A 115,771-nucleotide genomic window follows, 5' to 3' on the forward strand; every position below is an offset into this window, starting at 1 on the left:
CTAAAAAAATACTCAAGCCGAATGGTTCTATTTGCATAATACTAATATACACAGGACGCTGGCAGGGGCAAAAAATTAAAAAAAGGCTCCATTTGAGGCACACAGCAGAGAATGCGTGTATACACGCGTGCGCGCGCACGCACACGCCCGCGCAACTGTGGGCGGGACACACCCACAGCCTGCGTCCTCCGCCCACGGGCACAAGCAGAAGACAGATGCCATCAACAGCGCTCAGCACAGTTTTCCAGAAAACACTAACCGCGAGAAAAACGTAAAGAAACCACCCTGCTCAGCCACGGAAGCCCTATTAGTGAACCCACGTTTTCTAAATACACACACACACACACACACACACACACACACACACACACACACACACACAGGCTTGTCAGACAGGAGATTTGGGTTCAAAGAACTGGTGGAAGCACAAAAGATAACAGAGCTAGAGCATGCCATCAGGTTAAACACTTTGAAATCACTTCTGCCTGGGATGGCTTCCTGGGATGCTCCTGAGAAATCATATCCAAGGAAAACAAAACGTTTTCGTTTATCCTGCTTTTCCTTTCCCCCACCTCCTGTCCTTGTTTTTAAGACTGTATAGAAGAATCTCCCTTCCCCAAAGGAGGATCGCCCTTCCCCCCCACCCCCACCCCCAAGCCCCCGTTTTTGTTTTGCGAGCTTTTGAGCTGTCCTGTTGATTTGCCAGGGAGGAAGGTGCTAGGGAGCGGACTCCCAGGCAGACAGCACCACAAAAGGCATTATTACACATTCCAAATAACAAGGGCTGTCTATATATTTACAAATCTGTTCAAATATTTAACCTCTTAACTTGCTAAATATCCCCCTCTTCTCCCTTGCTTTCTCTCTTGAGCTCTCCTCTCTCCCCTTTGCCTCCCTCTATCCGTTCCTTTTCCTTCCTTTTTCTAAATAGGTTGGAGGCAAGAAGTGCCCTTCTGGGGTCCAAAATGCGGCCCGGGGTGCTGGGCTTTACCTGACCCTCTTTGAATGCCAATTTCGTTTCCAGGAAATTGCTCCTTTGCCTGCCAAAAGCCCGAGTTTCAACCACCAGAGCTACCTTTTTTCCTAAAGGAGAAGCTTTCATATTGCCTTTCAGGTTTTAAACTGCCTCTAAAAGCCATCTCCTAAACAGGAGGGATTTTCCTGACCCTTTAGGAGTGCCAGTGCCTCCAATCCGGGATGTTTTCTCTACACTGTACCTCCAACACATCCAGGAACTAGTTAGTTGAGGGGCAACTTGCATAACCGAGAACCTTCTAAAGGCCGTCAGGGAGTTTGGACAGTATTTGGTGACCCAACCAAGGCCAAGGTTTAGGCACATGCCTACTGCAGGAACCAAATCGGAATGCCACCGTTGAGAATGTCTTAGCGCCCTAATCTTTGCTCGCAGGACTAATAAACTCACTCTGAAGGCCAATGTAAAATGTAAAGTTGCATAGCAGTGGGCCTTTAAAACATGCACCTTAGATTAATCCAGAATGGAAGGGTTCTCATTTTGATGCATAAAGGGAAAAGAAAAGTTGTGCACGAGCTCAGCGGGAAGGGAGGAGGCGACCTCCTGGGGCAGGGACTTTGCTCACACCCACCTTCCAGGCGGGGCTCCAGGAAGGTTCCACCTTCCAGGGTAGGCTTGCCTTTGAACCACCCACAAGCAACCTCACTCTAGAGTCTTCTGGTTTCACCCAGAAGCCTGCTGTGTGACGCAATTTAAGTTTCCCTAAGGAGGCTTCCCTGCGCCACTCTAGTTTCCTTTCAGTCCAAGCAAAGAATTGCGAGGAAAATCCGGTGCCTTTCAAGTTGACACGGAAAGGGACACTTCCTCTAGGCACGTTTCCTCTGGCCTCAAATAACTTAATGTGTTTTGTTTGTTTGGGGGGTAATGGCAAAAAGTGAAACTAGATGTATGTCTCCATGTCAGATTTGCCCAGTGGACCATATTTCAACTTCACCACCTTCAGATGTCTGTTCTCCTTTGAGGCGCCCTACCCACCAGAATGGCCAGAGAGCACCTTAGACAAACCAGCCTTCGCCTGGGACCCAGGCCCTACAGACTCAAGTTGGGGATACACGTCTGCGTGGCCCAAGAGCTCCCCAAGTATCTCCCAGTCGCTGGCTCTCCCGAGAAGCTGGAACGCGCCCGCCCGCGCGGTGATGACCTCTGCTCGCGGCTGTCGGGGCTGGCACGAAGCGCCAGGGGCGCTCAGGGCCGCCCAAGCTTTGGGCAATGGGAAGGCGGAGCGAGGGAGAAACTCAGGTCTACATATGTTTTAAAGAGGTGTACTGAAAACTTTTACAAATGCTAAATAAGAGGAGAAGGCTAAGTGAGTTGCTGGTTTTTGTTTTTTAAGTATGTTTACTCTTTGTGCCACGCCAAACCCGGAGGGAAACACTGGCACTGGCTTCTTATGCTGTGTATTCTGTAAGATGCCGTCTATTTGCAGGATCATGAAATGGTCAGGCCGTTTCTCCCCTATTGCACAAATCCCTTAGGAAAACTGTGTTTGAGTTCCCACTTTTACGCTGATCGCTGATCGGAAAAGATACTCATCCAGAGACATTATCTAAATCTGCGAAAGAATGAGGGCTGCTTGTCATGCGTCCTTCGTCCCCACTAACGTGTGCTACCCGATTAGAAGCAATTTAAGCAATCAAGGCCGTTATGAGAAGGGGGTGTTAAAAATAGGTTTTCTATAGCCTCAGCACTCTAATTCGGAAGAAAATCTAAAATTACATATGTATCATTTCTTTATATGAAATATATAATCCCAATGTCTCCTGTTCGCTCTTTTTTTCTCCATGGTCCCTCCCCCATCTCCTGCCTTCCTTTAGGAAATTCGTAACAGAGGCGAAGTGTAAGGCTCCGACGGACGGAAGGGACTAAGGTTCCTAAAAAGTCTTTCTGAGACCAAACGAGAGGGTTTGTGGGGTGCTTGGCCCAGCCTTTCCTGGGGCTCCTCGCTGTGGTAGCGCCCTTCATGGTGGTTGCTCTCTGACTTTGAATCCGTGGTGGGCGAAAAAATCCCTCGAAAGTCATGCCCAGAGCGGGAGGACCCCACTCCTGGAATCGAGTTGTGGAACCCGAGGCTCCGGGGGTTCGAGGGCTGGCCGATCGAGGGGGTGGGCTCTGGTCACTCGAGGCAAATCGGGCTAACTGCTGACACACGCGTCCACCTTGGGCGTCAGGGGTGCAGAGAAAGGCCGAAGAGGATGTGTTGCGGAAAGAAAAACGGGTACATGCTTCCAAACGGAACGGGGAAAGTAGAAATTAAAAAAGAAAAAAGTAAATAAAAACAAGAGATAGGCCGTAAAGCAATGTCCTCTAGCGGAAGCAAGAACGCCGTCCCCCGTTCCCCGGGTCCCACCGGGTCGGGGCGCGTGGCTGGAGGCCCGGACTCGGGGCCGAGGGCGGGCGTGCCTGGCGCCCGCGCCTCTTCCCCAGGCACCGGGTCGGGCCCTCCCAGCCCTGCGATCCGAGAGGCAACTTGACCCTCCCCGGCTCTCCCTAGAGAGCTTTGGAGAGCGGCTCGGGACAGGGAGCGACGCGAAGCTGTCCCAACTTCCAGGAAGTGGAGGGCCGGGCCCCGCGCTTCCTGCGGGCGACGGTCCGGAGTCTTTGATCCCGCTGGTCACACGGGCCCGAGTTCTCCGCGGCGAGTTGTACTCAAAGCCAGATGCCTGGAGCCCCAACCCTGAGAGCCCTGGCAAGGGCGTGGAGGGCGGAGAGCTCTGGGCCCAGAGTGGCGGGGGGCTGGGGGCGCCCAGGGGGTGGTCCCTGCACGTACAAGTGGGCCCAGCTTTCTGCAGGCCTCCAGAGTGGGAATGCATCACCTCGCAGTAACACCCTCCCGATCCCAGTCTTCTGGGAGAAACTTCAGGTCCAAACAACATCGCCTCTTCCCAACCGCTGAGGATAGACCATGAATGAAGTTGGGGACGATTCTTGTCTCAGAAGTGCCCCTGTTTTCCAAAACAATAGCAATTCTAGACGAGGCAGCGATGCCCCCGCGGGACAAGCTGAGAATCTACGTCTGGGTTTCTCAGAGTCTGAGCCCCAGACCAACACCCAGAGCAGAGACCAGGGCCCCCCTCCACCTACAGGCGACTCCGCACAGAAGGTTCTCACGCACAGCTACGAAAATGTTGCAACATTAAAGTCCTTCCTAATAGCACCTAATTTATTTCCTATTTGTTCTGCTTGTTGGTGTCTGATTCATGGACTGGAAACCATTTGATTTAAATTGATCAATTTAATAATTCAAAAATTATTTCTGTTTTCAAATAATCTTTCCTGGAAAGTGATGTCGAAATTGTTTCTTGAAGTTAAAGCTTCGTGAAAATTGCTTTGAAAATTCTTTGAAAAAAATAAATATACTCTATTTTTACACTATAGAATTAGAAATTGATGACATTTTAAAATGTATAGATATTAGGAATATTTATGCTAATGAGGTTTTCTGATCTGACAAATAGAGTTACAAGCATTTATTAATTATTTCCTCATTTTGCTACAGAATGCCCTAATATGTTGGGGGTAGAAATCAGAATAGATATTATTGACAAGGAATGGTGCCCTTTCAAAAGTTAAATTTGTCCTTTAAATATACTCTTTTCATAAAGCAGTCTGAAAGCTCAGTACACACACACACATGCATAAAATATAAAATTTTCTGTGTTGTAAATTAGCTGGATGAACTCAAGTCTTTCATCCTTACTGGGGTCTTGGACTTGTTAATTTTGGAGATCGAACTAAATAATCTACAGTTCAAACATTGTAGAATTTATGAAATATTTTACTTAAATGTAACTTGTGGTTACATGATAGCAAAATATTAATATAAAATAAATATTTTCCTATTTTACACAAATAGCCTATATTTAAACTGTCTACTCTATGCAATATTCTGTTTTAACAGTCTAAGACAACTTTCTAACATGATCCGTTACCCTTAACGGTCTAAGGGACCATGAATGTACAGGAAGGATCATAAAGAATTTTATATATTTATCAATATATCTGCTTCCCAGGTGGCACAGTATTAAAGAGTCCACCTGCAATGTAGGAGACACAGGTTTGACCCCTGGGTTGGGAAGATCCCCTGGAGTAGGAAATGGCAACCCACTCCAGTATTCTTGCTTGAAAAAATCTATGCACAGAGGAGCCTGTCCATAGACTGTCTATGGACAATCCCTGGGGTCGCAAAGAGTTGGACACAACTGAGCGTGCACACACATGCATATATCTACTCTTTTGTAAATGAGGCCATATCTTCCCCTAAATTCCCAAAGAGATTCATGATTGTAAAAGTTTAAGAATAACTCATCTACCCTGGAAGCATTCATAAGCAAAAACACAGCCACCACCGTCATTGCATTTGCATTCCTTTGCATGTATGGAAGTGTTGCTTTTTATAGTCATTGAAGAGCACCAAATGTTGTGTGAACTTCTAAAATAGCACTCCATCTCATTGTAGAAACCATCTTGGGAATGGTGTTATCTCTAAGACTTGTATGCCCCTAAAAAGAGCTTAAATCTTTCCTCCAGCTATTGAAGTTAGTGAATTAATACCTTTGATAACTTTACATCAATCTCTGGAAGACAGCTAGTTTATTACAGCAATTATGAGAATCACAAACTACACAGAAACTACAGTCTCTAGAAAGGTCTTTTTTCTCTTTCAATAATCTTTTCTCTTTTCTCTTCCTCCGCTTCCCCCATCTCTCCTCTATTCCCAACACCCAGTCCACACGTGGGCCCATTCTTCCAGGCTGACATGAGCTTATTTAATCTGAGCAGCATTTTCAGGACTCATCAGCAGCAAATTACACCAACGAGTTTCTGGGTTTTTTTTTAATTTGACCCCAAGTCTACGAAATTAATTTCTATGCCGACCATTACAAGACTTCCTTTGGAAATATCAGTGACTGCACAAGCCATAGACAGATCAAGTGTAGGTGCTCCATATTCTGAATGGGGTTGGGTTATGTTTTCAATTGGAACAAGGTATTAAGTGATTAAACTGTGCCAGCAGACATAGCACTTTTATCAAGCTCTTTTCTTTCCAAGCAGGCACAGAAATAGTCAATCTCTGGCCCTGAGAGTCTCTGAGGAAAACTTGGAATGCTTCAGGAAATCATGTTTGCAATTAAAGCACTGGCATTTTTGTCCTCATCACAGAATAAAGGCTGAATACCATTTTTGAAACTTTACCCCCCCTCCTTTTTTTTTTTTTTTAATTTCAATAAGCTGCTTAAGATCCTCTTGCATTCATTGACAGGATTTTTGGCACCATTCTGCTACATTAGTTCACAACCATTTAATTGTTAAATGTTAACAGATTACAAGTGACTTAACAGAGACACAGTCAGAATTCCAGTCACCATTATCTTAAATCCTACCACTGCCAGATTCACACAAGACAGAAGATCAAATACTGATTTGGGCACCGTGTTTTGCCTGCCTTTTTGTTGACAGAGGTAGAACGCTGGTATGTCTTCACTTTATTCCCATCACCATACCTGGGACATGACTCAGAGAATAAGTGAAATTAGCAAAATTTTAAGGAATAAATGTGCAGGCCAAGCTACCTAATGTCTATTTGACTACTTGGAACCACAGGAGAAGTGACAGCTTTTTAGTGATTCCTATTATGGGTCCTTTATTGTAAGTGCTCTCAAATGAAATATACAAAATGAGCACAATAAAATACTAAATACATATCATAAATCTGAAATAAAATTGTTAAACAGTTCATTATAAAATTCTTTCTAAGTCTTCCTACTGATGGAAATGGGGTAAGTAAAATCTAAACTTCCTTGGGAAGATCAGAAGGTGATAGCGTCCAGCATTGTTCTTAGCGCTTGTGTGGATTATCTCAATCTCCTGGGAAAACCCTCTGAGACACGGACTATTATGACCATTTTACAGGCGAGGAAATTGAAGCCTGTAGAGGCTAACTTACTGCTCAGCATCATATGATACAGATGACTGGTCTATGTTGGAGCCGAGATTCAAAATAGAGGCACTTTAATTCTAGAGACAGAGCTCTTAGCAATTAGACAATACCTTGTTGAAAGAAATATACAAACATGAAAACTACATAAATACTCAGAAATAGCAGATACTTGCTTCCAAGAATCCAAGGATGACACTTATGGTAAATAAGTAGGTAGGTAAGTGGATAGATTGGCAGGAAGAGTAACATGGACTGTGGAGGCAGGTGAGCTGGGTCTATATCTTTTCTTTTTTTTCCTGCCCCACATGTAACCTGCAGAATCTTGTTCCCTGACCAGGTTTTGAACTCCAGCCCTAGGCAGTGAAAATGCTGATTCTTAATCACTAGACTGCCAGGGAAATCCCATAATACTTCAACTTTTTAATCAAAGTAAAGCATATACCTGGTTCTAAAAAACAGTACAGAATGACTTAAAATGAAAAGTCACCAGTCTCCTGCCCTAACTTACTCTATTTCCATTACAGTCCCCCATCAAGAGTCTCTCTAAATGTGTTAAACTGTTACCGGTTGTTCTTTATCTGATGATTACCACCATACTGTTAAACAATATGTTTATGTCTATCATGGGAAATGCAGACATGGGTTACCTATACCACTTCCCATACCTTTCCCCATTTTAGCTTCTACATTGCCTTTTAAATTCCAAATAATAAATTTTCACATATATTTCTTGATACAAGCACCTCAGATAATATCCTTTGATTTCACACTTTAGCTCTCCTCCCATCTTTCACTACCCAAAGAGAATTCTTTGTATTTTGCATTTCTCTTGCCAAAATGGATGATATTACCTTCTTTTTTGTTGTTTATAAACTTTTTATAAGTTGAATATAAAATTCAAAATCAATAAAGTTTTTAAATCATTGTGACAGTGTAAACATTAATTGTACAACCATAAGGATATTTCATCTTATTTGTGTTTATCTTGGAAGTTCTATTGTCTTTTTTCCTTCAATTATCTACTGCCTCCAAAAATTTTGCAGTATCTAAGATGGTATCATATCTTTGGAACCTACTCTGTCTAAAACCTCCCTCCATAAGCCTCTCCTTTTCTATTCCAATTTTGACAAATTTCTCTCCAAGTTTTCTGCACAATTGCCAGGCTAAGGTTAAGTAATTCTTTCATTATTTTGTGGGCTATAGCCAATGTTTTCTACATAGGAAGGCAAGTCATTCTTTTTGTATCACTCCTTCTTTTTGCTCAAAGTAACCTCCTCATTTTACCCCTCATTTTGCTCAAGTAACCTCCTAAGCTTGAGAATGCAGGAGGCAATTTTTCTGAGTCCTTTCCTGTCTGAAACTGTTCATTATTAAATAATGTATCAAATATGAGTTTGCATTTATTCATTGTTCTCAACATTCAGTGGATACTTTCATGGCCTTCTCATACTGTTCATGGGGTTCTCAAGGCAAGAACACTGAAGTGGTTTGCCATCCCCTTCTCCAGTGGACCACATTTTATCAGAACTTTCCACCACGACCCATCCATCTTTGGTGGCTCTACACAGCATGGCTCATAGTTTCATTGAGTTAGACAAGGCTGTGGTCCACGTGATTAGACTGAGACATTACTTTCCCAACAAAGGTCCGTCTAGTCAAGGCTATGGTTTTTCCAGTAGTCATGTATGGATGTGAGAGTTGGACTATAAAGAAAGCTGAGAGCTGAAGAACTGATGCTTTTGAACTGTGGTGTTGGAGAAGACTCTTGAGAGTTCCTTGGACAGCAAGGAGATCCAACCAGTCCATCCTAAAGGAGATCAGTCCTGAATATTCATTGGAAGGACTGATGTTGAAGTTGAAACTCCAGTACTTCGGCCACCTGATGCAAAAAGCTGACTCACTGGAAAAGATCCTAATGCTGGAAAAGATTGAAGGCAGGAGGCGAAGGGGACGATAGGGAATGAGATGGTTGGATGGCATCACCGACTCAATGGACATGAGTTTGGGTAAACTGCAGGAGCTGGTGATGGACAGGGAGGCCAGGCAGGCTGTGGTTCATGGGGTCGCAAAGAGTCGGACATGGCTGAGCGACTGAACTGAACTGAACTGAACTGACTCATGGCCTTCAATTCTAGCTCCTGTCCTTGTCTTTTTTCCTTTGTTTCTAAAATTCCTATTTTTGGGGAGTTGGTTTTTGAGATTAATTCTTTCTTGCTTGCATTTCCATTGTATTTTCCTACTTGCTTTACTTTCCTTTAAATTCACTTAATCTTGGGACTTCCCTGGTGGTGCAGTGGTTAAGACTGGGAGCTTTCACTGCAGAGGTCATGGGTTTGATCCTGGTCAGGGAACTAAGATCCTACATACTGTGCAGCAAAAAAAAAAAAAAAAAAAAAATCGCTAATTTTAATGTTCAACCAATTGATTTTTTTAGTCTGATAATCACATTTTCAAATAATGAAAGCATTCAGTTGATGCATAATTTCTTTTTCATAGCATCCTATTCTTTTTTATGGCATCTTGTTCTTATTTTATGGATGTATTATGTTTTCTAATCTTTCTGTGGTATGAATTAGAATGTTTAAGTTTTTGTGGCTGTTCTTCCGAGTTACCTGTTTCCTTCATATTATTGTCATTTCCCTGCCTGTTTCCCTTTTTTTTAATGACTGGTTTCCTTGGCCTTTTTCACTCATATTGCTCGCTTTTCTCAAGCGATTACTTGTTTTTGTTTATAATTAGGAAATACTAAAATGGCTCACTGGTAACTCTCTGAACACTTGTAGGATCCTGTTTACTAGCAGTTCAATAAGTGAAATGTGATTGGGAAGCTGGCCACTCTGTGGAAGCACACACACCTGCCACAATTGACAGGCCTTTTTCTGGGGTGTCACTGCCTTGGCCTGGGGAGTCACAAACTTCCCTTAAGACTCTTAAGTTCTTTAGTTTATACATTTAAAGTTGGTTTTCTATAATCTATTAATGTTTTAGGAGGGTCAGACTGCCATATTGAGTTGGATGTTTATGTTTAAACATTTTAAAGCCTTTTCATAGTTTATACTTATTTCATACTACACTGATTTATTGCTTTTTATTGGCAGTTTACAATTAATCATGAACCTGAGTCATGATTTACAGTAGAAATTGGAAAGAAAGTTCTAAGAAACAAGCTTTGATGATTTAAGTGGCCAAACATAACTCTTTTTCAAATTTATGCTTTGTAATATAAAATGGATATGAATGTTTATTTCTAGGGGGTCCTATGTCAAGAGCCTAGAAAAGATAATGTTGGATTTATTGAAATCTATTTATAGCACACATATTTTCAAAAGCTACTTAAAGAAACTAAAAATCCTACTTGTAGCAAAAGCATATATACCAAAAACTGGCATACCATTACAACACAGATGTAAATTTGCTTAGCAACACAAAATATTAAGATTCTTCCTCAAAAGTATCTTTAGTACCTTGACAATGATCACAGCATTTTACTTGATACTACAAATGATACATTCTTTGACCCTCATTCATTTATTCACTTTATAGATGAGCTCCGCAGAGGCTGTGGTCACATCTATTTTTCACTACTGCTTCTCCAGTGCCTAGCACAGCTCTTGCACACTGTGGTCAGTTGATAAACATGCATCAGGTAAATGCTGAATGAACTATGTGTCCAGACAAGGTTCTAAAACTGACAGTCAGGTTTGGGAAACTAGATGTATTAAGATGTATTAGGAATAAGAGTCTGCAGTGTGTGATAAATGTCATAGGGGTCACCTGAGCAAGTGTAATAATAGGCATTCAAAGGAAGGAAAGATTGCTCATAGCCAGGATGATTGCAATATCAAGCAGAAAATGAGGGATGAGATTTTGATAGGTAGAAAGAAGAAAGGAAGAGCTTTACATGGAATAAAGGGTTTAAGTCAAAATAATATCTAGCTTATAAAATGTTTGTAGTCATTCAGTATATTTAACTTAAAAAACAAAACCCTGACTTATAGACTTCAGAAGTAAGTTTCATAAAGAAGCACTGAATTCAGGCAGATCAGATTTTCTTCCTTAGATCAAAGTTACTGACTAGACATTTATACATAATCATCTTGGTATATAAAACCACATTCTTGAGGCAAGGGGAAAGAACTTCATACCACATCTGCTTGGCTTTGGAGCTGAATTAAAATATACTGCTAATTCAGTATTCAAATGTCCCTTACTTGGCTGTTTTGTCCGCTTTTTTGGAAATAAAAACAAATATCTCTAAGTATTCATTATTTTACTAAGTTTTGGCAGTTTCAGTTTACAACTCTTAAATTTTCTTAATAAAAACAGAATGCCAGGATGTTTTAATATTTGTCTACAAATATCTGGGTGCTTGCATTTTAATCAAATAAAACACCAATGGGGATCAGACAGAGCTAAATGAAACTGGATGAAAATCCCAAGTAAAACACTGCCAGCAACAAACTGTGACATTCAGAGCAGATGGGTACACACACTTGCCACAGTATTTATTATCTGGTGCCCCCTTTGGAGTATAGTTGAGAGTCACCATTAATTTCAATTTTTCTGATAAGAGAAAGTCACATCTCAAAAAGACAGGCATACACATGGCTGTTTGGGGGGGGTGGGGAACGTAAAGAAAGAAAGAGGAGGAGGAAATAAGAAAACAAATAATAGAATGGTAACAATAGTCAGCATTCTAAGTTCTTTACATGTATAAATTCATTTAAGAAGGCAAGCAGAAAGAGGTGGAAAATAAGCTTATTTTCCTAGAAAACTCTGATCTTCAAACAACATACAGTCTTCCCACTCGTGTCCAGAAGGCAGTGTGAGGAACTGGGCCCTGTCTTACCTGTCCTGTCGTTCTGAAGTCTTGGAGCTTGTCAGAAATCCGTCCTGCTTCATATGTCACACGATAAAAGAGGCAGAGATATTCACTGGGAATTCCAGCAAGACGGATGCGAAGAAATACTTAGTGCCTTTAAATTTTGGGGTCATGGGCACTCAATTATATGAATAAATCCCAATGCAAATTGTTTCTTATGCATTAAAAACTAGAATAGCATGCTGCTTTAAAAAAAATCTATTTATAAGCTATATTCTAACATGTTGAATCCTTTTCTGAAAGAGCTACCTCATGCTCTTAAATAGAATGAAGGATCAACGGCATGGTGGTAAAAAGCAGACTGGTGAGAGAAGAGTCTTGAAAATGTGGCCTCTACCCTTAGCTTTGGTTAAGAATAACCTGTGTGAAGTTACCACGTGGAAAAGGTTTTTTCAAACACTTAGTGTTGCCAAATATTTGCATACTAAAGAGCTATTAAAGGCCACCCTCCCCCCACCCCACTGTTGAATTGGGTACACTTTTAAACTGACTTCTCTGCGTTTAGCTTTGTCCTGACGTAAGATTATGCTCTTAATGAACTAGCTGAATTCTACAACTCTAGTTCTAAAGAAATTAAATGTTTATAGCCATCACATGGAGAAGTCATGTACTAAGCATGACATCTCAGTGGCCTAACATGTTAAAGGGCAGAATAATCTGTGTGCTTTACTGGAACCCCACATTACAAATCAATATCCAAACCACCTGGTCATTTTAAACTTCAAAGATGATGCCTTATCTTCCCTATTTTCACATAAACAGGGCTTACTGACACTCTAAACATGCAAATTGAAGTCCAGCAAAATAGTGCAAGCTAATGGCAACGCAGAAAAATATCGTTAAAACCTGCTATTACAAAGTTACCGACTCTCTCAAATGTACTAGCTGTTTAAAAATGAGTCTCTGTGTCTCAAAGGACTAAAAGGTTATCTTCTCTCTTTTCAGTGTCTCAGCCACCGTGTCCACTCTTATCCCACTTGTTTTTCCACTCCTCATTCCGATACCAGTGCTCCAGTAGTTTTTTACACCACCATTTTATAATTCTGGCAAAGCCAAACAACAGAAGGCTGCTCTGGGGTTTGCAGCATCACCGAAAGGACACCCATGTGTCAGCGCGTCTCCAGAACAGAAGCTGTTAGCAATACAGTATCTCTGAGTGGAACACTCAGCGCCCCTGCGTGTAAAGGAGCTCCACCTGGGAAGATTATGGGCGCATTTGGAGGCTGTGCATAGTACTAAAAGCTCTGCCGAATCGTTCCACTGCAGCTGTAGTCAGTAACAAATTGAAGCACTTTATAAAATTTGTCGCTCTTCAATAATTTTGAATCACTTTAAAGTGCTCATGCTCCAAAACCATAAAGTCTTTCTTAACCATTGCAAACTCATAAAAGGCACATCATCAAAATGACAGCAATCAACTCCTTCAATTTTAGGTGTGAAACTGTTCTGTGTTTTTTTTCTCCTTGTTTTTGTTGTTCACCAAGTGGGGGAAAAAGAAAGAGGTCATAAGGACACGATGTAAAAAAATTCTCAGTTTTTCAACAGCACCAAGTAATCAAAATTCTAAGATGTTCTCAGGTTAAGACAGACTTGATTTTAGGTAAGATTCCCCTAAGGGGAGAGAGTGTGTGTGTGTTACATCTGTCCAGGAACCTAAATGAACAGAAAGAGGCCATTCACAGGTACAAAGAAGACTGTTGATGCAAGTTTTGGGGCATGACCCTGCAATGACATGCTGTGTTAGGGAAAGTAAGAGGCGAGATAGCGAAGGAAATGGGCTATGCACTTTACAGGGTATGAGTTTCTTTTTGAGTTAAAATTAATTTCCTGTGGCTCAAACCACTAACTGAAGAGCATTAAAAGTGTCACGTCAACACAATTTTCTAGTTTACTTTTGTCTTTAAATTCTGGAATGGATCCCATTCGGATTACGTCCTTTAAGATAATGGATATCAGCCCCAGTTCAAAGCTGTCCACCTCCAAACCAAATAAATCTGCACATTACTTTCTAAGTGAGGGTGTTCCACCAGAGTAGTGTAATACTGTCTTCCATGTCCTGGGACAGCTGGAAATTATCTTAGTTGCCTGACCAGGGATTGAACCCATGTTTCCTGTGATGGGAGCATGGAATCTTAACCACTGGACTGCCAGGGAAGTCCCCATCACTAATTTTCTAAATCACACCAAGTGTTCATATAGAACTTACTCTCAAGTCTAATATGATTTTTTTCAAACATAACTTGTGTTAAACCTTATTTTTCCTTCCTTTGCTTATACAGTTGGTGGAACTAGGAGAACTTTTTTTTGGAGAATTTTTTCCCCATCTAAACAAGAGCTCAAATTCATAAGGGCAAGACACAGGCAAGCTTTTACTCTTTTGAATCCCAAAGTGCAATGGACTAAATATGCCCCCCACTTTATGCAGAAATCCTAACCACCAATGTGATAGGAAGTGGGAATTTTGGGAGGTGGTAATTAGGTCCTGAGAGTGGAACCCTCATGAACAGGATTAATGCCCTTATAAAAAAGATCCCGAGAGCTCTCTCGCCGCTTTCCCCGCAAGCCTGTGCTGGGACACAGCTCTAGATGGCTGTTTGCAGCTCAGTGGGCGGGCCCTCATCAGAACCCGATGATGTAGGCATCTGATCTCAAACTACCAACCTCCAGAACCATGAGAAATAAATCTGTTGTCTATACATAGCCACCCACTCTGTGGCATTCCGTATAGCAGCCCAAACGAACTAACACACAGCAGGAAAGAAACAGAGGGCCAGCTGAAGGGCCCAGCTTCTTTCTACTGCGGGTTGGCTGCTGTTCACACCGGTGGTGAGGAAGGGGGATGAACCTGTTCCACAGCCTGTGGAGCCTGGGGAAAATGTGACCCTTCCGGGTCCAGTCAGGGACGGAGTAATGCCTTTAGCACCTCAGTAGGTACGACAGTCTTGGGCCACCCAGGAAAGCACTTTCTCTACGGAGAAGCCTGCTAAGTGTAGCTCCAGCTCTTAACCAGAATGTGACTTGCCCAAACCCAAGTAATCTACCACTGCTCTGAAACTATATAGCTAACAAGCCAATGACCCACGTTTTATATATGGTGCTGTGCTGTGGGCTTCTCAGGTGGCGCTGGTGTTAAAGGTGTGAAAGTCACTCAGTCGTGTCCAACTCTTTGCCAACCCACCTCCAGTGCGGGAGACATAAGACACACAAGTTCGATTCCTGGGTCAGGAAGATCCCCTGGAGGAGGGCATGGCGACCCATTCCCGTATTCTTGCCTGGAGAATCCTGTGGACAGAGGAGCCTGGGGGACTATAGTCCATGAGGTTGCAAAGAGTTGGACACGACTGACTCAACAGCAGCTGTGCTATGCTCAGTCATGTCTGATTCTCTGAGACCCTATGGACTGTAGCCGGCCAGGCTCCTCTGTCCGTGGGATTCTCCAGGCAAGAATACTGGAGTGGGTGGCCATGCCCTCGTCCAGAGGATCTTCCCAACTTGGGAACTGAACCCGTGTCTCTTGTGTCTTCTGAATTAGCAGGTGGATCCTTGAGCACTGCAACACCTGGGAAGCCGCCTATATATGGTATTGCGGCCTTAATTTAAACATTGATAACCCAGGTGCTTCAGGCAGGTTTGTGTTTATGGCTTGGCATACTTCTTAAGAGACATTTCGATAACAGAAGAAAACCTCTTTGGATTTGGGCCTCTGAAGCCCCCTCAAAAAATCAACAGGGGACATTTACCAACCCAGAAGCATGTAATTTTTCTTGATCAAAAAAGAACATTGATTTGACAAGGCTAACACACTCAATGTAGAACCGATTGATGTAGTGGAACTGTTCCATGTGAGTTTCCATGTAAGTTAGTGTGAACCTAAGAATATAGCAGAAAACAGTTATTATATAAGTTGCAAAGAGCTCCAGGGGTTGTGGGAAGGGTGCCTTCCCAGGAAGCAGCTGGAAATGTGTAAGAGTTCTTTGTTTCTGCTCTTTAATTATCTCAAGTTTTTTAGCAGGGGACCTTCAGTGGCAATAGTGAGTAGGGAGTCAGGAATACCAAATATCTTGCAGTGTGTGGGACAGTCCTACAGTAAAGCATTTCCTGGCAAAAATACTGAACTAAACACATGCAACAACTTAGGATAAAAGAAATCAAGCAAGGACTCTATTATATTCTTCTTCCAATGAAGCAGAACTCTTCCTATCACATATCCGGAGAAATGCAGATTAGTCTGGAAAGAGATAAAACACATCAAGAGACTGGAGAAACTTGAGACAAAAGTTAATAACATCTTATGTTAGTTTTTAATTCAGACATTTAAAAAGTAGTGTTTGATCCCTTCCTCTTCTCAAATGCAGTCTTATTGAATGAAGGCATTAGGTGAGCATAGCAAGGTAGGCATCCATGCTGGTAAGAGGGGGAGCCCTGCCATTGTCAGTATATATTGATATATATTGATGGATATGAAAATAAATATGATTGCATATTATGTATGTATGTTTTCAAGTGTTAATGCCCTCATACTCCTATATTCATAGCTCTGTCCCTTGTCCACTGAGAGAGCTTGGGAATGATGACAATCCAAAAGCTAATGGTTTCCAAATACCATTCTTCACTAAAAGAAGCCAGGAAGATCCCATATGCTGGGAGGCAACTAAGTCCATGAGCCACAACTGTTGAACATGTGCGCTAGAGGCTGGGGGCCACAACTGCTGAAGCCCACACGCCTGCAAGCTGGGTCTCTGCAACGAGAAGCCACTGCAATAAGAAGCCCATGCAGCAACAAACACCCAGCACAGGTGGGGAAAAAAACCTAGTAGTAATAATAATCTTTTTTCTTTTATTAAGGGTTTGTTATAAACCAGGCTATTTGCTAAGTGCTAGGGATGCAGTAGCAGGAAAAAAATCTCAGTTTCCTGCCATTTAATGTTTCTAGGCTGGCAGGGAAAATAAGAGTTGAACAAGTAATTATAAGTGCAAGAGAGGAAGCTGCTCAACTGCAGAGGTTGAAGGAAGGTCCCCCTAAGAAAGGGATCTTTATGCTAAGGATGTAATGATGGGTAGGATTAGCTGGGTGATGGGTGAATGAGCGTGCGTGTGTGCTGTGGGGCCTGGAGATGTTGGACTTTGGCAACAGGATATCGCTGACATGATAAAGCTGTGTAAAAATCACCAGACATGCAGCAAAACTGATTTTTTATGATATCCACCACTAATACCACAGGACTTTAAAGTGTAGACACCTAAATTTAAGCTTTTCAACAAATGATTAAAATGAATTTGAGATATTATTACTGTTTAAGAATAATGTAAGTGAAGTGAAGAAGTGAAGTGGCTCAGTCGTGTCCGACTTTGCGACCCCATGGATTGTGGCCCACCAGGCTCTCTGTTCATGGGATATTCCAGGCAAGAATACTGGAGTGGGTTGCCATTTCCTTCTCCAGGGAATCTTCCTGACCCAGGGATCGAACCAGGGTCTCCCACACTGCAGATAGTTTCCTCACCATCTGAGCCACCAGGGATATAACACGTGTGTAAATAGTAGATTAAATTTTAAAAGAAAAATGTTATGACATCTTGATTTTACGTAGCTCCTGCTGTCAAAGGAATTCAACATATTTTCACGAATTAGTCAAATTTTAAGCATTATTGTTAGAGAGTGGTTTATGTCTACTATTTTACACTTGGGAACACTGAGGCAAATGACTTGCTCAATTTTCACATCATTTTTCAGTTGCAGGGCCAAGACTATGTCCTTAATTTTTAACCTCCCACTCCAATGCTTTTTAAAATTATTTGTGTTGAAAATATATCAGCCATATTATCATGACAGGAAAAAGAGGAAATTATTTTCTACTCTTTTCATCATAGAACCAAACATGTTTACAAATTAAGAACAGTATTAAATACTCAGTACAAATATAGAAGTACTTTAATCATTGTCCACCTGATTTTTTTCCCCACTGTAAGCCTCACTCTCTTCTGTCCCAGTTCTTTTTGATGACTATTCTAGAGAATTTCACACTTTTCCCTTTGCACCTCATTCTCAAACAGAAATGAGCTCCTATTTCAATGATTCTTAACCTATTTTTAGCCACAGATCTGAGAATTTGAAAAAAGTTACAAACTACTTTCTCATCAAAATGTTCACACCCAGAAACATTTGCATGAAATTTTAAGGAGTTTGCTGGGCACTCTCCCTTCTCAAGGTCATTCATGTACCTCACTACGAAGCCCTGATCTCCTACGTGTCAATCACTGATAATTTCATCTTTATTTTCTTAACAACCCTGCATCGAAGGTATTATTTTCTTCATAAAACAGATGAGGAAACTGGGCCATATGACCTGATATTGCTGGGACAGGAATCAATGTGTCTTTCTTTCCCTAAGTCCTTTCACCTACATATTCTAACCTACAAAAATAGGCTTCAAAACTCACTCAACTGAATTTAAAGGCTTACATTCAGCCTTCATCCATCCAATCAGTGTCAGCATGCCAAACCATTTAACCATTTTCTCACTCATCTGAGAAAAATCAAGTTGAGGAAAGCTGCTAGACCTCGCGGGAGGCTTACGGAATTAGCATTCTAAGTTATCCTCGTGCTATGTGGTCTGTTGCGGCAGCTTCCTAAAAACCAGTCCAGCTTCTAGGTTTCTGGGAAGCTATTTTTAAAAGTTCCCAGTGAGGAAAGCTTCCTTTGTCCAAAGTTCCCATTCATAACTACCACGCTGATGATAACTAGGGAAGTGTTGGGCTTGGCTTTCTCAGCACTCAGCCTCCTCCTTCTGCCCTGTTAACCTCCTGGGTGACAAAGCGCCCTCACCTCTAGAACCATTCCTGCATCTTTCATCCTCTCTCAGCACTAAACAAAGAAGGAACTATAGTAGAATTTTGGAGTAACTGGCTACACATAACTGAAAGTCAATCAGGTGAAAACACTACTTCAACCAGGACTTTCTTTCCTTTTTAAAGATTTGTATGTCTAAATGTGAAATAAAAATTTTTATCTTGTATTTCTATGGTTTAGCAGGCAGATGGACAAATGATTGTTGTTTGATTGGTTGACTACTGGAGCAGAAGAGTAAATGGCTTGCAGTCCTATAGATAAACTTAACATGGGTAGGTTCAAGTTTTGTGGATTCTGAAGCATAAGCAATTTGGGGAACTCTCTTTAAGAAACATATAAAACTATGTATAGAAAATTAGGTTAAAAAGTGAAGTTATTGAGAATGAAAAATCACATCAGATCACTATTACAACCTTGAAAATAATACAAATGCCCCCAAATCCAGAAAAATCATATTTCTATCAGGTGACATCCCTCTGGCTGACATCTCATGCTGGATGAGTCAGCATAGTAGGAGTTAGGAATATTCTAGAAGCCAGGCCTATAGATGGCCAGCAATAGCTGTGCATGGAACAGACAGAAAACCATGTAAACACCCCCCACTAAAGCTGAAGGATGTATATCTATAATTCAACTTCCCCTTAACTGGATGTCCTAGCCACTCCGACACCATTCAACCTCAGGTACAGTACAACCAAGGGAAGTCTGAGTCTGAGCCAGCCATCTTAAACAACTGCACATTTTGCAGAGAATGTTAACATTAAAGAGATACAGGAAAACAAGCTGCTACAACTTTCTTCTTTTTATCTATTAGCAAATAATTGTCTTCATCTCAGGCTATCACATGATTTTTGCCTTGGCAATGAATGCAGAAAGAGGCTCTACAGTTAGATTGCTCCTCTCCTCTTCAGGGCTCTGCCTAGAGCCCACCTCTAGGCTCTATTAGCTTCGTCTCTGGATAAATGTATGCCCGGTACATTTAGTGTTTTTTGCTCTGTTTCCTTAGCAACTACAGAAAGATTTATTGACTCTTTTTCATGGAGATAGAATAAAAAAATCTAAATTCACATGGGAACACAATAGACTCCTTTTCTTTCTTTCTTTTTGCCATGCCACAGAAGGTGGGAATCTTAGTTACCCAACCAGGGATGGAACTTGCACCCCCTGCAGTGGAAGCTTGGAGCCTTAGCCACTGCACTGCCACGGATGTCCCTGAAAGACCCCTTTTCTGAGAAGAAAAAAAAAAAGCTGCAGGTATCATACTCATTGATTTCAAATTATATTACCAAGCTGTAGTACTCAAAACTGGCTTCCCTGGTGGCTCAGCCGTAAAGAATCCATCTGCAAGGCAGGAGACTTGGAGACACAGTTTCAATCCCTGGATCAGGAAAATCCCCTCGAGGAGGAAATGGCAACCCACTCCAGTAATCTTGCCCAGAAAATCCCATGGACGGAGGAACCTGGCAGGCCACAGTCCATGGGGTTGAAAAGAGTTGGACACGACTGAGCGTCTAAACAACAAGAACAGTACCCAATACAGAATGGTACCGGCAGGAGGGTGGACACACAGATTAACAGAACAGACTCAAGAGCCCATAAATAAACCTACACATATACACTCTGTTAATCTGGGACAAAGGAACAAAGAAGATACAGTGGAGAAACAATCATTTCTTCATAAACGGAAAGAGGAAAACTGGACAGCTATGTGCTAAAGAATGAAACTACACCACTACTTATATTCATATACAGAAATTAATGCAAAGTGATCTGAGACCTGAAATCATAAAACTATTAGAAGAAAACATAGGCAGTTCTCTCACTGACATTGGTCTTGGGCAAGGGAAACAAAAGCAAAAATAAGTGGGACTATATCAGATTAAAAAGGTTCTGCATAGCAAAGGAAACCATGAACAAAGCAAAAACCAATGTACTGAAAGAGAAAAGATACTTGCAAATCATATATCTGATAAGAACTTAATATCCAAAATATATAAAGACCTGATATAGCTCAACAACAAAAAAGCCAAACAACCTGATTAAGAGATGGGCAGAGGACCTGAAGAGGCATTTTCCCAGAGGAGATACACAGGTGCCCAAACACATACATGAAAAGATGTTACTATCATCAGAGAAATGAAAACCAAAACCACAATGAGATACCAGCTCATGCCTTTTAGAATGACTATTATCAAAAAGGGAAGAAATAACAAGCATTGGAGAGGATGTGGAGAAAACGAGACCAACACACACTGTTGGTGAGAATGTAAACTGGTATAGCCATTACGGAAAACAACATGGAGTCCTCAAAACATTAAGAATAGACCTACCATATGATCCAGGTGTTCCACTTCTGGCTTTTTATACAGAGGATATAAAAACAATAATTTGAAAGATATATGCACCCTTATGCTCAACACAGCATTATTTACAACAGCAAAGATATACAACAGCATAAGTGCCCATTGAAGGGTGAATAAAAAAGATGTGGTATACAAGTATGCAATGTGGCACTACTCAGCTATAAGAAAAGATGAAAACTTTCTATCTGTGACAACGTGGATGAAACGTGAAGGCATTATTTTACACCACATATAACAAGTCAGACAGATTAAGACAAATATTACAAATTCACTCATGTGGACTAATAACATCAACAAAATTAAAAAAACAAAACAAACACATAGATACAGAGAACAAAGTAGTGATTACTAGTGGGGAAAGGGTGTTGGGGGAGGGTGAAGTGGTTAAAGGGGGTCCAGTGTATGGTGACAGATGGAAACTAAACTTTCAGGGGTGAACATGCTGCACTAAATAAATAGAAGTGGAAATAAAATGTCATCACATATGAAACTTACATAATATTATAAACCAACTCTACCTCAATTGAAAAATAAATTAAAACAAAATAAAGAAAACTGATAAATTAGAAAAAAAAAAGTTTTGGGAGAGGGATTCTGAGATATATCATCTACTTTTTCCCCCCTTCATCTTATAAAGCACTCCTGCTCAAAGCAGGAATTAATTCAGATTCCCAGACTTCTCTAAGAGTGGTTTAAATAGTATTTCATATTGCTATCCCTATCTCTGATTCTAGAATATATCTTTTCCTTTCAATATTATGCCAACTGCTAAGTTTGAGGTTTCAGCCGTGATTGCTCTTAACATTAAGAGGATTGATAACTCTTAACATCTTGATTTGCTTAACATTCAGCAATTTAGCCACACAAACTCTTTCAAGGCAGATTTTTGTCCTTCATGAAGTTTTCCCTAAAAATCAAACTTACACCAATCCTTAATAAAGCACTTACCATCCTGTGTGGCAATCATGTCTTCCAACTAGATTAGGAGCCACTTCAAGGCAGAGACTGTATTGTTCATTTAAATCACACATTCCAGTGGAAAACAGTAACCACTACATGTTTGCTGTGTAAACTAATACACAACTGAATTAGAGATACACATCATAGACAACATACACTCAGTTTATAGAGGTGTGACTATTAATGAGAACACCTGAAACCTTCCCTTGTTTAACTCCCTACTGCCACATAAGGAGGTTTAAATTATTTTCAGATAAACTCAAAAGATTAGTCAGTGGAACTTTCAACTCATGTAATCTAGGAAGAAAAAAAAATAAACAAACCAGGTCATTCCACCCTAAAACCCAGATTAAAAACCCGTGATGAACGCTTCTGGGGTTTCATTATGGGGAGATTTCTACCACTCACCTTCCAAATCCATTGCCTCCAGATGACGTACTTTCCAGAGTCTTCATTTCCTACCTCACTGAGAGGGAGTTGATAATGCTCTTTTCTTGGATTCTGAACTTTGGAAGACTCCGGTATTTCCTTTTACTGCTAGAGAACAGCTGAGATTGTGGGCACTCGGCTTTTATTGGGTTCTTCTGCTTTTAAATATCTCCTTTGCTCAAGAGTGCTAGAAAATGTCAGAAACCTATCTAGACTCTCAGACGTATGTAGAGATAGATGTAAGAGAAACACCATAAAATGAGAGTATTTTGGCTCAATCCAGGAGGAGGAGCAAACTTCTGGAACAGTTTTCAGGAAATGAATTGATGAAGTTTATGACTCTCAGGCTTGGGGACTAATAAACTTTTTATTGTGGTAGTATAGTAAGTAGACCAAATCCACTATCAGCATCATTTCAAAGCAAAAGATATTTTAACATCACAAACTCAAGAAACAATCTTAAAATAAATAAAAGTTCTTTAAATTTAACCTATTCTGCTTCATGAAAAACATACTGCATCGTCAGATACATTCTGAAACCTAACTGGGAGCTCTGATCTTACTCACTTGGCATTTCTGGAGTCTAATATTTATGTTATTTTTAAACAAACATTTAAATTTTAGAGCAATTTTAGATTACAGGAAAATTTCAAAGATGATACAGAGAGCTCTATATACACTAAACTCAGTTGCTCCTATTATTAACATCTTACATTAGTATGGTAGATTTAATACAACTAATGAACCAATACTGTACACTGTAATTACCTAGTAAAGGCTAGACTTTGTTCAGATTTTATTAGTTTTTACCAACTGCCATTTTTCTTTTCCAGGATCCCAACCTGGAGAAGGCAATGGCACCCCACTCCAGTACTCTTGCCTGGAAAATCCCATGGACGGAGGAGCCTGGTGGGCTGCAGTCCATGGGGTCGCTAAGAATCGGACATGACTGAGCGACTTCACTTTCACTTTTCACTTTCATGCATTGGAGAAGGAAATGGCAACCCACTCCAGTGTTCTTGCCTGGAGAATCCCAGGGACGGGGGAGCCTGGTGGGCTGCCGTCTATGGGGTCACACAGAGTCGGACACGACTGAAGCGACTTAGCAGCAGCAGCAGCAGGACCCCAACTAGGATACCGTAACATTTCATTTGTTATATCTCTTTAGTTTTTGCTTGGTTCTAAGTTTCTCATAATTTCCCTGGTTTTGGCATTCTTGACAGTTCTGAGACATACTGACTAGGTATTTTGTAGAATTCTCACTTGGGATTTCTATGATGTTATTCTCATGATTAGACTAGTATTAGAGATTTTAGAGAGGAAGACCACAACGGTGAGGAGTCAGCTAGAAATTGTAGAAGAGTATCAGAATATCAGAGAGGAGAGCTGCAAAGAGAGCGATCTCTAGAGCCTGGCAGAGTTCTTTCTCATCTTCATCTGAGTTTTGATCAATAGATTCATCTGAGGAAATCACTCAATGCTGGCAGAATAATCACCAGAAAGGAACAGGCAAAAAAATCCTTAGGACTCAAAGAGATGTAGAAGTAGTTCCTGTTTCCAGTAGACCAAAGTGAAAAAGCTTTCTAACACGTGGGGCGTTGGTACAGTACTCAACAGAGTACTTCCTCAGTAACGGGTAAAAATTATCACTAACTTAAGGGGTGCTCTCATTTTAAAAGTAAGTCTCAAAAGAATTAAACGATCTCCTAGGTTTCCAAGATCTTGGCTACATTCCAGAACAAAGCTCAGAAATATTTAAAGGAATGTAAAAATATCCAGCACCCAACAAGACAAAATTCAGTGTCTGACTTCCAGTACAAGATTTTCAGGATGCAAACAAGCAAGAATATATGAACCCCAATAACAAGAAAAACCAATCAATAGATACAAGTTCCAGAGTGACACAGAAGATAACATTAATAGACACAGACACTGAATCAACTGTTATATTTTATATGTTCAAGAAAGTAAATATGAAGATGTTAAAGAGAGACATGGAGAAAATAAAGATCCAAATTGAATCTCTAGAGATAAAAAAAAAAAATCTCTGAGATAAAAAATACACTGGGTGAGTTAAATACCAGATTAGACACTGCAGGGTTGGGGTGGGCCGGGAAGTGAACGTCAAGACATAGCAATAAAAAAACTATCCAAAATGAAACAGAGGAGGAAAAACAAAACTATAAAAAAAATGAACAGGTAAGCAATGAGTTGTGATAAATTCAATGCTTTTAAATAACAGATTTAAAAAGTTTTGTTTTGCAAGTCAGTTAAGTACAAAAATGATACTTTCAAATTCTCAAATAAAGTGACAAGACCAGCGTCATCTTCCATTAAAATGCTAAAACTGAAATCTACTACTTCTGCCAAGAACTTTAGTATTCTCAAGCAGAATCAATACTTTAAAAGGCAAAGAAAACTTATAAAATTTACTGCATATATTTGACTGTGTAACTGAAAAGCCTTTTGTGGTTGAGCCAGGTAACTTTTAAAGATATACCATATTTTTCTTTCAACACTTTTTTCTGCACAAAGAGCTATCAAAAAAATTATTGTAAAATCCAACAATGCAATGCAACTGCATTCCTACTTCTTTCCTCAGGATGTAAAAATTAAGTCAATTTTTAACTTGGCCTGAGATGAAAACCTAGTGATCTACGAAGCTCAAGTGAACTCAGTGCAATAAATATAAGAAACTATAACAAGGGATCTTATAAAAATTTCTACAGATTAAGTACTTTTTCATGTGCCTTTTGTTTAACTGTGAAGTTATCTATATTTCTTGCCCATCCTTTTCTTGTTAGTAGTTCATTTATCTTGAACATGAGTCCTTTGTCTAACGTTTCACAAATATTTTACCAAACTATGACATATCTATTTTCTTAACACATTTTTTTAATGAGCAGAAACTTAATCTCTATGAAATTTTACCATTAAACTTTCTGGTTAAAACTGTCTCCTAAGAAACCTCTACTTCTAAAATGATCTAATATTCTCTTATTTCCTTTAAAAACTTTATGGTTATATCTTTTACAGTGAAAAGTATGGTCCCTCTTAAATTATTTTTGTGTGTAGTATGAGATAGGGATTCATAAAATAAAACATTTTATTCATTTTTTTAATGTGGATACCCAGTTACTCTAGTGACAACAGTTAAAGCTCCACTGTTGCTCTTTGAAAACTTTACTATTAAATTAAAAATTGTTATTAAAATTTTTAAATAAATTTTTTGTTTATTTCTATAATTCAGTTCTTTCTCTAATAGGATACTCAGTTTCAACAGACTAGTAAGTTGACAGGTTATCAACTTTAGACGTCAGTTACTTACCTAAAACAGGTACACAGACCATGTACTAGAATGACAGAAATTTAACCAGGTGGGAAAAAATTGCATTTCATGTTTTAAGGAACTGTTAAAAATAGAAAAGAAGCAAGTATACACATATAAACAAAACACAATTACAGTAATTCCTAATCTTATCATTGCCGTTTAATTAAAGTAAGCCAACTAACATGGTTTCATTTGTTTAGTCTTTTGGAATTTCCATTAAGTACAAATTGTTTCACTGTAGAAGTTCAGAAAGGGAATACATTTCAAATAAACCAAATAGATGTTAAAAAATATATCTCCTTTATATTTAATTCTTTAGTAATGGGTACTTAATATATTCAAACTGTGCTGTATATTTAAAATTTTGATATTATTAATCCAAATTCATCATCAGCTATGTTACCTTTGTGTAACAGAGTATCTGACACTATGAACTATGGGTAAAATCTGTCATACAAACATCATATTGTCTACCCATCTTCAACTCTTTAGCAACCCTGAGTCTTTTAAAAAGTTGTACTGAAATAAAATGTTACAATGTCCAAATTAAGTTAAAAAGCATTTGACAGAAAAACTAGAAAAAGTAGACTCAGAAGATTATACTTATTGTATATATTATTTATTTATTTATTTTTACTTATTGCATATTTTAGTTCATTAGTAAACAAGAGGCATTCGATTAGATGGTTATAATCCTTCCTGTACCATGCACCAACTGAATATACAATATTGTTAATTTCTTTTTTTTAACCAGTTAAAAATAAATTTATTGATCCAAAATTATTGCCAAAAGACTTAAGCTAAGCAAAAACTTTACTTAAGCTTAATGCTCTTTTTAACTCCTGCACCAATGCCAGAAAGTTCACCAGTATAACGTTGCTCTTCCCTACAAACTTCACGAACCTGGCCTCTTCTGCGAATTTTGGCTTTTCTGAATTTCTCCCAGTGTTTCCCTCTGGGATGCCGACCAATCTTCTTCTCCTAGGTGTAAGTCCCCTATTTTTAGCAATCTGATAAGTAATGGCTCTCTTTGCATTTTGATGTTCAAGAGCCTGTTTTTCGGTACTATTTTCTCCTTTCTTTCTCTTTAATTTTTGTCTCTCTTCCATTTCTTTATAGCATTTCAGTGCAGCTTCTTCATCAAAATCAGAATCATCAGAAAGGTCTGTAACAGCCAAGGCAGCAAGCAGAAGTCTCTGAAACTGATTTTGGCTTGGCCTCCATGGATTTTGCTTTTAAATTCAGTTCGTTCTTTCCAGCACCACCTTTAAGTGTGAGCAGATGAGGGATTTCAGAGAACAGCTTCTGATTCACAACCGACAACTTGTTGATCAAACTTCGGTAGGTAACAAGCCTTTCAATGACAGGATGTCCAAGTGCCGGGACTCTCCTAGCTTTCAGGATCAGATAAGAACTAATGTTTGAGCAGCAGTTCAAATAGAGATTGTATTTGGTCCTCAGGTATTGGCTTCCTTTTCCAGGGGGGATGATCTTCTGCTCCACTAACTGTAGAAGTGGCTCCAGCTCATCCTTCATCTCTGTCAACTTAACTTTCAAGTCGTCTATCAGCTCCAAGAGCTCTGGAGATTCCTTTCGCAGCATTTTCAGATTCTCTTTCACGGAAACTTTCCCCAAATCCTTCACGACACGTGTCTCAGCCTCATTTACCTGAGGTACCGGTTTTGCAAAAGCCTCCACCCAGGTAACTCCAAAATCGTCCTCTTGCAGGGCTTGGGCTAAGCGCCGCTGAATGAGCTGTGCCTCCTCCTCTCTTTCCTCTTCTCCACTTCTTGTTGACTCTGCCGGCCTCGGGACTTGGAGCCAAAGTCCGTGTCGTGGTAAAGTTTTTTCCTCTGACCCCACGACAAACTGGGATCCACAGAAGCCTCAGTCTCACTCTGCACGGAGCTCCCACCACCCTCATCGTCACCCTCCTCGCTTTCTCCATCTTCATCGTCCTCATCCGCAACATCCAGGGCAAGCACCTCCTCCTCCTCATCACCATCCTCCTCGTGCCCACTCTCTCTGTCGCTCCAGCCCTTAGCCAAGGCGGCCCGAGATCGGGCCTCATGGAAATCATCTACCTTATCTTGGTAGTAGCTCGAGTCCCCTGGTGAGGGTGGAGATTCTAAGTCCTCTCCTTTTCGTCCGCTGGGCCGCGACGTGCCTTAGCTGGCACAGCCGCCCCCTTGGGCGCTCCGCGCGCACCGCCCAGATCTTCCCACCAGAGTTCGTGGTCTCAGCTTCTACACCGACTTCAGGCTTTCAGCCACCTCTGACCTCTGCACACGAGCCACGCGTTCCAGCAACACGCAGCTGGAACAGCCACGCGATCTCTCACCACGCTCGTCTTGCGGGCGCTCCAGTCAGATGCGGCATTTTCATCTCCTTCCGGTCCCCAGGATCTGTTCATTTCTTAAAATATTTCTTGAGTGACCTCACCCTTAGCAAAATCCAAGTAATCAGAATAGTTTGTTGACCAACGAACCACAGCAATATAAGAAAAACACTATGATGGTGCTCATTTCCTTCAAAGCATTATTTAGAAATTTTCTTCTCAAGTGAGGCTTTCCCTCAACTCTTTAAAATTTAACCCCAACCCTCCAACTTCATATCCTCCTTTCCCTGATGCCCTAACTCCCACCCCCCACCAAACTCCTGCTCAGTAGCTCAGTGAGCTATCACTGTCTAACCTATCCCACATGTGATTCATATTCATCTTTGTTTATAAAAAATCTCCAACAGGGCAAGAATTTTGATGTGCTGTTTACCAATGTACTTAGGCAGTTTCTGGAATACTACCCACTCAAGCCTTTGACTGTGTGGATCACAATAAACTGTGGAAAATTCTGAAAGAGATGGGAATGACTAGACCACTTGACCTGCCTTTTGAGAAACCTATATGCAGGTCAGGAAGCAACAGTTAGAACTGGGCATGGAACAACAGACTGGTTCCAAATAGGAAAAGGAGTATGTCAAGGCTGTATACTGTCACCCTGCTTATTTAACTTATATGCAGAGTACATCATGAGAAATGCTGGGCTGAATGAAACACAAGCTGGAATCAACATTGCCCGGAGAAACATCAGGTATGCAGATAACACCACCCTTATGGCAGAAAGTGAAGAAGAACTAAAGACCTCTTGATGAAAGTGAAAGAGGAGAGTGAAAAAGTTGGCTTAAAGCTCAGCATTCAGAAAACTAAGATCACGGCATCCAGTCCCATCACTTCATGGCAAATAGATGGGGAAACAGTGGCTGACTTTATTTTTCTGGGTTCCAAAATCACTGCAGATGGTGATTGCAGCCATGAAATTAAAAGACGCTTACTCCTTGGAAGGAAAGTTATGACCAACCTAGACAGCATATTAAAAAGCAGAGACATTACTTTGCCAACAAAGGTCCGTCTAGTCAAGGCTATGGTTTTTCCAGTGGTCATATATGGATGTGAGTTGGACTATAAAGAAAGCTGAGTGCTGAAAAATTGATGCTTTTGAACTGTGGTGTTGGAGAAGACTTTTGAGAGTCCCTTGGACTGCAAGGAGATCCAACCAGTCCATCCTAAAGGAGATCAGTCCTGGGTGTTCATTGGAAGGACTGATGTTGAAGCTGAAACTCCAATACTTTGGCCACCTGATGCGAAGAGCTGACTCACTGGAAAAGATCCTGATGTTGGGAAAGATTGAAGGCAGGAGAAGGGGATGACAGAAGATGAGATGGTTAGATGGTATCACCGACTCAATGGACATGAGTTTGGGTAATCTCCAGGAGTTGGTGATGGACAGGGAGGCCTGGCGTGCTGCAGTTCATGGGGTCTCAAAGAGTTGGACACAACTGAGCAACTGAACTGAACTGAATACATATTTATTGAATAAAGAATTAAATGAGTACAAACCAAAATACTCCTGGAGACAATATTCTTCGTAAAGTCATTCTCAAATAACAGTAAATGAATGTCTTCTAACTAATATGATGTGTAACCATTCCTGAAGCCAAAAGTAGTTAATTCATTTTTCTCATGCTAACATAAACAGAAGTCAGTATCAGATTTGGAAATACACAGTTATATATTTAATGTAAACTATTTACTTTATTTAACGTGATTAACCTGAGGTTCTCCCTGGTGGCTCAGACAACAAAGGATCTGTCTGCAATGGAGGAGACCCGAGTTCGATCCCCTGGAGAAGGACATGGCAATCCACTCCACTATTCTTGCCTGGAGAATTCCATGGACTGAGAAGCCTGTCGGGCTACAGTCCACAGGGTCATAAAAAGTAGGACAAGACTGAGAGACTAACAAACACACACCCCTCTGAGGTCAACGGTGATGATAATTCAGTTTTATTTCATTAGTATGGATTGAATGCCTAATAAGTGGGAAAAAAAAAAAAACACACTAATTGCAGATAAAAATGGTTGACATCAGCTCTTTGATCATCCTTAATGCTTAATGTCCATGTTGGAGTTTTCATGGCATATAATCAGCTCAGCTATAAACTCAGAGTACAGATGTAATGAGACAAATGGGAATTAGACGATGAGCATGTAGGACTATTTGAGACACTGGGTTCAAGCTCTAGGACAGTGTGTTTAAATCTGATTCTTTAAGCCACCTAAAGCTCTGTGAAGACACAGGATGATCAACATTCAAAAGTCACTTAGTTTTATTTTGCTGAATAGCCATATACCATGATAGAGCATTTTCAATTATAAGATAGCTCAGAAAATGTGCATGAATTCAGAGAATGTTGAGACCCCAAGCTTTGCAATACTGAGAATTTAATCTTTCATTTGAAAGAATAAAATCTACCCAGTTAAGTTCCCATTACAGACTTCATAATGAATTCTACTTATTGCTTCCTGGACCTATCAATTCTACTAACAGATGAATATCTCTTCTGAATCATAACTTAAGAAGAAATGTCACTATTTTACCAATGATATTTATATCAGAAACAATAAGACAATGAGCCCACACTACAAGGATACATTGGTCATTTATGCGTTAACAACTGAAATTCTGGGGAAATACCAAAGATAATCAAAATAAATATAATATTAAGATAGAATTATATGCTTTTCATTTTGGACAAATGAATGGGAGTAGAACAGAGCTCTAATTTTCACAGTGCAACGGGCAGGGGCTGGGGGGCAGGAACCAACAAACTGTCAAGTAACATTGTACAGATCATAGGAAGCCAGATTTTATGGGTTCCCAGTTAATCTGGAAAAAATATAAAATAAAAATAGCTGATTTCTGAAGCATTTATACCGATTAGAGTCCAATGTAAAAAAACACTTCTATTGACCTAATTTGGGATATTCAAAAATATTACTTGCAGTCACTTTGCAACATATACACGTATCAAAAAACCATTGTTATATGAATTATATCTTGACTTAAAAATACTACTCAGTTTACATAAAGTACAAACCCTTCAGCATTTAATATAATCCTTGATACAAAGACAATATGCTTAAATTGACCAGTTAGTAGTTGTAATCATCTTTCTCTCAAAATTTGATTTAAAAGGCTAAAAAAGCTAAGTCCACCACTTCAATTAACCAGTGGCTTCTATAAATTCATTGTATACTTAGGGAGAATTCCAGTTTAAAAAGAGTGAAATCAATAGTATTTCAGAAACACATGCTAGTCCATCTAGTAATGAATTCTATTCCTTTCCCTCCATATAACTCCACTATACAATCTTTGAAAATCAAAATAACTTTAATTGTAACTTTTATAATATACTTTTTAAATAAGAATGGTTATAAACGAGAGATTTTTTTTCCAAGTCCAACATGTGAGAACTTTCATATACAAAATAAATGTCATACTTCACTGTAATCTTGTTATAAGATACTTATTTTAGTAATGCTGTATATACCAAGATATACTTGGTATGCTTCTTTTGGAAACACACATGAACTATCATTAGGCTATATTCACAATTCTTCAAAGACCTTTATCCAACTTAAGCACTTATTTTATTTCTCAGTCTTATTCAAAATATCAGCTATTTTCAAAATATTTAATCTACACCAAAAGATAGGAATTTGCTATACTGAGATTATTCAAATGAATATGAACCACAAGGCTTGAAAATAATGCCAAAAGAAGGAAGAGTCTCAAAACCGCTTTCAGTAATGACAATAGCACTGAAACATAATACACAGCCTCACAAGACAGTTAAATGCAAGAATATTTACCAATAAATTCTATACATTTGGTGGGGGAGGAACCTGTTTATCTCTTATATTCATTCCCTATGTAAAAAAGCATTCAAAAAAATTTACTTTCCCCATTTTTTAAAATTTCTCAAATTACTTCAATTTCTGTCCTTTAAAGTAAAAACATTGCAAATAAAATCTCTACAAAATTAAAACAAGTCCTATATAACACAGGTTTAAATGATACCAGATTTGTCTAGAGTGGGAAAGGTTCTAATTATTTTTTAATGACAGGAAAAGAATTTTAGTTGGGGAGCAGACACCTAAGTATTTATAAAATCGGAAGTACTCTCACACATGTGTGTGTTCTAAGTCGCTTCAGTTGTGTCCAACTCTTTGTGACCCTATGGACATTCTCCAGGCAAGATCATTTCCTTCTCTAGACTCTCACACACAGGCAACACAAATAAACTGCTTACTCGGATGAATTTTCAAAATGTATTTTAATCTCATTCCAGGAAGAAAGAAAATTTCTAGATATAAACACATCTCATTCAATCACATTTTAACATACATTCAGCAACTTAAAATATTATAAGAATCCAATATTTTCATCTTTTATAATCTCAATATATTATATATTTAATATATAATATATATATGTACAATACATACAGGTAGTCAGCAGGATTACAAAGTAATTTTTAAAAAGTCTGATCAACATTGATAAATACTTTTAGACTATTAAAAAGAACTATACTTAGGATCATAGAATAAAATAAAATATGGGAGGTCCAAACCTAATGGCAAGACTGCAAATGTTCATGTAGCCAATCATTTAAAAGATCCCTCAAGTTGGATAGAATGCATTTTAAAGCAATACTCTTGCTACTCTCAAGCAGCAGTACTTGTAAATATCAAGCATGTACATCTCCATTAAATTTAAAATTTCTATGCAGCTTTCTTTACTGTAATATACAGTAGCTATTTCTTCCTTTCTGTTGGATTTTGCCGTGGTTGCTGTTTGAAGAGTGACTGGTGTATTACCAACAGAAGTGACTTTAACTCCCTTCCCTCCCCTAAAGCATGGCTCAGTTTGAAGATTGTTCTATAGGCAGCTACTACGAATATTAACAGTACCTTAATACCATTAACAGAACCAATCAATAACTGGAGTCATATGAGAAGTTTCAAAGACTGATGGAGGTTTCTGTAAACCAAGGTCATCGGAAGTATTATACCTGCAGATAGCCTCTCACATCCCTTAATGCAAGGAGTTAAAATTTCAATACCATAGTATAGCAGTTAACAATCTATTCTATAATTTAAAATATTAATACCATTAAACCACCCTGAGAATACAGAGGAAGTATTTAAAACAAGATATTCTGATATGGTTTCTTTCCTTTGTATTTGCTTTCTTCTGGTTTTCGTTGGCCCTTCAAGGGTACGATATTTGAATTCAAAGTGTGACTTTGATATCCGTTTTTGTTAACTGAGACTCATGCCACAGTGAGATACTGGTGATAGAAAAGCCCAAAGAGGCTTGTAGAAAAGAGACAAGCAGCAATCCACCAGGTCAGAAAAGACAGAAGTCCTCGAAAAAGCAGAGGAGTGAAAATGTTTTTTAAGCTGCTCAGTGCCACTGTTATTTGTGTAACAGTTACCTTCATCTTCCCATCAGTAGATGGTAATTCAGAGTAAACAGAATTGGAGGGTAGACTATTATCCACTGGCAAGGCAGACATAGATTCTGGATAAATCCCCCAGGAATGATTACCTAGAAAATTAAAGATGCAAATAAAATTTGAAGAGTAAGTAATTCCAAAGCTTCTTGTTAAAAAAAAAAAATTCCTTAACTTATATTTCAAATTAAGAACAAGAAATTTAGTGGCACAACAAATTATTTTATGTTGAAAATAAAACAATAAGCTTTCTACACACTTAGGGAAAATTCACTTAACTTGACCAGACTATAATATAACCTTATCAGTAAAACTACACATAAAAGCCAAAAAACTAATTTACTTTTAATTAACTGCATCAAAATCTGGTAAAATAACAAAAACATTCTCTTCCCTGTATAATCCATGAATCAACTACCTCTACTGGAGTGACAGAACAGATTCTGTAACTTCTTAGAATCTTTTCTACCTCTAGAACATCAGAGTAATTTCTTTCTCAGAAACTATCTATGATGCCAATGTGAGAGACTATTAATAGCTTCCAGAAATTTTTTCATCATATACTTTCCTAGGCTGATAGGTTATGAGTCATATAATTTACCAATGAGCTACTCTTATGTTCCAGAGATTCCTGAAAGATTATTTACATCTATCATCAGCTCTATAGTATCTATAAGTCCACTCAACAAAGCTTTTAATTCTTTTGGGCTTCTAAAACCCCCACACTGGCAGACTGCCAGATCTAAGCAAAGAAATAATCAACTTGGTAATAGATAATTCTTGAGTAATACCACAGAGGGGCTTGATTGCTTAGTGAACAGACTTATAGAGGAACTTTGTTCTGCTATGGAGAAACCTTTATTCTAGCCACGTTAAGTTATCTGAAGTAGAACTCACCAAAAGATCCTACAATTCATAAATTTAAAAGTACCTCATAATAATTTAAATGTTATGCATTAACACAATCTTAAAATACAAAATAATAAGACTAAAAAGTGCTCACTCAAGTTACTCGGAATTAACCTTTAGCAAACAATTCTTTTAACATTATAAAACCATATGGGTCTGAGTTTTCAAAATCAAGAAGATAAATCAATGAATCAACTTCTAGAGCTGAAAGGCCCCCATGTTTCCTCATAAAACTTCTTAAGAGAGAATCAATTTTAAGAGGCATATTTCTTTGTAGGTAACAGAACATGATTAATTACAGGTAGAAAGTAGAGCAGTGAGCTTCCCAGTTGCCAGGATATGCCTACCTAGAGTTTTCAAAAGTAGGGTTGTGTGAAGCAGCATGACCAGGGGAGCCACATACTGCAGCGCGATGACGCAGAGGTAATAGAAGACTCGAGCAACCTGGAACAACAGCATTCGTAAGTTTCTAACACAGCTGACGTGTTATGAACGAGTTAAACTTTCATATCAAACTGAATCATCAAACTGAATTGCTTAAAAGATAAATAATCCTTCCATAGGAAGAAAGCTAACTGGAAATAAATTTGTACTTCATTATAAATGCCCCCAGACTGACTTCAGAAAGGCTCAGTTTGAAGGTTCTTTAAAATACAAAAAGAGCATTAAATCCCTTAAAAATAGTTAAGTGATTAGTACAAATTGGAGAAACAAAATCACTGAAATTTAAATGGCATATATTCACTTATTTCAAATATAAAACAAAATGCTAAAATCTCTGAAGACAAGACACCTAAAATATCAAACTAAATAACAATGTCATAAATAAACCCCTCATAAATAAAATTATTAATCCCTATTTACATTAGACTGAAGTAAAATTCAAAGTGTGAAAATACATGAAAGGTAAAACATAAAAAGTCAGCTGAATCTTGATAGATTCAAGATGAAATTCAAAAGTAAAAAACAAGAGGATCTGACACCACCTTTCTTTAAAAAGACTTGATCGGGTTGTGGGTGTAGTCCATTACAATGATGGATAGATTCCTAGCACCTTCCTTCTCTGGAATCTCCATTAAGTTAAAATTTATGTTCCACGTTCAAGTACTTGGATTAATGTTAAAAGGAATACATTTAGTCACTAAAACTAGTATTCCCTATTCTTTAAGTTACAAAAGCTATACAATATACTGTGATCAGTGATTTCAGATCAGTTAGGGGAGTCCCATTTAGCAAACGTAGATATACCACAGCTTTGTAACCCAAACTGTATGATACTTACTTAAGGCAGGAAGGGGAACTGAGACCCTTTCTTCACCTAACACCAAAATCAGATTAACGTCTCTGACATCCGTCAGTTTAAGATTATTCTATCTGTTCATAATAAGAATATCATGGAATGAAACTACTACTGAAGGAAATCAAACACGTTTATTTTTGTGCATGTGGTACTAGTTGCTTCAGTCACCTCCGATCCTTGGCAACCCCGTAACTGCAGCCTGCCAGGCTCCTCTGTCCATGGAATTCTCCAGGAAAGAACACTGGAGTGGGTTGCCATGCCCTCCTCTAGGGGATCGTCCCGACTCAGGTTTGAACCTGGATCTCCTGCATTGGCAGGTGGGTTCTTTACTGCTAGCGCCATCAGTATTTGCTATTTTTCATTTTGACAACAGTGTAAAACTTACCATTTTCTGAAGCTCAACTGTGCTTATTCGCCCTGCTTCTTTCTTCATTTGATCCACACATTTCTGGGCTAAGTTTAAGTAAGCCTGCAGGTGACTACGCATCATGGCCAACCGCAAAGCACATAGCAGGATTATTAACCAGAGTCGCAGAGTATCGAAGGTAGCTTCTGTCATTCTACAGATCAAAAAGTTGATATGGTGCTCTCAAAGACCAAAAAATGCTGGCATGCTAGTTTTATGTGTTAATGTTCATTGGATAAGATGTTTAATACAAGGAAATCTAGACTTAGTTACAAATGGAGACATGATAAGTGTCCCATTCTATCAGAGACTTACAGGATACTTTCACTTGCATAACAAATGTATGAAGTACCAGAATAAGAAACAAAGAAGTACCAGATAAGTCTAAAAGAAAAAAAGGAGAGCAATACTTGGGATTCCTTTCTCTATCCATCCTCCTGGCGTGGGGGTAGGGGAATGACTAAGCAAAAAGGGAAGCTGGGAGTTCTTAAACTGGAGACTACAAGAAAGAAGGAAGGAAACCCCAGGAGCTCGCCCATGAACTGTCAAGTTAACAACCCATCTGTTTTTGGCTACAGTTTTGCTTGATCAATAAACTCCTGAGTAGGATCTTTCAACTCTGCTCAATTCCTGACTGGGATCAAGAATTCTGATATAATATAATAAAATCAAATGTTCTTTAAAGGACTTTGGAAAGAAGAGGTAAATTCTGATGTCCTTTAGGTGTTTAACATTTATAAAAGACCATGGTTTCTGCTTTGATAAAAGATAACATTGTAATTTGAAGATAATGTTTACATGTGCCTGACTCTATTCAAATTTCTAGTACATATCAGGTAGTTAAATATATGACTGTTGAAATGTGTCTAGTGACCTGCCAGACAGGATGTGGAACTTACAAGGGTCTCCCCCAAATTCTTAAAGACTATGAGGGTAGACTGAATGGCTATAAAGAAGAATGAGTGGGAAAAGATGTAAAACCAACACTTTGTTCCAAAATAGGCTCTATTATCACCCCCTTCTGTCCAGTGTAAGCACCTAGGAAAGGGACTAAAACTACAATACAGAACTAGCTGCCTGTGGAAATAAAGCTGAAAAGCAGCACAGGAAACAGGAGAGGAGGAGAAGATGGGAAAGGACACAGTTCTGGCTGAACTATTTATGAAGTGGAGGTGATAGAGGGATGGAACAAAGGCTTTATTATGCATGCTGTTTTTTGGTTTCCTTTTTACAAGGCCATGAGAAATGCAGGTTGGTTAGGAAGCATAGAGGCAAACTTTTATCAATACACTTGCATTATAATGAACAGTAAGGTTAAAGCATCAGTCATGTGAGAATGGGAGTACACAAAGATTTAGGGCCAGCCGCGGCCTTGAACCCTTCCAGGGCCTGCAGAGGACACTGCTCCCTGGTGTGGGGCCACCAGGGGGCTTGGCCGGTAGAGTTCTGAAGACAGCTAGTGTATACACTTTGAGGATGACAGGTAACAGAAATGAAGGGAATGGTACGAGGCAGTGAATCAAAAAACATCTGCCCTGTTTACGAGGAGCTCAGGATTTAGGTAACAGTCCTACTAATAGCTATCTAATTAGTACCTCTAATTCAGATTGCTTACTTAACTTCATAAGGATTTGGTAAATTGATATGATGGTGTATCTCAGGAAAGAGTATGAGCTGGGGCAAAATATGCAGGTAAAGAAAAGGCAGAAGAAATTTCTCCAAATTCCTGAAGCCATTCTAGGTTTCACTGTACAGAAGTTCTCTTTTGGTTTTCTTAAGAGGTTATAAGCACACATGGACTCTGCCTGCATTTCACTTTTTGATGCCCAAGCAGAACACATGAATGGATGAGTTTAAATACATTTCTGGGTTGAAACCACATTCTAACCATTTTTGCTTCTCACTACAAATAAAGGCCTTTGACCAACCATTTCCTGCATGTGAAAGACAAAAGGACCTGGGTTAATGGGCAGCCATTCTTTCTCAATCTACCACATGGGCTTTGGATTTTAAACAAAAATTAAAAACCACTGCTGTCTAATCACTTAATGTAATGATCTAACAAATAAAAAAGGAATAAAATGGAGCACAGATAAGACTATAATTTTGTTTCCATCATTTACCAAGCAAGAATACTGGGTGGGTTGCCATTCCCTTCTCCAAGGGATTTTCCTGACCAAGGGATCAAACCTGGGTCATCCGCATTGCAATGCAAGCAGATTCTCTACCTTAGTCTAGAACCCTACAATCCTTAGGATTAACTTTCAAATACTCAGAGTGAACCTGTCAAGTTGAAATTACTATTAAAGCTTACTTATGTGGGGAAAAAATATTATGACTTCAAAGTATACCTTCTTAGCTCAATAAGGTTAAGTGTTAAAAAAAAAAAAATCATGGTCATCACTGATTCTACACTTACTCCAACACAAATCTGTACCAGGATCTAAAAGAAATACATAATGTAAAATGCAAACTGTGGAATCAATGACTAGTCAAGTTTTTCTATTTTAATTTTGATAAGGCAAAGTACTGGAAGGAACATTTATTAAGCACTTACTTCTAGCCAGTTGCATTACATGTATTCTTTCATTTAATTCCAATGATAACCTTGTGAGGTAGATACTATTATCTTCATTTTCCAGATGGGGAAACAGAGGGTCAGTGAAGTTAAATAATCTCCCTCAAGTGACAGTTTTAGTGAGGATCAGAACTGGGGTTTGAACCAGTTCTGCCTGAATCTTTTTATTACTCTAATATAGTTCCATAAGGCTAATGGGTTAACATATCAAGTACAGTTACTAACGCCTTTTAACAAACTGTTAGTTTCCTTCTTCTGTTAAAGTACAGTTGTCTAATTGGGGAATAGGACCTACTATTAGATAACAATGCTAAGGCTTTATTTTTAATTTTGATAGGTATGACAACACTGTCATGTAGAAGAATATCTTTATTTTTTAGAGAGGCATACTGAAGTTCTTAGGGGTAAAAATGTTATGCTTCTGATTTACTTGAAAAGATACTTTATAAAAAAATAAAACAAAAAACAGTGAATGTGGAAAATATTAATAACTCTTAAGGGGCTGAATATATGAACTTCCATTTATAAAATTTTTCCTCTATAATTTTCACAATTAAGGAAAAATAACAGAAATGTACAAAGTGTCTTAAAAACAAGTGCAAACAAAAAAAAAACTCAGATGGCAACTGGACATCAAGTGAGGAAGCACAAAGACTTACAACTGTACAAGATAATATAAGTGCAGAGTAATAAGAATTCACAGCCATTATTGAAGATCACCAAAAATTTAAATGATGACCTGTAATTTCCATTTTATGATACATTTTTAAATATTTCTATTAATGTTTTAAAAATACAGTCTTAATATTATAATTAAAAACATGAACATAGTAAAAAACATTTTAGAAAAGTTTTGATTACATAATGAAATAAAAATTAGCCCCCAAATACCCATACTTACAAAGGAACACTTTCTTTACCCAATGGTGGGTTCATAATGTAGTCTTTGGTGATGGGTTTTACCCAGAGCAGAACCATAAACAGAGGTGCCAAGAAGTTGATATGAAGTAATGTTCTGAAAGTATGTAAGAAATAAACATAAAAATCCAGAAGCAAAATACACTAATAAACTACAGAAACTTGGGACTTAAAAAATGAAGGTAGGAACTTATTTTCAGTATTCTATATTAAGGTATTGTTGCCACCATTATTTTATATTAATCATTATCACTCAACACTGATTTGAGCCCTTATAAAAACACCTCATTATTTTAATGTTTCAGATGAGAATGTTTAGATTGAGGAAAGTTAAATGATTTGCACATGGTAATATTACAGGTAAGAAAGAGATCAAGCACTAAAATCTAAATCTGTTTACTTCCATTCTAGTGTTCTTTAACAATCTCCTACTGTATCCCTGATTTAATACACCGGTACTTAAAAGATTGTCTAAACAATCAATGAATCCAATGAATTTTCAGGATAGGAGTCATCTTTTGATATTTTTCAGTCCAGAAGACATAAAGTGGCTTCTAAAGAGACCTATTACAAGGTCCAAAATACCAGATGAGATAGGGCAGGTGGAAGCCACTGCACCAACTTATAAATGAGGAACCTTTCAATATGTAATGATCATGTAAAATGTTTTAATTAATTGTTAAAATCATAAATGATTCACATTTTTATCTCTTCTTGAAGAATTATGAACGTATCTGAAATGAATTTCCCTATCCTATACAAACCAAGAGAAATTCACATTACTCCTATAATATACCCAATACAGCAAAAGGTTTCAGGTGTGAGATGTAATGTCATTGTTAACTGCTGCCCCAAGTCTGTACCCTACAGAGACAGATGACTGATAAAGACTGTCCTTGTTTCAAAAAGACGTTCTACTGACTATTTTACTACCATGTACTGTATTCATTACAAACCATGCAAGAAGAGAGACTAAACTGGAGGGTTTAAAATACACACACACACACTTTAAAATACCGCTACAATGCGCGTGATAGTGATTTCTGTGAGTAAGCAGCTGGATCAGGAAACCACGAGGACCTACCTGACCAGGGGGAGGCGGAACTCTGGTTCTGGGCTCTGGCCCTAAAGCAAGTGCTGCTGCCTGGCCGTGGGGGTGAGGAGAAGGCAGCTCTTTGTGCCACCCTGCGGCTCTCACCACAACACCAGCTTGCCACACCCTGGATCTGGGCAGAGTGCTACAACACAACGTGTGTGTGTGTGTGAGGGGGCCGTTTGTAACACACGGAAAATAAAACTCCAGATTCCCAAAGGGAAAAATCCTAAGAAGCTACATTTTTCTGAGAAGGAAAAGAAAATGTGCCCCCCCGCAACCAACCCTCAGTGTCTCCAACCCCAAACTACCACTAAATGCTTCAAATGTTTTTGTAAAGTGATCCTTTCAGCCCACAGCCTGGGTAAACCATCGGGCGCGGGGGAAGAAAGCAGCAGTGTTAGGCAGGCAGTGTTGCTAGGGAACACCAGTATCGAGGAGCAGCCCACAGCGGTTTCAGGAGCTGGTGAAGGGCTCCCCTCCACCCACCCTTTCAGCTGATTTAAATCATAACACTGGGGTGAGTGGACTGAAGTGTGTGTGTGGAGAGAGGAGGGGGAGAACCAGGTTTTGTTTTAAAAGAAGCCATTAGAGAGACGGATGGAGGGAGAAAAGCAGGATGTGGCCAAGAGCATGCTGAGTAAAAGGAGCGGCAAAGAGAGGAAGGAAGGAGTGTGTACCAGGAGGTGAGAATAAGTACACACACAAAGCACATGCAGGAGAAAGGGAGGAGAGGAAAAACACAGAAATATTTGCAAAATTAAAATAAAGGAGAATGGCAGAGGTAGGAGAGAGAAGAACGTGAAAAGACAGAGAATCAGCATCATTAAATGTAGGTTTTTAAAGAGCAGAAATGTTAGGAAATAGGACTATCAGAGAAACTTAATGACTATAAATACATATATCAAAATGGAATAGTCTCAACTTGTGCTTCTACTGCAAAACAAAAAGAGGACTTGGAAACTTGCATCTGGATAAGAAATGAAGAAGATAAAAATCTGTTCCTCTGCCAAGGTGTCTACACCAAGAAAAGAATCTCTGACAATCACAAAGAATATAGTAAGTGGGCTCTGACTTATATGTAGAGATTCAAATACAATTTCTCTATAGTAAACTATAATTTAACACTATACAGTATTAGTAATCCCAAAGTAAACTAAGCTTACATATAAGTCAGTAATATAAGGAAAACAAACATTTCTTATGTACACAAATTTCAAAACATTTAAAAATAAAATGCTTTAAATAAAAAATTAAATCAAATCATTTATATAAAATTTAAATAGGTATTTATAGCTTGAAAATTCTAATTTAAAGAAATTCCCATAGATCCTCAGATCAGTGGTAGAAATTACGATACCATAAACATTGAACTCTGAGTTCAAAAGAACATAAATATTGATATTTCCATTTTAAAAGGAAAAAAAGAAATTTAATAATTAGTGTTTTTTCTTACACAGGACTTAAAGTTTAGAAAAGAATGGAAGAAACTTGCTTATAGTAGAAAGAGGAAGCAGTGTGACATCAAATGGTTATTAATTTTCAATACAATAATTTATGATTTCATTACAATAATATACCTTCATTAAGATGGAAAACATATATTTATCTGCATGTGCTTATGTACATTTTCCGCTTACTGTGTAATTTTTTCTGTTGCCAAATTCAGGGCATCCAGATGCATTTGAGCCAGCCGTAATCCAGGAAATGTCAAAAAAGCCCCAATGAGTGAACAGAAAATAGCCAGGAAAAATTTGAAAGTAAGTTTTGAAACAGGACCCCTAAAATTAAAATTTTTTAAAAAGCTGGTAAGTTTTTGAAGTGAACCTTCTAGAAGCTTCTTTTCTTCTAATTAATTACTTTATAAGTCACAATAATACAAGTAATACAAAGTAAACTCTTACAGAAAGACAGCTCTTACTCTACCACTATCTATAAGGGATTTGGTGAATTATGAACTTCATCAGCTATCTCTTAAGCAACAGTTTTAACAATCTTTAACTACATATTCAACAAAAAATAACGTGTGACTCATGAATTTCATTTACTGTCTGAGGGAAGAGGAATTAAGTTAAATAACAGCAAATTCAAATCAGAATTCTATAAAAGATACTAAGTTTATACAAATGTAAAAAATATGAGTAAGGATATTGCTAAAAGAGACAGTCCTACTTAAAAAATAACTCTTTTCACTGATTAAAAGCAAACAACTACTTAGAGTAAGTGCTATTTTACTAAAAATGGAAACATTTAACTTGAATAATGCTTAATTAAAAAAAACTTACTGAGATTCTAAACCTTGCTTTTCAAGAAACTGCATCGCACTGTCTGAAAAATTTGTAAACCCTGTAGGGGGAAAAAAATTTACTCTTATCATAGGAGTAAAATACAGAATCTTTCTTTGGAAATAAAATGCTAGAGTATCTTAAATTCTGAAGTGACAAGCTTAGCTCTTTCATGTGCTAATTAGTATGTCATAATGCAATAAAATTTAGTTATTAGGAGAAATAGCCTTTGAAAACATCCCTTTGATATCTGTACATTCCATATAATTTGCATTAAAATCTGCATCTTTATCTATGTGAGTAAACATTAGCATTAGAAATACTTATTTAAGTTTAAGGAAAAAATGAGGAAGGGAGAGCATTTTTGGAAAAAGGTAGGAAAAACTTAGCTAAAAAAAGATCTTAAGAATAATAAATGTTAATTATTTAGAACATTTCAGAATATAAACCTAATTTTAAGAAGCTATAAGATATTAAATTATTACCTGTTTCAAGTCCGAATTCCAGATAGTTTTCTGTTACAATCAAGACAGCCATTGCTTTCACAAAGAAAAAAAACCCAAAGGTAACACAGACTGATCTTTCGCCACCATCTTCTACTTTAAAATAGTGTGTAGTTAATGAAAACAGAACTTTGCTGCAAAAGGAAAAGTTCAGGAAAAACAACAAATAACTTTGTGGAAATTAAACTCAACCATCTTTACAGGACCTGAACTCCAATAAAATTTGACTACAACATTCATTTTGATTCTACAATATTTCTCTACAAGTTCCCTTTTGGAAGGAAGTGAAAAACTAATGAAAATCTGAATAGTCTTTCAGAAAATAGGACATAAAAACAAAGCAAATCTAAGTGAAGTTTGTAACATTTTAAAGTTAATAAAAAATGCACAAATACATACTACACTGTAATTAGGAAAAGAATGTATTTCCAGTTTCTCTAACTCAAATTCATTAGGAGGTTATTACAATAATTTTACAAAATAGGGTTTTGGTGATATGAAAAGCATTGAGCTTTTTATTGGGCGTGATTGTCAAGTAGTTTATATTTAGAATTAAACACTCATCACAGGAATCATCTGTAAATCATCCACTAATTTAAACTTTGAAAATTACAAAAAGTTTTTGTAACAGTCATTGGTAAGCTTTGGTACAAAAACTGAACATCTGGGATCACCATTTCACACTATGATGAAACAAAAAACAGGTTTTTATTGAGTACTCAAAATCAACCAAAGACTCAACATGCTCACCTCTTTTAAAATATTTAAATTTTATATGAAAATACTAAATATTTTATCTGAACCCCCTCTTAATAATTAATCAAATCAAGATCAATCAGTGGATGATCCACAGCTAGAATCCAGATTTCTGTTATATCAAATTGTTCTCCTGGAAAGCATAAACCCACCTAACAAAATAAGTTGTTTGGCAAAAAAATCCAGAAAGGCAACTTTTACATAAATTACATGTCAAGCATGGAAAATAATAACAGCTGTCATTTAGTACTTGCCAAGTGCTAAGCATTAGCAATTATTTCATTTCATCCTTACATCAGCCAACTATTATCACTACTTTCCAGATTTAAAAAAAATTGTGGCACAGACAGGTTCAGACGTCTCAGGTGGTGACAGTGTAAAGAACCCGCCTGCCAATGCAGGAGACATAAGAGACAAGGGTTTGATCTCTGGGTCGGGAAGATTCCCTGGAAGAGGGTGTGGGAATCCATTCTAGTATTGTTTTATTTTTTTTTTTTAACACCAAAAACATTTTGTATTGGTGTATAGCAGTTAACCCCAATTAACTATAGCATTATTACAAACAAACAAAGTTGTGATAGTTTAAGGTAAACAGTGAAGGGACTCAGCCATACATACACATGTATCCATTCTCCCTCCCATTCAGGCTGGCACATAACATTGAGCAGAGTTCCATGTGTTATACCATAGGCTTTTGCTGGTTATCCATTTTAAATATAGCAGTGTGTATGTTACCTTTCCAAAGTCCTTAACTATGTCCTCCCCCCCAGCAACCATGAGTTTATTTTCTAAGTCCATGAGTCTGTTTTGTAAGTAAGGTCATTTGTATAATTTCTTTTTAGATTCCACATATAAAGGATGTCATATGATATTTCTCCTTCTCTGTCTTACTTCACTCAGTATGACACTCTCTAGGTTCATCCATGTTGCTGCAAATGGCCTTATTTCATTCTTTTTAAGAGTCGAGTAATATTCGTGTGTGTGTGTGTGTGTGTGTGTGTGTGTGTGTACACATGACATCTTCTTCAGAACTACAACAGGAAATCTCAAAATCTGTATGGAGACAAAGAAGACCCTGAATAGTCAAAGCAATCTTGAAAAGGAAAACAGAGCTGGAGCAATCAGGCTCCCTGACTTCAGACTATACTACAAAGCTACAACCATCAAAACAGTATGGTACTGGCACAAAAATAGAAATATGGGTCAATGGAACAGGACAGAACACCCAGAAATAAGCCCATGCACCAAAACAACCACCTAATCTATGACAAAGGAGGCAAGACTATACAAATGTGGGAAAGACAGTCTCTTCAACAAATGGTGCTGAGAAAACGGGACAGCCACATGTAAAAGAATGAAATTAAAACATTCCTTAACTCCATACACAAAAATAAGCTCAAAATAGATTAAAGACCTAAACGTTAGTTGGGCACTATAAAACCAGTAGAGGAAAACATAGGCAGAACACTCTCAGACATAAATCACGGCAAAATCTTTTTTAATCCATCTTCCAGAATAATGGAAATAAAAGCAAAAATAAACAGGACCTACTTAAACTGAAAAGCTTTTGCACAGCAAAGGAAACAATAAACAAAACAAAAAGACAACACACAGATTGGCAGAAAATATTTGCAAATGATGTGACTGATAAGGGATTAGCTTCGTGATCTTGAGCAAGTGCGTGCATGCATGCAAAGTCACATCAGTCAGGTCCTACTCTTTGTGATCCCATGGAGAGAGGAATAGATAAAGATGTGGTATATATATCCACTCCAGTATTCTTGCCTAGAGAATCTCATGGACAGAGGTGCCTGGTGGGCTACAGTCCAAGGGGTCACAAAGAGTCAGACATGACTGATGTAACTGCATGCATGCATGCACACACACACCTGACCAAGATCATACAGCTAGATTAAAGGCAGCTGGGATTTAAGTCTAGGTTGTCTGGATCCAGAGTACATTCAGCTAACGATTTTGTATACTGTGTCTATGGAAATGCTTACAGCACCTAAGGTACAGGATAGTTAAGCAATAACACATGAAATCATTTTAAAAACAGAGCTGCCTTGGCAGCAGTAAATGGTTTGTTCAAACATTCTCATAGTCAGAAGAATTCTTTTTTTTTTTCTCCCCGCCCCTAGAAGAATTCTTATTCAGGAACAGATAAGCAAAGATAAGGACCCTTGCCCTTCCATTTTAAAAGGAAGCTGTCCTTTGATTCCTATTCAAAATATGCTAATATAGTTACCACCCATTCTCTATTAGGATCCTACCTAGGATAGTGGATATAAATGTAAACAGAGTCCCAGCTGCTCTAGCTATGGGCATCTACCCTAAGTAAGCCAACTTGAAGGTAATAAAGACAGGTGATTTTTTTGATCTTCCAAATGCAAGTTGAAATAAATTTCTGCTAGAATGTCAACTTCTATCAATAATTCTTGTCTCTTGTTCACTGCTCAGATGGAGCACCAAAAAGTGACTGGCACATAGTAAGTACATCAGTTACTTCAGTTCAGTTCAGTTGCTCAGTCATGTCCGACTCTTTGTGAACCCATGAATCGCAGCACGCCAGGCTCCCTGTCCATCACCAACTCCCAGAGTTTATTCAAACTCATGTCCATTGAGTTGGTGATGCCATACAACCATCTCATCTTCTGTCATCCCATTTTCCTCCCACCTTCAATCTTTCCCAGCAACAGGGTCTTTTCAAATGAGTCAGCTCTTCACATCAGATGGCCAAAGTATTGGAGTTTCAGCTTCAATATCAGTCCTTCCAATGAAGAGTCAGGACTGATTTCCTTTAGCATTGACTGGTTGGATCTCCTTGCAGTCCAAGGGACGCTCAAGAGTCTTCTCTAATACCACAGTGCAAAAGCATCAATTCTTCTTGGCTCAGCTTTCTTTACAGACCAACTCTCACATCCATACATGACTACTGGAAAAACCATAGCCTTGACTAGATGGACCTTTGTTGGCAAAGTAATGTCTCTGCTTTTTAATAGGCTATCTAGGTTGGCCATAACTTCTCTTCCAAGGAGTAAGCATCTTTTAATTTCATGGCTGCAGTCACGATCTGCAGTGATTCTGGAGCCCCCCAAGATAAAGTAGGTACCTAAACAATAGCAAATTTTGCCATAGAAATAATGTTTTACATGGTAATCTAGGTAAGCTGAAACAGTATTAATTCTATGCTTTAATGGTAAATAGACCTTTAAATTGGAGATATCCAGGATTCAAACACTTGACCATTATACATATATACAACCTGAGTTATGGTGAACATAAGAACAAGTATTAGCCCCTCTGTAATAATTACCATTATTACAGCTCTTAGAGGGCTTCCCTGGTGGCTCAGAAAGTAAGGAATCCACCTGCAATGCAGGAAATCTGGGTTCAATCCCTGGGTTGAGAAGATCCCCTGGAGGAGGGGATGGTAACCCACTCCAATATTCTTGCCTAGAGAATCCCCATGGATAGAGGCACCTGGAGGGCTACAATTCACAGAGTCACAAAGAGTCGGACACAACTGAGCAACGAAGCACACAGCACAAGGAACATTTCATTCAAGGATGGACATGATAAAGGACAGAAAAGGTAAGGAACTAACAGAAGCAAAGGAGATTAAGAAGAGGTGGCAATAATACAAAGAACCATACTAAAAAGATCTTAATGACCCAGATAACCACCATGTGGCCATTCATCTAGGACATTCTGGAGTGTGAAGTCAAAGTGGGCTTTAGGAAGCATTACTATGAAAAAAGCTAGTGGAGGTGACAGAATTCCGACTGAGCTATTCAAAATCCTAAAAGATGATAATGTTAACGTGCTGCACTCAGTATGTCAGCATATTTGGAAGACTCAGCAGTGGCCACAAGACTGGAAAAAGTCAGTTTTCATCCCAATCCCAAAGAAGGGCAATGTCAAAGAATGCTCAAACTACCACACAATTGTGCTCATTACAGATGCTAGCAATCCAGTCCCAACACTTAATGGCAAACAGGTGGAAAAAAAGTGAAAACAGTGACAGATTTTATTTTCCTGGGCTCTAAAATCACTGCAGATTGTGACTGCAGTCATGAAGCAGAGATATCACTTTGCCTACAAAGGTCTGTACAGTGAAATTTATGGTTTTTCTAATAGTCATGTGCAGATGTGAGAGTTGGCTGAATGCGAAAGAATTGATGCTAGCGAATTGTGGTACTATAGAAGACTTGAGAGTTCCTTGCACTGCAAGAAGATCAAAACTAGTCAATCCCAGAGGAAATCAACCCTGAATATTTACTGGAAGGACTGGTGCTGAAGCTGAAGCTCCACTACTCTGGCCACCTGATGTGAAGAGCCGACTCACTGGAAAAGACCCTATGCTGGGAAAGATTGAGGACAAGAGAAGGCGGCGACAGAAGATGAGACGGTTGGATGGCATCACTAACTCAATGGACATGAGTTTGAGCAAACCCTGGAAGAAATTGAAGGACAGAAGGGTCTGGTGTGCTGTGTAGTCCATGGGTTGCAAAGAGTCAGACACAACTGAGAGACTGAACAACAACAACAACAAAGACCAACAACTCTCTGGGATAATATACTCAAAGTGAAAAACAGTAAAGAAAAAGTTTTACTCTAAGATCTGTTTTCATCAGTGGTAATAACAAAAATGTAAATTATTTACCACTTGGGGTTATAAATTTAAAGGATGTTCTAAATTAAAAGGCTTAGGCTTTGTATTCTTAAGACTTATTTAGAAGACAGTTCCCCCTTTAAATGTCCAAAAAAAGAAAAATGAAGTAAAGCATAGCTCAGTTTTACCCATCTATTCCTGAGGCAGTCAGCCCTTTAGAAGTGTGTGATGGGAAGTACTTCTAATACCACCCTAGTCACTTTTCAGGCAGTATTATCCCCTCTCCCAACTTTCACTGTTCACACCTTGGTTAAGTCCACTCTAGCTAATCTTCCTTTCACAAGAACCTCTCTTACTTTTTCTCAGATACCATGATTCAAGATAAACACTTGCTCATATTTATTCTCCTAACTACTTATTAGCAAAAGCATTATTTTCTTTGAGAAATAACGTGGTCGTATGTGCTAGTTACAGATCAAATGGACTTTCATGGGTTAATCTGGGAGGAAATGCCTTTTTAGCATTATTTTTCTTAAAAGATTATTTTATTTCCAAGCATTTCAGAATACAATCTACATGCAAGTTGGAGGTACCATCTAAAAACTGCTGTCTTAGCAATTTATCTGAACTCTTTTTTGGCTGTACCACATGGTATGTGGAACTTTCTGGACCAGGGACTGAACTTGCACCCTCTGCAGCGGAAGTGCAGAGTCTAAGCCTCTGGGCAACCAAGAAGTCCTTATTTCAACTTTTTAATATATTTCCTTACAGGCTATTATAAAGATATTAGTTATAGTGCTACATTCTATGAAGTACCTGATTTTCTTTTAAGACAAGAGAAAACCAAGCATGAAAAGCTAGATGACAACCTCTGAAATTTTTGATTAAAAAGATCTCAACTTTGTCATATCAAATACATGTTTTAGGACACATAATCAGAAACACATAAACTGTAGAGCTTCAGCATACACCTTCTGAAGACATTTACCAGGCACATTACTTTCATCCTAAATGTCTTATGTTCACCATAACTCAGGTTATATATATGTATAATGGTCAATTATTTGAGCCAATTACTTCTTTAAAGTAAAAATTAAAACTAATAAACAGGCAAATGCCATTGGTTTACATTAGTTCCCTAACCAAACACCCAGCACCCTGACACAGTCTTGCTCAATTTAACTCTGCAATACTCTGGTTATAAACCAATACACAGATATCTCAAACTCTACTGAAGAGCTTAAACCACATAATAACAGATGTCAGTTTTCTATGATACTGAACATTAGGAGAAAAGGGAAGCCAAACTATTTTCTAATAAGGGAAATACATTTGTAAGTCTTATATATCTGCAAAACTAACAATCTTTGCAAATTACATTAAGAATTTAAAGAGTGATATTTACACTCTAGCTCTTACTTTGTAATGTAGAATAATTCTGTGGTATTTCCATGTGCTATTCCTTCAAAATGCTTTCTTAAATCATCTAACATTATTGTACAAGTTTTCCCTAAACATAGTTGTCAATCCTCTTCCTATTTTGGCTAACAGCTACTAAATCATTTATAAGCACTAAGAGTATACTGCATCACTGTAGAAGTTGGCATGATTTTGTTACATTAAGCCTAAGCAAGGTTGTCAAATTGATAGCATGTTAATTTCAATTAAAATGATTAATGGGTATTTAACAAAGCACATTTAGTTTCCACGTCATTTAAAGATACAAGTGAACTTTTAAAACTTCTCTATAACTTAATCATTGCATACACATCCTATTACTATTTTTTCTCCTTTTCAATAAGAATATCATTCATTTCAGAGTTCTTGCAGTTATGCTCATACATGGAAGACATTGATAGTCTACAGTTGCTTAAAGTGGAAAGACTCTAGAGGGGGAAAAAAAATTAGGAAGATTAGGTATCCAGGAAGAAACTAACAGTGAACACCAGTTCCAGTTAGAGGAGATAAAGGCAGGACCTGCCCTACCCTCAATGCAAACCCATCCCATTAACCTGGGTGAAGATATATTATTTGTAATGAAAGATGCTTCTGAGAGGAGTTAGCTGTGAGTGCAGGTAGAAAAAAAGGTTACAAAGCATAACTCTAAGCCCTCTTGCATAATCTAAGCTCTTAGAACAGTTTCCTATCCCAAATTTTCTAATTAACTAAAGTAATAAACACTGCAGTTTAAATTTACATTATGACTGACTTTTTAGTAATTCAATTAATAAAGAAAAACTACAAAGTTAAGACTTCCCTGGTTAATATTCTGAACTCCTTAGAGAAGAGAAGAGCATTATAAGAGTCTATACACAATTATTTTTAAAATTATGTAATTTTAAAGCACAACCTAATTTTATTTATGATTAAGAAGTGATAAATCACTTCAGTTAAGAGTGAAAGCCAGGTTAAGTGTAAAAAATATGAAAGCAAATAACAAAGGGAAAATATCTGGTTTTTTAACAGAGGACGACTGGATCTTTTCCTCATGCAAACTGTAGCTTTTCTTATAACAAAGTAAAGTACCAAGTTTTCTAAGATAGCAAGTTAAGAACAATTTCACAACCCTTAAACTTCACGCAACTTTTAACATTCAGATGGAGTTCTATGAAACATGAAACATCGTTTAAAAGTGATGACACGGGACATGCCTGGTGGTCCAGGGGTTAAGAATCCACCTTGCTATGCCTGGTTGGGGAAGTAAGATCCCTCATGCCAACAGCAGAGCCTGCTGGCCACAACCACTGAGCCTGAACATCCTGCAGCCCACACCGCAATGAAGGACCCTGCCCCATGAAACTAAGATCCTGTGTGCTGCAACGAAGGCCTGGCACAGCCAAGTAACTAACTGAAAAAAATATTAATAAAAAGTGGTAAAGACATCCTAGAAAACAGATGCTCAAACTTTTCTCTCCAGGATATTTTGAATCCCACGCTCCTTATCTCTCTCTTCGCCACAACTTAAAAATAAAACAAACAAAGCTACTGGTTCATTTTACTAGCATCAAACACTACAGGTCCACCTCTTTCTTGGCATTCTAAAGAAGGGCTTACATATTAGGAGATAATAAGGAAAAAGGAGCAATATTTAAAAACACAACATAAAAACTCCAAACACCACAAAAGAAATGCTTCTGAGACTTAGCTATGATTTCTCTCATTGCCTGGGGGGGGGCCCAAGTCCAGGTTGGAAAAACATTGCCTCATTTTTACTGAAAATGGATACTAGAGTCTCTAAAGAGACAATTTCAAACTCCTTCACTTACACTAAAAAGCAAAATAACATCTTCAGCCAGAACTGATATCAAATGACCAAAAAGAAATTTCTCAAAGATTACACCTACTGCCAAATTTTGATACCACAGAATTATTAAATAACTTACAAAGTATGTCAGCACTAAAGGAATAAAAAACAAAATTAGATGCAATCAAATTCAAGTGTGAAGTATAATCATATATCATTAATACGTTAATATAACCCTATACCACAAACACCTAAAATGTTATAATGCCTACATTCAGAACTCATACTAGATAAATCTCAAATACTAGACACATCTTAAAACCAATTACTTATTGAGCTCCATACTGGAACAAAACCTTTCCATAATCCATAATGTAAACACACAAACAATATTCTGATGTAAAATACCAGTTCTGGATAGGGCCAATTGTTAAAGTATTCATTCAATAGTTCACAAGCCTCCACTTAAATCAGAACAGTATATTTACAATCTCCTAAGTGTAAAGCCTTCGACTGTGTGATCACAATAAATTGTGAAAAATTATTAGAGATGGGAATACCCGTCCAAATTACCTGTTTCCTAAGAAACCTGTATACAGGTCAAGAAGCAATGTGTAAAGTAAATAAATAAATAAATAAATAAATGAAGCAACACGTAGAAGTGGACATAGAACAGCGGACTAGTTTAAAACTGGGAAAGGAGTACGGCAAGGCTGTGTATGGTCACTCTGCTTATTTAACTTCTATGCAGAGCACATCATGGGAAATACCAGGCTGGAAGCAGCATAAGCTGGAATCAAGATTGCTGAGAGATATCAATAACATCAAATATGCAGATGATACCACTAATGGCAGAAAGTGAAGAGGAACTAAAGAGCCTCTTAACTAACCCCTCAGTTCTACCTGAATGGAACACCTCCTTTATTTTTTTTTTTTTTTCCATTTATTTTTATTAGTTGGAGGCTAATTACAATAGAACACATCCTTTAAATGCTAACATATTTTACTTTATAAGATCTCCATTTCTGAAATAAAGAGAATGTTCAGTTCAGTTGCTCAGTTGTGTCCCACTTTTTGTGACCCCATGAACTGCAGCATGCCAGGCCTCTCTGTCCATCACCAACTCCTGGAGTTCACCCAAACCCATGTCCATCGAGGCAGTGATGCCATCCAACCATCTCATTCTGTCATCCCCTTCTCTTCCTGCCCTCAATCTTTCCCAGCATTAGGGTCTTTTCAAATGAGTCAGCTCTTCGTATGAGATGGCCAAAGTCTTGGAGTTTCAGCTTCAGCATCAGTCCTTTCAATGAACACCTAGGACAGATCTCCTTTAGGATGGGCTGACTGGATCTCCTTGCAGTCCAAGGGACTCTCAAGAGCCTTCTCCAACACCACAGTTCAAAAGCATCAATTCTTCAGTGCTCAGCTTTCTTCACAGTCCAACTCTCACATCCATACATGACCACTGCAAAAACCATAGCCTTGACCAGATGGACCTTTGTTGGCAAAGTAACGTCTCTGCTTTTGAATATGCTATCTAGGCTGGTCATAACTTTCCTTCCAAGGAGTAAGCGTCTTTTAATTTCATGGCTGCAGTCAGCATCAGCAGTGATTCTGGAGCCCAAAAAAATAAAGTCAGCCATTGTTTCCACATTTATTTGCCATGAAGTGATGGGACCGGATGCCATGATCTTAGTTTTCTGAATGTTGAGCTTTAAGCCAACTTTTTCACTCTCCTCTTTCACTTTCATCAAGATGCTCCTTAGTTTTTCTTCACTTTCTGCCGTAAGGGTGGTGTCATCTGCATATCTGAGGTTATTGATATTTCTCCCGGCAATCTTGATCCCAGCTTGTGCTTTTTCCAGCCCAGCGTTTCTCATGATGTACTCTGCATGTAAGTTAAATAAGCAGGGTGACAATATACAGCCTTGACGTACTCCTTTTCCTATTTGGAACCAGTCTGTTGTTCCATGTCTAGTTAGGGATGGAATAAATTTTTTCTATCATGTACTTGATATTTTTAAACTTCTAATTTAATGTCAACATTTTTCATACTGGAATTAGGCCATAATTTATAGATGCAGATACAAAAATCAGAACAGAACAGAAAAATCAATGACAGGTTGGAAGATTTATTCAGTAGGAAGTATTTTAAATATACATATTTTTGAGCTGGAGATAAGAACTTTCAAATAGCAAACAGGCTTAACTTTTTGTTCTAAAAATGGCAAATTTCTCTCATCTAGGATAACAACTTTAATAACATAGATGTGCCAAAGTACTACCATGTTTTAACTTCAAGACCCTATTCTCGGATTAAGAAAATGTATTCTACACCCTAACCTCATAAAATTATTCAACAATATGTTCAGATGCTCTTTTGAGAAGGAAAGAAATACATAGAAACATATTCTGATACAAAATGTTGCCAGTTTTTTTGCCAATACACAAATCTATTGCATAGTATTCTAAGGAATAAACAGAGGTTTTCATAGATATTTCTCAAAAGTTTTTCACAAAATCTAGGATTACCTTTTAAAAATAGATCACATTTCCACTCTAAGCAATTTGCATGTAAATGGAAAGTTTTTCTAATCTGTGAAAGATTATATTGTTTTGGGGAACACTAACAATAACCTAATGTTTTTTCGTATTCTAATGATTAAACTTATCACATCTAGTTTTCCATAAGAAAAGGCAAACAAAATACTCAAAAATCACATCATATTTTGCATTCTTGCTGAAGAGAAATCTAGAAACTATACTAAAGTTCTGCTATAGAACAGCTATTAAAAACTAAATTAATAATCCTTAAGAGCTACCAAATAAAATCCTCTTAAAATAATCTGATCCTATCTTCAAATGTTTAAAAAATACCAACAAAATTTGGATAAATTTTTAACTAAAACATTTTTTCATATTTTCTTAGAGACAAAGCTTCAATTACTTTATTTTAAAGAGAAAAGAAATGAACCTATACTTCTCTCAGATAAATAAAACCCAAAAACTATTATGCAACTTTAAACCCATCCTATAAAATAGTTTACACTCAGCCTCAACTTAACCAGACTGTGGAAAAATGATGACCAGATTTTTGAAAGCATAAAGATATTGGCTTTATTTAAAAAAAAAAAAAGCAAACAACAAAAAACTATTAACTGATCTTCTGATTAAAATAAAGTAAAACAAAGAAAATTAGCATTATACTTTTAGATTCATAAGAAAAATTACCATTTCCTAGCTGAAAGAAAAAAGTCATACTTGACTATAAATTAATAAACAAAAAAACAGTCCTATCTCTCACTTAAGTTCCCTATATAATGCTAGGTTTCTGACCTGAAAGGTGAGTAATTTGACAGTATTACTATCATAGAAGATCTCGAAAAGTTTGTTAAAGAATCAGGTTTTGATGTACTATGTATTGTCCAAATTTTCAAGACAAAACAAGTACCTTGGCTCAGATTCAACAGCCCTGAGTCTGTTCCTTTTTCACTGGGAAACATGATATCTTACACAGTTCACTTCAGGGTTTAGTGTTTCATTTTTCCTATTAATCTAAAGCAGAACATTTTTGTAAAGAATAATTTAGAATCATTTAAGGAATTCAAAAGAAGTGACTAAGTCATGCTACTTTGCTGTAGTTGTCTATTTCCTATAGCAAACAAGTACAGCATTTAATTTGCAGACCTTTAATTTACAAATCTACATACAGAGCTGGATATTTAACACAGAAAACCTAAGAATTTATTTCAATTTAAACCATTCACAACTTTTTGATTTGTATAAAATCTGCATGTCTGGCAACCAAGGCAAATTAAATTTTAAAACATAGTCTTAAAAAAATATATAATGGGGTTTTGCACCTTAAACCATCCACACTGTAAAATACAAGCACTGTGGAAATGTGACTAACGATCCAGTTCTTTAACCAAATATAATAGAACCACTGAGAAGCTTTACCATTCTTTGTAGAACAGCTTTCTTCTCACTTAAATTCACGTAATTGACTCAGTATTATTCTGCAATACAGCTTATTCATAAGAAAAAGTTCTTTAAAAAAATCCATGAATTGTACAATATTTTAATTTTTAAAAGTTTTATTTCTACCAAATGATCTCTGAATTTTGCAAGCACCATTTTTACCTTTATATTTTTCTCTTATTCTTAAATGAAAATATATGCTTCATATTATGAAATCAGTGGACATTTCTCCAGTGACTAAAACTTCATGGGTCATCATATAGGAAAGACAAATACTAAAACTGCTCCATCCTCATTATAAGGCTTTCTTTATCCCTTATGGTCTACGTAACATAAACTTGGCATAAATGGAAGTAGAACATACAGACTTGGACAAATTGTGGTTAGAATTACAAATTGGCAAGAGAGTAGAGCTGAGAATTAATATGGGTTTTAGAGTAAGCCTGGAAGCAGGTGTGACGGCTTAGATGCATGTACACCTCAGTTGAAGAAGAAAGCAGAGTCGACAACAAGAGATGAACCAGTTTTAAGTTCCAGGGTTCAAGATTTGAGTGTCACACATTTTAAAAAATCATTCTTGTGTTTTTCAAAACTTTCAAGATTCTGTAAATATTATAATTGTTGTCCAACACAAGAATGTCAAATAAAAACTGATGAGAAGGGAAATGAGCACAAAAGTAAGACAGCTTTCTTCCTCACTTTGAAGTGAACCAATTATTTAAGTTATATGTGTCTAATTTGCGGACCATTTTAACAAAAGCTATTTCATCAGTAACAACTGCAGAGAATTTCTGAATCGACTGATGTATGTGTGACTCTGGAATTAAGTGGAGCCATTGTCCTATGTAATCAATGGAGACATGTGTTTGACTAATAAGTAGGCACATACAATAAGAAAATAAAGAGAAGCCAGACAGAGGTCACTGCAGCTAGACTGTTCATAGGGTGTGAAAGGCATACCAGATATGTTATAACTAAGATAAAAGGCTATTAACAGACTCTTCTTTGGAGTTAATCTGGATATCAGGCATTTAATTCTGGTTTCCTGCATGCCATTGAAGGTAGCAGGTCATTTTCTCACATGCTACACGTTCGAAAGAAAATCATGTACCCAAGCATATACACAATTTTACTTTCCTTCTTCTTCCCTACTCGCTTTGAGGAGGGTCAAAGTTGGCAGAAAATAGCTTGGATTACAAAGCCCTTCACCACTTTCTGTCCTCCCTGGGATGGAGAGACAGCCAGCGACGAGATCCCTGCAGGGATGCTATTGTTTGGGGCCTTCTACAAGTGCACTACTTCAAACTGAGTAGAGCCAGTCCAGCGCTGAAGACTGCTTAGGACCTTTGCTCTCACATTATCAGGCATTACTGAGTGAAATGAAAGGTAAAAAATTTATTCACATAAACAATACTTTGAATAGCTATTAAGAAGTACATTTTTCTAATTTTTCTGGTAAGTAGACATTAAAGGATGTATCACATTAAATAAAACTGGCTATCAGGATATGCATTTTCACATACATTTGTCATAGCTACAAAACAAAGAGAATGAAACAAAACCAAGAATATTTCATAATAAACAACATTTCAGAGAACATAAAAACTCACAGTATGAAAAAAGTAATGACATATTCAGCTAGTGCTAATTATCAAGTTATAATATTTTCAGTATGTTTAATATGACGATGTCTAAGGATGCTGTTCATTCTGACTAAATGATTTTTCACTTATTTAATACTATAGAGCTAAATAGTAATATTGTAAACCCTTGAATTTAACCCGCTCTTCAATAAGTATACTACTGAGTATCTGGGGGTCTTATTCAACCAACACACATGATCAGTATTTATACCCAGTACAATATAAATCTTGTGAAGATATCAACTCTTAAGGCTTTGTTCTGGCTATTCTACTCTAAATTATACCTAAATCTATCCAAAAGAGTCAACAGAAGGATAGCACAGTGGTGCTGAATATCAAATCACATCATGTATTTTAAATGGTATCCCCTAACAAGTTTAAAAGACAGTTCAGTGGCCACTGGCTGAAATAAAAGATGGAAAACATCTATGAATTCTCTTACTCCCCAACTCTGGCTAAATAAACCACACAAGGAAGAAAGCAGAACTCCCCAAAACAAAGAATAGGAAAAGAAATGACAGTAGAAAAAAATTACAACAAATTTTGGAAGACATTAAGTAAATGCACAAGTGGTAACTAATTCAGGCTTCAATTTTCTCTACTATGTGAGATGTACAAGGCAAGGAACCCAGTGAGAAGAAAGTCAATTCATTTATAAAACATGGTGCAAAAGTCAGGAAATAGAGACAGCAGGGGCCTCCAAACGCAGGGTTACAAAACGTAGGAAAACAAGACGGTTGGTTGAATGACTGCATTAGTATAATTAGACTTTTCAGATCTTCTGTTTTGCCGACTTACAGATATTAAGTGATGGCTTTCCCCCAGTTTTGGCAGAACCCAGAAGAATTAAATTTTAAAGATATTAAACCAGAAAAGACTGGGCTTGGGGGTATTAGGTGAAACTTCAGGTGACAATGAACAGCTGAGAACAGGGGCAGGGGCAGGCCCCAGACATGCATTTAAATCAATGCCTGAGCACCGAATGCTGAGTTCCTGAGCCTTCCCCAATCAGCTCTCATAACACTAGTTGTCAGGCTTAGAACCCACACATGGGACAGTGCCAGACCTTCACTCAATTAGCCACTGAAAAGCCTACCAGTCAACAAGCTCCAGCCACCTGCAAGAAACTTCCAATTTTTAACCCCTCCTTCCAAATATAAATGGATACTCAAAGACCATAAGACATTCCAGAACAATCTTGAACATGACAGTGATTAAAACAAAAAGGGAGGAAGAGGGAGACTCAGAAAATGAAGAATGCAACATGCAAATTTAAGCATAAAAGCTATTAATGTTCTTTAAAAGATATTACACAACCATGACACACAACTGCTATGAAAATGGAGCTTTCAAAGATGTCTTAACTTTTTTTTAAGTTGACATAAAAATTTAACAAAAGGGTTAAAAGAGAAAAGAGAAAAATCAAGAAAACTGTATAAAATAAATGGAAAGGGAGAGATAAAAGTCAAAGAATCATTCAAAGAAATCTAACATCTCACTAACCATGTTTCTTTTTAACACTGTAGGGAGTCCTGGTCAGGAAACTAAGACCCTGCATGCCATGCAGCATGGCCAAAAAAAACCCGAAAAAACACATACAGAAAACAAACTAGTGGTTATGAAAGGGGAGAAGAGAGGGGGAGAAAATTAGAGGCATGGGATTAAGAGATACAAGCAAGTATCATGAATAAGAAAGATAAGGATACAGCTGTTAACCAAACACAGTTCAAGCCCGCTCAGGGGCGCCTTTCACCCTTTGGGTTCCCCTGGTAGCTCAGACAGTAAAGAATCTGCCTGCAATGCAGGAGACCCGAGTTCAATCCCTGGCTTGGGAAGATCCACTGGAGAGGGGAATGGCAATCCACTCCAGTATTCTTGCCTGGAGAATTTCATCAACAGAGGAGGAGCCTGACAGGCTACAGTCCAGGGAGTCACAGACAGTCGGACACGACTGAGTGACTAACGCTAATCTAACTAACCTGAGGATGTATCACATGGCACCGGGAATCATAGCCATCACAATATAATAACTTTTAATGGAGTATAATCTGTAAAAATACCGAATCACTATGCTATAAATATGAAACTAATATAATACTGCAGATCAGCTACACTTCAATTTAAAAAAAAAGAAGAGATGTGTCTGAACCACTAAGGTTTAGAATTCTATATAGAGTTTAAATTCTATACAATAAGAATAGAAAGTTGTTCGAGGAGGATAACAGGATACTACAATGCTTAACTATAAATAATATTTTCATCAGTGTAATTGAAAGCAACTACTGATTTAAGTAAAAAGTTGCCTCCTAGGGTGGGACGAATGGACAGGGCAGCAGAGAAGCACGTACATTACCACAGGTAAAACAGACAGCTAATGGGAAGTTGCTGGATAACACGGGGAGCTCCACCCAGTACTGGGATAACCTGGAGGGACGGGATGGGATGGGGAGTGGGAGGGAAGTTCAAGAGGAGCGGGACATATGTATACTTATGGCTGATTCATGTTCCTATATGGCAGAAAGCAACACAACATTGTAAAGTGATTATCCTCTAATTTTAAAAAAATAAGAAAAATGTATTATGTTAACTTTGATGCATATCTTGGTCTGAGAGGAGTCTAATATGACCAAGAAATCAAGCTACATGACATTATCAATCTGCCCAACTTCTTATTCTTAGAACATGTTAGAAATCCAAGTATTGTGAAGTCCTCAGTGTTATCAGTAAACCTAGAGGTTTTATTGAAAACTAAAAAATTTATTAAAAGTTTTTAGCAGGTCCAATCATGCCAAATATCCTCAGACACTAACTTCAACAATCCCAGAGTCAAGAAATGACCATACTTTTCCTCTATTTTGTTCATTTGACTTCCTAATTTCTTCTTCTATATGAATGTCCCAAGCACAAGCAACAAATTTCCCAAGCACCACTATCAGAATGATAACTTCTGTGTGTGTGTGTGTGTGTGTGTGTGTGTGTGTGTGTGTGCGCGCACGCGCACAAAGGCTCATGCATTTAAAATAACCATTGGGCAAAATTTTTAAGTCCAAATAAAGTATATTTTCTGATTTCTTAAAATAAAATTGTCTTCATATTTAGAAAGAAAAGAAGGAAGGAGGAAAGCAAAGTAGAAAGGTGCAATAATATTTAAAATTTAAAAAACACCATTATCATGTATTATTTAAACATGAGGAAGGAAATCTGCAAAGAACTACCTAAAAGAGGGAGAAGGGGCTCCCTCTGTGACATGAGTCAGACGGGAAAGGAAAGGCAGGGAATTGCTTTCTTTCCTTGTATTTCACATTTTAAACTATCTACCTCCATTAAAATTTTTTTTTCAAGTATATAAAGAGGATTTCAACAAAGAAACATTCTCTAATGATATAAAATCCTTTCTAAATCAGAGGCGAGATCTAATAGTGTTAGCTGTAAAAGGAAAACAAATTCATAAATTAATATTAATGATGTTTTGAAGGATACATTGCAAAAGACAAAACAAGCAGGCACCAGACTAAGCTGATATTCATTTCCTGTGTGGGCTTCATAAAACTGTAGTAGACTTCAGTTACTAGATAGACAACTGTAGCAGCCACTGTGAAATCCACCAGCCACTGGTATTCTGGAAAGTAATGCAATGCTGAAAAATAAAGGTTTAAAAAAGAAAGTTTTACTTAAACGGAAAAACAGCTTTAGGAAGATTTATCTATAATTAACTTCAAATGTGAGATTTTATTGTTTGATGATTTGCCATATAAGGTGTGCAAATATGAGAATCTAAAAATGTGAGAAATAGACTGAGAATATTGGCATCCAAAACTAAACTTTAATACATTGCAAATTAAATTATAAAACTGAAATGATTAACAAAAGTTATTTAAATGGTTGTTAAAATTTTGATTGCAAAATGAGTTGGTATTTTTTTAAATGATTAGCTTTCACAGAAATTATAAATCATTACTTAAAAAATAAAGAATCTGAGCAATAATATTTTAGCTTTAGAATATAACTTGATAGAGTACTATACAGATTTACTTAAAATTCATTTCTGTGAAACAGGAGAGTTGGACTTCAAGTCACATTTACTAACCTTACTAACAGAGGATTAGTGATTTTGTGAGTTACTGCAGGTTAAAATAATAAATTAAGTAAATATACATTTTATTCTCTAGAAGAAAAGTTCAAGAAATGCCTGTCAATTCTCCATAAAACCATACTCCTTCAACAAACTTCCATCCTTAAGGGTTGACATTAAAATTAACATTGTCTCAAAGTATAATTCCATTCCCTTTTCTTGGATATTCTGGTTTATTTCTGCCAGAGAATAGTCTCAAAGATCAACATCATTTTCCAAAGACCTTCTAGAAATGTGGAAATATATCATGTACCAGAACACCATTTCCTATGTTCTCACTGGCATATAAGAAAATGATCTATATTACTCTGGGAAAATTTTAGTTGTAAAATGTAACACCTAAGGATATTTTAAAATCAGAATTAAAAAAAAAAAAAAATGGCTTTTAAAAATAAAATACCACTCAAAATAAGACTTATTTAAAATATGAAAATAAACTAACCAAACTTAAATCTTTACAAGGTGACAGCAAAACTTCCAATTCCTTTCATAATTAGGTATATTCTTTATTCATGTCAATGTAACACACTTAATTTGCCTTCAAGCTATTTTAACTGCTTTAGGTTTTTTGTTGTAATAGACCTAATAACTTCTGAACATCCGTCTGAAAGATTTACCCTAAAGGAGTTGAAGAACTCCTACTCTGTAGAACCCTCTCCTCCCTTGTAAAGTCATTCAGTTGAACTTTTTAAATAACTTTCTGGAAGGACAGCAGAGAAATGACTGGAACAGATAGACAAATACCTGTTTATCTAAAAATAAAGTTATTTCAGTTTATACTACCAAAGTTAAAGTAAATGTTCTAATTCTCCATGCCTGCCCACATTCACACAGGCTTCCCCCAGGGAACTCATTCACAGCAAACAGACAAGTCTCTTAAAGAACATAAGAACATTTGAATGTCTCCTGTCTAACAGATAGCTAATACAAACTGAAAGACTTTTAAGAAAGTTATTGGTCTATCACTAATACATACATTCAATAAAAGAACAAATTATATATATTCTTGGTTCTATATATAACTCAAGTATTACATTCTTCTTTCTGTATTCAGTAATGTAATTATATACACGCCTCTCAATAGAATATTGCACTAAAAACTGAGAATTCATCAATTACAGTGATTTGTATTAGCCTCCTGAGAGCACCTAAAGGTCAGGTAGAAAACCTTCTACTTTTACCTAAACAGACACAGAGCATGCATTCACAAATGATTACATAAATATAAATATAAATAACATCTCTCTGTTATTCTGATTAACTAGAATAATCTTGATGTTACATGATCAGTTATTTAACAAGCAAAATTTGCAATTATTTCTCAAAACTGTAAAACAAAATACTCAATAAGCTGAAGCCACATTACCCCTAACTTCAATTTTTTACATTCATTAAGTAGCCTAATTCTCGCTAAATGTCTCTACCACATTCAGAGTTATTTAACTCCTCTTTCTAACAAGTTGAAAAAAAAAGTCAGTAATAGTTACATACCTCATAGAACTGTGAGGGCAACATAATACAAATAAAGCACTTATAACAATGTCTGATAAGTAGTCTATTTAAACTATTATTAAGGTTGATTAGCTGATAATTGCCCATTAAACATCAGTTATTAGTAAGAACAGCAAAATTCTGTTTTAGAAATCAGGAAACGTGTATTAAGTATTCTTGTACAAGTGCCCACACCTATCAGATTAACAAAACGAATGGGATAACTAATCAAAAAGTTCAAGTGCTTTTACATGTTTTAAATTTTGCATGAAAAATAGTTAAAAAGAAAAAAAGGGGGGATGAGGTAACCAGTCTCAGTAGTCTGAATAACACTAGACAACTAATGTATATTGTTCATCACTGACACTCTGTAGGATTCCCTTTCCATATACACACACACACACATACATACAATCTTGTAAATGTAGCAGCAACTTTCAAATGTATTGAAGCCACCTTGTTTCACAAAGTAATTCTTTATGAGATGTGAAGTGACTCTATTAACATTTTTGTGTGGTGGTGTGATTCAATCCAAGAAGGACCAAATTACATAATGATACATTACACAGCATTATCAAAATTACTTTTTAAATGTCATTTTAATTTCTTATCATGTAAAACTGTAGTTCTTAAACCTAGTCAAAATATCAGAACCATGTGGAACATTTTAAAAAATACAAATTCTCAGAGACCACTCTAGATTTACTGACTCATCAAGGGTAGGTATAAGAGAATCTTTATCTTTAAAGAGCTGCTTAGGTGGTTCTGATATACAGCCAGGTCTGAAAACTAGTGTTCTAAACAATATCACCTTAAATGCTTTTCTCTTCTAGGATTTGAATAATTTCATATAAATTTCACTTTAAATTTAAAATCATTATAGTTATTATATAATTTTAAACACTAATATATAGGGGGAAAATTGATTGACTTATTCAGAGATATCCAATAAAATCTTGAATAAGTAAAGTTTTCTATTTCTAATCCAATTCATCACTCTAAAATCATTTTCCTTTCTACTAAATATAACATAAAGTTGAATTGCTTTAAATATAGGTAGTTTAATACAAACATACAGATGCATTTCTACAAGCAACATTATAAAACATGTAAACTGATACAGATGGCAACTTAGAATTTGAGATAGTAAAAACTAATCTCAGCATATACAAAAACTGTGTAACAAACTTGCATAAGACAGCCTCTTCTGAAAAATGGGGAAAAATAAGGCTTACTATAAGTCAGGTGGATAGAAAAACAAATTCAATTCAGATGAAGTAATTTCGAGCTTCTTAGCTCTTAGAAAGATTTCATAGTCTGTATAATGGACTTAATGATTAGGAAAACAAAAGAATCTAACAACAAAAGATAAATTCAAGTACTTTCACTAGCATAATATAAAACTGAGATTTACAGAACACTTTACCCAGATTTCCCTTACCTAAAGTATCCACTTCTGTAACTGACTTTGTTTCTAGATGGAGATCAATATCCTTTGGAATGGTTAGTGGCTTACTTTCAATGTGACCATTATATTTCCTATAAAAATCAGACAAGTGACACAAAAAACAAGTTACCCTCACTGTTATGCAAGTGTTTGTATCAAACTAACTACAAATAAGGTTATAAATTTCACAGCGAAAAAGAGGCAGAAGTTCTAATATTTTATCAAAAAGGAGGTAAGGCACTAAAAAGTAGTTTTCAAAAGGGGAACTACAAAATATGGATGTAAATTATTAAGAGAACATACAGATTACCAGGAGAAGAGTTACCTATACTAGTGACAGAAACAAAACCTTGACTGCTAGCTTACCATTTCACCCCATTTTTCCTGCTCTCTTCTGGAGATTTAAAGACAGCCCTAACATCTCTTTCCTGAGGCACACAAGTAAAAGGAAATGAAGACAAAATGCATTTCACTTTGAAATTATACACAGACACATACATACATACATATAAACAGACCTGTAGCTATAAACAAATCAGAACTGAAAAAATATATGAAGATTTATGTGCATGAGAAATTCAGAAATGTGCAAGGCCAGTTCAGAGCTGCTTTTACAAAGAATCATGGGTGGAGAAAAACAACAGAATTCTTCAGGTGCATGTGTATTATTTCCAAATTTAATTTTTAAACACAATCAAATATAAATCAAAAGCAATAAACTAAGTTTCAGTAACAGTAATTATAATACCAAGAAATGACTTTGTATTTATTCTTAAATAAGTATAAACTGGGAAAACCCCAATAAAAATTCTAATTCATGTCAGTAAATCAAATAATTACTGCTATTAAAACAAGAGAGTTAATGTATCTTTTTGTAAATGTAAAGCATTTTCAACATATAAAAATTATTATAAAAATAACAAAATTATTGGCTACAAGGCATATAATAAGAATTCAGATGCTTATAAAATAAGTACTATACTACCTAAGCTCACAAATGTTGACCATGGTAGTTGTGAAAGGCAAATGCAGAGTAGTTAAAAAGAAATGTAGAAACTAAAAATTGACCTAGATTAAAATCCTGACTCCTAATAAGTTACATGAACTTGAGCAACTCATTTAACACCTCTAAGCAACACCTTTCTTATTAGCAAAATATAAATTAAATTAATAATGAATATTTAGGGTTATTGCATGAATTAAAACTGTATAAAAGTGCTTTGAAAATTTTAATATTTGACAGAAATATTTTATTAAAGAATATAACCACTGGAATACAAAGAAGGAGGATTTACACTTAATATTCCAATGACCTTCAAGGTGTATTTGTAATGATAAGTGAAAAAGAAAATGGTGGCCAAATCAGAAAAGACAGACTTTTTAAACTTCCAATTTCATGTCAAATAATCATTAATGTTCAAAAAAACTTTTCAGTTCCTATAAATCCATTCACCCACATTAATATAATTTTTATGATATACGTGAGGAATTGGTAATATGTTGTCACTGACATTTTACAATATATCAGAATCACAGATTCAGATCCTAGGAAGTTCTACCCAGTTAAGGAAACTAAGGCCTATTTAGAGAGGCTAACTGACATGTACTTTCTATGAAGATTCAATATATATAAAATTTTAAAGCTGGAAGAATCTTTCAAAATTACTATGTTTGGTCCTTCTCCTTCACAGATGAGGCTGCTGGAGTCTATTAAGTGAGGTTTATTTACAGGCAATTTTCTTCATAAACTTTAAATATAATATTTAAGAGCCTATACAGGATCTAAGAAGTTATACTGTTCACCCCTTTTATTAAAAAAAAAAAAAAAAAACACAAAACAAAAAAGAGAAAACAGAGGTAAAAAGCAAATGAATTTGCCCAATTTCTGAGTGGTAGCAAAATCTGGAAAAGAACCCAAACCAACTGCTATCTTTAAATGAGTTGCAAAGACATAGGTTATGGGTCTTTCAACTCCCCACTAACAATTTCAAGTAAAATTTTCATTTTTGTGCTTACATATTAGATTACTACATATTGGGTGCTCTTAAATGGCTAGTCAATATTATTTTAGATCATGGATTTTGATTTCAGATTTTCCATTTATAGCATAATCCATATTATGTTACTTTAACCAAAGTACCAAAATATATTTCCACAAATTATGTAAAATATTTTAACACTTTACAAACTCAATCATATAACTTACCTGTCTTTTCTGCTTTTCCCTTTTTGCTGCTTTCCTGCAAGAATTCTTAGTTCTTCTTCTGTAGGGTGTTGATACCATCTCAAACTAAGAAAAAAATTTAATTCTTCTTAAATAGAGAATTAAAACCACCAGAATTATTCACTTACTCTACGTACATTTATTGAGTTTCCTAACTGGGAAGATATTTCCTATAGGGAAATATCAGGTGAAAAACTCTAACGTGAACAGATACAACTGCTTCAGCCTTAAAAGGTTTCGATTCAAATTCAGCAAACACCCACCAAGCACTTACTAGATGCCAGACTCTACAATGCTGTTTGTAGGTGTTTCTCTTACAACTGATACACTATTAAAATATAGTAAGATCCTATTGTCTTACTTTAACAATAAATGGGGTGTGAACTCTGCAGGCAAGCTTTCAGAAACACATTCAAATTCTCTACCCATCCTTCATTTACACAGAAGGAATTGTTATTTGTCTTAAAGAGTCCTCTGAATGCCCCAAAACTACAAGTAGTCTTTGCTTTCTTTCCTTCCTTTAATTTAGCTGGAGAATTCTCAAACTTGATGTAAGAATTAGAGTGAATTGCTATATTAACAAAACCCTTTACTCTTAACCATATCTAACCCTCTTTGGTTAGGGCTCCAAAACCATCTGATTGCATTTACCTCTACTACCCAGTCAAAACATCCAGACAAGCCGTTTATTCCTTCCCAAGCACCCACCTGCTCATTTGCAATCTCCTGTCTCACCGGAACTTCCTATCTGTCAGCCACCTAAGTTTGACATTGGGGTTTTACCTTCAAAACACCCTTTCCATATATTAGCATTAATTATGTTCTTTACCTCTGTTCTTTACCTCAAGTTCCAAACTTGCCTACTTCCTGAAAGGACCTCAGTTCAGCGTATCTTCCTCTCTAGATGACTATGACAAAACTCCTCTTCTTTTCCCCTAGGCTCTCTCCTAAACGCATTCTAATCCCACATTTATTTTTTTCCATAATGCAAATCCTATCAAGGCATATATGCCTACATAAATCCTTTCCAAGACTCCTCACAGAGTTAAGCAGTGAGTAAGGCAGCTAAGCAAAGACACCAACCAATGTCCTGTTGTGAAAAAGAAACAGACACCTCGTATTGAAAGATATTCCAATTTTTCAACCACAAAAATCTAGATTTTTAAAGTGAAATACCTCAATTTAAAAAAAATGCTACTGCTGATTTGCTGTTTTAAAAATATTGCTGAACTGGCAATGTGAGTAACGACCGAATATTTAGTGATATAAAGAAATTGTTAAAATTTTTAGCTGGGATAATGGGATTACAGTAACTTTTTAAAAGTTCATATATTTTAGAGATATACACCAAAATATCTATGAATGAAATAATAATAATAATATTTGCTACAAAATAATTTTGGTGGGAAGAGGGGAAGGGAGTACAGATGAAACAAACTGGCCACCAGTTATTGTAATGAATACATGGGAGCTCATTTTATTTGTTATATGTTCATGATATCATTCTGTCTCTTCTTTGTATATGTTTAAACATTTGCATTAAAGCTAAAATACACATTACAACGCCAAATATAGAGTTTGTGACCTCTTATTTTAATAGCCTTTCACAAACTACTGCCTACTTCGTCAGACTCAAGAATTCCGTTTTTGGGGGTGGGAGGTGGGTGGGAGGTTCAAGAGGGAGGGGACATATGTACACCTATGGCTGATTAATGTTGATGTAGGCAGAAACTAACATGATATTGTAGAGCAATTATCCTCCAATTAAAAAAAGAACCACCCTTTCGAACATGACCTTCTACCTACACTAAGTGACATTTATTCCACAAATTCTTTCATCCCTTGGCATTTTTGCATATATCCTTCCCTCTGCTTAAAATACCTGTGCCACTACTGGCAAACTTTTAATTTACCTTTGATGCTTTATAAGGTAATCTCTCTGTGGTATAATAAAGACTATACCTGGTTACTGCCCCAGTTATAGCTTCAGGATGGAGGCGGGTCACCAGAAATACCACCCAATTAGAACTGGAACTTACAGCCAGCTGACCTCCAGGAATGGGAAGGTTGTTGAAGATTAAGTTTCAATCATGCAGCCAATGATTAAAATCATGCCTATGTAATGAAACTCCATAAAATCTCTAGACATCAAAGCTCCGAGGAGCCTCCTAGCTGTTAAACATACTGAAGTACCTGGAGGGTGACATGCCAATTCTGCAGGGAGAGGACATGGAAACGTTGTGCTCCTTCCCAAACCTCATCCAATGTGTAATCTTTATATTAATAAAACTGTAATCACTGCACTTTCCAAGTTGTTATACAGAATTACTGAACCTGAGGGGGTCATGGAAATTCTGGTTGTCAAAAGTATGGCCCAGGGATCCCAAGAACTTGCAGTTGGCATCCAAAGCCTGTGCATTCTTATGAAGGATTTTGCCTTTAACCGATGGAATTTGAACTAACTCCAGGTAGCCAGTGTCAAAATTGAACTGCAGTTGGTATCAGACTGACTGGGGTAAAATGGAATATTCCTCTAGCTGACAGATCTTTGGAGTAAAGCTTTTGTAACTTACTTGTTCCTGTATACTTCAAAACTAGTACAGTTACTGGCATATAGTAAGTGCTCAAAAAGGATCAATGAATGAATGTTCTTCTCTTAAGGGTTTTAAAATAAAATATATATCCCAAACCGAAATGCCCTAAACTATACTTAACATGGGTAAGGAGGCACTTCCTAAAATTTCAGTCGAAGTCCAGAATTTTAACTTACAGTCGATTCTCGTTATTCGCGGTAGTTATGCTCTATAAAGTCGCCGCGAACACTGAACCATTGCTCCTAGGGGAAATACACGGTTAGGTTCCCACGAGCTTCCAGTCACAACACCTTCAATCAATCAATATAAACCCTTGTTTTATGTGTGTTTCTGTTTAAAGATACCTTAATATATACTGTTGATTCATTAATATTAAATTCATGGTCAACAGTAATAAAACCCAGGTGTGAACAAAACTTATCTAATAACTGTAATCTTAAGTATAGTATTTTCCTGGTATCTGTGAATATTTCTAGTGAACTTTCTCCATAAGGCACATCATAATCTGCTAGAGCTTAGGACACTCGGTACCAAGCACCGCAGCACCACACGTAGGGGCCATTTAAACAGCAAAGTCACCAAGGAAGCAAAAATGTGAAGACATGCACTAGTTAGACCACAAAAAGGACGCCTGATACAATATGAAACGTCCAACAAGAAAGCTTCAGCTGGGAACCTAGGCCTCAGCTGGGAACCTAGGCCTCAGCTGGGAACAAGTCACTCAAATTTTTTACCACGCTGCATATATTTCTATAAATGACTTCAAAAGCACCACAAGTACAACTTTTGGGATTACAAATAAATTTTAGCAATTAGGCAAATCACAAGTACAGAATCAACAAATAATGAGGACTGAATATACAACATTCAGGAAAACACATAAGCAATAACTCATTTAAAGACTAAAATTAGTTGTTTATTTCTTTGAGAAAAAAAATTCTCAGTGAAAGAATCTTAGTACTACAGGAAAACTTAAGTTACATTTAGAGTCCTACAATACTGAAATATTTTAAGACTCCTACATTTTCTAGGATCTATTTTCTTCTAAAATATTCTCAGATTTAATTGTGTGAATCCATTTTTCCAAATACCTCTAATTTTGGAATGCATAAACCTCTAATGCATAAACCAATATGCATGAATACGATCACCTAACAGGAAAATAAAACATGGTAGAAGGGTAAACAGTTAATAAGGAAGCAGGAAAACTGAGTTTATGAGAACAAGTATGTAACAAATTCAGCACTGAAGGAAAATCAGGGAAATAAGCCAAACCTAAGCAATGGATATGGGAGGGGCTTTGTGATTTAAAAAGAAAGGGAGGCAGAGTTGTGACTCTTGTTTATTTGTTATTATTTTTAATGGGAAACATTTAAAAAATGTGTGTGTGTATTAATAGGAATAATCCTATAGAAATAAAGCAATTAATGGCACAGAAGACAGGAAATGGCTGAAAAAGCTGGCTGAGAAGTACAACACACAAAGATACAAATTTGATTTCATATTATATGATTCCCATCTACCATACTTTAAGTTTTTGTCTCAATTTTTGGTCTTTTCCTTTGCAAAATGACTTGCAATCTGCTTCCTGTGATGCACTTTGTTGTTGTTCATCAGTTGTGAAGTCATGTCAGACTCTTTGGGACCCCATGAACAGCAGCATGCCAGGCTTCCCTGTTCCTCACCATCTCCCTGAGTTGGCTCAAAATCATGTCTACTGAGTCAGTGACTCCATTCAACCATCTCATGCGGTTGCCCCCTTCTCCTCTCGCGCTCAATCTTTTCTAGCATTAGGGTCTTTTCCTCTTTGCGTCAGGTGGCCAAAGTAGTGGAGCTTCAGCTTCAACACCAGTCCTCACAATGAATATCCAAGGTCAATTTCCTTTAGGATTGACTGGTTTGATCTCTTTGCAATAAGGGACTCACAGGAGTCTTCTCCAACACCATGGTTCAAAAGCATCAATTCTTCAGTGCTCAGCTTTCTTTATGGTACAACTCATATCCACACACGATTACTGGAAAAACCATAGCTTTGGCTATATGGACCTTTGTCAGCAAAGTAATGTTTTTCCTTTTTAATATACTATCTAGTTTTGTCATAGTTTTTCTTCCAAGGAGCAAGCATCTTTTAATTTCATGGCTGCAGTCACTACTGTCCTCAGTGATTTTGAAACCCAAGAAAATAAAATCTGTCACTGCTTCCACTATTTCCCCTTTTATTTGCCATGAAGTGATGAGACCAGATGCAATGATCTTAGGTTTTTGAATGTTGACTTTTAAACCAGCTTTTTCACTCTCACCTTCATCAAAAGGCTCTTTAGTTCCTCTTCACTTTCTGCCATTAGAGAGGTATCATCTGCCTATCTGAGGTTGTTGATATTTCTCTCAGGAATCTTGATTCCAGCTTGTGAGTCATACACCCCAGCATTTCATGCCATCACTGACTCAAAGACATGAGTCTGAGTAAACTCCAGGAGCTGGAGATGTACAGCATGGCCTGGCGTGCTGCAGTCCATGGAGTCACAAAGAGTTGGACACGCCTGAGCGACTGAACTGAATTCTGCATATAATTTAAATAGGCAGGGTGACAATATACAGCGTTGATGTACTCCTTTCCCAATTTTGAACCAGTCCGTTGCTCCATGTCCAGTTTTGTGTTACTTCCTGTCCTGCATATAGATTTCTCAGGAGGGAATATTCCACACTTTGTTGTCATCCACACAGTCAAAGGAGGAGAAGCAGATGCTTTTTTGGAATTCCCTTGCTTTTTCTACGATACAGCATATATTGGCGCTTTGAGCTCTGGTTCCTTTGCCTTTTCTAAATCCAGATTGTACATCGGAAGTTCTCAGTTCATGTACTGCTGAAGCCTAGCTTGAAGGATTTTGATCATAATCTTGCTAGTACATGAAATGAGTGCAACTGTATGGTAATTTGAACATTCTTTGGCATGACCTTTCTTTAGGATTGGAATGAAAACGGACCTTTTCCAGTTCTGTGGCCACTGCTGAGTTTTCCAAATTTGCTGGCATGCTGAGTGCAGTGTTTTACAACATCATCTTTTAAGATTTGGAATAGCTCACCTGGAATTCCATCACCTCTGCTAGCTTTGTTCGTAGTAATACTTCCTAAGGCCCAACTGACTTCACACTCCAGGATGTCTGGCTCTAGGTGAGTGATCACACCATCGTGGTTATCTGGGTCATTAAGAACTTTTTTGTACAGTTCTTCCGTGTATTCTTGCCACCTCTTAATCTGTTCTGCTTCTGTCAGGTCCTTGCCGGTTTTTGCCCTTTACTGTGCCTATCTTTGCATGAAATGTTTTCCCTTGGTATCTCCAATTTTTTTTAAAGAGATCTCTAGAGTCTTCCCCATTTTATTGTTTACCTCTATTTATTTGCATTATTCACTTAAGAAGGCTTTCTGATCTCTTCTTGCTATTCTCTAAAACTCATATTGAGATGAGTGCATCTTTCCTTTTTTCCTTTGCCTTTCGCTTCTCTTTTCTCAGCTATTTGTAAGCCCTCCTCAGACAACCGCTTTGCCTTCTTGCATTTCTTTTTCCTTGGGATGGTTTTGGATACCACCTCCTGTACAATGTTATGAACCTCCATCCATAGTTCTGCAGGCACTCTGTCTACCGGATCTAATCCCTTGAGTCTACTCCTCACCTCCACTGTATAATCATAGTGTGTGAACCTCCATCCATAGTTCTGCAGGCACTCTGTCTACCGGATCTAATCCCTTGAGTCTATTCCTCACCTCTACCATATAATCATACTGTTAGTCACTCAGTCGTGTTCAACTTTTTGCAATCCCATGGACTGCAGCCCACCAGGCCCCTCTGACATGGGATTCTCCAGGCTAGAATATTGGAATGGGTGGCCACTTCCTTCTCCAGGGGTCTTCCCAATCCAGGGATCAAACGCGTGCCTTGTGCATTGCAGTCAGATTCTTTACTGTCTGGGCCACCAGGGAAGCCCAAGTATAATGTAAGCACTATGTAAATAATTGAAGAAGAATGGAAAATTCAAGTTTGTTTTCTGGAACTTCATGGAATTTTTTTTTCAAATATTTTCCATCCTTTGGTTGAATTCATGGATATGCAGATACAAAGGGCTGACTGTACTTCCTTCTCTCCAAATATCAAATTCCTAGCAAATATATAACACCATATTTAGTTTCAAATTAAATTCACAGGGTTTTTTTGCTTGTTTGTTTGATTTTGCTTTAACCTGTCATGTAACATACTGCCATGAGTCTTTGGATGTGGCATCTAACCAAAAAAAGTTTCATATGGTTACTCTCTGTATGAGAGGTTAAATGTCATAGGCAACAACATTTTTATGGACTATTTTTAAAACATGATAAACAGCATTATCAACATTATTCAAGATTTAAATATTATGGATACATCACAGATCATCTCCATACCAACAATTTGTAAGTGGAACACTAGAAAATAAAAATATAATCATAAGGGATTTGATTTAGGTCATACCTGAATGACCTAGTGGTTTTCCCTACTTTCTTCAATCTGAGCCTGAATTTTGCAATAACTGGCCTGATGCACTAAGCCTTTCAAATATGGGCTTAGAAAAGAGATATAAAAGCTTATTAGTCTTACATTTGATGTTAAGAATAATGGTTACAAAAATACAATTAAAGACAAATGCTTCACGTTAAACAAAAGAAGCATGATGTAAAATTACACATAAAATAATCACATCCATGAGGGGAAAATATGAAAAGATTAGAAGGAAATACAACAAAATTTACATAGAGACTATCTTTAGCTGAAAGGAATATAGTTTGTTATCTCTTATTTTTTCCTTCTTATTAATTTATTGTCTTTTCCTATATCACAAGTATGTATTGTGCTAATAAAAAAAAAAACCAGAGTAAGTATTAATAGAATTTTCAACAAAACTGAACCTCCTGCATTTAAGTTAAACGGTATCTTCTGACATTTACTTTGGCTACTTTCACTTTAATTCAAACAGTCAACACTGTCTCAGATAACAAAGCCAACTGTGTTAAACTCCACTAAATCACTGAAATAATTTTTCAGTAATTTTCTTACATAAACCTCTCACATAAAATAATATCAGGTTACAAACTTTCTTACTAAGGCAATTTCAAGACCACTAAAAAAAAATACTAGAAAATACAGAATGTATTGACCTAGATTCATTAGAAAAAAAAATTAAACAGTAATGCTATTTAAAGTGAACTACTTAAAAATTTTTTTTAGAAGTAAAAATTTCAGAAATTTAAAATGAAAATCTAAATATGAACAAATATGGAAAAGCTGGGTACTGAGAGAAAGCTAAAAACAGCTTTAATACATAAATAATCATACAAAACTCTTTGACAAGATAGGTCATAACACAGTTTTGGTCTCTATATTCTAAATCTCAAAATAATAATTTAGACGTGAAAAAAGACTTAAAACAAACACCACCTAAAACCTAGAAAATCTTTCAGTACAAGTAACTAAAATATTGTTTATTACATATAAAAACATTCTCTTGTTACTTATTGGAAACTTTACTAGAACATCATGACATTCTGGAACAGATTAAGACAGCTAAGGCAGGAGAGCAAGGACTCAGGCGTTCCATAAGGGTAGTAGCTGAAGGATTGAACCTTTCCCTTAGGTCATAGGTCCCACCTACTGTGCATTTGAATAGTAGGTTTCTCTCACCCAAGGGAATTTGGAAATTCTTAGATCAGGCAACATGCAAAAGAGAACAGGCAAAAAGAATTAAGAGCAATTGAACAGGGTGTTGTCACATCCTCTTTACCCAATAAAGGATGAGACAAAATCAGAATAAATCCAACCATAATATATTTTGAGTCAGGGACATATGAAGGGAAGTATCAGACCAAAGTGAGAGCCTAGGGGGATGAAGGGGTAGAGAAAAATGCATAAGGTTTGAGCTGAACAATCAGAACAGAAAGCAGGTTCAGCAAGGAAGCTATAAAGGACAAAAAGCCAAATCTTGCTCCTCATGCAAAACCCACTATTCAAATGTACAAAGAATGTAACCTACCACTTACCTCTCCATGAAAAGAGGGGCCAAGCAAACTTCAAAACAAAAAGGAACTTTAATTACAACAGAAAGTAGAGAATACCGGCTACAAAGCAGTGGTATGCTGGACACGATAAAGAATTAACATCTGTAGGTGATCTGAGCAATGGTTAGAACAAATGTTCAGAGTAAAGGTACAGGGAAACCAACTCCCCACAATCCTTCCTTCCTTTGAAGAGGAAGGGATGGGAAGAGCGACCTGAGCACCAGACTCCACATCTGAGTTCTTCAAGGTCAGTAATTTGCTCACATGTAACAGTAAGAAAGATTTTGTTTCATAAATTCTTATTAAAGCAGGAATGCCTCAACAGTCTAACAAAAAGGCATGTAAAAACAGAATAACATTTTCTAGGAGAAAAACATTTTTCTATTATAAAAAAGTAGAAGGATGGAATACAAAATAATTATGACTTAGTAATGTGGAACACATTTAATCTCAAATGGTGAGGAGAGGTATAATTTTAACAGATGATATTTCTTAAACTCAACTTTACACTTAGCATGCTTTTGGTAATGAGAAAAATGCTGATGTGCCTTTAAATTTAGAATAAAAGATGACTATAGTCCTAGAGAAGCCAGAAGAGTAAGTAAAGACAAACCATATACTTCCTGTAACCTGAGGATATCTTCTAGAAGGCTAAGCACACTAGAAAAAAAGGTAGAAAAAAGAAAACCTGAAATAAATTACTCTGTAAACCGCCAGCAGAAGTCACAGTGGTTGTAGGATACTTTACCTCCACCAAATTCAAAATTCGGTGTAAGTACATTCCAGGACAAGGGTCTGGAGTCTGATGAATAACCATACATCAAATAATTACTAGACTATGAGTCAGACTTCCAGGGTAAGAGGCTGGATCTGTTTCACTTTTCAGTATGTGAACATGAGTAAAGCTACAATTTCTCATCTAAAAATGGAGACAATATTACCTACAACCAAGAAGGACTAGGCACTCACCAATCCTGCTTTTATTTCCCAAGCACAAGGAAAAGTGTATTTCCCAGCCTGCCATGCACTTTTGGTCTGAACCAGTCACAGGGCTCAAGACTACACCATATGGGCAGAAATGATGTATCTACTTCTAAGCCTGGCCCCTAGAATCTCCTGAAAAGATCACAGCCCATTCTCTCTTGCCAACTGGCACAGTTCAGTTCAGTCATTCAGTCGTGTCTGACTCTTTGCGACCCCATGGACTGCAGCACGCCAGGCCTCCCTGTCCATCAGCAACTCCTGGAGTTTACTCAAACTCATGTCTATTGAGTCGGTGATGCCATCCAACCATCTCATCCTCTGTCGTCCCCTTCTCCTCTCGCCTTCAATCTCTCCCAGCTTCAGGGTCTTTTCAACTGGCACAGCATCTAATAAAAAGGACTCCAAAGTAGCAGAAGGAACAGAGGAGCCACAGGACAGAGGAAACAGCCTAGAATCCCTAAGTAACACTGGAATCATCATTTTGTGAAGGAGCAACACAGAGAGTTGCCCTACCCCTCTCAGGTACCCCAATTTGACCTTGATTCCTGCCCTGTCTGTGACTGACAAACTTTTATTACGTTCAGACACTAAGATTTCGGCGGTCATAAAATACCCCAATACACGTCTTCTTCCAGGTTCAGAGTGTAGAGATGCAAATGGGGTAACAGAAATAAAAATTTTCCCAATACAAAGTTTTTTAACATTGTAAAGGTAATATTAATGGAAATAAACCAGGCTAAAGATTATGCACTTTAAAAAAAAACACCTAGATATCCACAATATTAATTACAAAATAAAAATGTTATTTAACCAAGAGCCAGAAAACTAGTCAATTTTTTAGTATAAAAAATCAACAGGCTAATATATAAGCAAAAACTGCAAATTTCTTCAAGGTACTGACTTCAGGAAATTAGCAGGCTTACTTGTTAAGTCAACATAATAGAAACAGGTGCCACTTCACACCTTCCATTCTAAAAGAGACAGAAGTTGATGAGAGATATGGACGGAAACTAATTAACATGATAAAGAGAAGCCATAACTTTTAAGAAAAACATGAATACTTACAATCTGAATATATGATAAAATATTAAGTCAATAGATACCAAAACTAAAGTTTCTTCTGTCATACTTGTGATTAAACTATCGTGGTATCTACACCATCTATTCACTTAAATCTCTTCACTAGAGCCACTCCCCAACCATCCCCTACACTATTTATAATTTTGAAAGTTCTCTCATAAGCTTCTCCCTTTAAATTTCTTCAAGCACTTTACAAACAACAAAGAACGCCCTCAGATTTTCTCCCCTTTCTCTTCCTTCAACTCAGCAACAACGCATGGTTTAAAATGCAAACTGTCATTACTGATCAATATTTTTACATGAGCAATTTAGAAGAGATTTTAGATTTTCTTAATATTAAAAGTGTCATTTCATATCACAAAAGGTTTGTAAAACAGTAATTATTTCAAAATGATAAAATCAATATTCTTACTCAACAGAATTAGGCAACAACGGTCAGAATATAGCTTCATGACTTAAAATTTCAGATTTAATATTAAAGAAAAATATCAATAGATGATCTTAAGAATAAAGAGCAAAACAAAGAAAGAGGAAATGAAACTATAGCAGAAAAGAATCACTAGAAAATCCTGATTGTATTCCTTGGAAACTGATTTGGAATTAGAGATAGCATTAATTAACACTAAAGTTAATCTATTTACAAAAGCAAATCAAAATCACAAAATTTATCAACTTCATGTTTATTTTTGAAGGTTGAACTCCTCTTCAAATTAGCAATATGTATACTTACATGACAGATAAATTGTCAGAAGAGCAGCAATTTTAAATATAATATATTGTTTCAAAATTAACAAAGAGAATCAGTTTTCAATCTCTGGAAGTTTTCGTTTTATAGAAACAAATGGGCTGCAGATTACCTATTAGAAAATAGAAACTGCCTAATGACTAAATAGGGATAAGACTGCCAAGATCGTTAAAGCCAAAAGGGATAGGAAGGCTCCCTAGAGACTCACTGGAAACAAAACCAGAAATGTGCAATTCTCAATAGAAAATAAGCTACCTTAGTATGTATTTTATCTAATTTATTAATTCAGATTCTATTTATTTAGAATTAATAATATTTGCCCAGCAGATATTCACCCTTTCATGATCTACAAAAAAGGGTTTTTGCTAAGCAAAACAAGTAAGCAAGACTACACAGGGCATTAACCTACAGAATTAAAAACTAGTCACTGATGATTTACTTTTTTTACTTATAAATATCTTTGATGAAGTTTTCACTTTACTGAAACTTTAGTCATTATTTACTTTGCTAATAAAAACACTGTTCTCTCACACTTTCCATACACATGCATATGTGTGCATGTCAGTGTTCAAAAAGCCTTTTTGGACAATCTAAATAGTATTTTCCTACATTTAAACACTGATACAGAACAAGCATAAAGCATGAAAGAATACACTTAAAACTGAAAAATAAATTAAGCTTTGTGGATAGAATGGCCTATTATTGGTCTTGCAATATATGAAATCATTAGGCGGATAATAGCTGTCCATTGCTTTCTAACTTAAAGTGAAGGAAAAGTCGCTCAGTCGTGTCTGACTCTTTGCGACCCCATGAACTATACAGTCCATGGAATTCTCCAGGCCAGAGTACTGCAGTGGGTAGCCTTGCCCTTCTCCAGAGTTCTAACTTAAAAGGTCTAAACAAAAGAAAACTGATATACCAGTCAATAACAGAATCTATTTATTTATTAGAGACAAATAACTGGAGTAAAACTATAGTCATGGTACCAAACCTATAATTTACCTTTCATAATAACCAAAATTGTGGGATGTATTTGTGTATGCAGAGTTTTACTGCTTTTGCCTCATGATATCTCTATTTAACTGTATTTAACTGCTGTACTGTTTATTTTATTCTGTAACTTTCAGCAAGGTAACTTAGTTCCTCTCCATGAGGGGACAGTAGTGGTAGGAAGCTTATAGTGCACTAAACAAAATTAAAAGCCTATGAAATAACTTCACTCCCTCTTTGCTAAATTAAAATCTAAAATTATTTATTAACAGTAAAACAAAGAACTCCTAACTCTTACAATACTCTCAACTAAGCCACCAATAAGAGAGCAGGTGCTTTGAGTCATTTTTTCCAACAATGGTGAAAATTTAAGGACTTCAGTTTACAGTCTCTTCCTCTTGTTGACCAACTTTTTTTTAAAGGTAACTAGAAAAGTCAGGTGATAGTTCCACTGTGATTGTTCAAAAAGCAATCGAGAAGGAAGAGACTAAATTCTTGACAATGATCATCCTATTACCTTTGCACTCAACAGATAAACTACTACTATCTCAAGTAAGAGTTTAAATAAGGAGGCTGGATTTTTCTTGTAATTTTCCTTTTTCATGTTTTTAGAAAACTGGAATTAGCACTTAACTTCTAGGAGGTTAATCAGTCTGGTAAACTGACAGAGAGGAAAGCGCCATCAGAATCAGCCTAGCCTTGCCTTACCTGCCATTACAGAGCAGCCATCGAGCAAGAGAATAGTGAGGTAGAATCTTCTGCATGGCACTGGCCATCACCATGGTGACGACCAGCTGAACACCTATCACGCCCTGTGTAAAGAAAGAAACACATGAGTTTAACATGAATGAATTGAGATTGGAGGAAACCACTGAAAAGCTTTCTATAGGTTTTGAAAATTATACTTTGTAAGAAAGATGGATTTACTATCAAAACACCTATTATTCTGCCATACAGGATCTCACCTCATAATCCTCTACAAGTTATCCAAGGGTCACATCCATATTAACAAAAGTTAAATCACAGAGCATACACATTCAAAATCTATTTCCAAAAAATCTTCTCCATTACCTGAGTGTACCAAAATGAAGTGGAAAATAGTGATTTTTTCCCCCATCCTTCTCCAGATTTACTCTATTCAACACACTTAGAACACCAACCTGGCTAGCTCTAAAAGCAGTATGCCTGTTTTTTAATTCTAGGGTGGCAGTGAATGACTCAAGAGCATTAACTATACCAAATGTGGATGGTGGAAAGTCACAAGCAAAAAAATTTTACTTCATCCCATCATCACGAACTTTTAATGGATGGGCTTTTAACAAGGTCCCAAAATGCCCATTGTTCTCATCAATTCCTCTCTGTTCTCTGGAATACCTAATTCAAACCTTCTCCCATCTCCCCACACCTCCAACCTCCCTCAAACTTCTTCCTTCTTAAAAAAAAAAAAAAATTATTGAAGTATAGTTGATTTATAATCATAGCAAAGTGATTCAGTTTCACACACATACATATACATGTACTTTACACACATATTCTTTCCCATTACAGGTTATTACAAGATATTGAATATAGTTCCCTCTGCTATCCCTTAGGACCTTGTTTTTAGTTATTTTACATATAGCAATTTGCATCTGCTAATCCCAAACTCCTAATTTATCCACTCCCTCCAAAATTCTCTCAACTCAGTAGAGGACAGCTTCCAGTTCACAGAGAATAAAACAATCGCATCACGTGAGAACTCTCATTTGACACCAACAAGCTCACAATCACTGGTATCTGCACCTGTCTTCCTCCACACCCTCCAGAAACGTAGTAACAGAGTATCTTCAGTGTAAAGCAAGCTCCTCAGTGCTTCAGAGCCCAACCTCTCACGGATTTTCAGGAACCTCACCCACCGAACAGCTTCCCTCCTGTTGCTGTTCAGCTGCTAAGTCGTGTCCAACTCTTGGCGACCCCGCGGACTGCAGCACGCAAGGCTCCTCTGTCCTTCACCACCTCCCGGAGCTTGTTCACTCATGTCCACAGGGTCAGCGATGCTGTCTAACCATCACATCCGCTGCCGCCCCTTCTCCTTTTGTCTTCAATCTTTCCCGGCATCAGGGTCCTTTCCAATGGGTTGGCTCTTCGCATCAGATCTCTTCTCTACTTAAAACCTATTAGTATTTTAATACCTTTCATCTTTATAAAAAAATAACAATAATTTCCCCTTATTCTTTATTTTCTCGTCTATAAAATGAAGCTAATAATTCAGCTGATCTACTAATCAAGCTGTGGTTAATAATTGTGCCTGTTTCAGAGAACGCAGCCAATACTTGTTATTGTCATAATTATCATTCCTATTAAGGGATAAGTTTTTTTTTTTTAATTTCAAGAAGAGAAGGCTTTTCAAAAAATAACCATTACTTCTATAAGAAATAAATTTAGAAAACAAAACAAATGGAATCATGCCATAAAAAATAACATCAGTCTCCTAAGTGATAAAAGAACACTAAAAATTTTTTTGAAAAAATCAGACTTCACTGATTTTAACAAACTGTTCAATCAACTGTACATCACTGTAACAAATGTACTATCATGATGTGGGATGCTCAAAGTGTGGGAGGTTGTGCATGTGGCAGGACAGGGGGTATCCAACTCTCCATACTCTGATCCATTTTGCTGCAAAGCAAAAAGTGCTCTAAAAACATGAAATTTTAAGAAAAATCAAATCAAATTTATTCATAGAGAAAGAGTGTAAGTAGTGTCAAAATAATTGGAAAAGACATTTGTAACTCATATCATAAAGGGGTAATTTGTTGTTGTTTAGATTCTTTCGCAGCTCCCTGGACTGTAGCCCACCAGGCTCCTCTGTCCATGGGATTTCCCAGCTAGGAATATCAGAGTGGGTTGCCATTTCCTCCCCAGGGGATGTTCCTGACCCAGGGATCAAACCGGTGTTTCCTGCACTGGCAGGTGGATTCTTTACCACTGAGCGACTTGGGAAGCCCAAAGATATTATTTACTTGTTAGGTATTATATAAAGTTCTTACAAGTCAATTAGTAAAAGAACAAATGCCTAATTTAAAAAGAACATATATGTACCGAGAGTTCTTTAAAAAAGGGAGCAAAATGGCTCTTAAACAGGACTGTTTTTAAAATGCCTTTGAAACCTGTCTCAATTCTGGTTTCACTGTGGATATTTTAATGCCTTAAATTCTACCAATTGGGTTAAGGTTCAGACCACTTTTATATTCTCCTAACATCAAAGGTTTTTGAAGACATTTTTGTCTTTTTTCTTTCACATCTCCTATCATGTGCTTTTACTATCTAATTTTCTATATAGTTTGTGATAGAAGTTCTGCAATCTCCATACAGTGAATGCCATTACAAAGAACACTTTCAGGCAGAACAAGGCCAAGAAATATATTAGCAAGTATGTCAGAAGGTTAGTCTATTTGAGATTACAGACGTAAAAGCAAAAGACAATTTTTTTAGTCAGAGAATCAGGGAAAGTTTCGTGGACAAAGTGAACCTCCATCTAGCCTTCTAAGAAATCTGAAAGTATCATAGAATCTTCAAGGTCATCTAGTACAATCTCTCACAAACATACGTAACAATTTATTAGAGTGTAAGCTCCTTAACAGCAGAAAGTGTATCTTAGTCATATCTAATAAATGTTACAGGTATTAAATGGCATTTCAGAAAGACTGATCTGGAAGATATATGTATGTATGTATGTACATATATATACATGATGGACTAACTCATTGGAAAAGTCCCTGATGCTGGGAGGGATTGGGGGCAGGAGAAGAAGGGGACGACAGAGGATGAGATGGCTGGATGGCATTACCGACTCGATGGACATGAGTTTGAGTAGACTCTGGGAGTTGGTAATGGACAGGGAGGCCTGGCGTGCTGAGATTCATGGGGTCGCAAAGAGTCGGACACAACTGAGTGACTGAACTGAACTGAACGATGGACTGTGATGAACTGGGGATAAAAGGCATCTTACCAAACTCTCTCCTCTTATTCCAAATCACTAAGCATAATGAGACACTGCTGATAAACGCAGGACTAAAGAATGCAAACCATGTGAAGGCAAAAATAAATAAAAATCAGCAAACCGGACTGACTAGCATAAAAGCAACTAGGCTTCAGCAATGGGCAATGATCCACACCAAAAAAGATAACAATTTAAATTACAATGGTATCTCTGGTTGTAAGAAGAAAAATGTATTCTAAAGATATTGTTGAAGAATTCAGAGAATGATGGTATACTGAAGCAAATGAGGAACTAAAGAGATCAATCTCGTGAAAGGCAAACATCATTCTCAATGTTGAGCTAATGTTTGACTAAAAAACATTCAAAAATGTAACTTCACTCTATTCACTTATCTTACTATGCCATTTCCATCTTTTTAAAATAAAGTTGAAAGTACTTTCTCAAAACCTCATCTGTTTACTGCTAAATATATTAGTTTTCTTTCAACTTTCTAACAGAAGTCAATCAACCTTTCCAAGAATAAATCAGCTGTCGGGTAACTAACTATATATGTGGACTGAAAGAAAATGTTGTTTTTTTCCCAATAGAACAATCCACCTAATTTTTTTGAGAAATAGTTTTTAAATTATGTAGAAAATATGTCCCCAAAGTTAATCCTTTTCATATTTATTTGGAAAAGAGTCCTTGGAATATATTTTCAAAATGACAACCATTTTACAGAATTATATATTATCAACTTAATATGTTGTTAGTACTAAACTTAGATCTACTTTTGAGACATCACCATGCAACTGACAATCACAGTGTACATGCCAGGGATTAACATATTAAGATATACTCATTAATTAAGAGACACAATTATGTGAAATTTAAAAACAAATTTTAATAATCTGCCTTCACTGACCAACTTGAGTCCATGTATATCTAAGTTTGTACAAAACAGAATTTTTGAAATGTTTAGTTTAAAAACCAAATTCCCTGAATATCTTTATTTTTAATTAAAAGCTAATGCTTAAGTAAATTTAACCACAAACAAACATAAACTTCACACAAAAAAACTATTAAACTGAGTAGATACGCACCGATACAATAAAGTCCATCATGGCTGAAGTTTCAAGCACACAACCTTATGGGTCATTGGCCAAGTGGCCTTAATGGTTTCATTAGGGCCTCAAAACAATAACTTGACCAAAGAGATGGCTTCTGTCCAGATTGGTTGCCCCTAGGCTCCAATTCTCTTGATAACTGGAACTGGGAAAAGTCATTTATGAAATAGCTCGTAAGCTCCCAAGAAGGGTGAAACATTGGAGCAACTTAGGTTTCAACCTTTCCACATCTATTAACCTGAGGCCATGAAGAGCAACAAAAAGTTATTTGCCTTTAGTTTATAGAAGAACGATCATTTCAATTTTTGTTAGTAATCATTTCTGGGTAGGTTAAAAAAATTCTTACCAAGGAAAATTAAGCAATTCTCCAAGAAATAAAATATATCAAATAGCAGTATTTTATCTTGGTTGACAATATTTATAATAAAACTCCCCAAACTTAAAGAAAAACATGTTGTAATTTTAAAATTCAAACTTGGAACAATATTATGTCAACCTCAGTGGAGCTGACATTTTGTTTCATTTCACTAAACTAACTCTCCTGTTGACAAGAAGACTGAAAGCAAAGTATACACTGTTTATGATCAGAAGGCATATCAGCAACATACTTGAAGTCAAACCACCCCAAATGGTTTTAATGATCATTCACCCTCCAATAAATGAGAAGGGAAAAAAAAATAGAAAGAGGATAGTACCCAATGACCTTCCCATTTTTGGTTTTTTAACTTTTTACATATTTTAGTGATAGCTAGACATGTTGAGACAGACTTCTTACAGAGGTTCAAATAACTTACACTACAAAAGAAGCTGTGAACTTCGTTACTTCAATCTAGATTTACATAAAACTTAGAATCACACATGGAGCATTTAAGCAAACCATCTCCCAACAATTTACACATGAGGTTATCAGGGTCCAAACAGCAGAGACCACAGAACTACCCAGTCACAAACTTATCCAGAACCCAGATTCCTAGTCCAACCTAATGTTTTTTCCTCTAAGCTGTTTCAGTGCATTCAATGAACATTTACTGCGCAGCAAACTACATGCACTGAACCACTTGCACACAATAGGGAGAAACAGCACAGTCCCTGTCATCACTGAGAAGTCAGGCCAATAGTAGAGCAAACTGTTCTTGGTCAGTTGCTCAGTCTTGTCTGACTCTGCAATCCCATGGACTGCAGCCCGCCAAGCTTCCCTATCCTTCACTATCTACTGGAGTTTGCTCAAACTCTTAATACAAAGTGATGAGAGGACAGGCAGAGCATTCTACCAGAATGCAGCGTGAGACAGCGAGCAGACATACTAAGGGACAAGAGCTGTGAGATGGTATCTTGGAAGGTAAAGGCCCAGCAAGACTCCACGGGCTCAGCTTGGCGAACCACCAGTGATACCTGCTTCACACAGGATGCCAGTAGGCCAAAACCCGATACTGAAGGGCAAAAACCTACAGACTTAAGAATTCAACCTGAAAACAATAAAGAAATCCATGAAAAGTAATAGAACCAGATCAGAACTTAAGAAAAGTCACTCTTTGCAGACTCTCTTAAATTGGTGGTAAGAACTATCTAGAATCACTATTTAGCATGTGACAAATGAGTTAGAGTCTCGATCAAACAATGCTAAAAATCTATAAATTCAAATTACATCACCATAGAAATTATTTGTATCTATAAACAGGAAAAGCAAACAACACTTTAATTAACAAATACAGGCTGTCTGCCTAATATACATCCAATTTCTTGCTGGCTAGTATGAGAAACTTGCCAGAGGACTTTTGTGTCTCTTTGACTACTGTATCTCAAATACTCAGAGCAATGACATTTAGAATAATTCTAAGGCACATAGCATGGTTGAATGAATGAATGACACTACTATAAAACAAACTGTCTTGAAAGAACTTAAAACCCAAGATTATCATAGTAGGTAACAACAAATACATTAAGACAATTTTGGAGCACAAAACTGCATAGTACTATAAACAAGGGTTCGGGGTTATATAAATTCAAAAAATTGAACAGAAAAGTTTCAGAGTAGATGATTACAATGAAACCAAGGAAGGTAATTCCAGGTTAAATGATAAATGGGAACAGAGTAACCATGGGACACCTAAGAACTCAGTTCAACCAAAGCAGACATCAATATGTTACAAAGAACTGTGAGAAATCATATGAAGACAGAATTTTAGATTGCTAAAAATCTTTAAAATCAAGAGGATGCATTGATCTGAGGTATTTGCAAATATCACAGTGGAAGGTTTTTAAACAATCAAGGGTAAGAGAATAAAATATTTCAAGTAACATAGAAGGAAAATTAGACATAACAATATATTGAGCAATCAAAGAGAAAACCTAAGACTAATAAGGTAGAAACAGCTGAAACCAGGAAGCAAAGAACAAAACTAAAAAGTATGTCAGTAGGAAACCAATCAACTTTGAGTATGACTGAACATGAAGAAAGAAAACAACTACAGAATAAAACAGGAATGTCTCAAAGGTTATTTAAGAAAATATTTTAGTTTTGGTGACTGGTATAGAATCCTGGAGTCACTGACAGGAAAGTTGCAGACTCAAGGAAAACTCAAGGAAGTGGATTGACAAGCTTCCCACAGGCCTCCCACTTAGGCTGTGCCCTCAGCCATTCAGAACACACACAAAACATGTTTCTCTGGCACAATCGATCTACATCAGACAGACTGGCAATCAGGTTTGTAAGAGTTCTAACAATTAATATACAGTGAAACATAAGTTACCAAGTGGATCAGATGTTCAAGTTCACTAACTGCGCCATTCCATTACTGTCTTAATGATACACTGGAAGTCAAATAATAAGCAGGCTGCTTGGTAAGGAGTGATTTACAGCAGAAGGCAGCACTGGGGGATATCTCATTCAGGCAGTGATAAAGTCTGAAGAAATACAGAGAACAGTCAGCTAGAGCATAAAATTCTCTCATCCCTAAACAGTTCTGGATAAGTTATGTCCAATTCTGATTCTTAAAACATATTTTTCTAGACTTTCAAATGACAAAACTACTTTCCAATCCTACTTCTTTAGACAAAACCCTATCTAAAATTTTGTCTACCTTTTGACATGTGAATATGATTGATTTGGCCACAATCTAGTCTAGCTTAAGTCTTGCAAACAATCCATATTTAAGTTCAAGGTGAGAGGACTTCTTCCATCACATGTTGATCTTATCAAGCTCTTAAAATGTTAACCACCCTTCACTGCCACCTACAAATAACATGTGATAAGTGATATGGTAGAGGTCAGTGCCCAGTGTTACGGGTGCATTCCAACAAAGGGGGTGAATAAATCTACATGGGAGAGGTAGGAAAGACTTGTTCACAGAGGTGACATCTAAACTAACGTTACAAGGTTAGAGCAGTATCCCACTGTCAGAAAGGAAAGAAATACAAGTTCAGATGCATCTATTTGTACCAAGGCTAGTGGAGGTGATGGAATTCCAGCTGAGCTATTTCAAATCCTAAAACAGAATGCTGTTAAAGTGTTGCACTCAATATGCCAGCAAATTTGGAAAAATTAGCAGTGGCCACAGGACTGGAAAAGGTCAGTTTTCATTCCAATCTCAAAGAAGGGCAATGCCAAAGAATGTTCAAACTACCACCCAACTGCACTCATTTCACATGCAAGCAAAGTAATACTCAAAATCCTCTAAGCTAGACTTGAACAGTACAAGAACCAAAAACTTCCAGATATTCCAGCTGGATTTAGAAAAGGCAGAGAAACCAGAGATCAAATTGCCAACATCTGTTGGATCATAGAAAAAGCAAGAAAATCCCAGAAGAACATTTACTTCTGCTTCACTGACTACGTTAAAGCCTACGATTGTGTGGATCACAACAAACTATGGGAGATTCTTCCAAAGATGGAATACAAGACTATCTTACCTGCCTCCTGAGAAACCTGTATGCAGGTCAAGAAACAACAGTTAAAACCGGATATGGAATAACGGACAGGTTCCAAATCGGGAAAGGAATACCTCAAGGCTGTATATTGTCACCCTGCTTATTTAACTTATATGCAGAGTACATGATGCAAAATGCCAGGCTGGATGAAGCTGGAATCAAGATTGCCGGAAGAATTATCAATAACCTCAGATATGCAGGTGATACCATCCTTATGGCAGAAACAGAAGAGGAACTAAAGAGCCTCTTGATGAAAGTGAAAGAGGAAAGTGAAAAAGTTGGCTTAAAACTCAACATTCAAAAAATGAAGATCATGGCATCTGGTCCCATCACGCAATGGTAAACAGGGAGGGAAACAATGGAAACAGTGACAGACTTTATTTTGGGGGGCTCCAAAATCACTGCAGATGGTGACTGCAGCCATGAAATTAAAAGATGCTTGCTCTTGGAAGAAAAGCAATGTCAAACCTAGACAGTGTATTAAAAAGTAGAGACATCACTTGCTGACAAAGGTCCATCTAGTCAAAGCTATGATTTTTCCAGTAGTCATAATATGGGTGTGAGAGTTGGATCATAAAGAAGGCTGAGCACGGAAGAAGTGATGCTTTTAAACTGTGGTGTTGGAGAAGACTTTTGAGAGTCCCTTGGACTGCAAGGAGACCAAACCAGTCAATCCTAGAGGAAATCAATCCTGAATATTCATTGGAAGGACTGACGCTGAAGCTGAAGGTCCAATATTCTGGCCACCTGATGTGAAGAGCCAACTCATTGGAAAAAACCTTGATGCTGAGAAAGATTGAAAGCAGGAGGAGAAGGAGACAACAAAGGACGAGATGTTTGAACAGCATCACCAACTCCATGGACATGAGTTTGAGCAAGCTCCGAGAGATGATGGACAGGGGAAGCCTGGCGTGCTGCAGCCCATGGGGTCTCAGAGAGCTGGACATGACTGAGTGACCAAACAACAACTTTGTACCAAGAATGCAAATGGCATGAGCTGAGTTACACATGGCTAGATTTTGGTATGAGCTGCACACAATGGATTCTTCTGTAGGTACTTAGAAGTCCAGGATCCTAAGCCTGGAAGCAACTAAATCAAATATATTTTGGAAGAATAACTCTGCCACTACCGTGGAAAAGTAAAGAAGAGGTGAGTAAAAGTAACTGGAGGCAAAGAGCTAAATTACAAATCCACTGAAATAGTCCAACAAACATCATTAAAGCCTAAACTAAAACAACTTCAAAAATAAGAGCAAAATTAACATTTTTAGAGGGGGGGAAAAAAGGAAATAGGCATGAGATTAATAGGTATCTCTGCAAGTAGGTAAAAATTACACTTAAGTGATGATGTAAAGATAAAATGCAAATAATAGGCATAATTATTCTTTGGAGAAATTAAGCAATAAGAGGAGAATCTGACAGTTACTAGAATGGCTCACATATAAAAAAATATATGTATATATTTGTCATGGGGGAAATACACATGCATAAGGCAAAAGGGAAGGAACCAATATAAGGGGGCTGCTAAATAGTCTAATCAAGAATTAACTGTGATTATTGCTTAAGAATCAGAAATAGATGAGACCAAAGGCCTAAGCTGAAAGTAAAACTTCATGAGACCTTGTTCTACCTAATAGAAGCATACAAAAAGGTAAAGAGATGTATTAAATTTAAAAACCAAGGTCTTCAGGGTTTACATAACTGGGGGGGGGGGGGGGGGATGGAAACCAGGTCAAGATTTTTGATGCCCTGCTTTCCAATGGATATAGTCATTTTGGAAAACTCATTATATATCATTTCAAAGTCCTCACATCATTCCCTAAAAACCACGAGGGATGGAGAGCCGATCTATAAAACAAAAGAGGGGAGGGAATTTTGTGAGAAATTCAAAAGTCATGAGAATTTTGACAGAAATGTAACAGAAGAATTGAATGAATAATTGCCAAGCAACTTCGTCTTAAAGGCGAAGCTTTAGGTACAACATCAGAGAAATAAAAGATCTGGAGTTAAAGGTTAAATCTGCAGGATAATTAAGTAGCTGGTCAAAAGAGCCAAAGAAAATCACCAAAGTAGACAAAGTTTGAGAGATTTTGAAAAATGACCACAACAAGGTCAGGATCTTGGCAATGTGACTGTGGGACGGTTCAGAGACTTTAAAAAGTGGCTAAAGAATCTGAATAAAGTCACCTATTGATATTTAATACAGATTTACTGATTGAATCATATGAAATCAGATACTTAACTGACCTGACCTACAAAACAGCAATTTCATATAGTTCAAACTGTTACTACAAACAGAATTATATATACATAATATATAGGTAAATGTAAAATGACAGAAAGGGAGTTGAAAAACACAATTATCAACAACTGTGACTTGAACTCAAACAACATGGGTTTTCAAATTTAAACATTTACAGAATAAATTCAGTTTGCAAAATATCAATGTTTTGCACCACAAAATATTTTTAAAATTTCTTTAAAGTAAAAAAGTAGCAGCAGAAATTTTTCTCTCCCAATTCAGAATAAGTCTAACGTACTTTAAAACTAAGGTCAAAACCCACAAACCAATAAAATGTCTAGGTAAATATCACCCTAAATATCTTAGTGAGAACCACAACTTAGTAGAATGCATGAATTTCACATAACTATAATCAAAAACAGCAGCTCCAGACTTTCTGCTAAAGGTGATGATATAAAGCCATTTTTCAGAATTTGATTAAACTTAGAAAAAAACTTCAGATATTTTCCCAAGATACAAACTGATAAGGCAAAGTGGAAGATTAACAACAAACAGAGGGCAAGGATAAAAATACTTTTTCACAAGAACAGAGGACACTCTAATTAAACATAATTTATAAAACATCTTAACATATTAGAGTTGAAATTAATAGTTGTTTATCTTAAAAGATCATTTTCCAGTTACAATAGGTTGAATAAATTATGTAATATTTCATATAAAGCAATACCATACAGTCATTAAAATGTTGATGAAAAATGAAGTATTTATAAGAAGTTAGCAACTTTATCTCTAGCCAAAGGAGGCATAAATGTTTTATTATAATACTAATAAGTAACAAACAAAAGGTTCAATGGAAGAAGACATCCCTAAATTCTGCTACTCTTCCATAACCATAAGAATACTTTCTGACAATATAAACAATATCCCTATAGATCTATATTCAAGAAACCTATTAGTCAAAACTAATAAATTTACATCTGACATTTACAAATCACCTTGCTTATTCAAACCAATTCTTTCTCATTCCTCAACATTCATTTCCTCCAGAAAACCGTCCTTGCTACAAAAAAAACAAAACGCGTAATTCCAAAACAGCCTTTATCATGCTCAGCTGTAATTTAAGGGTCTCTCCCCTTCGAGAACTACATTCATCTCATTTTCATTTCTTCAACCCCAAACTCCAATCCTGGGAGATAAAGTAGAATATTTACTTTTTAGATGAAATAAAAGGATAAAGCATAATTTGCCCACAGTTCACTACATTCATGTTCCTATATGTGCCAAATACTGAACTTTAGTTTCACTAAAGAAAATTATTTAAGATTGAAAGATATCATGTTTTCTGCATACCTCGGAGTAAGAGTTGTAGCAAAAGATAATCCTCTCAATTTAATGCAATATGTGTTGCAAATACTTCCTTTCAAACTTTTGTAAACACACTAATAAAGCTTTATTAAATTTAAAATAAAAATTTCAGCTTATCTCTAAATTTTAAGCAAAAAAAAAGTCAAGAAAACTTAATGTGCATCCTTAATGCTAACTGTTAGAAAATGCTTTCATTGTGAATATTTTAATATGTTGAGTAATGAAACATCAAAATCCAGATAGTTCTGTCACTAACTGGGGATAGCAGAGCAACCAGACAAGCCTTCTCTGGGACTCATTCCTTACCTACAAAAAGACAAAAGTTGGCAAATGATCTCCAAAACCTTGAAAGAGCTTACTGATGATGACCGCAATTACTTTAATTAAATAAACAATAGATTGTTTGCATTTACTTATTTACCATTAAGTCACCATCAAATCCTGTGATAGGCAGTCGTTCCCAAAGGGAAAGAATAACTATTCTTTCCTCATGAAGAATTAAATGAGTTACTATTTGTAGGAGAACTGAAAGGAAATCAGAGTTCCATCTAAGTTAATGAAAAGAAGTACACCTAGCCCACCGCCCAACATTCTTATCTCAAAAAGTAGTTTGCGGTATTTCTCTTAGGAGACTTGTGAATGCCAAAAGTTCTAGTCTCTCTCTCTTTTTTTAATTTATCTCAGCTATGTGGTCAATTCTCTTTTATTAAATGTTTCATTTTCTTTATGACCTGAAAAAATTTTTAGGAACTATGATGATCTTAACAACTTCTGATGGGAATGACTTAGAAATTATCAAAATCAAAAATCAGTGTTAGTTGAAATCAAATAAACAAATAGTTTTAAAAAACTAATATCACAATTAAACTTACTACATATACTACAACAAATTTTAACCAAAGCTTTCTTTCCTGTCCCTCCTCACTGGAAAATTTGTTTCTTTGACATTTAATTCTAATTGCAGTTATTTTAGATTCCTTTCAACTTCCTTTCTGTCTTAAAAATTGGATTAGGAAAAGATTAGTATATTCAACATGAAACAACTGACCTATCCAAACAACAAAACTGTCTAGGAATAAATGATACAGTGAGGCTTCACTGTCTTAATGTTAATTAAGAAAATAGGGAACAGAGCAGGAAGGCAGTAGGCACAAACTTAAATGGAAGTAAAATTCTACTAATGAATTAGCTATTAATAAAAGCAAAACTTTTGAGAAAAAAAAGGCATGGCTTCTCTTTTAAACAAGCCTGTGGCCAGAAACAAATGATTGTAATCATGGAACACTTAAATATATATGCCCATAAACCATAAAGAACTGGATTATTTTCTAGTCAGTCATTTATACTCACCATAAAAATAGCCAAAATCTTCAAAAATGAGAAAAATACTTAATAAACACTCAAGTTAATGAAGTTTTGCTCGAGCAGAATCATCCACTATGACTTTTCCTTTTAGGAAAAGAAAGCAGGAAACTACAGCACTGCTTTTTCTGCATGAAGGCAAACAGTGACAATCAACAGGTGAAAGATAACAAAAATCAGCAAACTACTGTGTAAAGGGCAGACATTAAAAACTATATATAAAAATAAGCAATTCAAGATTGCTATTTCAAAGGGTTCTATTACTTATCAAAAAGATTAAAAGTATTAAGGTTATTTAAAAAGGAAAAAACAGCCATAGCCTTTGAAGTGCCTTATCTGTGACATTAACTAATGGCAGTGTATAATCATATATTTATACTATGGAGCTTACTGAACTTTCTTCTTCATAAGTAAATTCTATTGTTGGAGTAAAGTCTCCCAAGGCCCCTAAGTATTTCCATGTCATCCCTTCACAATCCAAACCTCCCAACTCCCAAGAACTTTTTGCAAAGATTGATCACTATGATCAAGGACTTCCACTTTTTCCCCTAAAGAATCTTTGTAATAGCTAGCTAGCTAGCTAACTAGTTTATGATTAGTCCAAAGTTACATGGGGAGGTGACTTCTGCAAATTCTACTAGCAATAAAAACGTTTACTAGAGTGTGCTCACTATAGATGGTGACTGCAGCCATGAAATTAAAAGACGCTTACTCCTTGGAAGGAAAGTTATGACCAACCTAGACAGCATATTAAAAAGCAGAGACATTATTTGCCAACAAAGGTCTGTCTGGTCAAGGCTATGGTTTTTCCAGTGGTCATGCATGGATGTGAGAGTTGGACTGTGAAGAAAGTTGAGCGCCAAAAAAATTGATGCTTTTGAACTGTGGTGTTGGAGAAGTCTCTTGAGAGTCCCTTGGACTGCAAGGAGATCCAACCAGTCCATCCTAAAGGAGATCAGTCCTGGGTGTTCATTGGAAGGACTGATGCTGAAGCTGAAACTCCAATACTTTGGCCACCTCATGCGAAGAGTTGACTCATTGGAAAAGACCCTGATGCTGGGAGGGATTGAGGGAAGGAGGAGAAGGGGACAACAGAGGATGAGATGGCTGGATGGCATCACCGACTTGATGGACATGAGTTTGAGTAGACTCTGGGAGTTGGTGGTGGACAGGGAGGCCTGGCGTGCTGCGATTCATAGGGTCACAAAGAGTCGGACACGACTGAGCGACTGAACTGAACTGAACTGAAGAGTGTGCTGAACATCTGGGAAGGAATACTTCCTTGTAGAAGATACTCTACAAGACTCTGTTCTTCTCTGCAACTCCAGAGGGGAAACAAAGTTCTAGGTGCAAGCAGTAGTAATCCAAGTGAAAAGAAATGGAGCAAGCCAGTCCTGAGAGCCCTCAGGAAAAGTGGGCTGTGACACACGAGACACACCTGGAACAAACTGAATACACTGCAGGCTTACACTGAAGAAATTCCAATTCACCAAAGGCCCTTATCCCCAGTCCTCTAATTGCTCCTCACTTTATCAGTGTTACTGGAAGTTCATCCCCAGGCCTAAGGGAAATTCATGCTCTGATGTGAAGAAGGAGTGCCAGTTAAGGTAAAAGGAATATGAAGGAATCCTTATTGTGACTTACTACAGCAGAGTCAGAAGTATTTAGCATCTCAGTTAGAAATGCCAATCATTACAGCTTTTATGACAGTAATAATTAACTTCTCTAATACCATGAGATGTGATACTGGGTAGCAAACAGGTTAGAAGGATTTTCTAGAAATATAACCACTAATTATAGTATTACTTCTATAGGAGAATGTTTTTGAAATTCAATCCTTTCACTAAGTTAAAATTTATCAAAGATAAACAGTAAGATTGGCACAACAGTACAGTGGTCAAATAGCCTGATTTAGAAGTCAAATTTCACCACCACTGGATATACGATTTGGGGTGAGTTACTCTAATCTCACTGTGCCTCCATTTCTGTATCTATAAAGCAGAGGTTAAAAAAAAAAAAGTAGGTAAAATATGGAGATTAAAAAAATAGTAGGAGGTTAGGGGGAAGAAAAGCCCAAGAGTGATTACTTCATAAGTGTTTAGTTAAGTAGAACAGATAAATATTAACTCTAAATAAACGTAGCTACTACTGCCATTGAGGAAAAGTACTTAAAATTCAGTTTCTTATCCACCCAACATACTTCTACTTACACTTAAAGACCTAGACCAATCAATCCTTTGTTAAATCCTTCTTAAACTCCATACAAACTGAATAGTCCCTCCTTGATCCCTCAATGTACACTCAACTAAAAGTATATCAATAATATTCACAAATCCACATATTGAGAGTCACAGACCTTGAAACAAAACTATAGAGGTCATTTAGTTCTGGTTCAAGTAGACTTTCAAGGCCATATACTTATTGTACTCTTCCCAAAGTCATTTTTAAAGATATGAATGTTTGAGCAGTTGGTTTGTAACACAACTTTTAAAAAATAAATAAAACACTATAATCAGCTATCAAGATTCTGAACTTCAATACTGAAGTATCAAAAGCTGACATTATTTCAGGTTTTCCTAAATCTTTTGTTTATGGTCAAAACACAAAATATATTTAATCTACTTTAACAACAGAATTACTAAGTCTGTTTAAGATACTTTGTAAGGTCAGAATACTTAAGAGTAAATAAACTGGGAGGTGGGAGGGGGGATTGGGATGGGGAATATATGTAAATCCACAGCTGATTCATGTCAATGTATGACAAAAACCACTACAATATTATAAAGTAATTAGCCTCCAACTAATAAAAATAAATGGAAAAAAAAAAATTAGTACCCATGGAATCAGAAACAATTGGAAAAAAAAAGAGTAAATAAGCTGTATTCTCTCAAGATCTATAATAACTTAAAAGACTAAAAATATGTGGCATAAAAAACGTAATCTATTAAGTAAAATGTAATATCACCTACTAATATAAGATTATAAAAAACATTTCTATCGTTTTTCTGTTCACTATATGGAAAGGTAATCATACATACTTCACTGAAAGATTCATACTATAGTTAAAGACTCTATGAACTTTGTACCTGACACTACAACACTTCTTTGGGGTGCAATCATAAACAGATTTTCAAAAATAGCAGGTAAATATAACTCAGTGTGTACCAATGTCATCTTCTCATTGTGGTTTTCCCTGAATGCCCTATCTAAAATCACCAGCTCAATCATTTAACTCTGTTCTATCTTTCCTTATTGCATTTACCACGACTAACAAACATTATATCTCAACAGATTATCATCAGACTCTCAATAAAACCTCAGATCCACAAATGCAAGAAAGTCTCTGTTTTATAAACTTATGTCTCTGTTGCCAAGATCAGTATGTGACATACATATACTGCTTAACCGACAACGAATGATTAAACAAATACTTTTGAAATAAAAGCATGAATTTTAAGTGCCTGGTGAAACAAAAGGCACAATCATTTCAGTTAAAACCAAGAGAATGTTCATTTTACCGGGACTTTATAGAGATTTTCTTTTCCTGTTAACTCAAGAGTAGGTAGTATACAAAGAGTAGGAGCATAATTTATAAATCAGGTTTATGTCTTCAAAGTTCCTCTAGCTATAGTTTTTCCAGTAGTCATGTATGGATGGGAGAGCTGGACCACAAAGAAGGCTGAGCACTAAAGAATTGATGCTTTTGAACTGTAGTGCTGGAGAGGACTTTTGAGAGTTCCTTGGACTGCAAGGAGATAAACCAGTCAATCCTAAAGGAAATCAGTCCTGAATATTCATTGGAAGGGCCGATGCTGAAACTGAAACGCCAATACTTTGGCCACCTGAAGCACAGAGCCAACTCATTACAAGAGACCGTGATGCTGGGAAAGACTGAAGGCAGGAGGAGAAGGGGACAACAGAGGATGAGACGGTTGGGTGGCATCACCGACTTGAAGGATATGAGTTTGAGCAAGCTCTGGGAGATGAAGAAGGACAGGGAAGCCTGGGGTGCTGCAGTCCACGAGGCTGAGAAGAATCAGACACGACTGAGCGACTGAACACAACAGGGCAAGCTGGAGTTCAGAAATCACAACAGGAAAATAATAAAGTCCCTCTTAAAAAATGAACACTTTAGATATGTTCTGATTTTCTAAAATCAACTATATTTAAGTTTTTATCCCAGAGCAAACAAATTAATTATCTAAAAAATGGACAAAGACCAAAGCATAAATCAGTCTCAAGAATCAACCTTCAACCAGCTAAATGTTAACCAAGAGAACAGTATCTACTATTATTTGAACTAAGCCTCTTTCGGAAAGGAGTGAAGTGGAGAAAAAGTCAGAGAATTGAGAAGAGACCCAAATCTCTGTCACTATGTGGTAAACTGATGAAACCTGACCAGAATCCACCCTTCAAACTGCACATTCTGAGCCATAAAACATTTAACAAATTTAAAAGGATAGAAATCATACAATGTCTGCCCTCAGAGCAAAATGGTATTAAACTAGAAGCCAATAAGAGAAAATAACTGGAAAATCTCAAAACACACAGAGCCCAAACACCACATTTCTAGGTAACACATGGATCAAAGAAGAAATCAAGAGAAAATATGTGAACTAAATAAAAATGAAAACACAACTTATCAAATTTTATGGGATGCAGCAAAAGCTGTGCTTAAAGGAAAATTTATAGCACTGAATACATGTATTTGAAGAGATTTTAAATCAACTCAGTCATCACCTAATGAAGCAAGAAAAAGGGCAAACTAAATCCAAAGTAAGCAAAAGAAAAGAAATAGTATGAATTATTTTCAATGGAATTGAAAAGAAGAAATCAACAGGGAAAATCAATGAAACCAAAAGTTGGTTCTTTGAAAAGAACTATAAAATCAGTAAGTTTCTAGCCCTATCAAGTAAGGAAAGAAGAGAGGACACAAATAACTAACATCAGAAATGACAGGGCAATATCACTGTGGATCCATGGACATTAAAAAGGATAATAAAGAAGCACTATGAACAAGTTTATGCTCACAGATTTTATAACCTAGATGAAATGAACCAATTTCTGAAAGGTACAATTTGCCCAAACTTACACAAGAAATAGACAATCTGAACAGGCCTATATCTACTAAGAAATTATATCAATAATAACCTTCCTAAACAAAAAGCATCAGGCCTATTAGGGCGCACTGGTGCTTCTATCAGACATTTCTTTAAGGAAGAAATTATACCAAGTCTCTACACTCTCCTTCATCAGAGGACAGAAGCAGAGAGAACACTTTCTAACTCATTCTATGAGGATTGCCCCAATACCAAAACCAAGCAAAGGCATTACAAGGAAAAACAAACAAAAAACTACAGACCAATATCTCTCATGAACATAGATGCAATAATCCTAAACAAAATACCAACAAATCAAATTCAACAATGTATGAGAAGAATTATACACAGCAACAAAGTGGAATTTATTCCACTTTTGAGGAATAGTATTTGAGGCTAGGTCAACAATCCAAAATCCATTAAAGTAATCCAACACATCAACAAACCACATGTATGATTATCATTCAGCACAAAAACCTCAATATCCCTATCAAAGTTTCTAATGGCTGCATTACAGTTCCTTCAAAGTGCTTTCAGGACCACAAGTTTCAGACTTAATTGTAAAACTCATTAAAAATTAAATTATGAGACTCCACTCCCTCAATAAGTCAGCCTAGATAAGCATTTTTATCAAGCATCACAGGTGAATCCTATGTGAACTTAAATTGAGAATTAGTGTCCTAATTATTAAGAATTAGTGTCCTTACTCCAACCTAGACAGCATATTAAAAAGCAGAGACATTACTTTGTCAACAAAGGTCCATCTAGTCAAGGCTATGGTTTTTCCAGTGGTCATGTATGGATGTGAGAGTTGGACTATAAAGAAAGCTGAGCCCAGAAGAATTGATGGCTTTGAACTGTGGTGTTGGAGAAGACTCTTGAGAGTCTCTTGGACTGCAAGGAGATCCAACCAGTCCATCCTAAAGGAGATCAGTCCTGGGTGTTCACTGGAAGGACTGATATTGAAGCTGAAACTCCCAATACTTTGGTCACCTGATGCGAAGAGCTGACTCAATGAAAAGACCCTGATGCTGGGAAAGACTGAGGGCAGGAGAAGAAGGGGACGACAGAGGATGAGATGGTTGGATGGCATCACTGACTCAATGGACATGGGTTTGGGTAAATTCCGGGAGTTAGTGATGGACGGGGGCGCTGGCGTGCTGTAGTTCATGGGGTCGCAAAGAGTCGGACATGACTGAGCAACTGAACTGAACTGAGTGTCCTAATTTGACTTTTCAAAACTCAGTTGAAGCCACCTATTATGTGTCTCCATCACCCCATCAGAATTTCTATCCCCTGTGTTAGTCATGTATTTCTAACTTTTACCACATTATCTCTTCCCAACAGCCTTCCCCATTTCCCAAAAAGAAAGCTCTCTCAATAACTCCAATTAAGACAGAGATTCACAACTTTTTTTTTAAACAACCAACATACTGAGCACAATCCCAGCAGTAAAGTTACTACAGGATGCTACATAGATAAAATAAGCCATGAGATTCCTACAATTCTAGGTGTTTGATCTACTTTTCACCCACAAATCAACCTAAATGGTGTAAATATCTATTCAATTAAAGTTGGTCTATAATATTCAAAAAGTATAATAAAAACATAGCTTCATTCCTTCAGTAAATTTTCTATGGACTCATCATCATTATGCAAACCAAGAACTTTCAGATACCCAAGCTGGGTTTAGAAAAGGAAGAGGAACCAGAGATCAAATTCCAACATTCACTGGATCACAGAGAAATCTAGGGAATTTCAGAAAAACATACACCTCTGTTATACCGACCATGCCAAAGCCTTTGACTGTGTGGATCATAAAAAACTGTGGAAAGCTCCTAAAGAGATGGGAATACCAGACCATCTTACCTGTCTCCTGAGAAACCTGTATGTGGGTGAAGAAGCAACAGTCAGAACGCTGTATAGAACAACTGACTGCTTCAAGATAGAGAAAGGAGTACAACGGGGCTGTCTGCTGTCACCCTGCTTGTTTAATCTATACGCTGAGCATGTCAAGAGAAATGAGTTACAAGCCAGAATTAAGACAGGCGGGAGAAACATCAACAACCTCAGATATGTGGATACCACCCTAACGGCAGAAAGCGAACAGTAACTATAGAGCCTCTTGATAAGGGTGAAGGAGAGTGAAAGAGCCAGCTTAAAACTAAATATTAAAAACACTAAGATCATGGCATCTGGCGCCATTACTTCATGACAAATAGAAGGGGAAAAGGTGGAAGCAGTGACAGATTACAGGACTTCTCTGTAACTCAGATGGTAAAGAATCTGCCCTGAATGCAGAAGACTCGGGTTCGATCCCTGGGTCGAGAAGATCCTCTGGAGAAGGGAATGGCAACCCACTCCAGTATTCTTGCCTGGAGAATCCCTTGGACAGAGAACCCTAGCAGGCTATAGTCCATGGGGTCACAAAGAGGGACATGGCTGAGTGACTTAGACTACTTACTACGACAGTACACACTATACTACTAGTGACGGGTTTACTCTTCTTGGGCTCTAAAACCACTGCAAATGCTAACTGCAGCCACGCAATCGGAAGACATTTGCTTCTTGGCAAGAAAGCTGTAACAGGCCTACATGCCTACACTGTGTTAAAAAGCAGAGGTATTACTCTGCCAACAAAGGTCCATACAGCCAAGGTTATGGTCTTCCTAATGGTCATGTACAGTTTTGAGAGCTGGACTGTAAAGAAAGTGGAGCACTGAAGAAGTGATGCCTTCCAACTGTGGTGCTGGAAAAGACTCCTGAGAGTCCCTTGGACAGCAAGGAGATCAAACCAGTCAATCTTAAGAGAGATCAACACAGAATATTCACTGGAAGGACTGATGCTGAAGTTGAAACTCCAGTGTTTTGGTCATTTGATGTGAACAGCTGACTCACTGGAAAAGGCCCTAAAACTGAGAAAGATTGAGGGCAGGAGAAGAGGGCATCAGAGGATGAGATGGCTGGATGACATCACCGATGCAATCAACATGAACTTGGGCAAACTTTGAGAGATGGTAAGGGATAGAGAGGCCTGGTGTGCTGCAGTCCACGGGGTCACAAAGAGTTGGACACGATGAAGCAACTGAACAACAATTCATTTTCACAACATAAAAAAAATTACGAGTCAACACTCAGTATTTTTGATCTGGATCACGAGTTTATATTGATTAAAACAAAAAATCAAGATGTAAAATAAAAAAGGCTCTGCTTTCCGTTCTGTGGTTGTATTTAAGACAGTAGTAAAACACTTGACCAAACATATTGACAAAGATTCTAAGTGTTACCTAGTTGATAGTTAAAAAATGAAAAACTGCCAAACTATTGCTACTTTAGGTAAATTGCTACTTTAGGTGATTTACCTAAATCTACCTAAATTTATCTGCCTCTTTCTAAACCTCAGATTTTTCCCTCTGTAAAACTGGTGGTTGGGGGGAGAGAGGAAGGTGGTTAGACTAGTCATTATTTTTGGTTCGTTCTAGTCCTTCTGTTCCTTATCTTTGTCTAATTTCATTATACAACAGGAAGAAAAAAGAAAAAAACTCTTAATAATTACAAATTGTACTATTCACTGAGGTTTAAAGAATACACACTCCCTACTGCCTCAAAAGAGTCAAGAAGTTAGCTGATAAGAGAGGATTAGGAACCACATTATTTTGAAGTTCCTTTGTTTCACAGTCCGTTATATTTCTATAAGTCATTCAAAAGTGAATCATCATACACAACTGAACAATGTCAACATTTGATCCCGAAAAAATACAGCAAACTCCAAATTCCAAGGCAGAATGTCCTCCAGAGGACACTGACAGGATTTGAAGTAACTTGACAATTTTGAACCAGACCCCCGTGATACTGGAAAACAGCAAAGGTTAAGAAATCCTTCCACCGCCACCTATCTGGAAACAGCTTACTGCAAAGAACCAACAGTCTCCATAGACTTAGTGAAGCAAGATGCGGGAACTGGCTGCCTGAGTGTACCGTGGCATTGGACTCTGCGGTTCCACGGACTGGAACCCATAGCGCTCCTCTATCCACGTGATTTTCCAGGCAATACTGGAGTGGGTTGCCATTTCCTCCTCCAGGGAATCTTCCTGACCCAGGGATCCAACCTCCATTCCCTGCACTGGCAAGCAGATTCTTTTACCACTGAGCCACCGGGGAAGCCCTGTAACAAGGCCAGACATAGTGCCTGCAAATTACCATCCTTTGCTTCAAAAATGACCAGCTGAACTGCTTGTCCCCATAGAGCAACTGGAGCAATATATTACCCAAATTCTAAGATCTCTTCCCCCAGATTCCTGAACTTTGGCCCACCCTCACTCTGAAAGAGGATACACCTCCAACAATTTTTCCTCAGAAGTCTGATCTAGAGGGTAAAAGTTTCTCTGATTTACAGTCCAATCATACTACCCTTTCATCTCACTTTCCCACACTCAGTTCTTTCTAGCCTTGCTTTCTCTTCCTCATAAAAGAAAACTCCTTTTGCCTAATATTTGAGGCTCTTACAGATCTTATGGTCGGGGTACTCCCCCTTCTCCAACAGTTCCCTCGCGCACGCCCCTGAAACATTCCTTTCGAATCAAGACCCTCGTTATTCAGTCCAGACTTTTATCTCTGAGATCTTTTCCAATTTCCCAAGGGCCAAGTCTGAAAGATAAACTGACTTGGCCGTTTCTTTAAATGACACGTGTTGATCCTTTATAAGAAGGGGAGGTACTGGGTCCACCGGGAAAGGCCAGGAGCATTTCTAAGATCTGAAGTTCTTGGCCACTGCCCTACAGCTGAGAGAAGGGAGGAGGTGAGCAACCAGGCAAGGTCAACTCTGGGACCACCTGGCCCCACGGCCGTCCACAGTGAACGGGCCATGAATAATCTGACCACCTATTTCGAACTACTGGACAGACCAGCGGCTGGGCTGGACAGACGTCGCTTCCTCGGGGGCCCCAGCGCCCCGAGGCAGGTGGTAAGGTCCTGCCCTACAGCCCATCTCATTGCTCCCGCCCGCTCCATCCTCAGCTGGCCACCCGGCCGGCTTCCCTGCACAGGACTGACCTCCTGGCCCCGTCTTCCCCCCACTGTTCTCACTCCAGCCCTCACTGGAGGACTCACCATGGCGCCAAGGAAAGGTCGTGGGCCCGACGCCCAGGAGTTTACCGGGGTCGTCCCGGACCTCCCCTCCCAACCCCGCAGCCGGGAGCCACTCGACACCGCGAGGGAGAGGATCTTCCGGCTCGGCCGGAAGTCCTGCTCGGCGGGACAGGAAGTCCCTCCCCTCTGCCGAACGCCGGCGACCCCACGCCACGCAGAGGTGAGGCGACGCAGGACGTCCTCTATTGCCACTTCCGTGGGTGCTAGGTTAGAGGCCGGGGGCGGTGCTGACCTTGAGAGCGCGCGGGGGGCTGGCGCAGGCGCAGCGCAGGTAGGTGGGCGCGCGGCGCTTTGGTGCGGCGCCTGCGAGGATCCGGAGGTAGATTGGGTGGTGTGGGCCCTACTAGGTGATGGAGAAACAGGTTCGTGGACACGGAGAGAGTCGACTCCAGACCCAGCGGATTTCGCGCGGGAGAAAACCGCGGTTAAGCCGCGCTCTTGCGGAGACGACGTGGAAAGTACCTTAGCTCAGCCACGCCCTTTCTTTCTTTCTACCTTCTCATTTTCTGGCCGTCCCTTCTGGGAGACTCCGAATCCTTGCAGACCCGTCGTCCCTGCGTCGTCTCTGCTCTCTGCTTTGCGGGTCCTCCATTTCTAGCCTTCCTCAGGGCAGTGGAATTTGATCGTGAGACGTTTCTGCACTGTTCAGATACCAGCTGAAGTCAGAACTGCATCTACCAAGAGCAGAGAAACTGGCAAGAGAATTCTTCCTATTTAATACATTCAAATATGGACGGTTTCCTTTTAGACTAAAACATATCTATCATCAGATGGGAAGAAAAGTCAAACTTTCGTATTCCTTGTAATATTGCCCCCCCCCCCCAAGACAACTTCCATATACCTTCCAAATATTGTGTTGTTTAAGTGTACCTGTCAACTCTTGTTTTTGTTTGGTTATACATAGTATTAGTGACAGACTTCAAATGGATATACAGAGTACTTTTAACCCAGAAATTTATCTCACCACTTAGGGGTCCTTGGTTAAGTCCTGACTGTATCTACAGTTTCATCTGTGGGATGTCTTTTTGCCTTAGGGTGTAGTTTTGTCGGAAAAGCTGGAATTGGGACAGGAATCTAGGAGGCTTCAGAAGTTATAGTTGGGCTGGCAAGGGTGGTTAGAGACGTTAAGTCTCAACTTCCTTACCAAAGTCCCTGAAGAGCATGATATCCAACCTAAACATGGTCAAAAGATCCTGGGAATCATCAGAGTTAAGAGCCATCTAAAAGAACAGGCACAGAGCAGTTGCTTTATATTAGTTTTCACTTTAAATTCTGTTTATTGGGGAATGCATAGTGTGACGGAGAAGATACAAAAATCGTAAGTACTAACATTGGAAACAGGTGGAGAGGGGCTGGGAAATAATTTGTGAAACAGGTCCTATTGAGGACGAATCCAGAACTTCTCGGAGGGTTCCGCTTCTGCCCGTTGGGACAAGGTTGTAAACAGACACGCCCCTGGGCATCTGCAGATGGTACCTGTGGGAGAGAGGAATTGGAGTCTGTCGGCTGGGGTGTCTGTGGAAAGTAGCTGCTATCCTTAGGGAAGAAAAGGTGGAGAAGGGAAGTGGCTATAAGTCTATCACTGACAACACATCCCATGAAGTCTTACTCTCATTTCTGACACCATGAGTCTTAACTGTGCTAGACCTGGCAGCCTCATTGAGGTTCACAAAACATCACCTCCTATGTGGCACTAAGACTGAAATTATTAGGGTGGAATTTATTGCTGCCAGAATAAAACCACGAAAGAAAATCACAGTCATTATTCATTATCTGTTAATCATTTTTAATAGATCATGTGACTATGTTCCTTATTTGGTGTAGGGCAAGTTGATAAATAACTTAGTTAATATCCTTGAATGTTCCTAATTCCCTTAGTGTGAAAAATCTGTAACAAGCAGTGTTTTTATAAGATTAAAATGCACGTATGTTTTAAGGTTGCAACAGTTATAATGTGTAAGGTTGCAAGCCTTGAAGAAGAGGAATTTACCTATTTCCATTACTTAAAATAGATGAGTCTCTGACAGAGGAACAAAAAAGGGAAGAAAAATGAAAGAGGAAAAAAGATATGAATGATGGAGATTAAGGAGAAATTTGGTTGTTTTTGGCAAGGAAGTTAGGAGTCCAATCTTTGATAAAAAAACCCAAGTTGCTCACTATTCCGGCTTCATGATGAGTTGTCCTGAGTAAGAACTGTTCTCCAGTACTTAAGAACACTAACAGATAGTTATCGCCTCCTTCAACACCTCCACCTGTCTAGAACATTTTCAAACATTAAGACCTATCACTTTTTCAAAGTCCAGCTCCGTATTCTTTGCAAAATGTTTTCCAGATTAGCTCTTCTAAGAAATTTCCACTGCTTTTTCTTTAATAAATATAATGATTTAAAAAAATATAATGATTTATGCTTATACTGTCAGTGCCTTTGTAATCACCACACCTCCCTGCAATGTATACTGTTTTCCTAATTAGAGATAAATGCCTAGGACCTTTTTGTGTTTCCCACCCTCTTCCCCTTGAGAAATACCATTTAAATGAATGTTGTAGACCAAAATCACTTCAGTTAAACTGCCCTTAAAATGATTTATGGACAAAAATGTTAGTTGTAGGAATACTAATCATGATTTAAAAAAAAATTGGAACAATCTTTGAAAATTAGAGATTGGTCAAATTCTGTCATATACATTTAGTGGTATGTTATCTAGCTATTTTTTAAAAGCCATTAAGCTTGTCTTTCTGATGGAAAATGTGACCAGTGTGATTGCTTTGATGTGAAGAACTGAGTATAAAACAAAGAGTATAAAAGGAAGTAACCAAAATATATAAACCATCATAACTGGAATTACCACTCTAAAACAGTCCTTTTGTAAGAGGGTATTTTTTTTTTTAATTCAATTTTTTTACTTGGGAGTAGATGAAAGGGGCTTCTCCCCCCTCCATAAAAAAGTTATGTTTTGTAACATCCACCTATAATACTCTCACCTTTCTAATGTGAGGAAAACATACAAACAAACATGTTCTTCAGAAGTGTATTACAACTTTTTAGCAGTTCAGTAGCCTTCCTTTGAACCTTTTCTTTATTTACTTGTTATTATAGTTATATCTAAGACTATACTACATATCTGACTTACTGGTGGAAAAACTGCTGCAAATTTTACACTTTACATAGTGCATACTTTCAGGGGTTACTAGTATACATAAATGGGATCTTGATATCATCTGATACCTTTTGGGATCAGGAAAGTCTTTAAACAGCCGGGGGCTTCCCTGGTGGCCCAGATGGTGAAGAATCCACCTGCAATGCAGAAGACTGAGTTTTGATTCCTGGGTCAGCAAGATCCCCTGGAGTAGGAAATGGCAACCCACTCCAGTAGTCTTGCCTGGAGAATTCCATGGACAGAGGAGTCTGACAGGTTCATGAGGCCACAGAGAGTCAGACACGACAGTAACACTTTGATGCTTTAAACAGCCACCACCAAGAGCAATAAAACTGTAAGAAAGGTTTCAACCTAAACTAGCTTTATTTATTCTTTATTTATTATCTACTATTTCCCAGTCACTGTTCTAGACTTGGGGAAACCGTGGTAAATAGAGCAGACATGGTCCCTGCTACATTTTAGTGATAACAGACCATAAATAAAGAAACAGAATATAAGACAGTGCTAGGTAGGGAGTTAAAGTAGAAGAATATTTTAGAGTAGGTGACTAAGGAAAACCTCTAAAAGAGTGTTACTTAAACTGCTACTTGAAAGGAGAACAGCTTTGCAGAAATTGGGGAAACAAATGCTTGCAGAGGGGACAAAAATGCAAAACCCAGAGGCATGAACTATCTTAGAATATCTTAGGAGCCAAAAGGCCTGCCTGCTTGGAGCATAGTGACTACAAGAAGAGTAAGTTTGCAGGTAGGAAAGAGTAAAATTGAAAGCAACCATAATTTACATTTTATTCTAAGTGTTTTTTACATTTTTACTTGAGTTATATGCACAAATTTATTGTTTAATTTGATAATATTTTTGTAATTAAAGGGTTTAGTTGACTTATATGTAACACAATTACTAATATACATGGAATTAAATGTGTCATATTATTTGCTTTTGTCCCATCTTTCTTTTGTTGAGTTTCTCCTTTTTTTGCCTTCTTTTAGATTATTTTTTGTTATTCCATTTCTTCCACCCCATAAGCTTGACAGTTATGTATTATTTAGTAATTTATATTACACATCTTCCTGGACAATGTAAGGACCCAAGAACACATAATTTATTGCCCCACTGCGTGTTATATACATTGTGTTTACTTTATATATATTTCCTAAATTCCTTAAAACATTATATGATTAATATATGTTTATATTTACTTGAATATTTATGTTCTACTTTATGACTCCTTGAGTTTCTAAGCTTCCATCTGGCATCTTATTTCTTCTTCCTGAAGAACAGGCTTTAGTACTTCCTTTGTACATGGGTGCTGGGACAAATTCAGTTTTTATATCCTGAAACTATTTATTTCACCTCATTTTCAAATAACATTTTTGCTGAATTAGCAGCTGTTGTATTTTATCATTTAGAAGATATATTCCATTGCTTTTGGCTTCCAAAAAAATTTTTTTGAGAAATTATGTTGGTTTTGTTTTTGCCCCTAAACTGAAACATTGACTTCCGTTATTATGTTTTTGGTTGTTATCAGTTCAAGCATTTCTTTGATTCTGTTTTATAGTTTCCTGTTAGCTATCCAGTAATGAATCTGTTTTTTCCTTTGGCTGTTTATAAGATGTCCATCTTAAAATTGAAGCAGTTTTATTACGATGTAATAAAATGTTTTTGTCTCTTTTTTTTTTAATATAATTTGTTTTCTTTTTGAGTTTGTAATGCTTCTTGAAACTGGGGTCTCATGTCTTTTCTGTTTGGAAAGTTCTCAGCCCTTATCAGTTACTGTTTCTGCCCTACTCTGCCAGTCTCCTCTCCTGGTCCTCCACTCAAATGTATACTTTAACATATTCGGTCATTTCAGTTTATCCCTTGTGTTCCATTTATTTGTCTCTGTGGTTCATTCTGGATAATTCTTACATGTCATTTCACTCCTCTCTAACAGTCTCTAAACTCCTGTTAAACTTACTTGTTGAAACATTGACTTCAGTTATTATGTTTTTGGTTGTTATCAGTTCAAGCATTTCTTTGATTCTGTTTGCTAGTTTCCTGTTAGCGCTCCAGTAATCTATCTCATTCTGGTCTTTTATTTTCTCAAACATATTAAGCATATTAAGCATAGCTACTTTAAAACTCATGTTGAGTAACATTGGGATCTGCTGTTATCTGAAGCTTCTTTGTTTGTTTGTTGTGTGTGTTGTTTATCATATCTTATTTACTTTTATGTATTTTTGTTTATATAAAGTTTTGTTAATTTATGTTACGTTGTTTTTGATTAAATACTAGAACTAGCAAATGAAACTATACTTTGAGGTCCAGGATGTTGATAGGAAGGATTTACGTCTCCTGGCAGCAGCTCTGGCCACTAGTAATCCAGAATCACCCTAGTGTGGTTAGATGATTGGAAGGTCTGCTTGTAGTTCACACTTTTGCCTCAGTGTAGACCTTTGAGATCTCAACTTGAAGCCTGTAAACTAGGGCAGGCCCTGAAATCCGGTTTCTGTCTGTTTAACTCACTGAGTTAGTCAGAAGCTCTGTTCAGCTTCTCAACCATCTTCTCAAGAATCAGCAGGTACCCCAGATAAGCTGTTATAAATGCTAGATTCAACAACTCTAGGGTTTTCTTTCTCTGGATCTACTACCTCATTAGTAGTAGGCATACCTCATTAGTATGTAGTAGTAGTACCTCATTAGCTCTCTCTGATGCCTTTAGATAAGCGTATTATATTTTTTCCAGGTTTTCTAGTTCTCAGAAGAAGGAGTATAGGTATACCTTGAAGATATTGTGGGTTCAGTTCCAGACTGCAATAAAGCAAATACCACAATAAAATGAACCACAGTATTTGTTTCTCAGTGGCTTAAAAGTTATGTTTACACTGTATTCTATTAAGTGTGAAATAGCCTTATGTCTTAAAAAATAAAAAATAGTCTACAGTCCTTAGATTATTGTTTATGTTTAGTAATATTAATAAATATCATTAATATTTAAATGAACAGTAATATTCCTTTAAAAATACTCTATTTGCTAAAAAATGCTAATCTTCATCTGAGCCTTCAAAGAGTTGTAATCTTTTAGCTGGTGGAGGGTTTGAAATATTTGGAGAATTCCCAAATTTGACACACAGACATGAAGTGAGCAAATGCTTTTAGAATAATGGTACCAAGAGACTTGCTCAATGCAACATTGACATGAACCTTCCATTGTTGAAAAAGAAAAAGAAAAACATCATCTGTGAAGCATCATAAAGAATCAGTGGAACTTGTATTAGTTAACTATTTTTCATGCCTGGATAATCCTAGACAGAGGAGCCTGACAGGCTACAGTCCATGGGGTCACAAAGAGTCAGACATGACTGAGCACACGCACATACACTTAATACCATACAGAAAAAATCAGTTCCAGGTGAGTTAAAAGATTTAAATGTGAAAGGAAAACCTATTAAATCTTCAGAAGACAAGATGGTGAGATATCTTTATGCCCTTATAGTGTGTGTGTGCGCTCGGTCGCTAAGTCATGGCTGACTCCATGGACTGTAGCCTGCCAGGCTCCTCTGTCCATGGGATTTCCCAGGCAAGAATTCTGGAGTGACTTGCCATTTCCTTCTTCAAGGGATTTTCCCAACCCAGGGATCGAACCTGCATCTGCTGCACTGGTACGTGGGTCCTTTACCACTGAGCCACCAGGGAAGCACCATACCCTTCAGCTCAGTCACTCAGTCATGTCCGACTCCTTGTGACCCATGGACTGCAGCACGCCAGGCCTCCCTGTCCATCAGCAACTCCCAGAGCTTACTCAAACTCATGTCCATTGAGTCGGTGATGCCATCTAACCATCTCATCATCTGTCATCCCCTTCTCCTCCTGCCTTCAGTCTTTCCCAGCATCAGGGTCTTTTCCAATGACTCAGTTCTTCGCATCAGGTGGCCAAAGTTTTGGAGTTTCAGCATCAGCATCAGTCATTCCAATGAATATTCAGGACTGATTTCCTTTACAATTGTCTGGTTTGATCTCCTTGCAGTCCAAGGGACTCTCAAGAGTTCTCCAACACCACAGTTCAAGAGCCATGCCTTTATACTAGGTAAATGCAAAATCTATTTTAAAAAATTACTTTCAGATACATTTTAAAACCTCTGTTTAGGAGACCTCATAAGCCCTTGTAGTAGTAGTTAATTCCAGTTAGGTATAGGAAATGTACACAATGAGCCTGGAACATTTTGTTGTTCTATTTAAGAAGGAAGCTGTCATAGGCTACTGAAACAGTGTGCCTACCTAGAAGCTGTCTACCAAAATTTGACCTCCGAAGAGTCACATTCTTCCAGTATGCCAAATACACTCAACCTCCACCAAAGCTCCCCCAAACTTTCATCCTATTACAGCATTAACTTAAAGTCTAGAAATGTAAATTCTAGGTGTGGATGAGGATTTTCAGGTGTACTTCCTTAAACACTGATCTTTAGAGTTCCTCTTGATCCAAAAGTGAAAGTGTTAGTTCCTTAGTCATAGCCAACTCTTTGCAACCCCATGGACTAGCGTGCCAAGGCTCCTCTATCCATGGGACTCTCCAGGCAAGAATACTGGACTGGATTGCCATTCCCTTCTCTAGGGGGTCTTTCTGACCCAGGGATCGAACCCAAGTCTCCTGCATTACAGACAGATTGTTACCATCTGAGCCATCGAGGAATAAAGACACACGGTATCTGCCTCCACAACTTAACATAAAATAGGATAACCACTACAGATGTGTGTTTAAAAGAAGGGAAGTTAGGTTCAGAAGTTAGGTCCACAGATGCACAGAAATTCTGAAATCCACCGAGGAACAGGTTGGCAGTTTCAAGATGTCAGAGTAAATCTTCAGGGCTCTAACTACTTTCTGGTCCTCAGATCCACCCACTGAATTATCCTTCCTTTTCCATATTTACAGCTATATACTTGTGTGCCTGTAGAAGCTTGTATGTCCAAAAATCTCTTAATTTGGTGCTCTATCCTTTTCAGTTCAGGCTGGCAAACAGCCGACTTATATAATTCTCTTTTAAAAGTCTCTTTTAAAACATTATATTCTGCTGATATAATCCTTTTATAAACATTGTGGATCTCCTGTGAATTTTATTTGAATTCTCGCCATTAGACAAAACAATGCCCATAAATATCTTCCATATAAAGCCTTCTCTACTTTAGGCTTTTGATGCACCACACCCTTAAAATTCTTAGAAGCCCTATAATTTGAGAGGTTTTGTCAGACACACTCTTTATGTTAAATAAAACATTGAAGCCCCACACTAGATCTTTCTGAGCTCTTAAAGGGCTTTAAAACTACATCCCCAACTTCATATTTTCCTGTTAGTGCTCTGCATTTGTTCTTGTTCTGAGCCATTTGCTAATTTTAACATCATTTGTCACCTACACAGACTGGGAACTTCAAATCCCCAAAGTTCTGGCTCCTTTTTGTTTAACGGGTCTTTCTTTAACTTATCTCTCCCCTCTCACATTTTACTATAAGCAGCAATGAAAAACCAAGTGACATCTTCAACACTACTCTGGCTAGAAATTGCCTTAACCAGGTCACGCTGTTCATTAGGCATATTTTCTACTTTGCACATAACTGCAGATGACAAATCTGTTAAACTTTCTGCCACTTTGCTCTAATTTCCAATAAGATTTTTAAAATTTGTTAAGACCTCATCTGCATCCTCCTCAAAGTTATGCATTTATAATTTCTTCAGACCTCTTCAAACTTTCACTAATGCTTTCCAAGTCCCTCCACCTTTTGCCCACTGTAAAGTCACTCCCCTTTTTTTTTTCATCTCCACCAATGGCATGCAGGATCATATTTCTGAAACCAGGGATCGAACTTGTGTCCCTTATAGTGGAAGCACAGTCTTAACCACTGAACCATAGAAGTCCCAGCCACTATTATATCTTAGGTTTTTGTTATGTCAGAACCCCACTTTCAGGTACCCAAATCTTTGTTAGTTTTATATCACTTTCTAACAAACTATCCACAAAACATAACTTTTAAAGCAACAAACATTTCTGTCTCATGCAGTGTCTGAGGGTCAGAAATCCAGGAGTAGCTTAGCTGAGTGGTTCTGGCTCATGGTCTCTTATGATGTAACAGTCCAGCTGTCAGCTGGGGCAACAATCATTTAATAGCTTAAATAGTGCTAAATGTCCAAGATGGCTTACTCTCATTGGTAGGATGCTTCAGTTCTTTATTAGTTTTAGCAGAATATCTCAGTTTCTCACCATATACCTCTCCACAGAACAGTCTGGCTCCCCCTTAAGCAAGAAATCCAAAAGAAAGACGGAAGCCACCATGCCTTCTACGTTGAAGGAATCATTGGATACCATTTTTGAAGCCTGCTACCACAGGACTTTATCTGGATCATGATTCAAACAAAGTTTAAAACACACACACATACTTAAGATAATTGGAAATTTGGAGGCTTAGTGAATACTCAATGATATTAGGGAAGTATTGTAAATTTTTTGTGTTATACTAATTTTTAAAGATCCCTATTTTTTAGAGATGTATATGGAAATATTTAGAGATGTAATGATATATCTGGGATATACTTTAAATATTAAGAGAGAGAAATGAGTAGTAGTATAAATGAACCTGAATTGGTTATCAGTTGATAACTGTTGATGCTGGGTGGTAGGTAAATTGGAGCTCATCATTCTACATACTTTTATACTACTATATATGCTTAAAGTTTTCCATAATAGAAAAATTTTTTAAAGACATCCTAAGTAGAGTAGAAGACAAGACACAAACTTTGTGATCTTTACAACCCATATTACTGGCTTTAATACTCAAATTGTGTAAAGGATTACTACAATTTAAAATTTTTTAAAATAGATAATGCTCTTAACTACCCCACTATAAACCTAACTCATAAAGGAGGAAACCTGAAGACATGCTCAGCCACATGCTCGTTATTATTTCACACCCACAACATAAAAATTTTTAAGTCTGACAATATTACCAGAACACTTATACATTACTGGTTGGAGAACAAATTGGTATATCCATTTGGAAAACAATTTGGCATTACCTAGTAAACATAAAAAAACACATGTTTTTTATAACTCTGGAGAAATGTGTGTCAGGATATATGAGCAAGAAAATTCCTAACAGTATTATAATAGTAAAAAATGGAAATGATCCAACTGTCTATCAATAGTGGAGTGGTCAAATGTCTTACATATACAGTGGAATACAACAGTGGGGAAAATGTATCACAAATCCATGGACATGGATGACTGTCTAACTGTTGAATAAAAAAGCAATTCACAAAAGAATAGCACAGTAGGATTTCACTTCTATAAATCAAAGAATCAATAAAAGTAAACAATATTTTGAGTACTAGCATAAGAAGTAAATCTCTAAAGCAACAGAATGATAACCACAAAATCAAGGTAGTGATCTTCTCTAGCTACAGAAAGAAAAGAATGGACTAAGGCAGGGGAATGCAAGGAATATAAAGGTAGTGTGATTATACATGTTGCTTTACTCATAACGGTCCTGTTTGCCTCTATCCTGGTGTAATAACTAATAGCACTCTTTCACTCTCAAAATTGTCCTAGTTTGGATAATAAAATATATGTTCATCGTCTTTAAAGTATCTTTTTTCCCTTTAACCTAGATTGAGGGTATTGTATAATTCTTCCTTATATCATACATGTATTTTACAAATATCCATTTGAAACTAGCCAGTATTTTATCATATAATTTAAAATTTTAGACAGTGACAGCATAGTAAAAAAAGAAAATCTGTATGTAAAGTAAATATAAATAGGATATGAATGAAACCCTTATCATCTGAGTAGATATGGAAATTAAGTAACATACTATATGCTTCACATTATGTTAAGCCCTTTACAGATATTACTTCATCTTCATATCAAGATCTTTAGGTAGGCATTATTATCTCCATTTTACACATGAAGAATCTGCGGCACAGAATGTATGTGTAACTTAGCCAAAGTTACAAACTTAGCCATGACAGAGCAGAATTTGAACCTAACCAATGTGACATCAGACTTCATGCTCTAAATCACAATGCCAATCCATAATAGACATTCTTAATCATTTTTTGTGCCATGGGTCATTTTGGCAGTCTGGTGAAGTCTGTTAAGCCCTTTTTCAAATCATGTTTTTGAGTGCATAATATATGTATAGGATCATGAATGAAACCAATCATACTAAAATATAGTAATCAAGTTACTCAACAAAAATGTACTGTACATGTGCTTCTTTATTAACACATTGAAAAATAAAATCTAGCAGAGGGTCAAATAATACCAAATTTTAAAGTAGTGAACATTAATTACACCTTGAGATGTCTACAGCTATAGTAATGCAATAGGGAAATATTTGTGATTTTTATTGGTTAAAAAAAATCACTTCTGATAACACTGGTTTTTTGCCTATGTTCACAATTGAAAGAAATGCTAAACTTCACTTAGAGGTTCACAAAAATTAAGTTATAATATTTTTGTCATAAAAATTCACAGCACTCTGTTTTATGACCTTAATTTGAGACTTCCTGACATCTGTTTTACTTCAGAGAGGTCATATTCCTTAGCTTCCCACTTTCTGGTTTGGGATTATACTCAAAACGAGATACAAAAACTAGTTTACTAAAAATAAAAAATATTTCTCTATGTGATGAACTTGAGTGGGGAATGAGAAACAGGAATATGTTAGAATGACTAAGTATACACGGGAATAGACAATGGGAGCTCAGAACTGCTTT

The 115,771-nt window shown here is 37.2% G+C and overlaps 1 protein-coding gene and 1 pseudogene across 7 annotated transcripts; both read right to left on the reverse strand.

Moving 5' to 3' along the window:
- Window positions 1-26,460: 26,460 nt before the first annotated feature.
- On the reverse strand, window positions 26,461-28,196 carry LOC136158581 (something about silencing protein 10-like; annotated as a pseudogene).
- Window positions 28,197-30,251: 2,055 nt separating this feature from the next.
- TMEM161B (transmembrane protein 161B) lies at window positions 30,252-103,963 on the reverse strand. Of its 7 annotated transcripts, none has more exons than XM_065918181.1 (12): window positions 80,347-80,430; window positions 69,935-70,000; window positions 67,147-67,230; window positions 64,935-65,032; window positions 61,351-61,507; window positions 43,614-43,765; window positions 43,129-43,189; window positions 42,484-42,624; window positions 39,734-39,847; window positions 36,234-36,408; window positions 34,896-34,992; window positions 30,252-33,734 (listed from the first exon to the last, which is right to left on the reverse strand). In XM_065918181.1, exons 5-12 carry the CDS (start codon window positions 61,413-61,415, stop codon window positions 33,457-33,459), a joined length of 1,083 nt encoding a protein of 360 aa, XP_065774253.1. In that variant the 5' UTR covers window positions 61,416-61,507; window positions 64,935-65,032; window positions 67,147-67,230; window positions 69,935-70,000; window positions 80,347-80,430; the 3' UTR covers window positions 30,252-33,456. The 7 variants fall into 7 exon arrangements, with proteins under 7 accessions (XP_065774253.1, XP_065775086.1, XP_065775794.1 ...); XM_065917330.1 differs by lacking the exon at window positions 69,935-70,000 and adding an exon at window positions 103,831-103,963 and having other exon boundaries at window positions 30,253-33,734; window positions 61,378-61,507; window positions 80,347-80,450; XM_065912144.1 differs by lacking the exon at window positions 69,935-70,000 and adding an exon at window positions 103,831-103,963 and having other exon boundaries at window positions 30,255-33,734; window positions 80,347-80,450.
- Window positions 103,964-115,771: the final 11,808 nt, after the last annotated feature.

Source organism: Muntiacus reevesi, chromosome 1 (assembly GCF_963930625.1).
Source record: "Muntiacus reevesi chromosome 1, mMunRee1.1, whole genome shotgun sequence".
Taxonomy (NCBI): domain Eukaryota; kingdom Metazoa; phylum Chordata; class Mammalia; order Artiodactyla; family Cervidae; genus Muntiacus; species Muntiacus reevesi.

Bases quoted from the DNA above. Each gene is read 5' to 3' on its own strand.
- TMEM161B (XM_065912144.1), bottom strand. The intron at 67,231-80,346 runs GTAAGGCAAGGC...TTTTTTTCTTAG, and splicing joins TGGCTGCTCTGTAATGGCAG to TTTGAGATGGTATCAACACC. The intron at 65,033-67,146 runs GTAAGTTATATG...TGATTTTTATAG, and splicing joins GGGAAAAGCAGAAAAGACAG to GAAATATAATGGTCACATTG.